The 141821-nt window shown below is 51.1% G+C and overlaps 1 long non-coding RNA gene across 3 annotated transcripts; it reads left to right on the top strand.

Annotated features, from left to right (window-relative positions):
* Positions 1 to 25054: 25054 nt before the first annotated feature.
* Positions 25055 to 119386, top strand: LOC134477243 (uncharacterized). 3 transcript variants are annotated; one of them, XR_010049159.1, is made up of 9 exons: positions 25055 to 26352; positions 47026 to 50987; positions 52734 to 52882; positions 53662 to 53779; positions 95492 to 95672; positions 95984 to 96032; positions 108136 to 108214; positions 113902 to 114014; positions 114314 to 119386. It is a non-coding gene; the product is annotated as an uncharacterized LOC134477243 (long non-coding RNA). The 3 variants fall into 3 exon arrangements; XR_010049158.1 differs by lacking the exons at positions 95492 to 95672; positions 95984 to 96032; positions 108136 to 108214; positions 113902 to 114014; positions 114314 to 119386 and adding an exon at positions 55969 to 56801 and having other exon boundaries at positions 25061 to 26352; positions 47026 to 50361; positions 50447 to 50987; XR_010049157.1 differs by lacking the exons at positions 95492 to 95672; positions 95984 to 96032; positions 108136 to 108214; positions 113902 to 114014; positions 114314 to 119386 and adding an exon at positions 55969 to 56801 and having other exon boundaries at positions 25062 to 26352.
* Positions 119387 to 141821: the final 22435 nt, after the last annotated feature.

The following is a 141821-nucleotide window of genomic DNA, read 5'->3' as shown; positions in this document are numbered from 1 at the left end:
GGATCCATCAATACGCTTTATATAAGAAATACATTTAACTCGAAAGGAAATTCATAGACTGAGAGTCAAAGAAGAGAAAACAATGCTCCATGCGACAGGGAACCAGAAAAAAGCGGGGGCAGCTCATCAACTGCTGATTAGATAAGAAATATGCAACACTACACAATGGAAAGCTACTCAGCTATAAGGAAGGATACTCATGAAGCTCCTGTAGGTAAACGGATGCAACTTGAGATGGTGCTCATGGCTGAAATGGTTTGGACTCATGGGTGAGCATTGTGTTGTCTCTCAAAGTATAGAAAACTGAAGGATTTGGGATCCAAAATGTGTGCAGTAGGTATTGTGAAAGTGAAAGAGGAGGGAATATCTAAAAAGGGAAGATGGTAGCTATTATTACCATTAATATTAATTAATTCCCTATTATTTTGTCTTAAAGTCCTGTACCATTTTCATTTTGTTTGATTGGTTTTACTCTGTTTTGTTTGGTTTTATTGCATCTGATGGTAAGGGCAGCTATTTTGAAAATAACGAAGCATTATGTTAACCATTGTTGATTTCCTATTATCCTGTTTTGAAGTCCTGTATTGCTTTCACTGTTTTGATTGGTTTTATTCTGTTTGATTTTATTCTCTTAAAAATATAAAAAAAATTCAAAAAAGGGGCCAGTTGAGTAATTCAGGGTGAAGGGCAGATGTTCAATTCCCAGTCCCCTTCCTAAAATTAAATTTTAAGTTGTCATGTAATAATTTTATAATATATATATATATATTTTGTGTGTGTGTGTGTGTGTGTGTGTGTGTGTGTGTGTGTGGTACTGGGGATTGAACTCATAGCCTTGCGCTTGCCAGGCAGGCGCATATACCACTGAGCTAAATCCCTAGCCCTGATTATTATATTTTTTGAGATGCCTTCCAAGTTAGTAAAGTCACTCCCACTAGTAGGCAGACATGGTGACAACTGTGACCTCAGCACTCCGGAGATTGAGGCAGGAAGATTTCCAGTTCAAGTCCAGTTTAGGCAATTTAACAATTTAGAAAGACCGTGTCTCAAAATAAAAAAAAGTCTGGGATTAGCTCAGTGAGAAAGCCCTGAGTCTAATCCTAATATCATCCCCTCAAAAACAAATAAACAAACAAACACACCCAAATCCACAGCCTGCTCATGCATAGTTTATCCCAGAGAGATCCATTCAAAACACAGATGGATGGTGGCCCAGTGAGGCCAAACTCCTCCGTATAGTTGCTGTATCCATAAAGGACTGGTTTCTTCGCAGGCAGTGGAAGCAGTAAGTGGAGAATCTTGGGGTGGAGTTTTGGTTTACTCAAAGCTGCCCAAGGATCGGGCCAGAGACTGACAGTGCCTGGGGCCGCCTGCTGTCCACCTCTCCATTCTGGGCTAGGTGCCCAGGCCACTAGCAGGAAGCCGCTGCCCAGCTGGGACCCTGTGCATTTGGGGCTGGGCCGTGTAGGGAGCAGAGGTCCCCATGGCAGAGGACCTGTCTGTGTCCCAGCCACCCCCCCCCCCGCCCCCCACGGCCCATGTGCAGGGACTCCTCCTCCTGGGTGGCTTCTCCCCAGCAAAGACAGTGGGGGGGGGAGGGTAGGTTGGACACTGCCTGACACAGCAGTGTGGCCTCCCTGAGAAAAGGGCAGAGGCATGGAAACTGCCTCCTGGGCTGCTTTGCTTGTGGGTGGGACAGAGGGACAATGGTGGTGAACTCAGTGGGCGACAAGGAGATGCCCGCCGATCCTGGGACACAAGGGTTGCCTGAGGATGTGGGGCCCAGGCCGTTGCCCCGAGGGAGAATCCTCCCTGGGTCGGGGCTGCCAGTTCACATACGAGAAGGAGAGCCTGTGAGCCGGGCCAGGGAAGGCCCAGTGCAGCTTCAGACCCATTTAGCCTGGAGGTCAGGCAGAATCCGCCCCACCTTTGATCATGGGCTGCCAGGAGAATGGTTGGGAGGGAATTTGTGGGGCCTTACCCACCTGCTCAGTGGCATTTTGTGAAGGCAGCTCCAGGTGACTTTGGCACTGACAAGTGTTTCATTACTCTTCCTCCTACTCCCCCTCCCCCATCCCGCTTCTTCTCCTTTTCTCCTTCCTCCTCTTTCTTCTTTTTGGCGCTAGGGACAAACCCATGGCCTTCACACTGAGCTCCACCCCGAGCCCTTTTTATCTTTTATTTTGAGACAGGGTCTTGCTGAGTCACTCAGTAGCCCAGGCTGGGCTGAAGCTTGCAGTCCTCCTGCCCCAGCCTTCCAGTATCTGGGACTATAGGCATCCACCAGCATGCCCAGCTCTATCTTATTTTTTGATAAGACCCACATCTGTGCTTCCCTCCCATCAGACCATCCTGGCACAGTGGGTGGGCAGTGTGCACAGGCCTGGCTGTACCCGAGGGAATGCCACCATGTATGGGCCACCATGTGTGTGTCCACAGGTGGCCCTGGCAGTCCTGGGCTTTCTGGGGTGGGGACGATGGTCACCATGTGTGGGGGGATTAGGCATCCAAGACCATTAACCAGATCCCTGTGTCCCAGGAGTTTGTCACATCTAGAATGTCCTGGCAGCCACTGCTACTCAGTGGGCCAGCCAGGTCTGTCCTGGGAGGGCATCCATAGGCTGGGGCAACAGGATAGGGGAGCCCAGGGGAAGGGACTGCCCCAAGGCAGCCCTCCCCCCCTGCACACACCCTGCACACACCCTGCACACAGAGCCAATCAGAAAAGTGCTACTGGTGACCAATCAGAAACTTCTCCTTTTAAAAATCCTTTATTTGAATGTGGTGCTGTTCACAGGACCAATCAGAGAACATTCTTTTCAATGCTTCATTTGTGTGTTGTCACAGCAAATTGGAGGGCTCTGTTCCTGACCTTCCTTTATGTGCAGCAGAAAGCCAAAGGAGTTTTTTTCCACAGACAACTTTACCTTACCTTACTATAGGAAGGAGATAACCCAGGAACTCTGAAGACAAAGATCCCTCTCCCTTACCCTGAGGTCACTCTGAGCCTCTTTCCTGGCTGAGCTCACTCTGCAGAGCTGTTTCTTCTCTGCTTTCAGGAGATGTGCACTTACGGTGCCTCTTCTGTGTCTTGTCCAGTTTTCTCTTGGGAACACTGGGGACCCGGAATGGACCCTGCAGGTCCCCCATCTGTAACATTGGTTATCTGTGCCTCAGAGGGAAGGGGACTGAGCTGGGCATCATTTTCTCAGGCACAGAGTTAGATGTTAGGTGTGTGTGCAAAATAGCATGTGTTACTAGTTGTGCAAAGAAATAGCCGTTCCCATGATCCACTGCTGCCCCACAGGGCACAGCAGTGATGAGTTAAGGCCACACACTGAGCGTGGCCACCTGGTCCTCTCCATCCAGAACAAGTCAGGCAGTAGCGATCCTGGCTGCTGTGGCCTCCAGCACAGTGATACTGGGAAAGGAAATGTTCTTTCAAGAGTCTTGTTCCCTTGGGTGAAACCCAATTTAAAGGAAGAATTTATCAAGCTAGGCATGGTGGTGCTGGCCTGTAATTCCAGCACTGGGTTGGCTGAGACAGGAGAGTCACTGAGAGTTTGAGGCTACTTATTGAGGTCTTGTCTTAGAAAATCAAAATAACAATAAAAAGAATTTATGTAAGTTTCTCACAGGATGAAATTCCCTGTGGCCCTGAGGAAACACTACCCATCTATAAAGGTTTGGAAAACATTTTGTAATTCCAAAGTCTCTTAAGTGAAATGTTAATAAACATAATTACTCTGAGCCCAGGGTAACTGCTGTGCATACAAAGGTGTCCAGGCTGGGCCTACTGACTATACCTATAGTTTCCGCTCTTAAGAGGCTGAGGCAGGAGGCTACAGCATGAGCTCACACATAGTCAGACACTGTCTCAAAAAACCAAAATAAAATAAAGTAAAAAACTGTCCAGATTGGCACTCCCAGCAGATACCTTCATGGCCCTGCCCATCCTTGCTTGAAGGTATAATTCGCTTTCAATCTGCTTTGCCATAAATTCCTCTTAGACTTCTGCACAGCCAGCTGCTGGAAGTCTTGACTGAATTCTTTCATGAAAGTACAAAGAATGAGGCCCAAGGGGGTTTGAGGCCGGTCAGGACCCAGCTTCGGTGATGGTGTGGTCTGGTGACTGACACTGGTGCATGTGGCCCGTGGCCAGCCCTAGGCTGGAAAGGTCATGAGGAGGGGCCTATAGGACCCCCAAGGCACGGGCTGAAGGACCAATGTCCTGAAACCTGGCTGAGGGGGACAGCTTTGTTGCTGGGAAGCAGCCACAGGCCTGTCCCTGGGCCTGGTTTCTGGCATGTGGCACTCTGGGAAGGTGGCCAGGAAGTGCTGAACACAGTACTTCCAGGAGAGTCAAGCAGCTCTAGAGTCTGCCTCTTGTTTGCCTGAGAGAGGACATTGCACCCTGCTGTTCCCGATAGGAGACCAGACTCACTTTGGGTCTTCCTCCAGGGCCATCCTGTCTGTGCCGCTTTTTGCAGCAGCTCTGGAGTCCTCTTTCCTGAGGGTCTGTACCAAGTGTGATCACAAATACGGTGATGGTGCCATGCAGCAGAAGACAGGCTCCTAACAGTAAGATGCTAGGTCCTCACCCACCTTAGTCACCTGCCACACCTGGCTCTATCCCAAAGTCAAACCAACCACAAAAGAGACACGTTTTGAATCCATTCAGGACATGGAGGCAGCCAGGACAGCGTAGCTAAAGACCCTTAAGAAAGAGGACTCCAGAGCTGCTGCGGGAAGCAGCAAGGATGATGGGACCAGTGTGTGCAAAGTGAGAGAAAGAAGTCTAGAGGAACTCATGGCAATAGTTCTTTCACTGTTACAAATGTTTTTAATTTAAACATTGTATTTTTAAATCTCTCTTGTAGAGTGGGTAGAAAGCTAACCTGAGGCTGATTGTATAAAGGTTGAATTCGGTCAGCAAGGCTTTGAAAGCAGCCCCTCTCTCCAAGGAACACCTAACTCCACTGAGGCTGCCATGAACTCAAATCGGATAATTCAATTCAACTCAATCAACTTTAATTTAGCACTAATTATGTTCCAGCCATCGGCTCCTGCCTATAAATCCAGCTTCACAAACTGTTAACCACCATAAAAATTGAGTACAAAGCATTAATTTCAGAGAGTACAGCTAATTAGCCAAATATTTATACGAACCAGCTTACGTTTATAAAACAGATTCATTGCGAATGAATTGTCAGTGTTACTTTATTAAGGTGCTGGGTTGCAACTAACTACACAGAATCTCATTAAACCTCAGAGAAGCATATCCCTGCTTCCTCCAGCCCCTCCGGGATGGCATGGCATACTTTTTTTTTTTTTTTTTGGTGGTGTGAGGCTCAGTTCAGAGCCTGGCATAGATTTTTTTTTTTGGTGGTATTATACTGGGCGTTAAGCCAGGGCCTTCACACTGAGCTCCATCTCCAGGCTTTTTCATTTTAAAAATTTTTTGAGGCCAAGTCTTCCTGAGTCACTAAGTTTCGAGCTGCAGGAAAGATCCTTACGCCACACTCCTCAGTGTCCACCCCTGCACTTCCACGGCCTTTGGCCCTCAGCCCGCCTGAGTAAGGGCCCCTGCGGCCTCATTCTGAGAGGCTGGCAGGGCTGGAATATACATGACTCTGGTGGCTCCTCTGAGCTTCCCCCTGGTTGTAAGGAGCCCACGTTCTAATGATCTCCGAGGCCGTGGCCAGGAGCTGCCCACCCTCTTTTGATGACTGTTCTTATAAGGCGGGAGAAGAGACTGAGGGTTAGGCAGTCCAGCGCTCATGTCTGCTGTCTGCCTCTGCAGCGTGACTGAGATAAAAGGTCCCTGAGGAAGCCCTGCAGGACTGCAGGGCACTGGAAAGTGGCTGGGGTCCACTCGCCAATGGCCTGGCCCAGTCCCCACTGCGCTCCCAGGCTGGAGTTCTGGGCGTTGTGCCATCTCAGCCTAGAACTATGAAAGATGCGGTGGACTGTGTACGGGGTGGGCGTGTAGGGCATGGGGCTGCGCGCAGGCCCTACTCACTTTTTTTTTTTTTTTTTTTTTTTGTCTTTTTCCTTTTTATCGGTACCGGGGATCTAACTCACGACTGCCTGCTTGCCAAGCAGGTGCTTATGCCGCTGAGCTAAATATCCAGCCTCCCCCACTCACTTCTTACCAGGTCGCTGGTATCCTCTGCAAAGACCTGGACAAGACACAAAGGAAAGGCAGGGAAAGTGCACATTCCCTGAAGGTGGAAAAGAAAGGCGATGAGCTGCAGGACAGCAGGAGGTGAAACAGCACAGAGCCTGCCGGAGAAGGGGGAGGGCCTTTTGTGTCCACAATGTGCAGGTTTCCCCCTTTCTCTCACAAAGAAGGCATTAGGAAAGTTGTCTTGGCAAACACTCTGCAACACGCTGTCCTATCAAAAACTTCTTTGGCTTCCCCCGATATGCAAATGAGGGATCAGGACTAGTGTCTTTTAATTGGCTGTGCCGACATGCAAATGCAGGATCAGAAGCACGACTGCTGATTGGTCTTGTGATGAAGGATTGAAAATAGCAAGTTTCTGATTGGTCCACACCAGCACTTTTCTGGTTGGTTCCGTGAACAGGGATGCTGGTGGGCATCCCTCATCCTGGTGCCCTGTCTTAATTGGACTTGGGCCTGCAGGCATCAAGACTAAGGGTGAGGCCCTGGGCTCAGCTCTGTGGCACTCACAGCCTAGTGGTGAGATGGAGTGTGGGTGGCTCCCAGGGAGGAGAGTGCTGCAAAGGGGCTGGAGAGAGGTGACTTATCAGGCACCCCTAAGGGGACAGCCGATCTGAGGGTCAAGGGGCCAGCTGCTTCTCTTGAGTGGTGGAGGACCAGCAGTCACCCGGGACCCGGGGACTTGAGGCAGAGCTATACTGCTGTAGCCAAAGGCCAACACCTGGGCCGCTCTGTCACCTGCAGCTCTGCCCAAAGCACCCATGGATAGGGCCTTTCAGGCTGCTTGCATGCCTCCTGCAGACCCCTCAGCTGGTCCTAAGCTCCAGGTGTGCTCTCAGGCCTCCTTTTTCAGGGCAGCTCCTGCCTCAGCCTCCCGAGCGCTGGGACGACAGGCGAGCACCACCACACAGAGTGTTCCAGCTTTCAGACAAAGGCATGTAGATGCGGACTGGATGGTATTTTAGGAGGCCCCAAACCCAACCCACAGTAGGATGGTTTAAGGTTGATACCTCCCCACACTCAGGGTGCAGAGCCATGCTCCCTGCTGACCCTTCCCTATTGTCTTTGGGTCCTTGGGGCGGCTAACCTGTACCTCCCAGCTCCGGAAAGGAGCCCACAGTCACCTTGCTAGGCACCCTCTGCTCTGTGGAGTCTAGGCTGGGCCCCTTCTTGTTCCTTAGTCCTGGAGGCCGAGTTGGGAAGGGCATCTCTGTGGCAGTCATCTTTGAGGAGCGGGCGTTTGGGGGTGTCCCTGGGAAGGCTGTTTCAGCAGGCAGAGCCCCACCCTCTAAGGGCCTTGGGAGGTGACTTACTGTCAACTCAGAGCTAGAAAGTTCTGATATTTTGAGGGGTGTGAATAGTAACCTGAAAAAGGGATCCTAAAACAAAATGGAAAAGGCCCCAGAAAACCCAAATGCTCAGATTTCTAGTCTGCACGCTTCTCCTTTCCCGGAAAAGGGACGTGTCTCAAGCTGCAGTTACTGACACAAACACCTTCTTTTCCTCCTCCTCCTTCTCCTGCTTCTTCATCTTTTAATGTGGCTCTGGAAGTTGAACCCAGGACCTTTCTATTCAAGCCTTTATTTGTATTTTTAAGACAGGGTCTTGCTAAGTTTTCCAGCTTAAACTGAACCTGGGATCCTCCTGCCTCAGCCTCCTAGAGTGCTCGGATTGCCCTTGTGAGCCACCGAGCTTCTCTGGGGAGCTCACTGCTGGTGGATCCTGGGTCAGCTGAGACATTACATCCTGTTTGCTGCTAGACTCAGGGCGTTGGGCCCCTTAGGTTGACTCCTGCCCCTTTGGCCATCACTCTTCTTACACACAAACTGGGTGAGAGCAGCTTTGCAGTCCTTAGAAAGGTTAGACAGGCTAAGCACGGGACGTGTGAGGTCCCTTTAGCTGGAGAACTGCGCCGGTGGAGTGTGTGGTTCCCTCTGGAAGCTATTCCAGGTACGGTCTCCTCCAACAGCCCTATTTCAATTTTCTTTTTAGGCTAAAATTAGTTGTGAGCTAAATTCACATCCCATAGGATTTACCACTTAAAGCACATAGAACAGGCCTCCTCCAGCTGTTGCATTCCCTCCTGAGATTAGAAAGAAGGGCACATGATGAGATGGAGGTGGGACAAGCCAGGTTGGGCAAGGGTGGGTAGAGAAGATTCTACCTAGGGGGTGTGACAGGGGTGTGGCGTTCCGGAGCCCAGTCCTCCGGCTTGGGCAGCTGCTGGGCTCTAAAGAGGAACCTGGGGGTGGGGCAGGGGAGCTGGGACGACCTGTTTTTGAGGCTCAGCCCGGAAGCCCGGGTGCAGGTGGCCTGTGCTCAAGGTTCCTCTTTGGCGCCGATGTCTGGAAGGGGAATTCTACAAGAAAGACTTCGTCTGGAGCACTGGCCCCTACTTCCTCCCGCGGGCAGCCTGTGCGGGCTGGGGCTGGCCCCTGGCTCCGCAGTGTCCTTTGGTCTGGCTGGGCTAGAGCTGGAGGCTGCCACCCGCCTCTGGCTCTCACCTCTGCCCAGGTCCCAGGACCTCTGGCCTTCCCAGCAGGTAGGGGCTCTGCGTCCTGATCTGGCCGGTGCAGATACCGAGCTGTCTGCAGCATCTGCTCTGCTGTCCTGGGGACCCCGGCCCTCTCAGGGCCCCTGGCTCTCAGAGGCATCAGTGCAATTCAAAGAGACAGCGTGAATGTTCACACTCAAATGAGGCAGTGAGAGACTCGTGGCCCTGCGTTCACCTCCTCTCGCTTTGCACAAGTTCATCCCATTCTCCCGTCACTTTCTGCAGCAGCTCCACTCCGTAGTCCTGTTTCCTGAGGGTCTTTATGAGATGGGAGCAAAAGTACAGTGTCTGCTGCCGCCAAACGCGTGCATTGGAAAGGCAGCTTGGAAACACAGGCCGTGGCCTCCTCCATCTGAGTCCTGCGTCTGACACCATGTGAGTTCTAGCTCCTCGCCAAAGTCAAGATAACTGCGAAAGGGAAGCATGTGGAATTGATTCAGCCCATCAAGGCAGCCAGGGCAGCGCAGCTAAAGACCGTGCAGCACCATGAGGGACCCTGCAGAGCGTCTGGCTGGCTGGAGCTGTCTGTGTCTAAGGCCAGCACAGCCCTAGGGCCATTAGCGCCCCTGCCCTACCATAGCGCTAGAGCCCTGTAGGCTGCTTCCCCAATGGGTCAAAGGTCAGCGGTGAGGCCATGCCTTGGCTCCTGTGCTTTCTGGCTGCCAGCCCCAGCTTCCAGCAGTGCCCCTGCCTTGGCATTACCAGTGCCTTCTGGCCAGGTGCCCTGGTCACAGAGGGAGATGGGATAGAACTGCAGGGCTGGAACACTTTCCTGGGGAGGGGACCCAGGACAGCCTGTACTTGTTTTCTTCTTTTGCAGCACTGGGGATTGAACCCAGGGCCTTTGCACTAAACTACACCCCAGCCCTTATTTTGAAACCGAGTCTCATTAAGTTGCTAAATTGCCTAGGTTGGGCTTTAGCTCTTAACCCTCCTGCCTCAGCCTCCCAGCATGCTGACCTTATATCAGGCACTACCACACCCAACTTTGTGCTGTTTTTGAGCTAGGGTCTCACTGTGAGTCTCAGGCAGGACTTGAACTCCTGGGCTCTCATGATCCTCTCTGCCTCCTGAGTGGCTGGCACTCCAGGGGTCTGCGCCTGGCTTGTGCTCACTGATATTTGTACCCAGACAAGTGCAGTGCCAGCCACACTGGCTTTGGGAAAGGTGCATGTCCCATCCTTCCCCGATGTCCCCCCTCTGCCGCTTGACACCTCCCCCACCCCCAGGCTTCCAGGTCACATATCAGCCATAGCCTTTTCCTACAGAACCTATGTCCAGAAGAGCCCTCCCAACCCCACAAGGAGTGTCTGAGCTCCCACCCTCTGGGAGCCCTGGCATCCCCAGGGCCCTTCGCTTTGCCCCGCTCGTCTTCACAGCAGGATCCATCTCTTCCCTGCTCACGGGCACCACAGCCCTACCCCACTCAGTGACCCCAGCAGCTTCTGACCCACAGCTCTTCCCACTCCTGCCTGGTCAGCACAATGGGTTTTACCTTATGCTTAGTGCTCAGGGCCACATGAGTACCAAGTCACAGCCGCCTTGGACTGGTCCTTGTGTGAGCAGTTTCAGCCTTAAAAGGCAGGGGCATCGTGGGGCCTCATTGGAGGGTCTGCTTTAGTCTGACATGCTCATGAAGGTGTGGTCTTGGGATTCTCGTGAAAAGTGTCTGATTTTAACCTGGTGTCGAACTTGCTGCGATCCTCCTGCCTCAGCCTCCTGCATGCTGGGATTACAGGTGGGTGTCACTACACTCAGCTCCATCCTGGGGTTTTGAGTTCCCAGGATGGAGGGTGTTGGCTGATCAGCCCAGGTGTGTTGGGCTGTATTGAGTTCCCATTCTGCCTCTCTGGGTTTGGTCACTGAGTTGCTTCATGCAGCCTGGGTCACTGATGTCCTTAGCGTCCTGCTTGCAGGCTGTTGGTTTTTTCTGAAGTCATCCACTGTCCCCAAGGACTGTTTCCTCTCTTGAGCAGACGCAGCCTCCTCTGCCAGCTCTGCTGGTCTTCCCCTGCTTGGTGTGGCATGGTTTCGCTGCGCGGGAGGGGTGGGTCATAATTGCTGTATTGCACGATGGTCTTCTGAAGGCTGAAAGCGTAACCTTTAATTAATATTTCATCTGCAGCCAGGGTGGGGGTAACTTGAATAGGACCTAAAAATATTGCTGTCCTGCATGTCGCCCGCTGAGACTTAGTGCAGGTGTGCATGGTCCCGGCTGCGGGGCCACCTGAAGGAACTATATTTAACCCTACACTCAACTCGCTGACCAGGGTGTGGGGTGGGGACCCTGAGTGCCCAGTAGCCCAGCCTCCCAGCCTGAGTCCTGCAACTTCTGTGCTGCCTGACTCCTTCAGCTCACTGAGGTAAAAGCTGGGCATGGCAGCACATGCCTGTAAACCAGCACTTGGAGGCTGAAGCAGGGGGATCCCTGTGAGTTCAAGGCCAGCCTGGGCTAAGTATTGAGACCCTGTCTCAAAAAACAAAAAAACAAAACATAAAACAAGACCTGACAGAAGGTGTGCGCATAGCTTCGATGTCTCAAGGGAGGAGCGGGACTTACACTGAGTGATTCCTTGAGAGAGGGCTGGGGAGGGGCTGCCCGGGGGCCTGGAAGAGCGCTCTGCATGGTGAGGAGGACTCACAAAGGGCAAGTGCATGGAAAAACTCTTAGCTGCCTTGGTGAGTAACCATGATTTTGTTTGTTTGAGGCAGGGAATCTTGGTGTTTTCCTGGTTGACCTCAAACTTGAGATGATCCTTGGGCAGGTTACCATGCAGCCTTTGCTATAATTACTGTCCATTATTAGAATCCTTGAGCTGTAGTGGCATAAGTGCCTGCCTTGCAAGCAGGCAGTCGTGAGTTTGATCCCCGGTACCGATAAAAAGGAAAAAGACCAAAAAAAAAAAAAAAGAATCCTTGAGTTGTGTGCTTGGTGCAAATCCCCTCCTCTGAGGCTGCTTCTCAGGGCCCAGTCTGTGCAGGCTGCGTGGGGTCTCATGGGTCCTGGGGCTGTTTCTGTGGCTGGGTCCATGGCCTCAGCAGCCACCAGAGCAGCTGGGTTAGCAATGCTCAGTCAAATAAGGTAAGTGGGGTGCATGTGTACATGCATGCATGTGTGCAAGTGTGTGTCTGTGTGTGCCTAAGTGTGCGTGCATGTGTGATGAGCCCAAATTTCAGCCAAACCAGAACTGTCTTATTAATGTTGCTGGATCCTAACCCTAGTGAGTCCAGGTTCAGAGAGTACAGTGATTGGCTGAAGTCACACAGCAGGGTCATGGTTGGCTGGGGACTCAGGGCCTCTCTGGGGTGTGTGCACACTATGTGGTATGTGTGTAAGTGCATGATGTGTTGAAATGCATGTGTGCACATGTGTGTTCATGCGTGTGTGCAGGATGAGACAAAGCTGACTCAGCCACCAGCTGGGGTCTGTAGCCCAGTGGCACAGGGGCTGGTAGGGGGAGGGGAGTCCTCGAGACAGTAAACCACTGTTTTCTCCCAGCTGTTTGCCCTTATTAATTCAGGTAGCAATTACCCGCTCTGAATATTTGGCAACTAATGAGTTTTCCCAGAAGATGCCTGCTCTGACCTGATCCACTTTCTCAGCAACCCAGAGGATGTGGGAGGCTGTGGGGTGGGGCGCAGGGGAGCCGAGGCCCAGAGCATCGAGGTGATGCTCGTTTTAGACCCCCTAGATTTAGAGCAGTCCCAGCTGAGCGTCACCTTTGGGCAGGAGCTGTGTCCTCTGGATCCTAAAGTGGCTGAGACCTCACAGTGTGTGTGGGGACACATGATTAGGGGACAGGAGGGAAGAGTGGCAGGCACTGAACGGGAGGTATTTCCTATCAGCTGTCCAGGCCTGGCCTCTACTTGGATGTTAGCTTTGGATTTTCTGGCCAGCAGAGTTGGCAATGTCATGGTCCCTTCCCAGAAGAGCTGGATAGAAGAGCCCAGAGGCTCTGATGGACAGAAAGACTTGGGTAGAGAGTTTCCTGCCTCAGCCTCCTGAGTGCTAGGATTGCACCTGGCATGGTTTTCTGTTTGCCATCTGTGGGTGTGGGGTGTCCCTCATGTGGAAGCTGTGCCCTGGCCTTAGAGGATGCCCGGTACCTGCTCACATGGGCCTGGTTTCTAGTGTGCCAGGCAGGTAAGTGCCAGCACCTGTAGCTCAGGTGACTTCTGAGCTTTTGCAAGTTCCTGAGGCTCTTTGAACCCCAGTTTCCTCATGATGCCCATGTTTGGTGGTTTCCTGCCTGTGTATGCAGGAAATGGGTGCTTAGGGCTCCCTGTGCTGTGGGCCAGGTCTGCAGGCTGGTGACTGTCACAGCCTGCAGCTGGGGTGAGTCCCTGTGTGTCCTGCAGGAAGCTATAGGGACACGGGGTGTTGTTCCATCCTTCCCCAACTCTGATGGGAACTGTGGGCACAGCTTGGAGCACCCTCAGGGGAGCTTGGCTCAGTCCCTTCCCATCAGGGTCAAAGTGACCCTAGGGGTTTCTGGGACAGCAGGGATGGGGTTAAATAAGTACTGATGCAAAGTGCCCAGGCTGGGATCAGTGTGGCTTTGAGGCCGAGGCCAGCTGTCCCAAGCCACAGGCTGCAGCTACTTCCCTCCAGCCATACCTGATGGTGGCATGTCCCTGGACTGGGTGCACACATAACCTCCCACGTGGTCCTTCTTTCCAGCTGTCGCAGCGCTGCATAAACACCAGGTGCAGGCTGCCAGGTAGAGTTTCCACTTGCGCTACCCAGGCTTTCCGTCCAGTCTACCCTCCCCTGCCGCCCCGGGAGGACTGCAGGCCACACTATCTGTCTGTCCACCTGTGCAGGTGACCTGGCCCAGGTCCCGACTTTGCTCTGCAAGGTGAAGCCTGGGAAAGCGTGGAGGAGGGACCCTGCTCCAAACCCCTCTCCCACCTGGGTATTCTTAGAAAAGTCCAGCCCCTTCCGGTTTCTGCTGGTTCTTGGACCAGCAATGCGCTTGAGCCAAGGCAGATGCTTGAGGAATGTTTGTTGAATGACCAGAGGCTTCTGGAGGAGGTGGCACGCAGCTGAGACACAGCACAAGTCCTGTGTCCCTGAGGAGGGGGTGAATGGCTATGGGACCCAGCCTCAAAGCCTGGAAATGACCAACCAGAGAGAGCTGCAAACTATCACTTGCCTAGGTCCTGCTGGTCCTTGTTTTGTCACAGGCTGTGATTGCAGCCTTGGGATCTGGTTCCTGGACAGCAGAGAGAAAGTCTGTGTATTCAGTAAATACTCACTTACTCCGCCCAGGCATGTCTGAGGCTAGGGAGGGCCCAGTGGGAGCTTCGGGTGGCCCTGGGAGGCAGGAGAGAGTTCCAAGGACAGTGGAGGGCCTAGGGCGGAGGGCAGAGGGTAGGTGGATAGGGAGGCTCCAGCATGGCGCAGCTGCTGTCTGACAAGTGGACATCAGGGCATCATCTAGGGGTGAGGGCCACAGAGAGCGTGAGCTAAGGCTATGTGGAGACTGGCTACCCAGCTCCCTGCCCCGGGGACACTGGTTCTGGAGAATGTGGTTCCTGGCCCCGTGCACCAAGAGACAGGCTCCCCTGGGACTTGGGAACACATATTTTAGATTCCTGGGGTGTGTTCCCAGTGCTCCAGGAAACAGGGGCGCCATTTCTTCACCATGGAAACTCCTCTCTAGCTACACGTCCAGGCACCAAAGCGGGAAACTGAAATCTACTCCTGTTTGCTTTTTGTGGGGTCAGCAGGGAAGTTCCCAGGCTGCCCTTTCTGCCCTTTCCATGGCAGAGCTGGGAGTGGTGGTACACACCCATGAATGCAGCCCTCCGGAGACTGAGGCAAGAAGGTCCTTGTGAATTCAAGGCCTGCCTTGACCACATAGCAGGAACCCGTCTGAAAAGCAGGTGGCAGCAGCAGTGCTGGAGGATCTGCAGCTGGTGGCAGGAGCAGCTGGGGCTGGAACTCTCCCGGCTCCTCAGCCCTGAAGCGGGGCTGGCACTACTGCCTGCCATCCTGAGGGTTGGCTGAGGTCCCTGTGCAGGGCCCAGGCCAGAGCTGTTACAGCAGTAGGCTTGTTTGAGTGCCCTGGGGAGTCAGGGACACAGGCTTGGGGGCAGCCCAGGTACTGCCTCAGCCCCAGGGATGGGGGGGACAAAGGGGCTGTTCCCTCCAGTTGGGCCATTCCCAGGAGTGCTCAGGTCTTGCTCCAGGGAGAATCTGTGAGGAGTGCAGAGGTGACGTGTGTTTAAGGGTTTAAAAGATGTGCTCTCTTTCTCAAGTCAGGGTGACTGTGCAGGTTGCTGTGGTGATGCAGAGGAGCCCTGGTCCATGGGAGAGCTGGCTGCCTGTGGCTGTGGCCTCAGTAGGAAGCCTCCTTTTGGGTTTGAATTTCAAACCTGGTTTTATTTTTGCTTCCTGTGTTTGGGCAAGATGGGGAAGATTGCACGGCACACCTTCAAGAGGTCAGAGTCACCAGGTGTGGTGGTGCACACCTGGGATCGAAGTACTCAGGAGCCTGAGGCAGGAGTGTTGCCAGAAGTCTGACGCCCTGTCACAGTAACACACAGTGAGACCCGGTCTCAAATAAATAAATAAGTGGTCCCTTCTGACGCCTTTCAGTACCCACATCTCTGGCTTGTGGATGGTTCACAATTAACACCATGGACTGTGTGTGGCATCTGTCACAGGCAGGCCCTACACACCATGGTGCTGAACCTCCTCATCCACCCCTCCATGTCCGGGGGTGGCTGGGCGCATCTCTCCCTGAGCTGGGGCTCATCTCTGCTGCCTGCCTGTAGTTCCAGGAACCAGCGTGACTCAGCCCGCACTGAAGCCTGCTGACGCGGTGGCACGTGCTCCGTAGCAGGTGTTCCCAGCCTCCCCGACAAGACACAGATGGGGACTTGGCCTGGACCTGGTCATAAGCCGAGCTACAGATGCGTGTCACCTGAGGCTGGTGGCTCGTGACGCCTTGGTCAGCGCCCGGCTCTGGCTGATGGTGGAGGGGCCGGGGTCTGCTTGGGGTCCCGAGAGTGGGGTGCCCTTGCCAGGCTGCTAGGGGACACCCTTCCTGTCTCCTTCCCCTCCCACCCCTCTGGGGCCCCTTCCTTCATCAGGAGACCTCAGCCCTTGCCGAGCCCCTGGGGAGGCCCCGTGGCGCCCCCATCCTGGCCCCCGCATCGCTTCCTGCCCAGAGCCTGCGCCGCCGCCCGCGGTCAGTTTTTCGCTGTTTCCTGCCAGCTGCTGCTGCTAGTTTCAGGCAGCTCCTACAGCTCCAGGAACCGGGAGAGGATGCCTGCGTTGGACCGGTGACTCACGCTGGGGACCTGGGACACGCGTCTCGAGGGGTGTGGGGGGCGTCCCCACGCATCCCCAGCTCGCCGGAAGAAGAGACAGAGTGTACACTCATTGCGACCGGAAAGCTGGGCTTTTCTGGTGAAGTCGCTGAAGCAGGAATAAATGGTGTCATTTCGGGGGAGTGAGAAGCAGACTTCAGGCTGAGTGCAGCCCTTCCTCAAGCTGTGTTTGAGGGTGTTTAACTTGGGTGTTTTCTGAGCCTTCAGTTAGGAGACTGCAGCCCTAGTTTAAAGCATAAGTCTTGAGCTGGGTGTAGCAGTGCACGCCTGTGATCCCAGCACTCAGGAGGCTGAGGCAGGAGGAGGCTGGGCTACATAGCTAGTTCAAGGCCAGCCTGAGCCAAATTTCGAGGCCCTGCTCACAAAACCAAAGCAAAACAAAATCTTCTGCCAGCAGCAGCCTGAGGTGGGTGGGTGGTGGTGGCGTGGGCAAGCACAGGTTGCGTCCTTTCTGGCTGCCTGGTTTCCTAGTGCTGAACCTGCCGCCCTGTGGATGGGGTATGTTCCGGGTCAGCAGTGGCAGTTGGCTCGGTTGCTGTGCGTGTGTGTGAGGCCTTGGCTTGAAGAAACAGGAAACAGACTTGGGTCAGCACTGGGTCCAACTCTGCAGACCCTCCTCTGGTCCTAAAAAAGAAAGGGCAGAGGCTGTGGGGCTGGGGTCCCCCAGGAAGGTCAGGTGTGATGTGACGTGGAGTACTTGGGCACCGTGAGTGGGTGGAGATTGTGGGGACAGGGGCAGCTATTTCTCAGCTTTGAGGACATGGAGGCCCAGGGACAGGACTCACCGCTCGCATTTCATAGGTGCCAGCACCAGGACTGGTTCACTGCCATCCTGGTAGGTGGCTCAGGCTAACCTCAAACTTGAGGCAACCCTCGTGTCTCAGCCTCTCCACTGCTAGAATGCCAGGACCCAATGCCAGTCTGAGTTCCAGAGCTGGGCACTTGGGGCAGCTCTCATCTCTCATCTGCCATGCTGGAGACCCCCTTCTGTGCAGGATGCTGGGGCTGCTGCCATGGGGGTGTCTGACTGGCAGCCACTGCCACGAGTGTACCAGGAGTGATTGAAAAACATGGTGAATATAGAAATTAAGTGAATTACAGCAAAACACATCACCATGAATGCCTTCAAAATCCTCCCCTCACTCTGAGGACTCATCCCACGGTCCCGGCCACTTTCTGCAGCAGCTATGGAGTGCTCTTTCCTGAGGTCTTTTCCAGGTGTGACCAAAAATAGGGTGAATGCTAATGGCGAGCACCACCCAACAGAAAGGCAGCTTGTAAGAAAACAATACTGTGTCCTCTTTCACCTCAGTCACCAGACTTGGCCCTGTGTGACTCTGGCTCCTCCCCAAAGTCACAGTGACTGTGAAAGGGAGATATTTGGAATCCATTCAGGACATCAAGGCAGCCCGGACAGGCAGCTAAAGACCCTTAGGTGAGAGGTCTCTGGAGCCAGTGCAGGAAGCAGCCAGGACCATGGGACTCGGGTGCTCAGTGTGAGGGGGATTCACAGCAATGCGCCTTTTTATTGCACTGTTTAAAAAGATTTTTATGCACTCCTCACATGCAAGCTGGCCAAGGGTACAAATCCCGCCCTTTGCAGTCACTCAGTCGGGGTTCCCTGCCCACCTGGACAGCACTTAAGGCCCTTGCTGCATGGCTGTCTGCTCCCGAAAGCCAGGCTGGCGGGGCGGGGATGGGGTGGGGTGGGGTGGGCGCAGTGTGGTGAGGGGCAGCTTCCAGCTTAGGGGGAAGATGCCAGGCTGCCAGCTGGAACCGGAATCTTACCCCCAGGGCTCTGAGGTCCAGAGAACCCAGCTCCGCCCCGCTCAGCTCACTCCTGGGGCCTCTGAACGCCAGCCCCAGTTCGGGTGCCTCTGGCCCCAGGAAGGACTTGACCGGAACAGTTTTCACTTTGCCTCGTGTCCCCACACGGGTCCTTCTTGTTCCACTTCCAAAAATAGCTAATGAGGAAATTAATTTTGTCACCCAGATGGATTCTGTAAGAACATGTCAAGGAAAGACAATTAACCTCTGTGCCAATGAGTCCTCCCTACATTAATGAGGCTCCCATTGGGAGGTGTTGAGGTTGAGGAGGGGAGAGAGACCCCCAAATCAGAGCTCCCCTGCTGGGAAGGAGAGCCTAGGCCAGGAGGAGGCGGAGGCAGGGGGAGAGAGAAGGAGGAGGAGAGAAGAATTGCAGAGAGAGATAGAGATAGAAACAGAGAGACAGAGATAGAGACAGAGAGAGAAAGGCAGAGATAGACAAAGAGGGAGACAGAGACAGAGGCAGAGTGACAGAGTGAGACAGAGAGAGAGACACAGAGAGACAAAGATAGACAGAGGCAGAGAGACAGTGAGACAGAGACAGAAAGAGAGAGAGAGAAGAAGGGACAAGGAGGCGGCAGGCGGGGAGCTCTGCAGGAGCTTCAGTGTGGTCCTGCCCAGCACTTTTTATTATTCACTCACTTGCTCTTGGTTAGGGCAGGCAAAGGCTGACAAACCCAAGGACCGAAAGAGAACACTCTTAAGACGTGAAATTTTTCAACTTCCCTCAACCGAGTCATCTCTGCAGTTAGTGACTCTGCTTTCTTTTCTTGGGGGGCCCTGAGCCCCAGGAGTGGGCTGGCTTATGGGACAGGCCAGCTGGTCAGACAGACGCCATGGAATCCTGGTGCCGGAGCCCGCACTGGGAGACCCAGGTCCTTGGTGCTGGCAGGAAGGGTCAGTGTGAGAGGGGGTGGTATCTGGGGCGAGGAAACGGCCCTGACCCTCGTTCTCTGGCCTCCTCAGCCTCAGCACCCTCAGGATGGCCTCTGCTCTCAGTACCAGGGTGAGTGGCCCTGTGCATGCTGCAGTCCTTGGCTCGAGGGGTTGGGTCTCTGCCCCCACTCAGAGGTGGTGGAACAGGGTGCGTTCCCCTCCTTTATCCAGAAAGCTCAGTCCCCAGCCAGAGGGACTGCTTTGCTCTCTCCTGCTCAGAAGCCACTCTTTCATTCACTCCTCTAAACTCTGAAGCAAACAGGGCTGGAAATAACATTCTTTCAAACCCCCTGAGTGACCACTTCTGTGAAGTAGGTGTCAGGATGTTGGACGTGGGACTCTGAATTGCTGGAATGAACCAGCCATTGGCTGGGAGCTACTAAGGAAACAGAAAGGCTCCCCAGAGTCAGGCCAGGCTTCTTTCTAGAACCTGAGGCAGTCACAGTAGCCAGCTGACCAGAGGGTGAGGAGGCTGGAGGCAAGCATGGGTGCCACTGGAGGCTCAGAGGGGCTGGAGGGGCATTTGAAGAAACACAGTGCTGGGAGGTGTCTCACAAACACTGCAGGCACAGAGCAGAAAGGAGTCATTAGAGCTCCGGAGCTGGGTTCTGATGACCTGGCTCTTACTAATCTAATCTCCCCCGGCAGAGTGACAAGCTTGCAGATCGCTGGGTGTGATAGTTGCCACCTATCTCAAGTTCAGTTAGGCCATTGCCTGAGCTGTGTGACAAAGGTCCCCTGTGCCCTCCCCATCCAGGAACCAGAAGATGTGTCCAGCTCTGTGGGTCAGCAGCCAGGAGGATGAGAGGCTGGTTGGGGGGATGGAACAGGGAGCTTGTGTTTTGCAGGGGATACCCAGTGTGGAGGAAGTAATCTACAGAGAGGGTTTGAATCCACATAAACCTGGAACCATGGAAAGGATGAGAAATTGGGCAAGTCTGTGCAGCTTTGCGGCTGTGTCCTGTCCACGAGACCATGGCATCTGAAGGGGTCCTGGGATCCTACGGCTGCTGCCCTGCCATGGACAGTTTCGCTCTCCTCATAGGAAATGCAGTTTGTGAAAAGTACGTCTTCAGCTCAGAAGCACAACACGGTTCTGCTCCAGTCCTTGGGTCACCAGCTGCTCTGTGTGTGGCCCTGTCCTCCTAGATCTTCCCTCCTCCCTGAGCTGCATGGAGCCCAGTGCAGTCAAAAAGCCTAGCCTGCTGGGTCCTCCTCTCCGCCTCCCTGTGTCTGTGTGCATAGGGAGAGGGGGATGGTGCTTAGAGCTCTGGTATGGTACAGGCTGCCTCTCCTCAAGGTGACAGCCCTGCCTGGACCCTGGAGTCCACTCAGGTCTCTATGCTCAGCAGGTTCCTGCAGGAGCTGGGGTCCCGTGGGTCAGGCTGTGTAGCCCCCTAGGCTTGGCTCCCCTCCTTCCTGGCCTCTCTCTTGGGCTGTCCCAGGCTGGTGAGCCATCTCATCTGACCCTGCAGGCCACCTGCTGTCCTAAGTAAATCAACTGTCAGGCCGCATGGGGCGTGACATGGGGAAAAAGTGGGGAAGTGGCAGAGCTGAAGAAATCACACGGGGCCCTGGCAGCTGGTGCCCAGTTCCTGATTCTCTCGCCTCTGCTCCCCATCTGCCCAGGTTCTCCTGCTGGCCCCTGCGTGCTGCTGCTGGCACCCCTGACTCAGCTGCTTTTGCGGCTTGTGGAGGCCTGGGGGGGGGTGGCAGTACAGGTCAGGGGTCACTGGCTTTTCCCATTGGGAGGTGTGGGCTTGGCGAGGTCAGGTGACTGGTGGCCACGCCCAGGTTTAAGGTCAGGGTGGCTCCTGTCTATGCTGTTAGGAAGGAAGGCAGCAGAGAGCTGAGTTGGGGAGGGGCAGGAGTGGGCCTCAAGGACTGTCCCTGGGTGCCATTACTGATAGATGTGGACAGCAGGAAGCACAGGCACTGCACGTGGTAAAGCTCGGCTCAGCTCTACTCTTCCCCTTCATGCTGAGATTTGTGTCCAAGATGCGCGTCCACTGGCCTGGGTGCCTCTGCTCCACCCACTTCTGTCTCTGCAGCCTAAATTCGATCAGGGAGGGGGAAGGTGGAGTTTGAAAATCATAAGCCCAGCCGGGCACAGTGGTACACATGCATCATCCCAGCACTCTGGGAGGCTGAGGCAGGAACTCCACCCGAACTCTTTCATTTATTTATTGGCATTGGGAATTGAACTCAAGACCTCATGCTTGCCAAGCAAGTGCTGTGCCACTGTGTCCTGGGCCCTCTTATACTTGTTATTGAGACAGGGTTTCTATATATTGCCAAATTGCCCAGGCTTGGCTCAAATTTGCCATCGTCTGACACCTCAAGTCCCCTTCAGTGACAAATACACACATGCACACTGTACACGCATGCATGCACACGTACATGTGGCTGTAAATCTCCAGGCACATGGCCCAGTACTGGAAGTACAGCATTGCTGGGCGACCTGTGAACTGCTTCCTTGCTGGTAAGTGGAGCTTCTTTGAGGTCCATCGCTGTGGGCTAGGGATTGCCTATATAGGCTTCATGCTCAAGTCCAGCCCAAGAGCAAAGCTCCGGGTTCACCTGTGGGGCTTTCTGTGTATGTGTGTATGTGTGTGTGCACATTGTGTGCATGTGCATGTGTGTATGTACACTGTGTGTGCATGTTCACAAATGGTCTTAGGAGCAGAGAGGGCCTCATGCTTATCAAAGTCCCACTTTCATCTGCCCATGTAGTACAGGTAAAGGGACAGAGTGGGCACCTATCCCTGGTGGTGTTCAAGTCTGCTCAGGTGGCCTCTCAGTGGAAGAGTTTAGAGGGCAGGCCAGCTGAGCATGGTGGCACACACCTGTCACCCCAGCACCCAGGAGGCTGAGGCAGCAGGCTTGTCTTGAGTCTTAGGCCAGCCTGGACTACACAGAGAGACCTTGTCTCAAAAACCAAACAAAACAACACAGATGGCAGGAAGAGGGAGAGCCCTCACACCACTTTCCACCTGAGACCTGCTGAGGCTGACTTGAACCCAGAGTAAGGGCCAGGAGGAGCCTGGCTGGCCCTGACTGTGGGGCAGGGGAGCCAATTTCAGTCCCATTGACCACTTCTGCAGCCAGAGCCTTCCTAGCTCTGCCTGGCAAAGCTGAGTATCTGTTAACTCCCTGCAGTTTGTGCTTGCTCAGGGGTGCCAGTGTTACCATGCTGAGCTAGAAGTCAGGCTGGGAGGGGACAGCAAGTGTCAGAGGGACAGTGACAGCCCTGCAGTCACACCTGGAGCTGGGGCCTGCTTGTTCTTGCCATGGGCATCTCTGCATGGGTCTGTGCCATGAGGTGCCAGGGAAATGGGCATTTTTGTCTCGCTGTGCCTGGCCTGGGTGGCAACTCAGCCAAGCAGGAAGTGGAGGACAGGCCAGGTCCTGCTTGAACAGGCTGGAGCCACTTGCTGGCCTCCCGAGTAGTGGTCACATTGGTCCTGCTGACCACTTCCCCTTTGTGCCCTTGTGGGTCAGGAAAGTCCCCAAAGGTGTGAGCCAGGCCCCAGAGAGAAGGCTGGGTGCAGTGGCCCAGGAGCACTAGTTCCCCTGTAACACCTGTGTTCCTCCTGGTGCTGGCTCCTGTAGGCTTGGGGGCTGGGCCTGACCACTGGAGATCAGCCAGGCCCTGGGAGTGCTGCCCCGCCCTGGGGTTCTTGGGACACAGTAGCCCCTTGGGCTTCACAGCTGCAGTCACTTTGCATTTTCACACTGGGAGGAAACCCTGGCCCTGCCCATCTGACCCACTGTGCTGGGCAAGCCGGCAGGGGAACAGTGTGGAGGCCCTGCACTTTGGTTCCTGGCTGCCTCCCTCCCCAATCACTTTCTTTCCAGTTCCCCTGGCTTCTTGGGAGCCTTGGGTTTAACTGGAGTCTTCCCTTGGTTGTGGCATAGCTGAGTCCTGAGGTCTCTTCTGTGTTCCCAAGCTCAGTCCCACATCTGGGGAGCCCCCTCTCTAGGACCTGGCTTGGGTAGTCACTGAAGAGCCACTTCCCAGTGAGAGAGAGTGACCTGGCCAGGTGTGTGTGTCTAATACCAGCACTCTGGGAGGCTGAGACAGGAGGATCAAAAGTTTGGCAACAGTCATATAGCAAGACGTTGTCTCAAAACACAAAGAAAAGGGCAGGAGATGTAGCTAAGTGCAAAGGCCTTGGGTTCCATGAAAAAATGAGGGGAAGAGAGAGAGAGAGAGAGCGAGAGAGAGAGAGAGAGAGAGAGAGAGAGAGAGAGCGCCACGGTGTGACAGGTGCTCGGATGGACAGCCTGGTAGCCAAGGCTGTGCCCGGCTCTTCCCTCAGCAGCGGTAGTGCCACCATTTCCCAGCCTGCTCTGCCTCTGCTTTCTATTGGCCGAGGGGGACAAGACCAAGTCCCAGAGGCCACCAGGGGCATGTGACGACTGTGCTCAGCACCTGGCTTGGGTACCGGTGGCCCTGGTGCCCTGTCCTTCCTGTCACTACCCTGGTGATAGTGGTGCTGACAGCTCCTATCTCAGCGTCCTTGAACCCCCTTCCTGAGGGTCTCCACACCCCTGGGAAGCTGGGGGCAGGGCTAGGCGGTGAGGGAAAGGAACCAGCTCTCTGGGTTCTCAAATCCCAGCTGTGTTCCCCCACCCCTACCCTGTTGGCTCTGCGCCTCCCCCCCACCCAGTGGGAACTTTGGTCTCTGTGGTGACAAGCTGTGTTTGCTTGGGTTCTGTGTGACTTCAGAGGTTGGACACAGGCGCTGAGCAGGATGAGACTGTTCACTGCATGCCCTGGAGGGCAGGAAGGTGCAGGCCTGGAAGTGGGGTGATGCAGATATCGGGGGCACCAGACACACAGTGGGGTGGGGTAAGGGGTAAGGGCCAGCCGGGGTTTGGTCCTAGAGGGAAAAGCTCAAGGCTACCTGCCCAGGGGGGATTCAGGGTAGCAGACCCAAAAGTCTGGGCCCCGGTCATGGGTGTGTGGGGTGCAGGCCGGCTGCAGATGAAGGGAGGGGAGGAGCTGTGAGGGCCCAGCAGGTCCAGCTGTGGCAGGGACAGGGCTTGGGCAGCTGTGCACAGACTTGCATGGCCGCGCCCTGGGGAGACTGGACAGGAGGAGGAGCCAGATCCCTGCCTGAGGACACATCGGGCACAGAGAGCAGACTCGGAGAACACAGAACATTGGCCGCCCAGCAAGTGTCCCGGGAAAACCTGAACACCCACAGCCGAACACTGCCAGACTCATTCTGTGCACAGCCCTCAGTCAGTCCCCGGCAGGCAGGGGTGTTGGCCCTGCAGCTCTGTGGCTTCCCTGAGTCTTCAGGGTTTGGGGTGCTTCTGTTTATATCCCTTCCAGGCAGCCTGCTGTTGTGATCCTTTTCCTTTTGACCTCCTGGTCTCAGAATAGATACAATTGCTGCAAAGTTACACCCAAATCCAAGGCATGAAAGAGGGAACAGCATTGTCTGGAACAACTTGCTTTTTTTATTTTTATTTTTATTTCAATCTGGAAAGCAGGAGATTCCCGGGAGGAGACGCCTGATCCCTCATTGAGTGGTCAGGGTCAGTTTACTCTATGACCAGGGCCCGGCTTATGCCTAGCCTCAGCTGGGGTCTGCAAGAGTAAGAATGTGGCTTTGGTCACTGTGGGGAGGGCTGGGCGCCTGGAAGCTGTCCTGGAAGACGTGCATGCATGCCAACACCGAGAGGACAGAAGTGCTGATGTTTCTCCCTCTCCCCTCTGCTCCCCTTCGGGGCCATGTGCATCTGCGCCTCTGTTGCTTAGTTTTGATTTTTGTGGGTCCATGGTTGTGGAGCATGATTAGCACACTCATCGCAGGGAGTTGGCACATGGACAAAATGCATCTTAATTCCTTTTACTTCCCAGTAAATACTGAAGGGGGATCCTAGGCAGAGATGAAAAAAAAAAACCAAAAAAACAAAAAAACAAACCTTAAAGCAGCGTGACATGGGGGTGTGCCTGTGGCAGACCAAGGGATGACTTAGGAGACAGCGCTGGACTTTTTTGTTTTGTTCTGTTTTATTTCAGACAGGGTCTTGCTGTGGAGGCTGGTCTCAGACTCTTGGAGACCTGTTGCCTCAGCCTCCTGAGTGCGGGGATTAGAACGCTCATTTAGTGAATGCCGACTATTTTCTTACTGTCTCATCCTCTAGAAGAAAGTGTCAGAACCAAGCTTTCAGGAAAAACCCTCCTCCTTTCCTGCTGAGACTGACACGGTCCTCCAGGCTCTGCTGTGTACTACAGATAGGAAGATCTGAAATCAGCCTTGTTGGGTCAGATGACCGAGATGAAATGGGAAGAGAGGGTGCAATGCATCATCTTACTCCTCCTGCGGGTGACCTCACCCACGGTGACCCTGGGAGGGTGGATTCCCACCGGCCCTGGTGTCCAAAAGTACCAGGGCGTAGTGTCCTGCTCACCCTGCCCTCCCACACTCCAGTGACCTGCAGTGGCCCCGAGGCAATGCCCACATGGATCTGTGCTAGGTCCCTTCTCCAAGGCACCCTTTCCCGGTCCCTTCTGAGCTCCCCACCCTTGTCCTTCTCCTGGGACTGGAAGCTGGGGAGGCCCTGCAGGTGTCCTCAAGCTAGGGTGACCTCTCCCTCCATCCATCCGCACCTGGAGCTGCCTGGGGCTCGGAAGTGCTTTTGTGCAATGGGGCTCAAGCCCACTTCACGGGCTGATTTCCTGAGTGCTTGAGAAGATCAAAGCGGATCGGTGGAAGAAAGGGGGGTGAAGCCTGGGAAAGCCCAGGTGGGGAGGTTGCTCCCCGGCTCCTCTCGTCCCGATGGCTTCTGTTCCCGATGCTACAGGACTCAGGCGGCACAATGAATTGAGCTGTGAATGTTTACCCAAGGAGCATTTATTATTGTTTTTTAGATGGGGCAGATTCTCCTGCCTCAGTCTCCTGAGTGCTGTGACCACAAGCATCATGCTACCAAACCCAGCCCAGGGACCATTGATCGAGGTTCTATTTTAAGTTCCAGGATTAACAGCCACCAATGACCAGGAATAACCCTTCCTTAACCCTGCATCGAGTTGGAGAGAACTTGAAGGCTACTGGAGGAGAGACCATTACGTAACCAGACTGGTGACACAGAGGCAGAAGCTGCTCACATGGTGTCATGGGTTGGGGCCCCGAAGCTTCCTAAAGGCCAGCTGTGGAGCAGGCGGGTGACACTCAGCGGGTGTCTGTGACTGCTGTGCGTGTGATAGGCTGAAAAGGGGGAGAGATATAGCTGTGACCGCGAGTGGAGACAGAAAGGGCAGCGGCCTCTGGGGATACCCAGCTCCTCAACGCTGCGCACCATGTGTGGTGCCCAAGGCGACACCCCATTCCATCTTTACGACTCCCTGAGGGTCCGAGTGACTCAGCCAGGATGTGGCAGCATTGAACCATCGTGTCTGAGCTCCCTGGACTGATCACGGTGGCCTCTGGCCACCCGGCCCAGTCCTGAATGGCCCTTTCTTCCCAGAGACACCAGGAGGAAGAAGCAGGTGGGGGCGGCTTCTGTTTGCCTTTTGCTTCTCAAGTGCTTCCTCCGATAACATTCACGGAGTGCAGGGCTGCTGCGTGTCACTGCCCACCCTGGGGGATAGAGGTGGCCCTGGAGCAGGATGCGGGGGGGGGGGGGAGGATGATGGGGAGGAAGGAGGAGGAGCATGCAAGGTTTTGCAGGAGTGCAAAGAGGACAGGCTCACAGGCCGGGTGCCTACCCCGAGCACGCTGTTCCTGCAGGGGGCTTCCTTTGGCTCCAGTGGATCTGGAGACCTCTGCAACCTGAAGGGCAGTCAACTTGGTGATGTGATGTGGTGGGCGAGATACAATCAGGGCGATGGTATATTTAGAGGACAGGAAACCAGCCCTCCAGCCTGTGTTTCACAGCCAGTGCTTTAATTCTACGAGCGGTCCCAGAACTGACAGGACGGCAGCTCAGTGAGAGGAAACGACTTTAGCCTCGCAGCTGAGGGGGCTGTCCTCCTCTTCCCGTTTCTCTTCTTTTTCTTTCTGTTTCTTTTACTGTTGGTTTCTTTGAGACAGGATCTCACTCTGTACCCCAGGCTGGCCTCAGACTCACAGTGATCCTCCTGCCTCAGCCTTCTGAGTTGGGGTGACCGGTGCGCACCACCAGCCTGCCCGGCTGTCTTTCTGTTTCTATTCCGTGCAGACTTTTCTGGGGTTGTCCCAAAGCGAAGGGGAGCAGATGACATTTTGCTAGGAACTGAGTCATTTGGCTGGAGTTTTTCAGCCGTGTCCCTGCTTAGTAAACCTGCTTCAGGGGCTGTTTTTACGGGTTCTCAGCAGCAGAGCTCCTGATTCCTGGAATAGACACCTTCCTCCCCCCCCGCTTCCTGGTCACAGAAGCAGGGGAGCAGTGGCATGGTGCCCATTGGTAGGTGGACTTGAGTGTCAGTTTGCACATCCAAGACCTGGGGCTCCCACCATGTGTGCGTGGGACTCAGTGGGAAATGAGGTCACTGCCCACATCTTTCCACGCACGGTGCCTGCTGCTGCGGCCCTTGTGTGCGAATGGTTCCTTTTGGTACTTTTTTTTCCCATGAAGGTGACAGTTCTAGGGTCAAGTTTAGGGACCAGGGCAAATCCCCCACACTGGGAAGCATAGGTCTAGCAGCGATGGGAGGAATCAAATTGAGACTTGGGCTTCAATCACCAGGTGGAGGAAAACTCAGCAAGCCCTTTAAAAACAAAAATATTTGGGGCTGGGGATTTAGCTCAGCGGCATAAGCTCCTGCCTTGCAAGCAGGCAGTCGTGAGTTCGATCCCTGGTACCGATAAAAAAGGAAAAAGACAAAAAAAAACAAAAAAAAACAAAAAAAAAAAAACAAAAAAAACCCAAAAATATTCATTTGCGCCAGGCATGGTGGTGCACACCTGCAATCCCAACACTTGGGAGGCTGAGGCAGGAGGATGTACACAAGTTTGAGCCCAGCCTGAGCTCCATAGGGAGACAAAAATGAAATGAAATGAAACAAAACAAAACAATTCCCCAAATGATCATTATGGATAAATTTCAGTGATGTGGGAGAAGCAGCTTTGGTTTTTGCAGCCGCTGACTTGGAGAGCTCTTCACACCCTGCCGTACTGAGCTCCAGCTGAATTCCTGTTCGCACAAGAAGCCAAGCCTCCCATTCTAACCTTGGCTGCACCTTGAGAAGCACACGTCGGTGCTTCCAGTAAACCATGCATGACCAATTACGTGGAGTCAGCAGAGGTGCTGGCCATGCTTCCTGGCTCCTCCAGCCCTGATGTGCCGTGAGAAGCTGCCTGGTGAAAGCCACGGTGCAGCCAGGAACAGCAAGGCCTCCATTCCCTGCCCTGTGGAGCTGGGCGCTATGATTCCTGCGGGCTGAGGCTGGGGCCGGTGGCCTGGCTCATGCAGGTGCCCCATGGGGATGAGTGACAGCGAGGGTGTCACCTCCTGGAGGGGGCCTATTCAATCTTGCCACAGAAACAAGAGGGACGATGTCTTTCCCTGCACCAAGGATCCCTGTGCTTATGTGTTCCATGGATCTGACAAGTGGAGTGCCCTGCTCACCTTCTTTTTGTTAGAAAGGGTGGAGCATTAAGTTTAGGAGGGGGGAGGACGGGGAGGAGGACAGACAGCTGAGCCAGGAGAAGACCAGGTGGCAGGCGGGTTTGAATGGGGTGGTCGGCCGGTCAGTGTTCGTCACTTTTCTGCCCCTTGGACAAAACACCTGACACCCCAATTTAAGGGAGAAGTTTTTTTTTTTAAATTTTTGCTTTTGTTTTTGTTTTATGGGTTCATCATCTAGGAAACCAGACAGCGGTCCTTCCAGAGGACCGGCAGGAAGCAAAGGCAGGAGCGGGGTGAGAATGTGCTGTCCAGGTCACACCCTGTGATCTCTTCAGCCTGGACTGGCCGCTATAGCACAGTTAGCTCTGCACAGCTCCAGGGATGTGGCCAGTGCTCTGTCATCCAGGCGCCTTCTCAGAGACCCCGCCCCCGTGGCCACAGGAACATTTTGGTGGCATTGACATGGAAACCATAACAGTCCTAAGGCTCAAAGGCAAACACCGACTGCAGGTTCAGTGTTGTGGCTGCCACCACACTGCCACCTTCAGCCCTGTATATCCCAGGCTTGAAATAGGGAAAGGAGGGCCTTATGCTGCTGCAGAGGAGCCTGGCTCTGGACGTGGGTGTGGCAGGCCAAGGATGGCTGAGGCAGGACACTTTCCTGTTCTGGCTCTGAGCACTGATCGGGACACCTGCAGATCCTCCCTACGATGCTGGGCACCAAGAAGCACTGCTGTTTCTTTTGGACTTTTGGACCTTCCTTTGACACTATAGAAAAGCACAATGCCTGTCATCCTAGCTGCTCAGGAGGCTGAAGCAGGTGGGCTGCAAGTTTGAGGCCAGCCTGGGAAACTTAGTGAGAACCTCTCTTAAGGTAAAACAAAACTCAAGAAGGGCTGAGATGTTGCTCGGTGGTAGAGTACCCCTCGATTTGCCTTACACTGAAAATAGTTCATCTAGTACTGCAAATAAAAATAAAGGGTAGTAACTAAACCCACTCATATGCAGATGGGCAGAACGCACCGATACTAAAACAAAGCTGCCAGTGGCTATGTGACAACGAATGCTTACTCCGAGGAGGGTCCTGAGCTTGTGCGGTGTTTTGTTCTCTGGTGGCACCTGTGAGGTGGGGCCCAGGAGTCCCCACTTCACAGATGAGGATCCAGAGCTTGCAGATGTGAGGTGACTTCACGCACAGCTGGTCGTGGCAGCTGGATGCTGGGCTGGGCAATCACCTGTGCACTGACGGCAGCGGCTGTTGGGGGGAGAGGGGAGGCCGGGAGTGGGGAGTCTGGGCTGCCCCGCCGTGCTGATCGAAAGGGCAGGGAGGGTCCCCATATCTCTCAAGGGCTCTGACCTTCCACAACCAGCAGGGCTGTGCTCAAAATAAACTGTGGAGTTTCTGCGATCCACCAAGTTCAACGTGAAAACAAACCACGCTGGGGAGAAAGCGGAACCTTCCCAATAGCTGTCTTTTTTTTTTTTTTTTTTTTGTGGTACTGGAGATTGAACCCAGGGTCTTCACACTGAGCTACATCCCCAGCCTTTCTTATTTTTAGATTTGAGACAGTCTCACTAAGTCTTAGGTTGGCCATGCTAGGCTTGAATTTGTGACCCTCCTGCCTCAGCCACCCAGTGTTGAAATAACAGGTGTGTGTCCTTTTCACTCGTCCCACCGTCCTGGCCGCTTCCCGCAGCAGCTGTGGAGTCCTCTTTCCTGAGGGTCTTTAGCTGTGCTGTCCTGAATGGATTCAAACTTTTTCCCTTCCCAGTCATCTTGACATTGAGGAGGAGCCAGGGTGGCACAGTTCCAGCTCTGGTGGCTGAGGTAGAGGAGGACACAGTGTTATGTTTTTCTGAGCTGCCTTTCTGGGTGGTGCTGGGCAGTGACATGTACTGTGTTTCTGGTCAGACTGGGTCCAGGTGCTCAGGAAAGAGAACTCCAGATCTGCTGCGGAGAGTGGCACGGAAAAGCAGAGAAGGGCAAGGAGGAGGGGCCGAGTGCGGGTGAAGGGAGGGGGATTCTGAGGGGATCTGTGGCCACGTGTCTGTTGCTGTTTCCAGTCTGTTTTAGTTGAAGTGTTCTCTGCACATAGCTGTTGAGCCCTTGCAGTGGAGTCCGCCAGGGAGAGTCTCCGGCAGAGCAGAGTTTGCCGTTTGCTGTGCTGCCGCCGCGGGGTATGAAGAGGGACAGCGGCCCATGGACAACGTTGTGCTCTTGGGTCCCTCTGGAAAGTGAGGCTGGGACAGGAGGTTAAGGAGAGTGGCGGGGCTGGGACCTGCCACCAGCTGGCAGGTCCAACCCGCTGCTCCAACCCGATCGGCAGACCTGGCTGTGTCCTTGCTGGGCAGGACCTGTGTCCCCAGAGGACTGGGCTTTCCACTTCCCTGTCCTCCCCGCCCCACTGGGCACCCTGGCATCAGCTGTTTGCCTCCAAGCAGTGGCAGAGAAAATGGCCCTGCTGTGTGTGTAGGGAAAGGTTGCCTGGGCTGCACACACTGAGGACATTGTTCAGGGCGATGCCATCTCTGGAACAATATTGGTTCTGAAGCGCAGCCAAGATTTCTGAGTTATCCCTCAGGCAGTGTGGCCCGCAGGCGCTCAGCCTGCCTGTCAGTTTCACTGGCCCATGTCCCTTCCAGAAAAGGCCGCTGGTGTCTGTGCCCCATGTTCTTACCCTACACCCATAGCCAGAGATGGGGCCTCGAGAGGCTGTTCCCCTGGGCAGAGAAATGCTTTTTCCAGCAAGCTGAGAGAGAAGTCCTCTGGGTCACGCTTGCATGTCTTCAGGGAATGTGTAAAGTTTCAGTGCAGAAATGTCCTGATCTTCCTGAGGTGTCCAGTGAGGTTTTCCTTTTCCAGGCACCTGAGATTGAACCCAGCGCCTGCAGGCTGAGCCCTGAGCTGCAGCCCCGGGCCCTTTTTACTTTTCACTTGGAGACAGGGTCTTGCCAAGTTGCTAAGTCACCCAGCAGGCGGATCTTGAACTCATGATCCCCTTATCCCTCTGCCTCCCAGGGGTGACATATAGGGAGTCCCCCCCCCCCACCAGATGCAAAGCTGTCCTTGCCACTCAGGGAGATGTGCTGTCTTTCCTGGAGCCTCTGGGGTTCTGCACCGAGAGTCCTGTGCTGTTCACTACACTGCATGGTGGCTCAGAAAGGTGAGCTCTGGTCACCTCGGAAGGCAAGAGCATTGCAATTCTGAGGCCCCAAGCAGCCTGTTTGTGCTGAGTGATTCTCCACAGGCTGGCAAGAAGCGGGAGGGCTGTGGGAAGGGTGGTGTCGTTGCTGGGAAGGGGGCATCATTTCATCCAGGAAAGCTAGTTGGGATTTGAAGAGGTTATTTGCAAGTTAGAAAAACGAATAAGAAACTCAGAACTTGCCAGATGCTAAATTATCCTCTAAAACAATCTGAGTGGGCAGAAGTGAATAATCACTTGTGCTTGAGTTCGAAGTAACCGAGTTAACACATACAGTCTATAAAATCATTTATAGGATTAATGGATAAATCTTCATCTGCCTTTCCTCACCCATAAGATTTCGTTTTGGTTTTTTGAGACAAGGTCTCACTGTGTAGTCTAGGCTGGCCTTGAACTCACTATGTAGACCAGGCTGGCCTCAAACTCCAGCAATCCTCCTGCCTCAGCCTCCTGAGTACGGGGGTGACAGCTGTGTGCCCATGCCTGGCCCAAGATTCTCATGAGTGACTGTTTTAAGTTCTAGGTTTATCAAAGAGGAAACGAGCAGACAGCAGCTGGGCGGTGGGCTGAGAAGTTAGCGCTGGTCCCCTTGCTTCTTCCTTCCCCCTGGCTACTGGGTGATACTCGCCGAAGTGTTATCCTCTCTGGGCCTCAGTTTCTCCATCCTTCGTGAAATGTTACCTGTCAGCCACCTCACAGGAAGCAGGAAGAGGATCAGGCCAGTGCTTGATGAAAGAGCAGAGGCTGGGAGACTTTGGGGCAGAGAGCAGGGAAATCAGAAGCAGCCGACTTCTTCCCCTGGCCTTCAAGTCTGACCCCTTTCAGGGATGATGTTTGTCATCTGCGAAGCCAGGCTGGCTTGGCCTATGCCTCAAAAATATTGAGAGCAAATATTGACTCAAGATAATGCAACATGGGCAACGCAAAGGCCAGTTAACCCAGGGAAAAGAAAATATCACCATATTTTAAAGTGATGGCACACTATCCCCTCCAGAATTGCATGTAAACACTCATTTTGTGGCAGCAGGAACATGCTAGAGGAATGAATGCTGGGATGTCTTGGTTCAGCTCCGCTGGGATGTCTTGGTTCAGCTCCGCTGCGATGTCAGAACCTCAAAGTGGTCCATTTGTTAATCATCCTCCTGGCTGATAAGGTGCTCAAAGGGGGAAGTCATTTATAACTGGCTTTGGTGGAGCCAGTTCACATCACGAGTGTAGCGCTGGACCTTGGAGCTGAGATGCGCTTGAAGTCAAAATTGGCTTCATGGCTCTGGCTGCTCGGCTCTGCACCACCTGTCTCCAATCAAACTGTCCAATTACAAGAAACAATTGTTTTTTTGCTTTCTGGGAAGGGGAAAAAAATTCATCCAGCAGAGAACTGATCTCTAAATGTTTCTTTTTTTTCCCCTCTTAAAAAGAAAAAAAAATCCCAACAACAAATCCAAAACATCAACCATATGCTGGCAGAGAAAGTGTCTCCCCGCCTGAATGACTTTCAAAGTTCAAAAACCAGAATATTGCTGTCTGCACGCTTCGGTGTTTTTGCCCACAGACACCCGATCTGTAATTACCTCTCCTAATAATGTTATTAGCTGTTCCGAAGAAAGAATCTCTCTTTTAACATGCAAGGCAGTATAATTAAAGGCTGTGAATTTCACAGGTGAAATCTTGCAGAATACACTAGTTTCAAGTCAAAGAATCCAGCCCCACACCTCTATATAATTATACATTCTTTGCCAAATAAAATCATGCATCTGAAACAATGAAATGAGGGCAATGATATGATGTATCTTTTCTTCAAAGATACAATACTATGTATCATACCTTTTCTTGAAAGAAGATATTAGGTATAGTTTCTTTTCTTGTATCTTTTTTCTTGAACGCTAATTTGACCTGCTAGGGTAAACTTCTCGGAAAGGGTTGAAATAGCAGCCTCCAAGCTGGAAGGCACGGAAACCACTGGTCACATGTAGATGCCACATCGAATGCAGGCAGCAGGGTATTAATTACAGCATTTACTTTCCTTTGGCAGGTGATATTTTAATGCAAGCGACCAACAAACTTTGCTTGATGTATTTCAAATTCATCATCATTGAGCTTTTCTTTTGGGAAATAAAAATTTTCCCTATGCAAAACCATGATTCAGTAAAAATAACAACCCTGTGTTTTTCAAGGGAATAGTTCCATTCTGAGGGATTCTACCATACACTGCAGTGTGGCTTCTGAGGGTCCTGTTTCCTCCCCAAGTCATCCCTGGTGGGTGGGCGGGGCTGCCTGTCAGTTCTCTGCCCAGCTCTGGGTCGCATGGAGTAGTAGTTAGTTTGTCCTTCTGCCTTGTACGATGGCTTTTTGTGGCCATGGGGTTGATAAGGCTCAGGTTATGAATGAATGGATGACTTGGTGCTTGGGAAAATGAGTGAGGAGACTGTGATCCTGCTTTCTTCCTGGCTGTTAGCTCTGGGTACCATCAGGGACTTTGTCTTGTCTGAGTGCTGAGGATTCTGTGTTCTAACTTTCCCAGGGACCTTGTGTCCTCCTGTCATTTCTCCCATGACCTATGAGGCCAGTGTTCTAATCCTGCACGATAGTGCCTGGCACTGCCAAAGGTGGCCACAGTTCAGTGGCCTCCAGCCCAGAGCCTTTCCCAAGCTCAAGAAGGACAGAGACATTTGTAGGCAAACCCAAGATCTGTCCGGCCAGTCTGGCAGACATCCCTGGTTGCCCGGATGAAGGTTGATGAGAATGAGCAGAGATCTAAACTCAGCTTCCCGGCTGCTAGGGCAGTGAGTCAAGCACGCAGTGGTGGTGGGCGGCAGCTTTGGTGGACAGCGCAGAATTGGTGACCCTTTGGAGTGTATCATGAGAGAGTTCCTCGGCCTTGGGGGTCATGCTGGGCGAGCCTGGTCCCTCCAGCCCCTCAGCCCGCCCAGACTGACTGATTCTTCAGTGTCGGCCCCAGGGTCCAGCCTGCTGCCCCACTCATCTTTCAGGCTCCCAGCTTTCTTCTGGGATGGGAATGCTGCCACCCTGCTGGTGTCTCCAGCACCTGGCTGGCCCTGTGTCACTGTGGCAGCCCAGGAAAGTCAGGGAGCTGCTTGTGGGTAGGGGCTGAGTGGCTCTGCCTGGGTGCCTGTACTCAAGGGCATCCTGGGGTCCAGGGCTGCTCCTTCCTTACGCTGTGCTACTTTGTTCTCAAGGTGAAGCTCAGACACTGCCGAATGGCCGCTTCCTGGGTCTTGGTGACTCAGGGGACGACTGTGGGCACTGGGGCTTTCCAGCAGTCTCGTTAGGCGAAACCACACGGCGGCCTCCTGCCAAGTGGGGCGACCTACTTCTCAGTTCTCGTGAGCTCAGCACCCATCACTAGAGTCCCAGTGAGGCCGGTAACTTCCCTGCTGGTGCTGGACTGGGAGGGAGGAACCGAAAGCCAGGTGGCGAGTGTATGTCCTGAGGTCCGGCTGATGTACAGTGTCCCCGGGCTCTGGGCGCACCTCCCTGAAGTTCTGATTTTCTCCCGTGGAGTCAGAGTCTCTGGGCTCCTACAGCCCCTGGGGCTGAGCTGCTTAATCAATGAAAATCCCCAGCGACTCTTGGTGTATCTCAGAGCCAGAGGACGCTGAGTTCTCATGTCACCTCACTGCATCCCCAGTGAGGGCCAGTGAGCGGACTGCAGGCTACAGCTGGATGGGCAGCACCCCTCCTCTGTGTCTCTGCAGAAACCTTCCTTCTTCCAGACAAAAACAGAAAGAGACAAAGAACTAAGAGAGGCAGAGTCACTGATAATGCCTCCCTAGAAAGCCACAGAACGTTTCTGATCGAGGATCTTAAAAATGTTCTTAGTATATATTTTTAAAATTTTATTTTTGTGGTACAGGGGATTAAAATCAGGACTTCCCAAGAGCAATACCTACAGTCTTTTTCTTTTTTTGGTTTTTAAATGGTTAAGTTTACCTAAGTTGCCTAGATTGGGTTCCATGAGCTTGGAATCCTCCTGCCTCAGCCTCCCAGAGTCCTGGGGTCCAGTGTACACCTCCATTGCCATCTAGGAAGGGATCTTTCTTACACAGAGGTGGTGGGTAGATCAGAACTCTGGGAGCAGTGTGTGTGTGTGTGTGTGTGTGTGTGTGTGTGTGTGTGTATGCATGAGAGTGCAGTGACCCAGGGCCTGGATGTGGCCTGTGGTCCTTGAATGCAGCCATGCTGGTAAATAACCTGGATAGAGCCCCTTGGCCTCCTGTGTCCTGCCTGGCTCCTCATCTGCAGAGAACCTGCAGCATCTGTCCTGCAGGGTCACAGGAGCCAGACAGTGCGCGTGCAAGGAGCAGGGGTGGTAACTTCAGCTGGGCCCTGCAAGGACCTGGCATTGGTGGTGGTGTTGGTGGCAGCGTTAGTGGTTGTGTCACCCAGCAGCCACAGGATGCCCTGCTAAGCAGCTCTGCACTGTTGATGCCACCTGTTGGGGACCATCCCGGGAATACTCAAAGCGATTGCTGGGCTTCCCTTGTGCACGTGTCTGGGAAAATCCTCCGACTCCTGAAGCTCCGGTAGCCAGGGTAGTGCTGGGCGGGCACAGTGGCCCATGCTTGGAATCCTACCCTCCCTCGGAGCTGCTGGTCACTTTGGAGCAGGGCAAGGTGGCCCTGTCCCCTGCTGGCTCTGCCCACCCCCTGCCCCACCTCTCCTGCAAGGACGCTCCCTGACTTTTTCCCTTGAACAGATTGACTTGAAACAGTGCCATCTTGAGCAACAGAAACCAAACGTTTCCTGATCATAACCTAGTTTTGAAAATGAAAAATGGGCAAAATGAGCCAGACACATAGCGGGATTAAGAAGAGCAAAGGTTAACTTAATTTAAAAACCTCCTTTGTGGTAGCAGGCAGGAAGTGAAACGCTTTAAATGGCAAACATTTCTCAATCATTGAGTGCACCTATAATCCTGGCATTCTTTCTCTTTTGTCCCTTTAAAGTAGAAGAGTGCCCGGATCTAAACTGGGCGGACAGGAGGAAGACCTGGGCAGTCCTATAGCCCTTGGCAGCAGGGGCTCTGCTCTCAAGACCTGCATGACACTCAAAGTCCCCCCCACTCATGGGTGGGGACCGGCCCAGGTTCTGTGGGGTCTCAGTGGAGTCTCAGGCACCACTGTCCTCATTTCTGCTGCCACAGAAATTCTTTACACAGAAAATAAAAACCTAGAGAAGCATGACTGGCTATTTCCCCAAAATCAAAAACAAAAACTTGCACTTACCTGTTGAGAGCCATTTCAATAGAAGTGGGCCAGGGAACCAGCGATGGGAGTCACCCTTAGACTCCTGCCTAGTTGCACTTTTTAAGATTTATGGATGGACATGAAACAGAGTATGAAACAAGGAAGAGCTCTGAAAATCCTCCTTAATCAATTAAAACATACAAATCTGTTTGCAGATTTTAAGGAAATAGGTGCATTTTAAAAAATCAGTCAATTTTAGTAATAAAAATGGTGTTAGATGGAGTTGTGTTGGTTTAGATCAAAGGTTCCTCAAACACAATAACTTTAGCATCTTTCTTAAACATTCCCTGTTTTTTTGAGACAGGGTCTTGCTGCATAGTTTTGGCTGGCCTTGAACTCACTGTGTAGTTCAGACTGGCCACAAATCTGGGTGATCCTCCTGCCTCAGCCTCCCAAGTGCTGGGATTGTAGGTGTGCACCACCACACCTGGCTGCTTGAGAATTCTTGGGGTCATCTTGGCAGTGCTGTGTGGCACTTGGCGGCAGATACGCAGATAAGGCACAGGCAAGTCATCACTTCCGGTGTCATCATGCCTAGCTTCTCTGGAGCCCTCTCCACCTGGGAAATCTCCTGAATTTCCCAGTGGCAGAGTTGGTTTGTCCACCACCTGGACTCTCCCTCCAGCTCAGCTCTGCTACCTGGCATCTTCTCAGCATCTGCCCGATGCCGACTTCTCCATGGTGCAGACCCTGTAGTCCTTGTCTCTACACTCAGCATCCCTGAGCAGGAGGGACCAGGGAGCTGGCAGCTCTCTCCCGGGGCTGATGTTACTCTGGGATTCCTGGGTGGTCTACTTCGTGCCCGTGCCTGGGCTTCCTGCTTGCCCTCCTCTTTCCATCCTATGGTAAAGCACGAAGCCAGGCTTCTCACCTTGCAAAAGAGCGAGTCTTGCTTCTGGAGCCACCTTGGGGTGGGGTGGGGGGCTCTTTGGAGGCTGGAAAGGCCCCTAGGTCCCCGGGGACAGCCCTCAGCGAGGGCTTGGCAAATGTTGCTGCCAGTGCAGGGACTTGTCCTTGGGGTTCCATGAAAAGGGCTTTGTGTCCCCTTTAATTTCAATCCTTTGTGTTGTCTTTTGTCTGGCAGGAACAAAGCAGGCTGGGAAAGCGTTGTCCTGATCCTAAACTCCTTGTAGCCAGACAGCATTTGTGATTTTGCTTTCTTGGATTTTTCCTACCTAAATCTACTTGGAACAACCTCTCTGAGCATGGAAAAAGGTGCTCAAGTGGTCCCTGCAGCTAGCAGGTAACAGCTATGCCACAGCTGGGGCCAGGCTGGGTTCAGGGAAATTTTTGTTTTGTTTTGAAGCCCTGACAAACACAGGCCGTTCTCTCAGGTGGAGCCAGTGTAGAAATGTTATAAACAAAGGTCACTTGTGGGGCTCAGCAGAATTGCTTTGGCTCCCGTTTCTACAGAAAGCGCTCCAGTAGAAACCACTCTGAGGTAGCCGAGCTCGGGAAGGGATTCTTTCCCCTCTCTGAGTTATTCTAATGCAGGGCAGACCTGTGTGCCTGCTTGGTGTGCCCTACGGTTAGAGGGAAGTCTGTGTCATCACAGCACCTGATTTCAGGAACTGAGTCCTCCTCTCTGCCCTTTCATAATGACCTTTATTCAGGGGCCCAGAGAGCTGTGGACACTGGGGACTGTCCTAGGAGATGATACCATCATCATGAGACTGTCAGTCACTAGAGGGAACCTGTTGGGGGGAGCTGGGGCTGAGAAACCAAGAGAAAAATCACCTGCTTTTCAATAATTTATGGGTTCCGAGGCCTCTCTGGCTTGGTCTGCCTGTACCCGTGGGAGAAGTTTGGCTGCTGAATCTCCTTGAACTAAACTAAAATCAAATGTATCAAAGATCTAAATGTTAAAAGGGAAACTCTTAGCCTGCCGAAAGATGAAACAGGCAAAACTCTTGAAGAGATAGGTGTGTAGATGAGGCCTCTCCACACAGAACTCTAAGTGCACAAAAATAACATCAGGGATCCACAAGTGGGATCACAGTAGATTAAAAAGCTTCTGCATGGCAAAGGAAACAACAGATGGAGTGGAGAGACAACTTACAGAACGGGAAAACAGCCACTTCTTACAGAGAGGAGTAATAAACAGAATATATAAAGAACTCACGAAAGTTAAAAATAAAAGATGCAATTAAAAATGGGTAACTGAAATGAATACACTTGTCAGAATAAGCAATACGTATGTCTGTTACGTCCATGGAAAGTATTCGGCATCTCTGGCCATCAGAGAAATGCAAATTAAAACAACACCAAGATGCTGTCTTGCCCCAGGAAGAATAGTTATCATCAAGAAATCAAGCAATGGGGCTGGGGATTTAGCTCAGTGGCATAAGCACCTGCCTTGTAAGCAGGCGGTTGTGAGTTCGATCCCTGGTACTGATAAAAAAATGAAAAAGACAAAAAACAAACAAACAAACAAAAAAACCCCCCCAAAAAACAAAGAAATCAAGCAATGACAAATGCTGGTGAGGCTTCGGAGAAAAAGGAACCCTGCTCCACTGCTGGTGGGAGTGTAAATTAGTGTAACCACTATGGAGGTCAGTGTAGAGATTCCTCAAAAAGTTAAAACTAGGAATTCCATTTGACTGACCTCTTCCCTTTCCTGCTATCTTTCTGAAAGAGTTAAAGACACCATGTAACAGTGACCCACGCACACCCATGTTTACAGCAGCATAACTCATAATAACTAACTCTTGGGATCCACTTACATGTCTATCAGCAGATGAATGGCTAAAGAGAATGTGGTATTTATGCACAATGGAGTATTAGTCCTGCCGCAAAGAAAGTTAAGTTTGAGTCATTTATAGGAAAATGGATGCACCTTGAGACCATATATGTACTAGTAAAAATTAAAAAAAAAGAAATAACATTCTGTTATGGTTTGTGTTTGGATGGCCCCCCAAGCCCCATGCAGTCATGGAGGTGGCCAACTCTAGTGTTCGTGATTGTCTAACACTGGGACTGGTGGTGTGAGTGATGCACCTGCCCAGGGTTGGGGACCTGTCAGACAATGCAAGGGTGGGAAGGAGGTGCACTTTCCCTCTTTTCTTCTGTTTGCTCCTCTCTGTTGTGGCCACCATGAAGGGCTGCCTCTCAGCCACCCCACCCTATCTTGGAGCCAGCTGAGTGTGGACAGAAATGTCTAAAACTTTTCTTCCCTAATTTTGGGCATCAGGTATTTTGTCTTGGCCACAAGAGAAAAGTAACCAAGACACATTCTATTTCTATAATTGTATCAATTAAAAAAAGAAAAGAAAAAAGGGAAGGTTAGCACTGTAACTTCGCTCATGCTTCCAGGGGCTCCCCCAGCCTTTCAGGGCCCTCAGAGCCCAAGGCGAGCTGTGACTGCATGGGGATCCCAGAAGGAAGAAGGTGTTTCTTCCTCTGTTTGGCCTGTGGGACTTGCAGATGCTTCTCACCACTTGAGGAGTTCCCAGCTGTCACTGGAGATCCCGCTCATGTGTTTTTTAGTTGCTGGTCACTCTGTGTTGTCCTCACACCAAACTGATGCCCATGCCAGCTCCTCTTGGTAGGGGACCTACTAACGCTTTATGCACAACATGTCCTGCTGCTAACCTCATTTCAGACAGAAGAGAAACAGGGTCAAAGAGCTGGAAGACTCTCTTGAAGGTCACTGTCACTGTGCCCCTCCGGAGCACCCTGGGGACCTCTCTCTGCACTTTCTTCAGAGGATGGTGCCAGGTTTTGCTTCAAGAGCAGCTGCTGTCATCTGCTTGTTGACAGATCCTCCCTTTCCATGGCTTTGTTTGCGCCTACTGTTCTAAGGACTTAGATACAGCCGTGTCCTGGAGAAGGACTGTCCATGATGGAGGGAGAAGCCAGAGTCCACTGACACCTGACCTACCCGTGGCCCTGGGCTCCTTTCTGCCCACAGGGCCGGGCACCTCATCTGCCCTGAGGCTTCTAACTCCAGCCTGGGATGGACAGTGTCCACTCAGCCAGGGCAGGGAGTGTGTGGGTAGCCCTGGCCACCAAACGGAGGCTCTGGAGAGGGTTCCTGATGTCACTTTCAAGATGCTCCAGTGCCCTGTGCCAGGGACTGCCCCAGGTGTCTTCCTGGAGGTGGGGGTCAGTGGGTCTGGGCTGTCTCACAGGGCCCAGGCCCCGCCCGCTGTCTCTGCTCACCACCTGTGTGCTGGGGACCCAGTAACAGGCCAGCTTCCCTTTCCATCTGTCCATCCATCCATCCATCCATCCATCCATCCATCCATCCATCCATCCATCTGTCCAGCAGGCAATGGGTGTGGACACCTCCCACTGGTCTCAGTGTTGAAAGTGGGACTGGCGGGAGGGGAAGTGCTCCGAAGGGAGCTCTGGCCAGCAGAGGAGGCGGCAGAGACAAGGTATGAGAAACGAAAGTCAGGGCAGAAGAAGCGGGGAATGAGGAGCGGCTGCCAGGACAGGGAAGTGGCTTTGCTGGCTGAGGTGGGCGGAGGAGGCAGCACACGGAGGAGAAGCCGTTGCTGGGGCGGGGATGGGGTGGGGGACGGCGGAGCAGACTGACCTCTGTCTCCCAGGGCCGGGTGACGGGTGGGTGCTGGTGTTTGGAGGCTGCACCTGGGGAAGTGGAGCTGGTGGAGGTGGTGGCTCAGGAAGGAGGTTCGAGCTGCTGACTGTGTGAGGGGCTGAGACCCTGTGAGCTCCTGGGTGGGCGGTGGCAGTGTCCCCCACCTCCTCAGTAACTCTGAGCTTCAAAATCTTGAAGGATGCAAGGGCGCAGTGGCCCAGGCCTGGACCTGGAAGAAGGGCACGTGCTCTCCAAAGGGGAGTCCAGAGCTCCATTTGCCTCGCTCTCTCCTCTCTCTCCCTCTCTCCTTCTTTCTTTTGGAAGCTGTATTGAAGTTGAACCTAAGACCTCTGCACTAAGCTACATACCCAGCTCTTTGTTTTCCTTTTATTTTGAAACAAGCTCTCATTGACTTTGTTATCCAGACCGGGCTTGAATTTGTGACCCTCCTGCCTCAGCATCCCCGAGTGCTGAGATTCCAGGCACGGATGCCTGCATCCTTTCCCTCCACAAGGTAAAAACGGTGTGGGAGTCCCGAGGTGTGAGTCCCCTCCCAGGGCGAGCTGGGAAGCGGAAGGCTGTGCTCTGACTGGAAGTGGCGGAAGGGAAGGACAGAAGCTCCCACGGTGCTGATTCTGCTCCCTTCTGCGGTCCACATGGTGCAGTGGATGGTTAACAGGAACCAGAGCTGGTACCACTTTGCAGAGGAGGGAGAGAGAGAGAGCGAGCAAGTGAGAGACAAAGACAGAGACAGACAGACAGACACATTCAGAGGAACTGTTTGCCTCTTCAAACTGGTGTACTTGATTTTGTCCACCTGTGCACCCATATCTGGTTGCCCACCCATGCCTGTAGGTCATTTCTGATCCCCGAGTCCCCCCCAGGCATGGCGGAAGCGCAGAGCTCAGGGCTCTGGCACATGTGTTTTGGCTTCAAGTTAAGATAGTGCCAGCCATGGGGCCCCATCCCTGTAATCCCCAGCACTCTGGAGGCAGAGGCAGGAGGATTGCTGTAAGTTCAAGGCCAGCCTGAGCTACATAGTGAGACCCTGCCTCAAAAAAAACACAAAGAAAGAAAAAGAATGCGCAGGATTTGAAAATAGCTTCAGTTAGTTTACTGTGGGATTTTCAAAGACTTGCATTTACTAAACAGATAGAAACTCCAGCACCAGGCGGGTAATCAGAGCAACATGTCTTGGGGTGTGATTTGGGCTTTTCCTCTCCGTTCCCTGAGCGTGGAGCCCTTTTCCCACAGCACCCCGAGACCCTAAGATTTGTTTTAAATCGAAATTAGAATGTCTACGTGTTCAGACTAGGCCTATTAGAAAAATCACACTGATAGAATTCTTCCTTGCCCTTGAAACATTGCTCGGAAAATCGTTTCTCTAAATTGGCTTTGCAGTCTTTACAAATATTCTAAGCACTGCAAAGCTGGGCTTTGGCCCACCACAGAGCTTTCCCTGTCCTTGTTATCCTCAGAGAAAGTTTTGGTTTTTTTAAAAAAAATTTGTGGTGCTGAGGATTAAACCCAGAGCCCTCCCACTTAACTACATGCCCAGTACTTTTTATTGTTTATGTTTTTTATTTTTGAGACAAGGTTTCTCTATGCAGTCCAGGCTGGCCTTGAACTCAATGAGATCCTCCTGCCTCAGCCTCCCAAATGCTAAGAATAACACACTGGAACAAACCGGCCCTGCTGTGGGTCCCAAGTGTCAACCACAGAGCAGCTAGCTGGGTGCTGGCTCCACAGCAGGCAGGAGGAGGGGCTGTGAGGAGCAGGAAGGGAGGGAGGAGGAGCTGGGATGGGAGGGGGTTTCTCCGCAGGAACTCACAGTGTCCTGCAGCAGTGGGCAGGCTGAGGCCAGAGGGTTGCAAGCGTGTGTTCTGCTCCATGTAAGGATGGTGCCCCGGGGTCCCCGATATTTTGCAGAGCCAGGGGCTGCATGGGATGGGAAAGAAGCATGTGAGATGGGGTGGAGGAAAGGCGAGGGGGCTGCTGCTGGAGGAGCTGAGTTAGGAGAGAAGGCCAGCAGAGGGGGCGTCCCCAGCCTGCTGCTCCCTCTCCTGATGGCCCTTGTAGGTCTGCGGCAGGAAGTCACAGTGGAGTTTTGTTCTAAACGTGCTGGGCTGGAGGGGCTGTCATTCTTCCAGTTCACCCTGTCTTGCAGGAAAGGATAGAAATTCTCTGAGCGCCTCTGGGCACCTTCCCCTCCCCTCCTCTTCTCTTCCCTTCCTTTCCACTCCTGTCTCTGTCTCTTTCTCTCGTCAAGCTACAGATGGAACCCCAGACCTTCACATAGAGTTTCATTGCAAGCTTATTTTATTTTATTTGAGACAGGGCCTCACTGAGTCATTAAGTTGTCCAGGCTGGGTTTGAATTTATGATCCTCCTGCCTCAGCCTCCCAGAGTCCTGGGATTACAGTCGTTTACCATCACACCAGGTTCTGGAAGCCCTTGTTCTTCAGGGTCTGTACCAGGTGCTATTAAAAAATACAGTGAGTGCTGCTGTCCAGTGCCATCCAGTGGAGAGGCAGTTCCTGAAACAGGATGCTGTGTCCCTGGCCACCTAGGTCACCGGATCTGGTACCATGTAACTCCTGGCTCCTCCCCTAAGTCACAGTGACCATAGAAGGGCAACGTTTTGAATCCACTCAGGACATGGAGGCAGCCAGGACAGTGCAGCTGAAGACCTCAGGAGAGAGGACTCCAGAGCTGCTGCAGGAAGTGGCCCGATGGTGGGACACGTGTGTGTAAAGCCAGGGGGCTGCTCGAAGTTCCTGGCAAAGCTTCTACTCTGATAGTTTTTACGAAGTTTAATCACGCGTACTGATCACACTGCATTTGCCATTCAGGAGTGAGACCTCCTATGTTCACCTGGCCTGGTTTCCTGCTGAGCTTCAGGGACAGAGAGGCAGGCTGCATGCCCTGAGGCTGACGCCTGGAGTCCTGGGTGTGAATCCTGCCAGAGGCCACTCTGGTCACAGCCAGGGTGCAGCCGCAGGGGTACAGGCAGTGCTGTCCCTCCACTGCTTCTGTGTGGTCAGGGCCACGGGAGCCCGGGTGCTCTGTGGGCGCGGGTCCTCCTTTGCCTGTCCACGTCAAGGTCGTGACCCTCAATGCTGTGGAAAACAGCCCGGACACAGAGCTAGTCCACAAAGCCAGGTGCTCAGGTAGACACATGAACCCCAGCTTAGTCCATGACCCCTCTGTGTGGTCATGCGTGGTCCCTACTTGCATTGGTGACAAACCTGTAGAAAGGCAAAAGCGGGACTTGCGTCTACCTGGCTCCAGCTCCATCGGAGTGGGAATCGGTGTTGTAACCTCACACAGTCAGCTGGGGAAGGAATAATAAGGCCAGTCTGTAAACACGGCTCCAGAGGGGCTGGAGGGGATCACCCCACCCCAGGGGGACCTGGAGACCCCAGGATCCCCAGTGCAGGGTGGCTGACCTGAGGGCCAGGGGAGGGTGCCAAGCAGGCCCTGCAGGGAAAGCCCGACTCTGCCTCCCGTGGAGGGGGCACCTGCTCCACTCCCAGGGTGAGTCCTGTTGGCAGTGGCTTCTCCAGGTGCCTCGGTGTCCCTCCACTGCCGTTTCCTGGCCCTCTGCAGCGTGGGCAGCAGACAGGGGCATCTGAGCCAGGGCTCGGGGCGGGGTGCACACGTCCATCAGTGCCCATGTGCAGCGTGCAGTGACCACGCCCGTCCTGCTTTTCTCCTCCCCTTCCCCACTCCCCATGCCCTCCCCTCATTTCTGGGTCTTTTTCCCCATAGCAAATAATTTACCTCCCCGTGTCTTGTCATCGATTTTTGATTTAGCTCTTCACCTATACTTATGTTTTTCCTATAACAAAAACCATGTGATATTTAAACTCCTGTGTCAGATTTATTTCACCTGAAATTTTGGTCTCAAGTCCTGTGCATGTTCCTATAAATGACTCAAGCTTAACCTTCTTGGTGGCAGCGGGGGAGGGGGGGAGGCTCCATTGCATATAAACACCATATTTTCTTTATCCATTCATCTATTTTTGTTTTGTTTTTGTTTTTTGAGACAAAGTCTCTCTTTATGTCCAGGCTGGCCTCAAATTTGCAGAAATCATCCTGCCTCAGCCTCCTGCATGCTGGTTTATAGGAATGGGTCACCATGCTTGGTTTTTCTGTTATTTATTTAACACCCTAAAATGTAAATACGTGGGAATGTTTCCTTCTGTTTTTTTGCTTAATGAGAGGACTGAACACACACATGTGCCTGTGTACACGCATTCCTGAGCAGGTGACTCCTGTACGAGACCTTGTGCTTGCATTCACTAAGCTGGGTAAGCCAACAATAGCCATCCGAATGGTCCCTGTGCCCACATCTGGCTGGAGCCTCCAGTGGCCCAGGGCAGCACACAGAGTAGCCAGGCACTGCTGGGAGACAGCGATGGCATCTGTGGTCCCCTGCCCATTCCAATGGCCGCCACCCACATCTCCATGATGCAGTCCTCCCAGTGACCCCCCTCAGGCACCTGCCCACTGCCCATCTCTTAATGAAGTCCCTTAAATGCCAGGGGACTGGAGACGCTCACTTGGTGCCTGTGGGCACAGAGTCACAGGGACCTGCAGGACTCTGCGTGTGCAGGCCTGGGACCTGGGTGGGGGTTACTGGGGGGTGGGATTGGGCTGCTGTGCCCCAGGCCTTTCAAGATTGCATTTTGCTTTCATTCTCTCCGCCCTCTTCGGATCCCGATGCTCTCTGACATTTCCTGTCCTTTGAACCTGAGTCTCTTTGCTGACGAAGTGTGCCCTCTAGGAAGTTTTCTTAGAGTCCAGCCCAGGTGCCAGGAGGGCAGGACAGATATGCCAGCCCCACATGAGACCCACAGATGCCCTACTCGGGGATACAGGGACATCCGGGTGCCAACCCCGAGCTACTGCATGTCAGAGGGCCTGGCTGGCCGCCAAGGACTCAGTGCCAGCACCTTTTGTGTCCTCGGCAGCTGTTGTGGGAGTCAGTGTGGAGACTCCTCAGAGAAATAAAGCCAGAAATCCCATCCCACCCAGCTGATTGCCCAACAGGTAGCATCTTCCTGAGAGAGCTAAAGACATCCATGGATGATGGCCATGCACACCTATGCTCACAGCAGCACAACTCACCATAGCTAAATCCTGGAAGCAGCCTGTGTGTCTGTCCATCAACAGATAAATGGGTAAAGAAAGTGTGATACCACATACCATGGAGTACTACTCTGCTATCAAGAAGGATAAACTTAAGCCATTTGTAGGAAATGGATGTACTCTGAGAACATAATGTTAAGTGAAATAAATCAAACATTCAAGCTTAAATATCACATGGGTTTTCTTATGAAAAACCCAAATAAGGAGCAAATGAAAGATAGCAGAAGCCAGGCATGGGGATACATGCCTGTAATTCCAGCACTCAGGAGGCTGAGGCAGGAGGATCATTGCAACCTGTATTGCATAGCAAGACCCTGTCTCAAAAAATGAAGATAACAGGACATAGTGATAGGTCTTTCTCAGATAGGAAGGGAATCTAGAGATGGAGGGAGGTGGGGAGGAGAGGGAAAGGATACAGAAGACGAATTAAGCTGTGCTCCCTCCAGGTACCTACTTCCCACAAGGACCATGAGCATTACTACTGCAAATGTGACTGCTAAATACAAAAAAAGATGAAGACAAAAGAACTTCACCCACTGGGGTTCCTTCAGGTAACTCACGAGGACGCGCTTTGTGGTAGATGCAAATGTGGTAAATCGGTTACTGACGGTTGGATTGAGGGGAAATTTTGACCTTATCCACTAACTCAACAAATGCTTCCACTTCAATTTCAGAATGATTGTTCTGGTTTCTATGGTAACAACATGCAACAGGAGGTGCAGGCTGAGGCAGGAGAGTGTCCTTGGCTGGCATCTCTCCTGTGTCAAGGGCCTGTGCCCTGCTCATTGTTAATGTCCTGTTAGTGGGCACTGGATGGATACCCAAGGACACTTTTGTAGACACCAGGAATGAATCCATGAATGGATAGTATCAGCCTCGGCCAGGAATGAAGTGGCCCTGCTCTGTCTTCCTGGGCCGGAGCTTCCCTCAGACCCTGAATGGGAGGAGAACCACACTCCGCATCCATTGACTGTGTCCCCCTGGGCCATTCAGCTGGGGTCCGAGTCCCTCACCGTGGGTCTGTTCTCATGGTGCCCAGGCGTGGGGGTTACAGCTCTGGGCCATGGTAGGAATTTCAGATCAGCTCAAGGTCATGTGCTGGGGCAGGGAAGTAGAGCCAGGCATGGAGATGCATGCTTAGAATCCCAGCTTTCTAGGAGGCTGACGCAGGAAGATTGCAAGTTCAATCCTAGCCTGGGCAACTTAGTGACTTTGGGGACCCCGTCTCAAAATAAATAATTTAAAATGAACTGGGGCTGGAGCTCAGGACAAAGCATGGTAGTTTGGTTCTGACTCTGACCTTCACTCAAAACCTGACCTTGCCCATGGATTTACCTGTCTGGGCCTTTCTTATTTATAAACTAATATGGGGCGGTGTGAGCCTTCAGTACTCGGGAGGCTGAGGCAGGAGAGTCACCATGAATTCAAGGCCAACCTGGGCTACACAGCGAGACTCTATCAAAAAAACAACCCAAAAATGATGCAAATAAGCTGCTTCATTAGTTAGAAAGAACTCATGGAAGCAAAGAACCACTCGCAGCTCGCACTGTCTACTCACACCTCAGTTTAGGACGGAAGAGCAACGCACCGCGGAGACCCGCACTGTGCGGATGTGAAACGTGTCCGCCCAATTGCCGTCCAGATTAATGGAAGAATTTAGAAAGCCAGGTTTTGTCCGTGTAAAATAGAACAGCAGCTTTAAGAAGGTATCTGACTAGGAGCTTTCCTCAGCTCGCTTTAAGGCCATCTCACTCACTGTTCCACAGCAGGGTTGTGTATTAGAACAGCCCGAGAAACTTTAAAAAGACTCTGGTGGTGAGATTGCCTCTCAGGTGCTTCCCTGCATCCTCAGGGCTGGGACCCGGGCCTCGATGGCTCGTAAACATCCCTAGCTGAGTGCAGTGCACAGCCACTAGCATCTTTACCTGGGCTGCGATGCTCGTGGAGACCTGGACAGCGCGAGTTACTGGAGGAGACTGGTCCCAACATGGCAGCAATTTAAAAATGGATCCTTTGGAAAAATTCCTTCAGTTAATAATTTAAAAGCTTAGGTATAGTAAGAGCGAAAACTATACTGCAAGTCCATTGTGTCGTTCTGAATTCTCTTTTGTTTGTTTTCGAGACAGGGTCTCTCTTTGCAATTTGGGCTGGACTCAGACTCTCATTGATCCTCCTGCCTCAGCCTCCCGAGTGCTGGGATTGCAGGTGTGCACCACCATGCTTTGAATTCTTTACTAAGAAAAGCTATCCTCTCACATGGAATTTAGTGGTTTCTTCTCGCCCTAACCTAGCTATTCCTGAGCTCAGTAAAGCAATAGAGGATGGAAGGAGGTGCGACCTGCAGGCTGGAAGCTGGGCTGGGATAGCACAGGTGCAGCTGGACCCGCTCTTTTCCTGCCCACCCCTGAGAATTCAGTTCTTTCTCAGCAGAAAGGAATTCATAAATCCCTGCCCTGCCTTCCCACCAGCAGTGTGACCTCACCAGGGTGATAAATTGCTGTTATCAAAACAGACCCTGTGCCTCCCAGGCAGTGAAAGGTCTAAAGGCAAAGTGTGAAGTCTACGTGCTGATGAGCACAGCCAGGGTGAAAAGTCCAGCTCTTGGGACCTCAGATCTTAGGGGAGGGGATTCTTCAAACCTTTCTGACTGTGCAGAGGTGCAGAAGTGCAGATGAAAGGGTGACAGCGTGACACCATCAAGAGCAAACGCCTAATAATGGTAACCATTTTTGATCACCTGGTACTCTGTTTTTGCATCATGTACTGTGTCCATCCTTCTGTTCTAACTGACTCTGTTTTGCTGTGTCACATTTGGTTTTTTTCTCTTCAAAAAAAAAAAAAAAGCTGTAAGAACTGTGGGAGTAATAAAACCCCAAAAGTATAATTGTTATTGTAAAAAGAGAGGAAAAGAAAGTGATCTAAAGGATATAACCGCATGTATATTTAAGTGTGTAGGATAGAAAACCATATTACTGAGTTTTTGTTGTATCATTGAACAGAACCGTCTGCAATCTCACTGTATGAACGTCCACTTTGTATGCTTTAACATTGTAATTTGGACAACTGTTTCTAAGATGACAATATGTAATCTATTAACTAGTGATTTCTTACTGTATATTTTTTTCTTGAAATTCTGTATTACTTGTATCCTTTTACTGCTTTGTTTTTCTTTCTTTCTTTCTCTCTTTAAATTAAAAAAAAAAAAAAAAGAGCAAACACCTAGGGTGAGGTGGCCCTGCAGGCGTTTGCAGCAGAGGCAGAAGTGTGCTTATCTTTCAGTCTCTCTGGTGCAGCGGCCACACCGGAGGGTGGGGAAGTCAGCCCAGCCGTCTGAGAGGTGATTTCCTCCCTGGCCTGGAGCCCTCCCAGCAGACACAACCTTGTCCCTTGCCGAAACCCAAGGTCCTGGCGAAATACAGTGTTCTGTAGGTTTATTTACTTACTCTTTTATTTATTTTTTTGGTCTTTGAGACAGGGCCTGGCTATGCAGTGTTGGCCTCGAACTTGCAGCAATCCTCCTGCTTCAGCCTCCCCAGTGCTGGTTTACAGCGTGCACTGCCACACCCTCCTGAAACTGGTGCTCCTTCTGCAGATGAGGAATTGGCTCGCAGTGCTTAGGTGACCGGCTGAAAGGCAGGTCACATCCTCCTCATGACCCTCCCAGCCGAGGTGGCCACATGGCCAGGGTGGCAATGATCCTGGCTCTTGTCTGATCTTGCAGTCCTTCAAATGACCTTCCGGCCGTTTCTAGTACCTGGACGAAAACCCTTGCGGCTAAGAATGTGCGTGTGTTTCAGTCTCGATTTTCTTTAGATTACATCCTCAGCGGTAGAATCACCGGGTCACAGGCTGTATTCGCTTTTGCAGCTGTGCTATTCAGAAGGAGAGCAGGGGACCAAAGGAGGCAGACGTGCCGAGAAAGTGAGTCACCCAAAGACAGGCAGGGCTCTTCCCGGAGCAGCGGGCCTGCTCCGGGAGCCCAGGGACACTCGGCTTGTGCACTGCGTGGCTGTGCCGTGCAGAGCTGCCGATGCTAAACACTGGTTTTTCACTTCCCTTGAGTGAAAAAAAAAATGTGCGTGCCTTGATTGTCTCCTTCTGCTGAGCCAGTGCCAAATTTTTCTATGTGAAAAAAATGTCAGCTGAAATTCCGGTGCCGCCGAGGAAGGAGACCTTTATTCCTCCACCTGCACATTACGACGCTAATAAACACGTTATCAGCTCGTAAGGGTGATGGCAAACAGGTGACTGAAGGACTCGGCAAGTCAGCAGTGAAGACGAACAGCTCTGCGCAGGGAAAGCCGTGCGGGCCCCACTTAAAACAATCGCGGCAGGCGAATTTGCAGCACTTAAATCATTTTCAGCAATTAGTCCGCCTCAGAAAGGGTGCAGCTGGCTTCAATTACAGGTAAGGTTTTTATCATTTGAACTTTAGTCGTGCGGCTGAGGAGGAGAAGGCGGAGGGACCCTTGTGGGGAGGGAGATTCGCCATCCGAGCAAAACTTCCGCAGGGCTTCATCATTTTTCTAGAAAAATCTCCGTAAATTTCACCCTCCCACTGTTTCCTTTGCTAACAGAAAAATTACCCCTGATTAAAACATTTAAAATTACAAAAACATTACATGCACATTATATATGAAAATACCTACATATGTATGTATAAAATCTAAGCAGCCGAGATGGCTACAGAATGAAAACAAATCTTTCCATAGGTTCTCATCCTCTGTCTTCCAAGCCCCAAAGATAAACACACTTGTGTTTAATTTTTCTAGAAATTTCATATATGGAGTTACTTTTACTGCATAGCTTTGGCTAATCAACTTTTGGACTGTGTGTGGACACGTGAGTGTGTGCATGCGTGCGTGCGTGAGAACTCTGCCCTAGGAAGGATAAAGTCTATAGACTCACCTCACCCTGCCTTCTCCCTCTGGGGAGTTGGTTATTGCTGATTATGTATTTTTAAAGTTTCTCTGTAGCTTCACTGCTTAAAGCATATGCTTATTATTTTTTGATCCACTGTATTTATTTGCTTATTCTTTTGCTCCTTTTTTTCTTTTTTGAGACACAGTCTCACTCTGTAGCTCAGGCTATCCTCAAACTCACAGTGATTGGCCTGCCTCAGCCTCCCTAATGCTGGGTTAGACCTTAGAATGGAGAGGAGATCTTTCCTGGGTCCCATGGACCTCTGTGTCCATGAAACTTCCTCTGGCCAGAGGCAGAGGAGACCCAGGAAGAACTCAGAGCTGCAGAGCACAGGCTGCACAGGGGACTTGCTTGTCCTTACAGTCTGGGGGCAGGGAAGCAGTAGACAGGGACCTTGTCCTGTGGGAGCAGCTCCACGACATGGGCTGAGGCTCCCAGATGTGGGACCTGTGAGACATAGACAGGACAATGGATGCGAAGCTGCCAAGGTGGCAGGCATCTGCTGTGGCAGCCGTAGACAGGACACAGCCTTTGCCTGGCTTCTGTTCCCTGATCCCCTGGACATCCTCGTCCTGTCCCCAGTCACTCTGTGTCCTGGGCCTGCGGGGCCACTCCGTGTCCTCACTTTGTGTCCCAGGCTGCAGGGAAGCCCTCCCTCCAGATGCCCCTTGTCCTCACCCGTCCATGCAGGGTACCTGGCTTGTCCATCTGGTCCTGTGCCCTCCCCTCTTGGAGGTTGTGGTCCATTTCCCAGGGGTGGAGAGCTCACCCCAGAGCTGAGCCTGGGGGACAGGCGTGTGCAGGGGAAATGTGTGTGCAGAAGGGGGGTCAGTGCCCCTGCCCTGGGAGCTGTGGTGGTCCTCATGGCTCCAGCCACACACCCCCCAGAGCCCTCACGCCCTCCGGCCTTGTGGATTCTTTTTGTCCTCTGTTTCATTGTGGTGCTGGATACAGAAGCCAAGGCCCTTGTGCTAAACTCTGCTCCCACCCAATTCCTGGTTATTTTGTGTTTTGAGGTGTGTATGGGGGGTCTTGCTAAGTAGCTAAGTTGCCCAGGTTGTGATGATGGAGCGCTGTGCTCGTCGGTGGGCTCATCATGGGTGAGTTCAGGGCTCAGTGTGTAGGAAGAGGGGCTTGGCTGGAGGAGGTCCCTGGGTGGGGCCTGGAAGAGCCCATTCTTGTCCATGTCTTCCTTTTTCTCTCCGTTTCCTGGGCACCATGATGTGAGCAGCTCCCCTTCACCAACCCCTTCTGCCATCTTGTTCCTGCCTTGGAGCAGCTGACCATGAACTGAGCACTCTGAAGCCACAAGCCAAACGAAACCTCTCCTTTCATCTGTAGGTTTTGTTCTGGCAACGAGAAAGTAACTAAGGCAAGAAGGTTAGTATTTAAAAAGTGTGTTGAACAACCAAACTGTAAGTGAACCAAATGGAATCCAGGCTTGAATACATTTCCCTGAGTCTCAGGAGTTGTTAGTGTGTAGCCTGGCAGGGGCATACATTTCCGCTATTAAAAAAATCTCATTATGGAAAACTCAGAATGTAGCATTTCCTTAAGGCAGGAAATCACAGGGCAGCGTGAAGCCCTAGTGGCGGGCGGTGGGTTTTCTTTATGCAAAAGTCAGTGTATATAGTAATTAATCTTTTGTTTACTTGAAACTTTCACATTCAGAATGTTTCATTTTCACATCCACACTCCCTGCTCTTTTGTGCTCTAAGTGGTGCTGTATTTCTATTTACTCAGCTTAAATGCAACTCTGGAAAACTGCTTTTCTCTCTTTTTTTCCTACCAAGTGCTTGTGACAAAGTTTTTCTTTCCCCCTGGTTCTCACCTGCTGTTGCTTTCTTTTGGACCTCGGCCCTTGATCAGGACACCATGGAGATGCAGTCCACTCAGGGTCCTTACTGGCAGCCAAGGGTGGTAGTGGACGTGTGTAATTCTAGAAGTCTGGGAGGCTGAGGCAGGAGAATTACAAGTTCAAGCCTAGCCTGGGAAACTCAGTAACTTAACTAGACCCTGCCTCAAAATGCAAAATTAAAAAAAAAGAATGGGATGTGGCTGAGTGTGCAGACCCTGAGTTCAGTCCCCAGCACCACCACCACCACACGCACACACAAAATCTAAGCCTTGGTTCTGTTCTTTCTCTCTGCACTCCTCAGGCAGGGTGGCTACTGGAAGGCCTGGCTGTTACCACATCTGGTCAGAAGCTGCTGAGTCACTGTGCTTAGACAGGAGATGTACGGAGAGAATCGTGTGCATCTGGCCGCCCGCCTTTAGGTAGGTCACGTCTTCCACCACCTTGCTCAGGTCAAACCAAGCTCTTTACAGCACAGGCTGGTCTTGGACTCATGGCAGTCTCCCTGCCTCAGCCTCCTGAGTGCTGAGATCACAGACATGCACCACCATGTGCAGTTTAGGACTCCATTCTTGGATGTAAGATTCCTTGACCCACCCTTGGGCATAGCCAGACAGCAGTACAATTACATCTCAGGCTGTTCACAGAGCTTTGGAGAGGTCTTTCATTCCTTGTATAAATACATCAGTGACTCAAGGGGTTGCTTTGATAATTATGTGGATTTTTGATAGAAAAACCTTGGCTGCCCGGTAGGATATGGTCTTCCTGAGGGACATTGTGTTGTCACCGTGTCCTGTGGTGTGACACAGATGTCACCACACTCGCTACAGACACAGCCTGTGCAGCCGCAGTGGAATTCCCAGGGCCCCTTCCGTTTGAGGTCACTGCGGCCCCCGCATGGAACGGCTTCTTGCTTTTCAGGGCAACCCACTCAAGTGTTCTCTAAGTCAGTACAGTCCTGGCTGAGCGGAGAGAATTCGAGGGTCACTTGGGATCTGTATAAATCAGTATTTCGATCCTATTAATGAGGTGCTAATTGCATTTGCAACCTTTTTAATGCAAATTAATCTCATTCTGTGGGCACTGCTGTGTGCCCAGCTTGGTACTCCAGCCTCTCAACTGCTGTCAAAGTAATTATCAGTGTTCCTGTTAGCAAGGAACATGGTTCACCCCTGCTCACAGCTACATGAAGGGTCTTGTGGGAGTTAACAAGGCTGTTCTAACACTGTTAGTCTTAGCTGAGTGTGGCAATTCCGGAACACAGTAGGCTGAGGCAGGAGGATCGCTGTGAGTTTGAGGCCAGTCCAGGGTATATAAAGAGACCCAGTATCCAAATGCAAATCAACAGACAAAATTAAAATGTCCTCCAAAGATAGGGACATTTACAAGGGGTTCTGCAGGTAACAGCTGGGTGCAAAGTGCTGATCTGGCAAGTGTACAAGCAGCTGTGAATTCAGCAGAGATGTGAACAGAGGCCTGGAGGCAAAGGCCAAGAGCCATGCGGGAAGAACACATCATTTGGAATATCAGAAGTCCCTCTTCAAGAGCCTCTGGTGACCCAAGAGGCTGGAGGCACTCACAGCAGTGCAGTGGAGCCAGGAGGGTGCTAGTCAGAGGCCACAGGAGCTGCGGCGGGTGGGGTAGGGGGGCGGGCAGCGGGTGGGGCCAGCGGGAGGCCCTCGAGCAGGAGGTCCTGGAGCAGACGGCCACTCTCCATCAGGGCACACTGTCCAGGGATGTTGGGCGAAGTGACGGGAACAGGGCACAGGAGTGGAACCTACAGCTCCTACAGTTGGGGTGTGCAGAGCTGGGACCTCTGGGAAGCTGTGGGAGGAATCCTGCCAGAGCTGGGAGAGAGGACAGAAGGACAAGGAGAGTTCAGGTGCTGGACTGTCCACCTCCACCTTCATCCCCGTGTTTATCTACAAGAGCTGGCTGTCCTGGGAGTGGGTCTCATTCCTTGGCATATCCAAGGGAATCTTCATGCTTTGCTGATTGACTTCCAGGGAAGGAGAAGCTCTTCCTCTTGTCACCATGTTGCTGGAGGGAGGAACTGGCTTCAGTTTGGGAAACTTCTCCGTGCAGGGCTGTCTTCTGGCCTGGGCAGACCCCAACCTCCTGGGCCAGGCAGGGTTAGGCAGTTCTCATCGTAGTGGGCTGGACTTCTGCCTGGGGCTGCCGCTAATTGACAATTAGAATAACAAAAGAAGGATGAGGTGGGCCTATTCTCCAGGGGCTTTTATGGATTAGTCATGGTGGGAAATATGTGGACACCAGGCCAAGTGTCCTTTGGAGTCCACTTGACCTCTACTTGATCAGCTTGTTAAAAATGGGCCTCAGTAGTGGAATTTCATGGCAGAACTGGTAGGATTTTGGGGGAACCCTGTGTTTAGCCACTGTCACCATCCCACAGCAGAGTCCTTCTGGGTCATTCTGACATCCTCCTACTAAGACACGGCCGTGCTTTTACCATGTGTGCCTTTTGTGGCATCTTGCACAGAGATGCCACATGAACCTTTTGCTGAAAATATCTTTCTAGGAAGATTCCTTTAGAGTGTATCTTTTCCACATGGCACAGAGTAAATGTGAAACCACTGAAACCATTTCCCAGCTATTTCAGACCAAGCGACTCATCGACACAGCACTGCCTTTGTGTTTGGAAGTCAATGTATCTTTGGCCTGAAGCGGTAGACGGCCGCCTTGTCCCAGTTCCAGCTCACTGGTCTTGCCTGGCGCGGCATAGGCTGCAGCCAGGATTGTGGAGGTGCTCAAAAGAGCAAGCAGAGCCCCTGATTAGACTCTGTTGTGGTTGAGATCCAGAAAGTCCCCTGCAGGCCTTCCCCAAGTGACTGGACCAGGGGGCGCTGTGCTCCAGAGTGACCCATGGGTGAGTTCAAGGCTGAATGTACCCGAGGTGTCTGGTTGGAGGTCGCTGGGGTGTCCCTGGCTCCGCTCTCCTCTCCCAGCTTCCTGGTTGCCATGGGGAGAACAGATTTCCTCCTCTCCATCCTTCAGCAATGATATTTTTGCCTCGGAACTGCTTACCATGGACTGAACCCTCTGCAAACTATGAGCCAGATAAACCTCTCCTGCTGTAATTTGTTGGTGTTGAGTATTTGTTCCTGTGAAGAAGAAAGTGACTCTGACATAAGCCAATAGTTCATTTTGGTATCTAGTTGCTGTCTGTCTGTTTGTGTCTCTGTCTCTGTCTGGATCAACAGCCCGCGAATATACTTTACACATACTGCTTGGCACAAAAACACCTTCCAGGCTCAGCTATTGAACTCTGCAGCTATTCTCACAAGAAGTGAGAAGATGTGTGCAGGTTTAAAAAAATCCCAGGCAGGCAGGCAGGCATCCTGGTGTGGAAAGAGACTCGAGAAATCCCTATTTTTCCCTACCAATGTCTTGTAATAATTAAATTCCATTTTTGAATGATCACAAGTTGGATCAGAGTGTGAATTTACCAACATGAAACCATTAATGCTTGGTGACTGTTTTCTCTGCTGGATGTAGGATGGAGCAGGAAGGGTGCCTGCCTCTAGGGAGCTGATAATTGATTAAAGATAGGAGACACAGGCAGGTCCAGATATGCAGAGATGATAGAGTGCACATGTACAAAGTGTGATCAAAATATATGGTGAATGTTTAAATTAAAAACAGTTGTTATGGTGAAGGGCATATTGCCATGGACCCCCCTCACGGGTCTTTATGAGGCATGAGCAAAGCCACAGTGACTTCTTCTGCCCACTGGTACTCAGGGTAAGTGTCAGGCTTGTAAAAATGCGTTGCTGTGTCCTTGTCTACCTCCTTCACTGGATCTGGCCCTGTTTGGCTTCTGGTTCTTCCCGAAGTCTAGTGACTGTGAAAGGAAGTCTTGGGAGGTCACAGAGTGTGACCCAGTGCCCTCTGCATCCAGTCATTAACTCTGACTTTGCTTGGCAGCACGAGGAGTTTTAGAGAATATTTAAAACACGGAAATGGTTTTGAATCATTTCATCAGAACATGAAAAGTTAGAGACAGGCTAAGGTGAAGGGGTGGATCAAATTTTGAAAGCGAAATGGAGCAGACACATGAAGCTAGGAAAGGATAAGGATTGATTTGTTTCCAATTAAAGTGAGATTTGGGGACTGCGACACAGGATTTTTTTTTTTGTTCCCATTTTTTTTTGGCAACATGTATTTGAAAAGTAACAATGGAGAAACCAAAGTGGAGAAGGATTGAGCCCAGCTGCCTGGCTGGCTCGGCAGTGAAAATCTCACAATGTATGGCAGCGCAGCCTTTTGGTCTGTGTCCATGCACTGTTCGAATTTGTGGGCCACACACTTTACGCTATGTATCGAGCATCTTGCCTGAGCCCACCTGCAGGCCTCCATGTCTTTTTCCTGTCACCTGTGCCACAGACGGGGTTGGATTTTGTCTTTCTAGGAAACATGTTGTTGGGAACAGTTAACATGCAGGGGACATCTGGTTGCCACGATGATGGCTCCCTATGCCACTGGGGAGGAGGTGGCAGCCGAAGGAGACCAGGCACAGGGGGCACAGTGCTGTGGGTTCTCGGATGGCTGGGAGATGCAGACGTATGTCCTAGGGTGTCTGCCTCTCACTGGTGTTAGACAGGGAGCGCTGCTGTCACAGGGCAGCAGGAGGGCAAGGGCACACACAAGGCCACTGCCTTAGCCATGTCCAGCAGCGGTCGTGAGGTGAAGGAGGAAAGGCTGATTTACTCACAGCCGCGGAGTTTCAGTCCATCACTGCCGGCTCCGGGACAGGATGGCCCAGAGAACAGGAAGCACAGGGAGACCCGGTCTCCAGCAAGCAGACAGGTAGGGGGAGCAAGGGCCACCCCAGCTGTTCTGCTCTAACCTCTCCCAGGCTCCCCAAGGTAGGCAGCACTCACACCCCGCTCCAGTGCCCTTGGGCCCTGCATTGTACCATGAATCCATCCCAGCATCACACATCCTAGATCCAGCCACCTCTGAAAAGCCCCTGACTGCAGGAGGCTTTGGGGGACATCTGAACACAGCCATAACAGCAAATGACTGTTTGATTTCTGAGAACCAAGAAACTCACATAGAAGTAAGAATGGGCACAGGGACCAACCTATTCATTCATTAATTCCTTCATTCCTTCATTCATTGATTCAATCCACAGAGCTCTCTTGAGAGCAAAGCCTGCACCCAACTCCTAGGAAGATGCTGACAGCCTCTAGGCCCTGGCCTGTCTCTGCCCACCAGAGATGCAAAGACACGGGGTGAAGTTGGAGTACCACAGGACATCATACACAAAGGGCGGGTGTGTGGATGCCAGGTCAGGGCCCCAGCAGTGGGGACCGTGGCTGGGAGAGGCTCTCTGGTCCAGGGAGGTTTAGTGTATCTAAAATGGACTCTTTTCATTCATCATTGACCATCTCAATGTGTGTTTTAATTTTTATCAGTCCATGTTTGCCTGCACAGGGATCCCATTGCTGCATGGTCCATGGACAGGACATGTCTTGATTCTTCATTTGTTCCCTCTCCTCCCCTCCCTCCGCCTCTTGGCTCCCTCCACTTTTGCAGAAGGTCCAGCTCCCTGCTTCCTGTTGTCACCGGCAGGTTTCTCCCGGAAGAGGAACTGTGTGATAGGTGAGCCCAGGGCACACCCTGCTAGCCCCTCTCCTTGGAGCCTTTCTGATTTGCCTGGTTCTGTCTTATTATTGCATTGCTCTCTGGAGTCCTTGTTTTTTTTTTTTTTTTTTACTTTGATTTTTGTTTTTGTTTTTTTTTTTTTTGTTTTTTGTTTTTTGTTTTTTTTTTTTTTTTGTCTTTTTCATTTTTATCGGTACCAGGGATCGAACTCACGACTGCCTGCTTGTAAGGCAGGCGCTTATGCCGCTGAGCTAAATCCCCAGCCCCATTGATTTTTGTTTTTTAAATAAAAACCAGAAATTTATTTAGCTCACCATTCTGGAGCTGGGATACCCAAGATCCAGGGGACACATTCGGGTGGGGGCACGAGGAGAGAAAGAGAGGTGGAGAGACCAAAAAAAAAAAAAAAAAAAAAAGAGGAAGGAGGAGAAGGGACAGAGGGGGTGGGGAAGGGCGAAGGGAGGAGGAGAAATAAGGACCAAAAAGGGGCCAAGGCTGTCCTCTCTCGGGCTCCCACTTCCACGATGACAAAACAACTCCAGTGCTTACGGCCCAGATGCACGCATGCGAACAGGGACCTCCTGCCCACTCACTGCTTAAAGGTCTCACCTCTCAGCATCATCTTGATATAGGGGAATGCAACTCTCAACCTACTATGTCCGGGACAAGTTCATGTTCTCTAAAATCACAGAATGAATTTTAGGAACAACAGAGGTGAAGAGTAGAATATATTTATTGAGAGAAAGCAACCTTCTGTCTCAGAGAGACAGGGAAGGGGTTTCGAGTAAGTTGCCAAAGACTGTCTTTTCTAGGGACTTTTATAGAGCAAAATGATGGGGTGAGATGGGTTCACAGTGCGGAAAACTGGGAACTTGCAAGGCAGATGGGCATGAGGTGGGATAGAACTATGATTCACCAATAACATTAATAGTTCAGGTAAAATTGATTAAATTGGAGACAAATGGGGAAAGGAGTCACATAGAAAGTGGGTATTCTTAGAGAGCAGTGACTCTTCCCTAAGGGGGTTGGGGAGTGACTCCTGGCTTCCTCAGGGTGATAGAGACCTATTTAGAATATCAGTCCTTAGGATGTGGGTGCATTTGTTTGATCTTGTGTCTTGAGGCCTGGCCCACAACAGGAGGTGTCTGTCTCCCCCACAGTTGTATCTGGGCTTCTGGACTGGCTCCTTCGAGGACCCAGCCCTGTCTCACTGCCTATAACATTTCTAACTAACTCAGCTGCCTGTAGCAATCTCATTGGGGTTAAGTTCCTCATGCATCAGCTTAGAGGACACATTCAAATCAGCAGCCCCTGTACATGGGCACTTTGACCTCCCGGGTACCAGCCTTGCTTCTCCAATAGGCAGCACTTCTCCTGCAGGGAGACCAGGTAGGGTGCCTAGGAAGGCACGGGGCATATGGCAGGAGGTTCAAGATCTGAGAGTCTCCACTCTCAGATAGGAAAAGCAGATCCTGCTGCCACCTGCTCCTCAGCTGCCGATGTCAAGCACCTGAAAATTCAGCTAGTAGCTGGGTGTGGCAGTACACACCTGCAATCCCGTATATTTGAGAGGCTGAGACAGGAGGATTGCAAACTTGGGGACTGTGTCTCAAAATTTAAACTAAAAAAACAAAACAAAACAAAACAAAAAACACAAAGGGCTGAGGAGGTAGCTAACCTCTGTGTGGGATCAATGACCAGTGATGGAAACAGCAAAACAAAACAGAACACCAAAGTCGCTAAAGTTATTAAACATAAGACCCTTCTCATTTCAAATAGAATGAAACTCAGTTGGGAAAATTCAGGGAAATACCAAGGTAAATCTTAGCTATTTGAACAATTACAGTAACCAGCTTAAGCCACAAATGTTGCCTTTGCAGTTTGGAGGAGATACAGTTACTAGATATTTAACAACTCCACTGCCTGCAGCAAGTATTTGTGCTGTTGAAACAATATGTTCTCCATGTCCACCAATGATGGTTACAAAGTTAAATTGTTACCTGAAAGCCAAGATTCTCTGGGAAAAGTTAAACTCTAGCCTGGCCCCAGAGGTCTCAGACCAGTTCTGAGTTGATGAAATTTTACCCTAGTTCCCAGGAGCAGGTTTACTCAGCAAAATATGAAATGCACTGGGTGTGGTGGTGCAGAGGCAGGAGGGTCACTGTGAGTTCGAGGCCAGCAAGGGCTACAGAGTGAGTTTAAGGTCCTCCTGGATTAGACAGCAAGACTCTGTATATAGAGGGATGCAGGCCAGTGTGACAGATTTGGGTGCAATCCCCCACTCCCAAAATCAATCCCCCCCCACACACATGGAGACAGTAGTCGGGTCTTCTCCACCTCCACATCTCCTCTTCCTCCTCCTTTTTCTTTTCTCCAGCTCTTTCTCCCCTTCCCTCCTCTCCCCTCCTCCCTTCCTTTCTTCTTCCCTTTCTTTTTTAGTACTGAGTATTTTTCCCCGGGTGGATGTGCTACTTATTTGTTTGGTACGTGTGTGTAGTACATCGCAATTATATTCACCACAGGAAGTTGGTGCACATATGTGACATTTCTCAATTCCTTTTTTAAACCCCTTCCTCTCCCTCTCTCTCCCTGTGCTCTCTGGCCTCTTCTCCATCTGAAGTGAGCAGACACTTTTCACAGGAAGAAATACAAATAAATGGCCAATAAATACAGGAACCAAAGTTCGATACTGCTGACCACTTGAGAGATGCAAATTGAAATAACACTGATTCTGCCAGAAAGAATGGCTGTCACCAAGAATTCAACCAATAAAAACAAACAAACAAAAAATTCCACCAGTAACAAATGCTGGTGGAGCTGTGGGGGAAAGGTTCCTTTTCCTCCTGCCCTGGCGATGGGAGTATAAACCAGTACTGGTGTTGAGTCAGTTCCTTCACACTGAGTTATACCACCAACCATTAAAAAAAATAATTAAAAAAAATTTTTTTTGAGACGGCTCATTAAGTCATTAAATTACCGAGGCTAGCGTTCATGCTTGTGCTCTCCCTACCTCAGCTTCCTAGAATGCTGTGATGATAGGCATACGCCACTATGCTTAGGTCTTTTCTTCTGGCAAAGGATCCAGAAGTAAAAATTTAGCCACTGAAGAGACAAACTTGCTACAAGAAAATTTTCAAATTTTGGTTCCAGAAATCGAACTCAGGACCTCGCGATTTCCAGGCAGGTGCTGGGTCAAATGAGACCTCCTCTTGAAGTAGCTGGCAAGGGCCAGGGTGTCATAACAGTCAGAACTGTGGGAGGTTCCAGCACATATCTCACGCATCCCTTTATCTCTTTTTCAAAATCACCTGTTTTCGATACAAACTATGTCCGTCATGCAAGGCAAAGGCTTGCAGCACGGGCAGAGGCTCCCTCTCATGGGCTCGCTTTAAACGGGAAGAGAGATGCAGCCAGGGCCGCCCTCGCATCCTCCAGCTGCAGAGCCAGCCGCTGCCGGGCTTGCTGCAAGTTTCCGGTTTGCAGTAGCAGCGTGTGTTGAAAGAGTTTCGCAAGAGCTCGGCTGCTTCTCCTCTGGTCCTTCCCGTGTTTTATTGCCTGCTCCCTCTGGTGAGAAACACGTGCCTGTGTGATCTGGGCCGCAGCTGCAGCAGGGAGAGAGCTCAGATCTAAGTCCAGAGGGAGCTATGGGTTTGCAAAAGATGCCTGGCCTCTGGGAACTGTGGGGGGCTTCAGCTACCCCAGGAGTTGCTAGCTTTGTGCCTGGGCACTGCCGCTGGCCTCTGGCTGTAGGGCCCCCATTAGTCCTCACCTTTCTCCCCAGCCCCGGCTGCACCTGGCTCGGCCTGTTCATTGCAGGGTCTCTGCACGTTGCATCCACCCCAGCGTCTCTTTGGTTCTCAGATGTGCTGAAAACTCAGCTTTTGGCTTTCGGCCTCTGGTCTACAGGTTTGCAGATGGCCCTTCCTGCTGCCCCAGTGGGACCCCATTTATTTCAGAGCCGTCCATGGTTTTTCACCCGCAGTTTTCATCCCTTTCCTGGCATTCTCTTTTTTCAGTACTGGGGAATGAACTCATGCTCTCTGCACTGAGCTACAGCTCTGGCCCCTTTTTACAATTTTTTTTTTAATCTTGAGATGGAACCTTACTGTGTCACTAAGTGGCCCAAACTGGGCTTGAACTGGTGATTCTCCTGCCTCAGCCTCCCAGAGTGCCAGGAATACAGACCTGTGGAATCAGGCCAACCTTCCTTGTTCCTCCATGAGGACCCCTCCCTCACCATCTCTGTCTCTCTCGTCTGGTTCCTTTTCATCCATTTTCTACTGCAGACAGAGTTGGGGGCCCAGTCCCCTAGAGTTTCATGCATTCTGACACCAAGCGAGGGCAGTGAAATAAATGATCCTTAAAGGACATGTGGAGAGGTGGTCAAGGCCTCAAGGGTGGGGGTTGGCTGCTCTTCCCCAGTGACACCTTGGTGTCTCTGGGACATGGTGGCCTAGGCAGTTGACAGCAGAGGTCCAGCTCCACCAGGCCCAGGAGTTGCTCCAGCCCAGTTTTCCCTGAATTTTTTACTGCCCAGGCTCAGTCTGTCAGGGCCTCCACGGCTGGAGCTGGCTTCTTGGCTTTGTGTGCTGCCCTGGGCCCCTCTGTGGTGATTGCCATCCCTGGGCATCAGGGGAATTGAGGGGCAGGCACAGAGAGGGTCACTGGGCAGGGAAGGGAGGGAGAAAGCAGCCCAGTGTCCCTCTGTGCTTTGCACACTGGAGTCCTCAGGGTCCTCGGGGCAGAGAGAGGAAGGATAAGCAGAGAGTGTGGACATTGGGTCTTTCCCGCTGCTGCCAGCGCTCACCTTGGAGGGTTAATAAGTCACCAAAAGACACCTATGTTAGGTGGGCAGTGCAGGGCCTCCTGGACAGAGACTGTGCCTGTTGCTAGGGGCTCTTAGGTGAGAGGGGAGACCAACAGCAATAGATGCTTTTATAGGGAAGTCTCCTGAAGGGGCAGTAGACCATGGTGTCAGGAGGGCAAAGGTGGGGGCCCTGGAAGCTGACACCCAGGAGCCAGCCAGCTGGACCAGACACGAGAACTACTTTCCATGAAAAGTGGAAAGTAGTGGCCAGAGTAGTGGCCACCAGTCCAGAGTGGCCAGGAGGAAGCTCTGATGGGGAACCAGGCTTGCTCATCCACACATTCTGGTTATTAATTGAAATTGAGCTCTTTACTAAGGGATACCTACCTCTGTTGTTGTTTTGGGCTTGGTTGTTTTGTTTTTTGAGACTGGGTCTTGCTGTGTAGTTCACACTGACCTTGAACTCACTATGGAGTCCAGGCTGGCCTCATACTCCTGGCAATGGTCCTGCATTGGCCTCCTGAATGCCTAGAAACCCATGTTTGTGGAGATGGGCCGAGGAAGCAGGAGCTCGGGGGATGCACAGGGGCCCCAGTTCAAAGGCAGAGGGCGGGGCAGGTGAGAGGGCAGGTGGGAGTGGAAGTGAGGTTCTCTGCCTGGGCTGGAACTGGGAGGGTGAGGTCGATGGCACCCACTGGGGCCAGGAGGGAGTGGCTGAGGCTGGACTCACTAGCTGTGGCAGGCCTGAGGTGCCTGGGGAGTTATGGGTGTCAACTGGGCCATCAGACCTAACACAGAAAGGAAAAATGGCTACAGAGATAGATGCTGGACTCACTGGTTTATAAACTATGGAGGCTGGACTCATTAGCTCACCACGCAATCTCTCCCAGTCCCTGGGTATTGGCCTTGAGCTCCTGGAGGACAGGTATGTGTGCATCTGCTATGTATCTCATCGTGGGCAGGGGCTGCAGGGGGAACAGTTACACACAGGCCACAGGATTTATAGTAAGGTCTTATGATGGTCACCCAGAGTTAAATACAAGAAAGAGCAGGAAATCTGTCCACAACACTGAAGACCTAGAAAATCCAGCCGAGGGCCTGGATCCTACAGCAATATCCTGCATGAGTCCAGATGAAGACCTAGAGCCCTGGACAATGACTTATGCAAGTCTCTTTCATAAATCTGCACTGGGAAGGCTCTAAGGTCAGCAATGGAAGCCAGAAAGTCTGTGCCAGTAGGAGGAAGGATCTGTGCCAGCAGGCTGGAGGACCTGCATTGGAGCCAGGAAGTGATGCTCAAAATAAGTACCAGGGCACCCCTGAAAATACTACAGCCATCCTCAGTGATAACGAAGTCCTGAGCTCCTCTGATGATAGCAGCCGAGTTCATATCAGGAAGTCAGCATGACAAACTTTTCCAGAAGTTTGAACAGCACACATCTTCCCCTCCAGAGACAGGAAGTGAGGCTCAAAGTAAGGACCAGAGCTCCCCCAAAGTGAACCCCAAGCCACTCTCAGTGACAGCGAGGTACTGAGCTCCTCCGATGAGAACGATTGACTTCATATCAGAGGAGCCAGCATGACAAGCTCCTCCAAGAGAACCGATGGTTCCCAAAGCATAACAACACGCAGGAGAACCCACAATGCCATGCTCTTCCCCTCCAGGTCTCCTTTCAGTGCTAGCAGGTGATCCATCTACACTCTGCACCACACTGATTCAGGTCAGCTGGCCTTACAGGGTGACCACCATTTTAAATCCATAACACTCATGTACAGGAGGTGCTTAATGCATGGTGGCATCAGTAGGTGCTTAATAAGTGAATCAGAATGAAGGAAAACAAGGTTCTAAAGCTTTTCTGGTCCCCTGATTCTCTCTTTCAGGGGTAGATTTTCAGTAAGACCAGCCTTGCAGCCCATTCTCTGTTTCTATCATTCTTTCTTTTTTCTTTTCCTATCTGTTCGTTTCATTCTTTCTGGCTTTCTGCAGTACTGGGTGGGCGTGGCTCTCAGGGTCTTCTCATGGAGTTTCTCTTTTAAAAAATTAAAAAAAAAATCATCCCCATCCCTGGTAAAAGTTTTTTTTTTTTTCTTCCAATTTTGAGTTAGGGTCTTACTATGTCACTAAACTCTCCAGGTTGAGCTCAAACTTGGGCTCCTACCTCAGCCTCCCAGAGTGATGGGTCACAGGTGTTCATGCTCTGTATTTCTTCCTGGATCATGCATCCGTTGGTCTGATGCATATTTGAAGTCGCTGTCTCTGTGTGTCCTAGGACCCTCTACCCCCCAAACTAAGTGCCAAGCCCAGTGCCCCCTACTTTGCTAGGGCTGATGGGAGGCAGCAGGTGGCCTGGAGCCCTGGGAGAAGCTCTAGCCTTGCCCAACCCACGTGCTCCTCCTCCTTGGGCCACTCAGCTGCGCCCTCCCCCCTGCACGAACCGGGGAGCAGGTGGCCCCACACACTGTGCATCCCTGTTCCCCCGTGATGGGTCTCTGAGCTCCCTGCCTGGGCTGGTCTGGGCCCAGGCTCACACATGCTGCTCTGTGATGCGGGCTTCGGCGTTGATCAGAGCCGGGAAAGCACAGCTGAGTCCCCCACCAGCTGATGAATTAGCAAAGGCTCTTTGCAGCCAGTTGGGCCAGAGTCCGGAACCTTGCAGTGCCGGTCACCTGCGCCACCATTCTGTTCCTTTGACAGCTGCGCAGTATGTTCCAGGTGCAGGGTGCCATCTGCAGGGTCCCGGTCACCAGAGGGGGTCATGTGGGTTTATTATCTCTGCTCTTCTGCCAGTACTTGCTTCTCTCTTAGTCCAGGGTGCAGGACATGTGTGTAGAGGGGAAGAAGGACGTGAGTGTGTGTGTGTGTGCTTCTTATTTCCAGTGGAAACATGACCAGTGAGCTCGGTGGAAAGAGGTCAGTCTACTGGACAAAACACAAGAAATTTTTGCTCATGGAATTTTCTTTTAACAATAGGGAAGAATTTCGTTTCCACTCAGACAGTGCTGGCTCCAGCGCGGCTCTGACAAATGTTTCCCCAAAAGCCACCAGGACTCAGGGATGCAGCTGCGATGGAAATTTGAGTGCCCTCTGAAAAAATCCCAAAAGCGTCTAGAAAGATCACTGAATCACACATTTAAAATGCGCTCTCTATCTTGCTAACAACATTTGCGTATTATGAGCGGAGAGTCAGGAGAGCTCCACCAGTTTGTCAGAGGCTGTGTAACCAACCCCACCCCTTGGACTTTCTAAACTTTCATTTCACATCACAGACGAATTCGAGCGGCTGCGAGCTGTGTTTCACATCCTGCCTGCTGTCGAGTTTTACTTTCTGACCTCACAGCATTGGTGTTGGCATTTCAGGACAGTGGGGGGCGGGGCAGAGGTGGTGAATTCGAAACCTGCGTAGCTCTGGGTCGTTTGTGTCAGAGCCACACAGCTGTGCGACTCTCAAGGCTGTCAGGGCTCTCTGTTTCTCCCGCTGTGGCTGAGGAGACTTCCGGTGGGGTTTGGTGGAGCTAGAACACAGCACAAAGCCCTAAGCAAAGCAGGCTGTGGCTCATCTGTGTCGTGGAGTCATCTGCTCACCTGAGATGGTGGCCATGGTATGGAGCACGGTTGACTGGCTCAGGAAAGAGGACATGTGGATTTATGTCCCCTGCTGGGAACTCCACAGAGCCTGACATGCTGTCAAAAATGACTCAGTAGTCTCTTGACTATTTCCTTTTTTCATTCAGGCTTGTTATTGGTTTTTGTCTCTTGGTTCTTCCAAGTTAATCTTATAATCTTCAAAAATGTGAAAACACCCTGGTCAATTTTAAGTTAATTTCCAAAATGGGTGTCATGGAACATACCTATAATCCCATCACTGAGGTGGCTGAGGCAGGAAGATCTCGAGTTTGAGCCCAACCTGAGTTACATAGTGAGTTTAAGGCTAGTCTGGGCCACATAAAGAGATAGAAAAAAATGGGTACATAAATGAAAATTAACTTACTTGCTGAAGATTTGCTTTTCTGGTGACTTTCTCCTACCCTTTTCTCATGATAATGCCCAGCAGGAGGATCATGCCAGTGTCTAAGGGTCTGCCCTAATGTGGATTTAGAGTCGCCCCCAAAGACCCATGTGTTTGTTGAAAGCTTGGTCCCCAGCCTGGCACGACTGAAAGCTATGAGGTCTTTTAGAAAAGCAGCCTCGTGGGAGGTCCTAGGTCACTGAGTCAAAATTAATGTTCTTGAACCAATTAACTCAAGTATTTTGTTACAGTAACAGAAAGCTGACCAATGAGATCCATTGCAGGCTTAACTGATCATTTAGTTTCCATGGTTTAACTTTATCTATAGAGAGGAGTGGGAATGGGAAGAAAAATATAAGATATCTAGAAAAAAGGTTCCCAAATTATTTGCATGCGCTGATTTGGTCAGCACATTGAGAGTATGAGGGTCATCATTTAGAGAAGCAGGAGGTCACACCGCTTCTCAGTTTCAGTGGGCAGGGGTAGAAGTCACAAGCAGAGTGAGTTGCAGTGCTTTGGTTCAGTTTTACCTTCTTCTGGCACCGGAATCAGCACCATCAGTGGAACCCTTATAACCAAAGCCATACAAGTCAGATCTGATGTTTTTTTGAAGATGATTAAAGTAGGGATCAGGAAGTGTGGGTAGCATCCAGGGGTCTCCAGAGAAACAGAATCTCCAAGAGATAGAGAGATATAGATGATAGATGGATGGGCGAAGAGATTCACTGTGGAAACAGCTCACACAGAGACTGAGAAGTCTTATGACTTAGACTTTGGAAGCTGGAGACCCATAGTAGCCAGCTTTCCCATAGCTGGGATATAATACCTGACACTCACAACTGAAAAGAGGAGAAGGTTAATATGGCTCATGGTTCAGGGGATTCAGCCCATGGCTGGCTGCTTCCAAGCCAGGGCATCATAGTGGAAGCGGGTGGTGGAGGCAAATTGCTCACATCACAGCAGTCAGAAATCAGACAGAAGAGGTAGGAGCTGGAGACAAGAGTGCACCCTTCCAGGTCACACCCCAGTGACCTCCTTCAGCCAGGCCCCATCTCCTCCAGCACACTCAGCCCTGAACTCATCCACGATGGATCAACTGATGACCACAGGGCTCCATGCTTTGGTCACGATCCAGTCACCTCTGAGATTCAGTCACCTTCCTGAAGGTCCACTCTGAACACAGGAACTTTTGGGGAACATTCTAGAACTAGACCATAACATGATCCATGAAAGCCCATGGAGAACTGAGTCCATGCCTATGAAAGCCACAGGGCCAAACCAGCCAGCAGGAGAGGATGGTAGCTGCAAGACAGGGAACTCCTTGTGTCCACGTCTTCTGGCTGTGCTTAAGCCCCCATGGGACTCGATGACACTGGTGCCATCACCAAGGGGTCACTCTATGTCACCCTGCTCAGTCAGGTACAACAAGAAGTGCAGTTTCCCAGCCTCCTGGGCCCCTGAGCCCTCCCACCTGACGCTGACCCTCATGCAGAATGGGAGGAGGTGGCAGAGCTGGGAGGTCCCGAAAGCCCAGGTAACAGGTACTCTGGGGTGTGTGGCTACAAGGGACACTGCAGATGGATGTGACTGTGCTGGCTCCGGGCACCTCTGCAAGGACCAGCAAAGGCCAAGGAGGTGTCCGTGCTGGAGTAAGAACGGGAAGCTGCAGGCAGGGCCAGCGTGGCTTGGTCAGCCGGGTGCCACTGCCAGGTTTCCCTGTTCCCTGTGGGGACCTCCGGAAGCTGCAGTGGGGCTTGGAGAAGAAGCTGCATTTGTATTATGGGTTTGTTACTAACAAATGAATTTAAGTGACTTCCTTTATAGGTGTAAGAATTAAGCTGTGTGCATTATTTTATTTAAAAAAATATTGGACATCCAATCCAGGGTCTTCTCTTTGAGCTACATCCCCAGATCTTTTTTTATTTCTTATTTTAAGACTGGGTCTCACTAAATTTCTAAGTCTAAGTTTCTAAGTTCAGACTGGACTCAGACTTCTGATCCTTCTGCCTCAGCCTTTAGAGTGCTGGGATTAAAATGTGTGTGTGTGTGTGTGTGTGTGTGTGTGTGTGTGTGTGTGGTGTGTTTAGGGATAGAGAATCACCATGTCATCCCATCACTGGGAATTTCTTTGAAAATAATTTTGAGGTAAAATGTTTCTAAAATTGAAGGAGGGTAACCCTAAAATTTTTAGCATTTTACATAAAGAAATAATGATACTATCTTATTAACAAGCTTCATCTGGGGTCAGCCCTCAGAAGATGCATACTATGTGAGATAGGGCACATCTTAAGCAGCAAAATGAGACACTCCTGAGTGTGTCCTAGACATCATGTTATATGTGGTCGACATGCAATTTTTATTTGTCAATTAATAAAATAGAACCTACCAGGCACGGTTGTTGGGAGCCGCCGACACCGGTCGCCTTACTTGGCGGACGTAGGGCCTGTGGGTGGGAGCGGAGCCTGAGCTAGATTGCCCCTCCCATAGAGTGAGTCAAGTTGGCGCCTGTTCCTGCCCCCTGATTGCGCTGGCGACTTAAACAACCCGCTCTGTAAGATAGTCTGCCTAGCAACAGCTGATGTTAGCCAATCAGCCCGCATCGGGCGCTTTGAACTGATTGGCCACTGTTACCCTATAAAAGTAAATGCCTCTCCCGCCACGAGAAGGAAGCACAGAGAAAGCACAGAGAGAGATAGAAAAAGTCCACCGGCGAGAAAGGGCTGGTGGCAGAGTGGAGGCCTCGCGGGGCCCACGTGGAGATAAATAAAGGCAAGGTTGCACACCGCCAGACTTTGTCATGTGTCTTTCCTGCCGGCCGGGAGCGACATCGACACACGGTGGTGCATGCCTGCAATCCCAGCACTGAGGAGGCTGAGATTACCTGGTAGAACCCAGGTGGAGTCTAATTTGCGGGGTACAGGCTGCCTTGGCTTCCTGTTGCCCCAGATGTTTGAGGAATCTGGGTGCTTCTACCCAATACCCTTAAGCAATGGACTCTGGGTTTTGCTTTCTTCTGACAGCAGATTTGGCTGTGTCCATGATGTAACAAAACTTGCTTATTATCTTCCTTTAGTGTGAAGCAGTAAGTCTTATGTATTATATTCTGGAAGCCTCTACCAAATCATCTGGCTGAAGTTTTCTTTTAAATGTTGAAATGATCAGATATCTGTGACCTTCTAGGTCTCTCAGTCCCTTCTTTAGGCACCTCTGGAAGAGGAAATGCTTCATGGGTTACCTGTGTGCCTGTTGCCTTGAACCCAGGACCGTGGGGGCCGGGTGTCTTTCCAGGCTCCTCTGAAGATGTCTCAGGTCCACAGTGATTATGGCCCTTGATCATAGGGAGGAAAGAGGGAGAACTGGGCTTTGGGATTGAGCATCCATCCATCCATCCATCCATCCATTCATACACCATTCATGCATCCATCCGTCCCATGTCCATCCATTCATTCACTGATCCATCCATTCATCCATCCACTCACCCACCCATTCATTCATCTACATCCATCCATTTATCCATTTATCTGCCCATCCATAAATTCATCCATCCATTCGTCATCCATCCATCCATCCATCCATCCACCTGTCCATCCATCTACTCATCCACTGATCCATGGGTCCATCTATCCACTCACCCACTCATCCATCCATCCACCCACCCATCTAACAGGTGCTCAATGAACACTAAGTGCTGAATGTGATGGTGAAGAGTCAACTCTACATAGAGCATGCACTACATGGGAACACAGGATGATTATAGTTTATAATTATAAATGACAATTATACCTTATAATCATGATCCAAAATAGCTAAAACACTCATTATAAATTATCAGTGCAATGAGCTGTGACATGAGGACATAGTGAGTTGGAGGATGGAGGCATGTGTGGTGGATGGAACAGTGTGAGGGTCCCTTTCTAACCCATAATGAGGACTGAAATCTGTTTCCATGGTTGCTGTGCAAAGAGTGTAAAGGTGAGGGCATGGTGGGCAGCAGTGGAGCCAGGGGGCACCGTGAAGCACGGGCTGTGTTCCTGCCTCAGACACACAGAGGGTGGGCTCCTTTCTGGGTCCTGCTTTCATTCTGGAATGGAAGCCACAGATGCCTAGGACTGGGAAGCACTACAGTTCCAGTATTTTGGGAGGCTAAAGAAGGAGGATTGCAAGTCTGAATTCAGCCTGGACAACTTAGTGATTGAATGAGATCCTGTTTCAAAGTAAAAAATAAAAAGGACTGGGGGTGTAGCTCAGTGTGAAGGTCCTGGGTTCAATTTCCAGAACCACAAAAATAAATAAAATAAAATAAAGAGAAAGAAGGAAGTGAGGTAAGTTTAGGAAGACAAAAGGAAACCCCACTGTGTGTGACCATAGCCTGCCACTCCTGGAGGCAGCGGGGTTGGGAGGCTTGGCCCCTGGTCCAGAAGGAGACCCCTCACCTGGGGCACGCAGTCTCCTGTGCATTCTGTCTGCTCTCTATCTTTTGCCAGATGTGATACTTCTTCACCTTTAAAGGTCCAGGGTAGGTTTGCCACTTCCTGGCACTGGGAAGGAGCAGGGGCTTTTCCCAGGGGACACTAATCAAGACCAACAGGTGGCACATCATGCTGAATCAGGCTTTGGGGCTTGGGTCCTTGGGCTTTGGGGACCCTGTTCCTGAGCCATTTTTGAGGCAAGATCTAGCTATGCTGCTCAGGCTGAGCTTGAACTAGAGATCTTCCTGCCTCAGCCTCCCAGAATGCTAGGGTTACACGCGGGTGCCACCATGCCTGCCAGTCTTGTGCTGCATTCTAAACAAACAAAAGCTGACCTTGTCCTTGTCTGCCCCTCCAGTAGATCCTCAGGGAGAAGGGGTGACCGATGCATCATGTGCCCCACAAAGTGGCCACTGGCCTTGGCCCAGCTTCATCAACACTGTCACTTGCAATCCTCCTGCCTCAGCCTCCCTGAGAGACTGCACTTCTTTCGTGCAGGTGCTAATTCTGGGCCACAAGCTCAGCTGCAGAAGCAGGGAGCCTGACTGAGCTGTCAGCACCCAGTGTAGGCCAGCTGATGTTTTCCCATGGCGTTGGCCTCCACCCTGCAAGGGGGGCTGCCTTTGCCAGGGGAGCATGGATGCATGACTGCCACTGCTCTTTTGTTGGTTGTCATGTTTATAAGCAGGGAGCCCCTGTGCTCCCACCAAATGGGACTCCCACCCTGTCACGAGGTCCGGTCGACGTCTGAGCCAGTGTTGCCGCCACCAGTCAGGTTCTGTCTCACTTGGCTGGGGCTAGCTAGAACCCAGAGCTGAGTGAAGCAGGGCTTGAAATGAAACGACAGATTCTGGCTGTGCCTGCCTCCTTGCCTGGGGGCTGGGTGTCCCAGCAGCTCTGCTCCGTGGCTGGGACCATGGTCCCCAGCTCTCCTCTAATGCTGAGCTCCGAGCCCAGAATGCAGGAGGAAGAGGGAATGGGTGACGCTACATTTGCTAGACTGAGTGCTTTCAAAACTGACCGACAGGCTCAATGTTTTTATTTTTGTGCTGGAGATCGAACCCAGGGCCTTGTACATGAAAGGTAAGGGCTCTACCACTGAGTCATACCCCCAGTCCTTGCTTCTTGACTCTTCATGACTCAGAATTGATCTCTTTTAGGGAGCACAGTGACATACCAGCACTCTGGGAGGCTGAGGCAGGAGGATTGCATGTTTGATCCCAGCTTGGGAAATTCAACAATTTAGATGTTATTTCCAAACAAACAAGCAAAAGGAGAGGAGTGTAGCTCAATGCAAAAGCCCTGAGGTCATTCTTCAGTACCAAAAATAATTTTCTTTCCATTTGAAAAATCTTAAAACTGAGCTGCCAAAGATTTACTCCGTAGGGTACACTTAGGTCATTTGCCCTGTGAATTTGGGGAGAGCGGTTGGATATAGACACTTGGCTAGAGCAGGCATTGTGAGGGACCACACTGTCTGCTCTCCCACTACTGTTTATAGCAGGCCTGTGACTTTCCTTCAGTGCTGCTAGAGGTGGGATCCGATGACCTAGAGTCCCCCGTTGTTTTCTTCCCTTCCTGCAGTCTCTGTTTCTGTTCAGTTTCTCTGTGACCTTTCTTGGTCACGGACCTTTCTCGTGAAGAAGTATTTATGTTTGCAGCTCCTCGGTGAGTCTGGATAGATGCAGCCCAGATTAGGATGCTAAAAATGTCCCAGTTGCTCTTTCCTCTGGACAGAGGGAGATTTTAAAGTAATAGGGTTTGACTTGCTTCAATTGCTATAAAGCTATCTAACTTCCCATTCTAGAGTTTCCTGTAAGTCTAGATGCTTTCACATTTGTTTTTTTGAGACAAGGTCTCATGATGTATCTCAGGCTGGCCTCCAACTCACAGTGATCCTCCTGCCTCACAGTCTCTCGAGTGTGGGGATCACAGATGTGCACCACCACACCTGGCTCGAGATGTTTTTGAAATTAAAGAGAAAAGGGTGTTGTGAGTGAACTAATGACAGGCAGGCATTTTCTCTGCTCCCCGGAGACCAAGGCCACCCCAGCCTGGGATGATATGAAAGGGAATGAGGAGAGTCAGCCTGGGCCTGGTCCCTTGGTCATGTGAAATGGTGCCAGTTTCGCTCTGGGTGAAGTCTGCTCCTGAACTTCCTCTCCTGACCTTGCTACGGTTGCAGGTGGCACCTGGGGTTGGCGGGGAACCTGCCTGGTGGCCACCTCCTCGGCCCCCATCCCCCGTAACCACCAGGGCTTACCTGGAAGTGTGACTCAGGGGCTTGTGGAAGTGAGAGCTGTCACCGAGCCACCAGTGTCTATTTCGGGGCTCCTGACCTGCCTCCCCAGCACCTAGCTAAACGGCTGCCCGGCGGGGACTCACCGCACCTCGTTTGGAGAAGTTGCACAGGTGCTGTGGTGGGCTTATCTCTTTTGTCCTCAGAAGGTTCGTTGGTGCTAGAAGCCAAATTGATCCACCTGGAGCACTTCCACAACTGGTGTTTCAGCCCGAGTTCCTTGGTCATGGCTCAGTGTGATCTGGGGTGGGATCTGGGACCAGGGACTTCTTATTTGGTGAGATCAGCTTTCAGGCTTAAATCTCACTAAATCGCCTCTCCCTCTTCCTTTCCTGTATAATTTTATGCCATTTTTGAGACAGGTTCTTTCTGTACAGTTCAGGCTGGTTTTGAATTCAAGACATAGCTCAGGCTGGCCTGGATGGAACTCCCGGTGATCCTCCTGCCTCAGCCTCCTGACGGCTGACATTACAGGCACGCATCACTATACCTGGCTTCTGTTGGTACAGAAAGGGCAGGAACTGTGTTGAAGAACTAGGAAGCTTTACCAATTTTCAACCCCTTTCTTATCCCAATTCTGATGTTTTGATTTTTCTTATCTGAGGTCCAATTAGACTGTTGTCAAAAATTTGACTGACGTTAGAAACCACTGTAAGTTGTGCAAACAGTTTTTACCACCTGAGCTACCAATGTGGTGAGACCACTTCTGAGTTTCCAGCTATTCTGTTGCTCTTGCATAAACACCCCGTGGGTCTCTGTCCGGGGTACTTACCAAAATGTGGGTGCACTTTTGGAAGGGGGTTGATCAGCCAGTGCAAAGGCTCAGCCAAGCCTTTTAAATGCCAGCAATAAAGAAATCAAGAATGCTGGGTGCAGGAGCACACTCCAGTATTCCCAGCACTCTGAGAGGCTGAGGCAGTAGGGTTATAAAGGTGAGGCCACCCTGGGCAACTTTACAGCTTAGTCCAATCCAGTGTGAAAAGAAAACACAAAACTTAAAAAAAGGCCTGGGTTACAGCTCAGTGCAAAGATCCTGGGTTCAATTCCCTTTTCCCTTAAAGAAAAAAGAACGAGAAGCAGGGAAGTATCTGTGACTAACTGGTGAGACTACCACTGCGTGGTGTCTCATATCAGGGCTGCCTGGTCACCCCGTGCTGATGGACTCCTGGCCTCTGTCCTTCTGGGGTGGGGGACGGTCCCAGGAGCAGGCTGCAGAGCTGGGGCTGGGTAAGAGGGGTCCCTTCAGGAGTGATGTTGGCTGTGCTTTCTGGGGGCCCAAGCGGTTCCTGACTCGAACTGATTTCCCAGGGACCAGCCTGCCTCTGTCCTACAGACCCTGCCTTGAGGATGACTTGTCTGCCATGGTTTCTAACAGCATTCGGCAGCAGCTTCTTGACTTCTCTTTCTTCCTCTTCTTTGTCTCAGGGTCTCACTCTGAAGCCCAGGCTGGCCTTGAACTCTGGGTGATCTTCCTGCCTCAGTCACCTGAGTGCTGGGATTAAAGGCAGGAGTCATCCTGCCCCGAACATCTGGTTTCTTCTGGGAATCTTTCAAGGGGCGTTTGCTTTTGTTTGATTGCAAAATGTCCTTGGACTGTAGAGGAGCCCGATACAGTGCAAGTGACCAGCACGTTCATGGGGGGAGTGGGGTGGCCCCAGCAGGCTGGGCTAGTGGGGAGCGGGGTGGAGGCTGGTGGTGGCTGCTGAGGATCCAAGATCTGAAACAGAGTTGAGCCCAGCCTCGATGGTCTGTGGGCTGTGAAGCCCCACACCTGTGCTCTTGGGTCAGACCCAGAGGCCGTGTAGTTCTCTGTTACTGAGTTGACCCATATTGCTCAAATTCTGAAATCATTTCCCAAAACCCTCTAAGCCAGACTTTTCACCAGCTCGAAGTTGGCAAACTCAGGGGAGGCCATTTCTGTAATGAGGATTATTCTTTGAGTTTCCAATGTGAAATGCTGACCTAAATTAAAGTCTTCTTTTCTATGCAATTCATGACATGTAAATAGAAATGAACCAGTGGAGGCTTTTACCCAGAAAGGCGGCTTCGTGCATTCAGTAACCAAAAGGACAGGTGATTCAAAAGAGAATTTAACAGACATGCACGCACACCCACACACATGCACACGGGTGTACATGGGCTATCAGGACCTTGAAAGTGAAATCCTAAGAGATGAGGACAGGTGGGCGTCTATAGAGCCTTCATCCACTGCCACAGCCACAAACACAGCTGTGGGAGTAAACCATTTCACCGGGCCGCTCTGCAACTCTCTCATTCCCTCTCTGTCTCTCTCTCTCTCCCTCTCTCCCACTCTCTCTCTTTCCCCATCTCCCTGTCTCTCCCCACCCCTCACTGAGACCAGCTGGCTCTCAGTATAGTATAAGCTGGCTTTGAACTTCCTATGTGGAAGCCTAGATTAGGCTCCCATTACTTACAATTCTCCTGCCTCAGCCTCCTGTGACGGGATTACGGAAGGATTTCCAGAGATGCTTGCTTAGTCCTCAGTTTGAAAGAGAGATGATAGCTCGATCGCTCGCTCCTAGGAGAGCCTAACTACAACTCAGATTCCAGCGGCCAGACTGTAAACCAACACCTGTGCACTCGCTCGGGCAGTGTGGGGCAGGTTTTGCTTCTCAGGTGGCCCTCAGCACTCTGTTCTGCTCTCTGTCCCTCAGCGAGGCTCAACCTGTGCGTGGGTCCTGCTCGCAGCCTGTGGTTGCCTCTTTGCAGCTCAGCAGCGTGAACTCATCTCTGAGCCTCTATGTTCTCTCTGGAAAGCCAGGCTGATAGCACTTGAGGCCCAGCCTTGGCCGGTTCCCTCCCCCGTGTCACACCCAATGCCAGGCCTTCTTATTTGTCTAGCCTGACCTTTCTCCTGCTTTCCAGTCCTGCTCCCGGGGGCCACGTGCAGGCCAGCTGCTCTGGATTCCCCTGGTCCCCTCATCTGGAGTTGTTTTTCTACCTCCATCCTGCCCCATTAAGTTCCTTCCCCCTGCAGTAGCAGAGCAACCTTTAAAAACAGTACATGCCAAGTGCTACCATCCCCCTGCTTGCAAATGTTCCAATGAATTTGTGTTGTATTAATAACAAAAATCTGACTTTTCTTCCATGTCTTGAAAGAGTGATGTGATTTGTCTTGGATCCATGACTTCTAATCTTCCTGCCCCCTTGGGTCCCAGCTCCTACAAGGCCTTTCCATCCCTGACTGGTCACACCCAATCCTGCCCCAGGGACTTTGCATATGCTCTGACCTGGATGGGGAATGATCCTTCTAGGGGCTGGGGATATAGCTCAGCAGCACTGGCACCTGCCTGGCAAGCGCAAGGTCCTGAATTCAATTCCAAAAACCAAAAGAAAAAAAAAAAAAAAAAGAGAAAGAAAGAATGATTCTTCTTAGGGTTTAGGACTCAAGTCAAAATCAGCTTCCTCTGATCACCACCGAGGGGTTTATTCTTATTTTTATTTTGTCATCCTGATGCACCTCTTTCTTGTCTGCTTTATTTCTTGTCCTCTTCCTTTCTCTTATGAAACAGACTAATGACAAACCTCACGGCTCCTGCCTCCTGCTTGTGGTTTTGACTAAAAGAATTTTGTGTGCTCCATTCTGAATTTCAAAAGCAATGAGTAAAATCCTCCGGGTTTATTTGTCTCTAAATAGCTATACGCGTCCAGACAAAATAAGTGGTCTCTAACATGTTCAGCGTTTCCACCGCCTGCCTCTGTGGGTCAATGGCTCCTAACGGAAAACCAATACTGATGATGGAAATGTGCGGCGTGCCTTCTCCAGCCGTGGGCTTCGTTTCTGTCTTTACACTGAGAAATTCAGCAACATAAATTTCTATCACTGGTGGGAAGACAGAATGGAAAGTGTTACATGAACCCAGGCAGAGCCCCGCATTTCTGGTTCTCAGGGTACTTTCTCCCCTTTCCCAATCTCCGCACCCTCCGTGGCCTTTGACGATTGTTTCCTTCTCACCGGGAAAGCAGAACATCTCCTTCTAATGTGGATTAATTTTAGGTGCCTGAAATAATTAGGAAAAGCAGGTGAGATAAGCAGAGAAGGTATTTAAAGTTTTGTAGAGTCGTTTGACTTCAGAAGGACTCGATGCTTAAATTGATTTCTTTCTGGACGTAGCATGAAAAGGGGCCAGCGAGGGAACAGAAATAGATGCAAACTGGAAAAGTGGCTCCCGGAAGCTGCTAAAATACGCTCTTGCCGGCCACTTCCACCAGAGTTGGCCCCTGTAACCGGATGAAAATGGTCCAGGGGGCTGAGGTTCAGCAGGGGCCGTGCTGAGTAACTCGGCCCGGCCTGCGCTGGCCACCGCTGCCCTGCCCTGTGCGCTCTCTAGGAAACTGACGGACGAGCTTGCAGCAGCCTGTGTTGGAGGCGGACCCCGGGTGCGACCTCGGCCGGCTCCTCCTCCTCTCTGCTTCCTGGCCCCCGTGAGGTGAGCAGCTGTCCCCTGCCAGGCCCCTCTGCTGTGTGACTTCCTTCTTGGAGTCAGCCGGCTGTGGACCGATACCGTGACCCCAAATCCACTTCCTCCGTCCGAATTGTGGATTGGGCTCTGGTGTATCAGCAATAGCAAAGGGACAGAGGCCCTCCTCCAAGCACTGCCACTGCTGTGTCGGGTCTGTGTGTCCCTGACAGCCTTCTGCTGGCTTCCCAAGATCTCCGCCGGTGCCACAGGAAGAGGCGACTTTGACCATTTCTCCTGAGTCCACACTGAGCATTTTTATGGAAACTGTGCCAGCTTCCTCTGCCTGATGGCCGGACTGCTGTGTGCACACTGCAGACTTGACAAGACTGGGTGTTTCAGTCTCAAGGTGCACCTGCGTACACATGACCCAGATCTATCCTTTTTTATAACACAGTACTACTCCACTGTGTCTAAGGAGCACCAGACACACAAGGTCAAATGGTGCATCATTTCTCTCATACGAGAAATCCAAGTATGAATAAAGAGCCAAATACAAGACAGGCAACAGAAAACTGGGAGACAGAACCTGGGAAAGGGACTGAGAGATGGAGGGAGGAGAGGAAAGGAGCCTTAAAAGACGGTGTGTTGTGCTCGTGTACCAGCTCCCCATGATGAGTGTGACCAGTCTGTACTGCAAATGTGTGCTGCACTAATACAAATTTTAAAAAATGGCTACTGGGAGAAAGAAGAGGTCAGATTTCTGACTTCCTAGGGACTCAGACAAGAGGCTAAAAAAGAACCGTAATCATGAGGACCATCTGCCCAGATGTTTCTACAGAGGGCCCGGGATAGGTTTTAATTTTGACTTTCCTTAATTAAAAAACTACAACCCCAACAACACAGCTAGCATACTTGTAAGAGAAAAGCAGGCCTGCGGCATCTGCGGGATGAAGCAGCAGGGAGGCGTGGAGGTGGTGTCAGATGAGTGCTGGCTGCAGGGGTGAGTCAGGAAGCTGGGACAGGCCTTCCTTTCCCAGAGAGCCTCGAGTGCAGCAGGTCACCCTACAGGCAGTGATGAGGAGAGAGGATCACACAGGGTAATCTGCAGACACCGTCCGAGTGGATCCCGCCTGTGGGAGAACGTTGGTACCAGCGATGCACACGCCTCTGTAAACACATGCCCTTGTGTGTTCTTTGGGCATGGAGATGAGAGAGTGGCAGGGACTTTGGGTCATTTTCCAGGTGCATCAGAGCTGGAAAGCAAGGAGTTGATTCCTTCTGACGCTAGTGCATCAGATGCCCAGGGCCCTTGGAGGGTCTTCATTATCAAAGTCTGTGGCAGTCATTACGGTCACCATGGCTGTTGGTGCTGAGACATGGGAAGAGGGACAGATGTGATTCTCTGCACCTGACCCCTGCATGGCGCCCACCATCTCCACAGCTTAGTGCTATTTTGTCTCCGCAGTCCCTGAGAGCTGAGCCTGAGCCTTTGTAGTTTCTCCCAGCGCCAGCATGCCATGTGGTAAGCGCAGACCCTTCGGGTGTGCACCTGGGCCAGGCATAGGTGGCAGCACTGGAGAGGCTGGAGCAGGGACTCCGAAACCTGGGGCAATGTGAGCTCTCCCTGCATTTCTGCTCTCCTTCCCCTAAACCCTTTTATCAGCAACACTGCACCACCAAGCAAACCAGCAGGGTGAGGCCCTGTCTGTGTGTGTCTCCATCCCTCCTTGGGGACTGAGATAATCAGAGAATAGAAAAGTGACCCAAACGTGACAAGAGGCACAGTTACCAGAGACTTAGACTTGGGCCTGGGCCCCGGGGGCCTAGCTGAGAGTGACCCACTTCTTGTGAAACTAGAACCTCGAAGTCTGCAAATCAGAAGCTTCTTTTTGGTTTAGGGGTGGGTTTCCCAGGGGGAGATCAATTTTACCCATTTGCATGTGTGGTTTTGCCAGTGTGCGCTGGGGTTTCGGGCTCAGTCTGAAGTTCGTTCTCTGAGGGACAGAAGGGATTTGTTCCTTTGTGCTGACAGTAACTGACAGTGGGTGCCTGCTCAGGGGCTTTGCCCTGGTGGTGCTAGAGAGGTGGGTGTTCTTGGAAGTTCCCCCTCCCCTGGATAAAGTCTGCTCTATTGGATACAAATGCTCTGTTTCTTGTAAGATAATGGGGCGCATTGTGCATGTAGTGGGGGGCAATGGGGCCAGAGAGGCCCTGGGGGCTGTCAGGACTCTGTAGGTTTGCGTGTCCTGGTAGGCAGGCAGGAGCCAGAGTTTGTGACCTAGGGCTGGGGCTTGGTGGGCTTCGGCTAAGGGAGAGACCAGGCTGTCCGGATCCCAGGGGGAGATCAAGGCTGAGTGGGGCCAGGAGACAGTCACAAGCTTTTGGAGCTGGTGTTCATTTCTTTTACCTTCCTCTCTCTCTGCCTATCCCTGCCCTTCCCTGCCTTGCTCTTCCTTTTCCTTCTCTTTCCTGGGTATTGAACTCGGGGGAACTGAGCCACATCCCTAAATCCTTTTCTATTTTTTTTAAACTTTGGGACAGGGTCTCCTTAAACTTGCTGAGTTGCCCAAGCTGGGTTCTAACTTGCAGTTCTCCTGCCTCGGCCTCCCAGAGTGCCGGATTGAAATAAGAGGTGGATCGAGGACCAGGAAACAGCAGGAGGCACCGGACAGGAATCAGAGGCCAGAGGGAGAAGGATGATGATGTCAGGATATCAGAAAACCACCAGGCACACGTCATCCTGACCCCCAGGATGCCCCCTCACAAGTCAGAACAAAAGTGCAGGAGCTCTGCCTGGTTTCACATCTGCATGGCAGTTCTGATGCCCTCTGGGTTTGGGGCCGCAAGACCCTTCCTGTTTAACCTCCTATAGCCTAGACCTCCCCTTCCGGATGTGTGGGCCGGGCCAGGACTCCTGTCCTCCCGGCTCTGCGGGTCCCTGTCCCCTCTCCCCCTTGTCCATTGTATTTTCAGATGTCTGTATTTTTTTTGGTACCGGGGATCAAACTCACGACTGTGTGCTTGCAAGGCAGGTGCTTATACCACTGAGCTAAATCCCCAGCTCCAATGTCTGTATTTTAAATACAGCACATTCCTGATTTTGGAGAGCATTTTTGCACCATAATACATATACTCTTTTCATTCTTTTTTCTTGACACATATTGTTTAGCAATTCAAGAATTTTTTAAAAATATAAAAGTTACACAGCTTACAAATTAGCTGTAACTTAGGTGATCCAACAGAGTATTTGGGTGTGAAGAAAGTCAGGTGGCTTGTGAACTCTCATACTCAGGTAGCTATAGTTTATTTTCTGTTGAAGTACAGTTTGGGGAGATTTTATATGAAAATGTGCTCAGAAGTTTCAGTGCCTAAGAAAATTGTTGCCAAATACTAAAATCTTCAAACTAGGTTATTCTTCAAGACATGCACTAACATGCAAAGTTTTAAAAAATATGTGAAGTCTTAATTTCCCTTTCTGTGATTCAGATGCTGAGATCCACTCTTTGTTTCTCTTTTGCTCTGTTGGTGGTGCTAAAAAGATCACATTTTTAATGATAAAATTTTCAGGACTATTTTTGCTGTATATTGAGGGGTAACTGAAAAATGTGGCAAAAGTTTAGCATAGAAACTATTGCAGCAAAGGACGCCTTGGCATAGAATCCCTTCTGCTTTAAACACACTCATCCCATCGTTCTGCCGCTTTGTACAGCAGCTCTGGAGTCCTCTTTCCTGAGGGTCTTTACCTGGTATGTGTAAGTATGCTGACTGCGGCTGCCGAGCGCCATCCCAGGGAAAAGCAGCTCCTAAAAACTGCTCTTGTCACTGGATCTGGCTGGCCCTGTGTGACTTGCGGCTCTTTTCTAAAGTCAAAATGACCATAAAAGGGTGACGTTTTGAATCCGTTCAGGACATCAAGGCAGCCAGGACAGTGCAGTTAAACCCTCAGGAAGAGGACTCCAGAGCTGCTGCAGGAAGCGGCAAGGACATGGGATGAGTGTGCTCAAAGCGAGGGAGGAGATTCTGAGGGGGATTCCTGGCGATGTCTTTTACTGCAATACACTTAAGACGTTTAAACACTGACTGAATTTGTTGATTGTTCTTTGTAGTGAATGAAGTCAGGATCTTTGGATAGGTTGACGTGGTTGTGTCATTGTATTTAAAAAGAAAACCATGATGAGAAAGTGGGAGGGGTTCACATCTGATCACACAGGCCACACAGATACACTTGGTCTCAGCACGCGGCTTCTGCTGTGGGAAGAGCAGCATCTTGTGCACAGATGCCTGTGGTTTTCACGCAGAGCTGCGTGCGTGGTGCCTCCCTGTTTGACCAAGTTAAACTCTGCTGCGCTGCTGGTCCCCTGCGGTCTTGTCCTTTGGTAAATTAAAGCTTGCTGGTTTATTTTCCTAGCACCGGCTTATCTGACGTCTCCACATCCTGTTTAGTTTGGGTTTAATGTGTTAATCTCGATCCTCAGCTGAAGGCTGATTTCTGTAAATTGCTTACTAAAAAATCCGGCTGAGGGAGGAACATCGCTGCCCTCGGCAGAAGATCTTTCCCTCCATGTTCACACTTTGGCTCAGTGCGGCAGAAGAAACACACCAGGCCTTCCAGGTGGCAGTAGGAGACTCTGAGTGTCTGCAGATTGAATTCCAGCAGCCAGATGGAGGGCTGGGTAGCGCGCCCTCAGCAGCAATGCGATTATTAAATTTCTTCAATAAAGGGGAAAAACGAGAGAGCACGTCTTACTGGTTTCTAAGTACCTGAGGGTGCTTACAGTTATTCAGTGTTATATTCTTGCAATGGAATTTTCTCCTGCAAAAATACTCACTCTTAAAACTTCAAAATAGCAACATAGCTGGGTGCAAGTACTTGGTGATTCCACAGGATCCCATTTTTAATGGTGTTTTTTAATTTTCCCCCGCAACATGGATGGAACCCAGGGCTTCTGAATTGACCTACATTCCTAGGCCTTTAAAAAAATTTTTTTTAATCTTGAGATAAGATCTTGCTAAATTGCTCAGCTGCCCAGGCTGGTCTCCAGTTTGAGATCTTCCTGCTTCATCCTCCTCCATAGCAGAGATGACAGATGTGCACTGCTGTGCCTGGTTCTAATAGCACCAATGGTGAGTGGAAACCGTGGCACCTTCCGATGGATCTTCACTGGCATTTAGGGATGTGGCTTCCGGGTTCTGGGGGCTGAGGGCTCATGGAGACGGTCTCTGCCTTCTCGGGCTTGGATACAGCTGGCCCCCAGGCCTGAAGTAGGAGCACTGTAGCTCATCCTCACTCCAGACCTCAGCTCTTCACTGTGCTCTTAGCAAATGGACTGGGCGCCCCTAACCTAGCCATGGGGGAGAAACTTAGCAACAAGGCCAGCAGTGACTGCCCCACCACAGGGCAGGGCCAGAGGGGCACTTGTTCAGGGTCAGAGAGGCCAGGCTGCCCCAGGGCTGCACAGAGCTGCTCACCTCTCCCACAGGCAGCGAGCACACAGGGCTGTCCCAAGGGCCGAGTGACTCAGGGTCCTGACACTCAAGCTGCCGGAGCCGCTAGCACCATTTATGCCACCACCTCGAAAGAGAAGCCACAGCGGGGCTGGCTTCCTTCCCCCAGCCTGTGCCAGGGCACTCCAGACAAGGCATGGGGTGTGAGCAGTGAGGGGTTGCCACACTGCCCCTCCAGTGGCCAGCAGCTGTCATGGTGGTGAGTGAATGACCGTCTGCAGGTGCTATTCTCAGGGGAGTCTACCCTGGCCCTCTGGGCTTCCCTGGGTGATGCCCCAAGGCTGAGGATCAGTTCCTGCTGCCAGCCCTTTACTGGGCTACCTGGAGCCTGTCAGGGTGATCCCTGACAGCCATCATGAGAGTTCATCCTCTCCATGGGTGCCCATCATGGGAGTCTCCTGGGGAGCCCACACTGGGGCCAGTGGGGAACTCAACAGGCACAGGGCTCCTGGCACAGCAGGTCACCCGAAGTCCAGAGGACTGGGCACAGGGTTCACAGGATGTGCTGAGTTCAAGGGGCAGAAACCCTTTCCTGCAGTGAAGCCCACACATTGGCTCATGTAATTGAAGTGCTGCACGTGGAACTGGCAGCTGTGGAAGCCAGGCCAGCGCCCAGCCACCTTGGGGCTATGTCCTTCTCCTGGCCCGGATCACCTGCAAGCTTTTTTCGCATGGCAGGACTGGGCCCCACACAGTTTCCGATTCTGGCAGGTTGACCATAGAAAATAAGGGGGACTTCCTTCTACCATTTCTTTGAAGGCAAATATTTTTATTACTGTTTTGCTCTTTTCTAATTAATGGTACTGCTCTATTCAATATTCTGTTTTGATAAGTTCTTTAGTGTTCCATATTTCATCTCATTTTGATATACATGACTGAAAGAACAACTATTATAAAGATAACAAAATATACTGTGATACCTATTACTGTTATCCCAGTAACCTGCTGTGAAGTTCTGTACTAATTTCACTGTACGATCTTAGTTGGCTTTATTCTGACTTGTTCTGTTGTATACTTTCAAAATTAAAAAGAAAAAAAAAATAAACAGTAGAGAGGACTGAAAAAAAAAAAAAAAAAAAAAAACAACCAAAGGCTGGCAGGGAGCAGAGCGCCTCCTGCGACCTTCAGGAATCCAGAAGCCCTTGGAAGTCGTGCTCTCCCCTGACCCTGTTGCTGTGGCCAGCATTCGGGGACACCCTGGAGCACTGCCCACTGCTGGTTGCTCCTGGACAGACCCGCCCGGCGAGGTGGCAGGGACTTGTGCAGCCCTCAGGGACCCACTCTCCTTTGAGGAGCCAAGGCCTAGCTTTCTGGCCGGATGCCGCTAGGGTGACTCTGAGCTTCAAATGTTCTGGTTTCCTTCCTGGGAAGCACAGACCTGGGCCACCACAAGGTCAAAGCCATTTGAGATTTGCTGCTTCCTGTATGGGTGGCAGAGCCTGGATCCTGCTGGCTGATGGCTGCAGTCGGCCAGGACCTCCCGGGGAGCCAGGCGGGGGTGGGGAGTTGGGTTCTCATCCCAGCCTCTCAGCTTGCTGCAGAGCTCAGCCCTGGCTCTCGGCTCTGGCTCTCATCCATTGAAATAGATGATCAGAACCAGGTGTGGTGTGCATGCCCGTCTGCCATCTAGGAGCTCTGGGAGGCTGAGGCAGGAGGATGGAAATTTCAAGCCCAGCTTGGGTAACTGAGTGACTCAGTGAGGTCTATTCTCAAAAAGAAAAAGAGAAAATGTCAGGCAGGTGTGAAGGCCTTTCATGTGGTCTTTGGTACTACAAAGAGAAGGAGAACAGCATGAGGAAGAAGTAAACAGGAGGGGGAGGATGATGTAGAGGTCAAGAGGGAGGGGGAAAGGGAAGAGAGAGAGAGAGGGAGAGAGAGAGAGAGAGAGAGAGAGAGAGAGAGGAAAGGGGAGGAGAAGGGGGATTGGACCCAGGTCTTCTGCATACCGGGCAGGCTAAGCTACCTCTTAATTCCTTATTTATTAGAGGAACTAAATGTCTCACTTGGTGCAAACCAGGAACAAACGGCATTTTGGACCTGTAATACCAGCACTTGGGAGGCTGAGACAGGAGGGTTGCCAGCCTGAACTGCATAGTGAGGCCCTTGTCTCCAAAATAAAAATGAAAGCAAAACCAAACCCCAAGCACCCCAGGTTCTCCATGCTGGTAGTTTTAAGAGATTGCTGGGAGCTGTGCAGGTTTTTCCTGCACTGTGAATTCAGGGCCAGCAGGGGCAGGAGAAGGACGCTTGCTGTACAGTGGAGACCGTGACATTTGTCCCCTCGGCGTGTGCTCAGGGAACCAGCATTTGGGGTACACCTGGAGGCCCCGAGTGGGGCGAGGAGGCCTGGGCTGTGCTCGATGGGTGACCACGAGCAGTGACTCCCCCTGCCCAGGCTGTGCCAGCCCAGGTTCTTTGCAGTAATGGGACAGAAATGTGAGGCTGCTGAGCGGAAGCCACTGCTGATCTGGTGCCCTGCACACGGCCCCAGCCCTCTCTGGATGCGGAGAAGGGGCTGCGTCTCTCCACGAGGCCTGGGCCCAGGTTTCCCCATCTGGCAGTGGAAGGCAGTGGGGCTTTGTGCTGACTTTTACCCTGGATCGGGCAGGAGAGGGAGATAGCACTCACCAAATCCCTAGACAAGCAGAAACAGGCTTGGCATTCTACCCATTACTTGCTAATTTGTCCCCGAGATACTTTCTCTTTTCCTCATACGAGGTGAAACAGACATGGAAAGTTAAGGGAATAAAGCCAGAAGTAAGTGACAAAGAGCCAGGCTGAGGAAAGCAGCAGTGGTTTCACATCACATTCAGCTTTGAGCTAGGCAGCCAGGGTGAAGAGAGAAACACTCAGTGGAAACCTCCCCGGAGCAGGAAAGATTCTGCCAGTGAGATAGGGATTATGAAGCTCATCTTTTCTAGTATCTTCTATTCTAAAAAATTTCATGTCCGAATTTTTATGTTGACATCTATGAGTGAGCTAAGACGCAGCTTTCTCAGCAGCAGTAACAGACTGCTCAGGGAAAGTTTGTGAGATGCCCATGGACGGCCATAGTCTAGAGGCCCAGCTCCACTAGGACTTCTGGCCTGCCTGGTTCCCAAATACAGGAGTCACTTGGGGCCATGGGAGACACTCGTGGGAGTCAGATATGGTGACACAGGCTGCCAACTGTGAGGTCCCAGGCAGCTCCATCTCCGAGCTCTGGCCCGAGTGGTTTCCCACCTCACACATGGCCATGCGCCCCATCGCCATCCTGGTGTCCAGACGTCCCCCAACTCCCCGTGTCACTGCTGGGAAGGTCTGTATGGCTTTTCCTAGGCTGTTCTGTCCAGCCCTCACTCCCGGACCTTGGGAACCCTCCTGTCTGCAAAGCATGGCTGTCATCTCCCTTGGGAGTGGACTCAGGAAAACTGGGGGGCTGGACACTGCTGTGGCAAACTTCAGGGTGAACCCCGTGCCCTCTCCGTGCATCGGGTAAAGAGGAGAAAGGAGCGTGTGCCCGGAAGCCGAGGCAGCAGGTCACAGCCGTCTCCCTGGGCAGTGTCCCAGCAGTGCCATGCTCCACACACCCAGGGGACCCTCAGGGCACCCAGGGGACCCTCAGGGCTGACCTCCAGGCATCTCTGTGGATCTCAGCTGAGGCTGGAGTCGGAGGACACAGTGCCCATCTCCAGTGGGTTTGCGTGACCAAGCAGGTGCGGATATTTCAGGCGACTACGAGAAGACAAAGGAAAGGTCCAGTGCTGAGGCCTTGGGGGTGGCTGGGAGACAAGGTCGGCTCTGGTCAGAGCCCTGCAGAGGCCACTGGGGGCGGCTTAGGCACTGGGCCTGGGGTGGTGAAGAGGGATTGTTGCCATGGGGACCGGAGAATGACTGGAAGAGGAAGCGGCCCACGGCAGTCCTGGGGTGGAAGGAGGTGATGGGGGAGGGAGGAATGGAGGGGAGAGTCCAGGGAGCAGGGAGGCCCCAGGCTTCTCACCATGGCATTGGGCAGTCACTGGCAGTGCCTTTCATCTTTCTTTTCTTTTTTGGGGGGCAGCATTGGCTGCTGGTAGAGAAGGGCAGGAAAGAGGAGAGAGGCCGAGGGGCACAGAGGGAGGGGCTGAGCCGCTCAGGGGAGCAGAGACTCCAGGGAGACCAGGGTGGGGCTGGGGTGACTGTTTCCACCTTGCAGCTGGGGAGGGGTGGGAATCCCACGGCTTCAGGGACCCAGGACCCTGGGAGGCCACCTGCCCGCCCGGAGGCCTCGGTTGTGGCCATGTCAAGCTGGAGGCCACTTAATTTTTCTTTTTAACCTTCCATCTGGGGTGTCTGCTGGGTTCCCAAGCTGGTTCTCACTGTGGAGGGCGTTTGCTCAGAGGTCTTGGGATACACTGCGTTCTTCTGCTTTTACTGAGGTCTTACCCTTACTAAGGTCTGAGCAACTAAATGCCACTCCACAGCCACTGCCTCACCGCCTCCTTCCATCTTGGGTTTTTTTTTTGGTTATAAACTTTCTTTCTTTTCTGTTGATTTGTGAGAAAAACTAATGAACCCTGCCAATTTCTACCTTCATAGTTTTTGTATATTTTTATTAGTATACTTTGGCAGTACATAACGTTTACATTCTTTTTTTTTTGAAACAAGATTTTACTCTATAATTCAGGCTGGCCTTGAACTCACTATGTAGTCCAGGCTGGCCTCCTAATGATCCTCCTGCCTCAGCCTCCCAAGTGCTGGGATTACAGGCCTGTGCCACCAGGCACAACTAGTGATTACATTCCCTGTGGGGAGTTGGTTTGTGGACCTGAAACATCTTAATTCCTTTTCACCCCCTGTCCCTCCCCTCTCTCCTTTCTCCCTTCAACTGTCGGTTCCTTTCCCATTTCAGAAAGAACTACTTCCCTCCTTCCTATTATCTTTTATTTTACTCTTAATTTATATTTTGTTTTTTTAATATTAGAGAAAACATGCAATACTTAAGCTTGAATGTTTGATTTATTTCACTTACCAGTGTGGGTTCCAGGGGTAGCCATTTTCCTACAAATGACTCATCGATCCTTCTTGATGGCATAGTAGTACTCCACTGTGTGTGCACACCACATTTCTTTATCTACCCATCTGCTGGTGGACATAAAGGCTGCTTCCAAGATGCAGCTGTTATGAGCTGTGCTGCTGTAAACATGGGCTTTCTGCCTTCAGCTTTGGTGTTTCAGTGTAGTGAATGCCTGCGTTTTACTCAGTAATGCATTCTGTCGTGCAGTGTATGCTCCCTGACCCCTGGCTCTGTCCTAGAGGAACAGAAGAAACTGAAAACGTCAGCTGCAAAGTACAGCAGAGAAAAGGACGGAACAGAGGAGCAGGGTGCTAAACAGGACACTCATGCAAATACGCTCTTCCACAAAGAGTGGCAGGAGGCTGGAGGGCTTCCTGGTGGAGGAGTCCTCAAACGCCCCTGAGAAATGGGCAGTGGGCGAGGCAGAGGAGAAGAGGAAAGTGTAGGGGGGACCAGAGCAGAACCGCAAGCGCCATGCAGGGCAGGCGGCTCTGACCCGTTAGTGCTAGGCAAAGCTTAAAGTAATAATAGAGGCACGGCTTCCAGCTTGCACAAGGTCTTCCCGGGGATGCCATGGGACCCCGGGGTGCTGGGAAATGCATGCTGATCCTCAGCAGGACCAAGAGTTTGGGGCCATCTACCTCTTGCTCCTCTCTGACTTGGGGACCTGTGGGTTGCCACTGCTCATGGTAAGGAGACCTCCTCCTTTCGGTTACCCTGCCCTGGGTCCAATTCCAGGAGGACTACAGTGTAAAAAGAATCACTGATTATTTTTGATGGCCAAAATTGTAGGGTTCCATCTGCCAGCATTTGGAAATAAATATTCCATTTTTTTACATCTGGTCTGACCCCACCCAGATGGCATATGTAAATGTATGTGTTAAGGATATTTTATATTGGGGTGTGTGTATGTGTATGTGTGAGAGAAAGAGGAGAGAGAGAAAGAGAGGGAGAGAGAGAAGGAGAGACAGAGAGACAGAAACAGAGACAGAGAGGGAAAAGCAGTGAGAGGGAGATAGAGAGGGAGAGAGAGACAGAGACAGGGAGAGAGGGAGGCGGTCATAGTCAACTTACTGTGAAAGAATTTGCATCCATGTGATGACAAGATGCTTGTCAGGGGTGATTCACAGGCACAGAAAATGACCATTTTTTTGTGTGTGGTGAGAATATTTTCCACCAGCTCAGAAGGAGCAGCTTCTAGAAATGGTTGCAAGTCATGTTGGACGTGGAATGTGAGCCTCATCTGAGACCTCATATGGAGGGCATCCTCGCCGTAAATATTTAGCATGATTCTACCTAAGTATTTATTAAAAACACGAGGTGTTATTGTAAAGGAATTCCAGGCTCCCCGCGCCTGATGTTGACGAATGCCAGCGTGTTTGGTTTTACCTTCCCGAGCAAAGGCTCTGGAGTGGGCCCGCCGTGGGATCCGTCCACCTACACGCTGCAGATGGCTTCATTTTATAAGAGACGAAACTGCATTTGGTGGAACTGATTAAATATAAAAACACGGCCATCTGCCATTTATTCCAATATAAAATGGCTCGGGCAGATGCTGACATCTTTCTGATGACTGATTCAGCCCTGTCTAGGGAAGACGCTGGGAGGCTCACAGCTGCCGGCTGCTCAGGCTACGCAGAGCTGCGGGAGCAGAGTGGGCAGCTCCACAGGATGTGGCCGGTGAGCCAGAGCAGTGAGCGAGCTGAGAAGCTGCACATCCCGACCCGCTCCCCGCCTCCCGGGACTCCTGGCTGTGTTTAACAGGGGAGACCTTTACTGCACACACCACCTCCTCCTACGTGCCCGCTGCCCTCACGCTGGGATAACTGGAGGACTGGTATTTGCAGAAAATAGTGAGTGTGTTCACATGGCAGCGTGTGAAACTTTTCAAATGCTACATGTGCTCCTGCTGGGTTTTAAATTGTTTTTTCTAAGTGGACGAGAGGGTTTCATTTAAAAAGATGTTGTTTACCAAGAAGCCATGCCACATGTTACAGCATGGCTTGGAAACAGCTGCACCTCTATTGCTTAAACTAATGCTCTTTACAGAGGGCAATAAAGTATATCTTTTTTTTCCTTTTTTGTCTTTTTCATTTTTATCGGTACCGGGGATCGAACTCACAACCGCCTGCTTATAAGGCAGGTACTTATGCCGCTGAGCTAAATCTCCAGCCCTAAAGTACATCTTTTATATAGGAATATTTCTCTCTCTCTCCATCCCTCCTTCCCTTCCTCTTCCTCTTCTCACAAAGGCCCTTTCACTGAGCTATATCTCTAGTTCCTTTTAATTGTTTAAAATTTTATTTTGAGTCAGAGTCTTCCTAAGTTGCTAAGTTACCCAGACTGGGCTAAAGCGTGTACCCTCCTGTCTCAGCCTCCCAGCATGTGAGCATTATGGGCATTTGCTTTGATACCCAGGTCCTGTGTAACATTTTTCTTAACGACTTAAATAATTTTAGGAAGAAAATGTAGAGATCAAGATGTTTACCTGGTCCCCTGTTTATGAGATTATTTTCTTATTTGTATGACGCTGATTAAGATGGAAAATGGTTTCCTTAAAGACAGAGGAGAAGCTGGCTTTCCTTGTCATTTTCATCACAGTTTAAAATACTGAATTGGTTCTGAATAATTAGGCAAAGTGACTTGAGAATATTTCTGCATATTATTTTTAATTGAATATAGCAAAACTATGGCTATCAATGCATTTGTGCTAGCATGACATATATTCAAATGCACAAAACTGGATAGTCTATATAGATGTAATTCCATTTCCAGGCTCACAGAGGACTCTGTTGTTTGGATTTATGCTGGTCCATTAATTTTCGATCCATATCCTCCTGTCCCTTTATCCTACTGAAGCTTTCTGCTGTGGCCATGGCCGTGTGATGATAGCCTCTAAGGTCACTGTGTTTGTGATGACCCCTAGGGATGCTGTACTGCTGGGTCCTGGGAACTCCAGTTCTTGGAACTTCTGATTCCCAGGAACTTCTGTTTCACAGGAGCCCAGTTCAGGGTCTTCTGGTTCCCATGAGCTTCCGGTTCCTTTCCATCTGTTCACCTTCCGGTGCTTAAATCAATTTTTACATTCTCTCTACCTTCTTATTTCCCCCTCGTATCCATTGCTCTCTATCCTGTTGTTGCTTTGTTCCTCTCCTATTTTCCCAGATCATAGTAGGAGTCACCTTTTCCGCGGGGTTCATAGGAGAAGATCTGATAGGATAGTTTCTTTGCTGTGGTGGGGTCTGTGCCCCTCCCTCGGTGTGCTTGGCTGCTAGCCCACGTGACCTCAGGCCTGGGCTGTCGTTGGAGCAGGCTCTCGGCAGAGGTATTGTCGTCAAAGTGAGGTTGGAGGTGGTCTCTCACCCGATGTGACCAATGCCCTAAGAAGAGGAAATTAGGCTGGAGATGCGTGTGGAGAGGGAAGATGTTTGCTAGTGGATGTCTGTGAGCCGGGGAGGAGGCCTGGAACAGATGCCCTCACAGCCGCCAGAGAAGCAGCCCCGCACACGCCTGCATCTCCACGGTTGGCCTCCAGAACTCAAAAGAACCAACTGTCTGAATCTCCTAGTTTTTGGTACTTGGTTCCAGCATCCTAGGAAGCAGTTTGGACATCATCTCTGCCCTCATGGCTCCCACAGGTCAGGAAGGGTGTCACCATATATCCGGACAGGAAGGTGGGCAGAACTTCTCGGAAAGGCTACCTGAACGGGTGGGAAGGCTTTGTGCAGGAGGAAACATTCATCTCCCAACTTCACCCATAAACCACAAGTATTTGGGAGACATTTAGAGCAGTGTCTTCTAGACAGAAGTTAGGCTGGTGACAGAGATCTGGGACGAGTTTTGTGTTGTCACCGAGGTACTGTGGGTAGGTTTTCTTGCACCCTGTGCCTTCAGGGTAGAATACTCATCCTGCTTCTGCACCTGATTTTTATCAAGAACTTCCTGTCCCAAGAGCAAAAGTTGTTGCCTCTGGAAGCCAAGGGAAGGCTAAGACATCAGGCTGAACTGTGAAAGGAGCATCCAGCCAGCTGCCTACAATCAAGTTCCCTGGTCATCTAGGAGGACACGCGGTCCCTCATGGCTCTGTGGGGAGGCTCAGTGCAGTGGGGCAGTTCTCTCTTGGAGTCCTGGACTTCGGACCGTGTGGTTAATGGGGAGGGGAGGCTGTAACTACACTGTACTTCTCAGTTAGTGGTACTGCTGTTAGTGGTACTGTTCACACCCACCCACTCATCTTGCGATGAGTGATATGAATCTGAGAAATGACTGTAGAGAACTTGAACCAGCGGGGGTACCATGGAGCTCTTCCCTGTGTGAGAAACTGGGCCAAAAGCATATCTACTGATCCAGCTAGGTTCACCCACTAGGGACAGGTGACTCTGTTCAGTGCTCAGCTCCACAGCACCCTTGACAGCCTAACAAGGGGCCCAAGTTCACAAGTCCCTGAGACTGGACTCCTGCCTCCAGCCAGTGTGATCACTGCAACACAGTGGAACCAACAAAGGCCATCTAAAAAAGGACATCTTCACGAAAGCCTGGAAGCCTGATCTTAATAAATGAGCCCCTGTGGTCATCACACCTCTGGCTTCTTTTTATTAAGGAGAAGACACAGGCCACCTGCTTCTGTGACCTTGGGCAGCCTGAGTTTGGGGGCCTTTCAAGGAAATCATCTTCGAAGCCAGACCAGTGGGAATAAAAGTGAAGGTGACAGATGAAAGTGGCCACCGATTCCTGCTCTGGGAAATATCTTTTAATCATAATTAAATCTTAATCCTTTGAATTAAAAGAAGGAAAGCAGATTGTTTGCTAAATCACTGTGAGAAGCGTGAGGTTCACCGAGGAGCTGGAGAGGTGAATTTTAAGTCGCAGGCAGAAGGCTGGAGTGGTCGGGCCCCACCACACCCTGCCTCACCCAGGCCTTCCCACCTCACCTCCCTCCCGCCTCTGTTGGCCGTATCTGGTCCCTCTGCCCACAGACCCGCAGCCCGTTTGCACTGGTTTTCCTGTGATGGTCATTTTCATTCTTTCCTCTCCTGCAAGCAGATTTTCCCCACCATATGCTCATTTAATCCTAATTACGGTGCACAAACATCTTGTGCACCAAGTGGTGGGGTCCCCCCAGGCCCCCTGCAGCTAAGTGCTGTGTGACCCGTGAAACTGTCTCAGTCTCCCCAGGCAGCTCCCTAGAACTCAGCCCTCTCCACTCCATCCTACAAATTCACCCGAGTGCAGAGCATTTTGGAGCCCTGAGTAGGAATGTCATGGTGTCCACCTGCTCCTGAAGGCCGTCTTGGTGACTTCCCTGTCGGGGGGCAGATAGCGTGATGGCTTGACACTTTTGTTTGCATGTGTCCATAATTCATGTTAAAAATTTAATCCCAAAAGTAAGAGTCTTAAGGGGCGGTGCTTTGGGAAGGCATTAAGTCAGAGTAACACCCCTTAAAAAGCTCCAGAGCTTTACATGACCCCTTTCTTTACTATTGCCCTTCTGCCATGTACCAGGTACTATTAACGAGGCGGAGGTCAGCTCTCTCCGGACATCAGATGTGCTGGTATCTTGATCCTGGGCTTCCTTGCCTAGAATTCTGAGATATAAATTCCTATGATTTGACAGCTTAACCCTGGGAGACTGTGGTAGGAGGTTTGCAAGTTTGAGCCCAATCCAGGAAGCTTAGTAACTTTGCAAGACCTCATCTCAAAATAAAAAAAAATTAGAAAAGGGCTGCAGAGGTAGCTTAGTCAAAGGCCCTGGGTTCTACCCTCAGTACTGAAAAAAGCACTCAGTTTGAAGTGTTTGGTGACAAAACCCCGGACTGAAGGAAAAGCTATGCAGGATAGAAGTTCAGTGTCTCTGAGTGCAGGACCCGACAGCTTGAAACTGGGAGGTGATTATAGAGAGAAAGAAAGGCAAAAAGGAAGAGAAAGAAGAAATACCTGACAGCAGCACTGTTCATTTGTAGATTTCTCCACCCAGTAGAAGCTTCTGGGCTTGGCCGGCGGACGTGCAGTTGGAAAGCTTTGGCTGGAGGTCCCGTAGGGGAAAATCAGTACAGGTTTGCTTGTGTTCCTCTGTGCTCCTTGTCAGTGGCAAGTTTGGATCCCTTTTGCACACCTGGTGCTGATGGCAATGGAAGAGGAAAGGTAGGCAATGGTGCCTCATAGTGAGAAAGGGTGGAGGTGGGGGAAATGCCCGATGATGGATGCCCTGGGATCCATCACGTTGCTTCTTACACTCATTTGCTGTTTATGATTCTGAGCAGGGAAACCAAGCCTGACACAGACGCCGAAGATTAAAACGGAATCACTATTTTTTAATATGGAAGCAAGACTCAGGGGGTTTCGATGGGAAATTGCAGGGCGCAGAAGTTGGGGTGGGAGGGACCGGGTCACAGCCCCTGCCAGGCACCTGCCCCTCCCATCCTGTCACACTCATTTGTCTCTGTCTCCTCCAGCAGGAATTGATTTGCTGATGTGCAGCCTCAAAGTTGGAGCAGATTTCAGGTAGGACTTGTGCCATGCATGGCAGAGCACATGACAGGCGACTTGAGAAGTCAAAGCTGCCCTGAAGTCACCACGGCAGCAGCATCTTCTCTTCCCTCAGTCTGTGGCCTCTGATCCTAGGATGCCACCATGGTGACACCAGTGGGCACACAAATCTCTTCCTGGCTGGGAGCAGCTGTTGAGGGTGCGTTGGTTTTACCTGCGGCCCTCTGCTCACTTGGTCACTCCCTTTGGGGTACAGCAGGGCCAGTGGAGCTCTACTTCCTGGGTGACATGGCTGCTTGACCGTTCTGCCCCCGAGTGTCTCGGCAACATATTCCCTGTTCCTAGGATGTCACTTTCTCAAGCGTCACCTCTGTGTCATTTTCTACATGTGCTGACATTGCCCGAGAGTACCTGAGGTTATGCGGTCCCACAGCCCTGGCACTGAACAGAACCAGCAGGGAAAGCAGGGATGGACTGGGAAGTGACCTGTGAGCCTCTCTTCCTGCTGGGACTGAGCTATCATTTCAGCCATCATGGTACGCGTTCATGTCACGTGATCTTTCCTCTCGTTCTCTCTCTCCACCAGTGCCCTTTCTATAAGGCACTTTGTAGATCGATACCAGGTCTCCGGTATCGAATCATTGATTCGGATGCGTTTTCTCATTTAGAGGCCATTTGCAGAGAGAGAGAGAGAGAGAGAGAGAGAGAGAGAGAGAGAGAGAGAGAGAGAGAGACAGAGAGAGAGAGACAGAGAGAGAAAGAGAGAGAGAGACAGAGAGACAGAGAGAGAGACAGAGAGAGAGACAGAGAGACAGAGACACAGAGAGACAGAGACAGAGACACAGAGAGACAGAGACACAGAGAGACAGAGACACAGAGAGAGACACAGAGAGAGACACAGAGAGAAAGAGAGATAAAAATCATTTTCCCAATGAAAAGGAGGCTTTAGGAACTTTGCCGGGGGTCAGCTATGGCAGCAGAGCCCATTGTAAATGATGCAGTTGTGACATTGGAAGCTGGTTGGGGTCGTACTTTACTACACAAAGCAAGTTTTGGCTGTTGCAGAGGGAGCTTGTCTTGCTTTGGTGGCCGAGGCCTTTGCGTAGAACTCCCTGAGGCCTTGCAGGTAGACCCACAGAGTGACACAGAACTGCGTGGGGACATCCGAGTGATTCTTACTGCAAGCATAATGCTATTCCTCTCCTGTCAGTCTGCAGAGGGGGAAAAATTAAAGGGTCATCCACAGATGGAGAGGTTCACACGAACACTGCGTCTGCCTCTCTGGCCTTTCATCTCTGTGCTCTCCCTGTGACTGTGTCCTGCCCAGCTTGGGACTCGGTTTCCCTACTCACCCCTGCACTGTGTGACTATGGGAAGGTTTTTATTCATCCGAGTGTGGAGCAGTAGTGTTCACACTCACCGTGTTATGCTGCAGGCGCATAACACACCTTACTTCTTTTCTTTCTTCTTCTTTTCCTTTTTGGTACAGGGCTCAGACTCAAGATCCCATTCCTGCTAGACAGGGTCTCTATCCCACTCCATTCTTCTCTCCACCTGCTCCTTCTGACTCTTGGTACCTTCCCATATGGAAGGGACCTCCCTACCTCTTACTCTCTACCTTTTATTTTGCTCTTTAATTATACTTAATGTATATTTTTTTCCTCACATAAGAGAAACCATGTGGTGTTTAACCTTCTGTGTCTGATTTTATGCAAAAGTTTCTGAACTGTAGAACTCCCTACCTGGCTGTCCATTTGATTAATGTATGCATGTTTTTATTAGTATATGCTTGTGACTCACAGTGATTACCCTCCTTGTGGGGTCCATGCACTTGAGTGTATCTTAGACATTTTTACTTTCCATCCCTTTCCCATCCTCTCATTTCCCCCCACTTGATACCCCCTTCCCATCTCTCCTGATGACCTATGTGGTCCCTGTGTGCCTCAACTCCCGGCGATCCTCCTGCCTCAGCCTCCCAAGTGCTGGGATGACAGCCGTGCCAGCACTTCTGCTCAGGATGATACATTTCCCCAGCCTCCCTGCCCCACCAGTGGCCCGTGCTCCTGAGGTTGGCCTAGTGGTCTGTGTGGGGTTTCCTGATCTTCCACTGCTCCTCGGCATCCTTGAAAGACTCCAGGCCCCTGCCTGGAAGGCTTGGGGTCCCAGCTGCTTCTCCAGCAGGGATCCTCAGTGGGGCACAGTCCCCGGGGTCCATCCGCAGCAGAACCCGGGTTGGTGCTGCAACCATCCTGAAGCACAGCGCATGTGCTCAGACAGGGCCTTGAGGCCGGGTCAGCAGGCAAGGATGGCCATTGGTTGATTTCCCAGGGCAGATGCAGCCGCTCCCCCTGCCCCCAGCCACCCTGCATCCCCCAGGCAGTTTGTGAGTCTGCCATTGGGATGCACGTGAGTTTCATTTGCAGTCAGATGGGGAGATGGGGCCCCTGGTGCAGCCCGGCCCTGTCGTTGCAGCTCCCATGGGGCCAGGGTGGCACCTCCCGCAGGCCCTGCCCACTGCGCCTGCCCCTGCTCCGTGAGAAGGCAAAAGGGAAAGGGAGGGGGGCCTGGGGGTGGCCCTTGGGATGTGCGGTCTCAGAGGTGCAAAGGGGCCTCTCCCGCCCCCTCCTCCCCCGTGGGTGCTGCTTCTTCCCCGCAAGTCCTGGGCAGCCCCAGAGGACCATAGGGCTGAGGCTCCTACCTGCAGCAGGGTGTGTGGGGGACTGGGGTAGTCTGAGATCTGGGGTCCCCTCTCCGAGGTCAAGAGGTGTCAGGCAGAAGCTCTGGCGAGGGGCCAGGTGGGCCATGAAGGACAGGCCTCACCTGAGCTAGCTCCCGAGGTCAGAGAGGGCAAGAGAGGCAGCCCGGGCCTTGCAGTGAGGACACGGTTCTGTGGGGCACAGGGTGTTGGGCTCAGGGTTGGGGCTCAGAAAGGAGGCCAAGTAGGTGGTGGACACCGTGAGCACAGACAGGACAGGGGGTGAGTGTGAGTTCCAGGGGCAGATGCGCTGGGACAGAAGCCATCTCTACTGGCCTGGCATTCCCTATAGCTTGCCTCCCTTCTCCCCTGTTCATCTCTTGGTCTCCTTCCCATTTGCAAAATGTCCATCTCCCTCTCTTCCTGGGCCTATCTTTTATCTTGCTCTTCAGCTATTCATAGCTTGCGCTTCTTATGCTAAAGAAACCTTTCAATATTTAACCTTCTGGGTCTGATATATCTAGGGTCCAAGGTGCATCCATGTTGCTATGCATGGCTCAGGTTTATCCTTCTTGATGGCACAGTAGTACTCCATGGCGTGTGAACGCCATGCTTTATCCATTGGTCTCTGGATGGACATTTGGGCCGCTTCTGAGATTTAGCTATTGTGAGTTGTGCTGCTGTAAACATCAGTGTGCTCGGATCCCTGGGATACGATGACCTGACCCCTGTTGGGAAGATGCCTAGAAGGGGAAGAGCTTGGTCCAGTGGAATTTCCTCTTTTGGTTATTGAGAGCTCTCCACCCTGAGCTCCTTGGCAGGTGCACTTTCACTCCCTTACCTGCTGTGAGTTGGGGTATCAGGGTATTCCCTTGCTCTGCAGGCCTGCATTTGTCAGGTGAGGGCCAAAATGGGATCAGCTTCCCAGGAGGTACCGATCAAACAGCACAGCGTGTGAGAGGCATGGGACCCAGCGGCAGGGACTGAGCAGCAGGGCCCTGGGGGAGGAGGCTCTGGGGCCCACAGGGTCCACAGGGCTCACGATGTCATGGTGGGTGCCCAGGACGGTGGCGGAGGGGGAGTGGAAGAGATGGGGAGGGGGAGTGGAGGGTGAGGCCCATATAACACACAGGCTGGAAAACCCACTTTGAGTCTGCCCAGGCATGCAAAACCATCACCTGTGATGCTCACCGAGTGCTTTCTGGGGGCTAGAGAGCTGGCATCCCCTTTTCAAAGACAGAAAATCCAGGTCTTCTGGAGGAGACAGAGCCAAACTCAGGAAAGCTCGATGCAGCCAATGCTGTGAGCAGTGCAGAGCTTCCGGAACGAGGTTCCTGTGAGTGATCCCGGCCCCCACACGCAATCCTGCGGGTGCACTTTGATTTCACCGCCATTGATCAATAGGCTGGTGACTGCTGGTGATGGCCAGTGACATGATTTAATGAGTCCAGCTAAATTATGTGCCCATGGGAGCAGATGTGTATACCAAAGAGGAGAATCACGATTACCTTGGTGCTGGCCCCTCACCCTGGTGGGTCTGCATGTGGCCAGGAAAGGGGCCTGTGGTCAGATCAGTGGTGCAGGGAAATCTCTATATCTGCAGGACCAGAGAGGGCCACGTATGGTCTCTGACAGTGAGGGAGCAAAGCCTTACTGATCAGGAATACCCAGCCCACTGCAGGCCTCGGCTGATGGGTACTTGGGCAGTCACAGTCCTTTGCAGTGACCCCCAAATGTGGCCAGTTTCCAGAGGGGCACACCTGCTTTTACCTGGTTTCTGCCCCTGTGTGTTTCTCTGCAGGCACATTCTAGCTTCTCCTGCTTCAGAGGAGGAGAATCAGGAGAAGCAGCCAGGTGCAAGTTTGAGGATATTGGGACAGTGAATTCTTTATTTGAAATATAAATATTCCAAAGCTTGGTGTCTAGGAGAAAGGGACTCTCACTGGGTGTGGTGGTGCATGCCTGTAATCCCCGCAATCAGGAGGCTGAGGCAGAAAGATCAATGCGTTTGAGACCCACACAGGGAGATCATGGTCTCCCTAAATTACATAGTGAGACCCTGTCTCAAAAACAAACAAAAAAGCCCAAAAATAATTAAATGAGTGAATGAATGAATAAAAGCTGTTATCTAGGAGATTTCATACAAGTTTAAAGTAAACATGGGAAGGAGCCAGAATGATGATCGAATGTTTTCGCTATGGGCCACACACTTTGGGCTCTTGCAGGATTTCTTTTTCTGCATGGTGAGATCTGCTTTCCTGGCTGCCACCATGACAAGTGGTACTTCGGACGAAGGTCTTGCTCTCAGACTCCCTGTGCTCTCTGCCTTTGTGATCATGGCAAGCTCTGGAATCTGTTTTCACCTTAGTAAATCCCCCCCGCCCCCATCTGTGTAGAGACACAGTACTATTTGCAGCGCCTGGTGGGCACCGGAGAGGAAGTATTCACTGCGTATGGTCTTTGCTTCCATGGTCACTGTTACCTTCACCAATGGTTCCCTAACTGGGCACTCTAATCTCTCTCATCCCCACTAGCAGCTGCTGGCCACGCTGTGGGGCGATCCTGCTGGCTTCTTGGACTCCCCACAGCCTGGGCACACAGCTGTCAGATGGAAGCAGACAGAGGCAAGGATGTGGGGAGCTGGACTGGGAGGAACACGAGGAGCCAAGACAAAAAGACCTGGGCAGCCCTGAGGTGGTCCTCCCGAGTGCCACTTCCCCTCAGTAGTGAACGGAGTCCTTTAGGGAAAGTTTTAACACCAGGACTGATGCAAACGTGTCCCATCTTACTGGGGCTGTGGCGTGCACGGTGTGTCTAACCTTCCAGTTGCTTCCATGTCTAGCACCCCAACTTTGTGCGTGCTTACCGCACACAGATTCATCCTGCCACAGCTCAGAGGATGGAAGGCCAAATTCTGTGCCTCCTGCACAAACTATCTCCATGCATTCTTAGCTTCTAGCTATGTTCCTCACATGCTAGTCCTTGCATTCGTCTTCAAAATGCATGTCTCCAACCCCTTTGGTCCCATGAGCTTCCCTCTCTCTCTCTGACTGCAGTTCTGCCCACACAAACCCTGGATAATAGACTAGGCTGATCCACTTCCTTCCACCAGGCCTTGCTTCTGCCCCTGACCCACACTGCCGGCAAATTGTCACCTTGTCAGTGGGCGAATCCATCATGGTCCAGTTCCTCCCCAAAACCTGTCAGCTGCCATCTGGGGCTTCTGCACAGGCATCCTGGGGAACGTGGGAAATACAGCCATCAGGAGGACACCTTCACGGGCTCTGGGATGGGGACCTGGACATTGCTCACTGACCCTGAAGATCAAGGATGGTGACCAGATAAACTCAGGAAAGACTGTCATGGTTGTGAACTGTGGTGGGCCAAGGAGAGGGCAGGGATTTGGGTGTGAGTGGGCACAGGGGCCATAGATGCTGGCCACTGAGTGGACATGGAGAGAAACGGAGGAGGAAGAGGAAGCTGGGAATCCCAGGGTATTTGCTGGGATGTCATGGATGATGCTGACCCAGTTATTCCAAGGGTCTATTCAGTCACTAAGGATGAATAAAGATTCCAAAACTGATTTATAAGGTCTGTGACAGGGAAGGCACTCATAATTATAAACTGGTTAGCACCGGATATTATGCACTGATTTTTGCCTGAATCATTAATTAGCACATGAATCAACAGCAGCTGCTACCTCATAAATGAGCTATTCTGAATTTTTTAAAAAAAACTAAATGTAATAAAAAGGGAAGACCCATAAAGGTGAAGATCAAGAAGCATTCCTTAGAATTTATTTTCATGTTGCAGGCCATATATGAGAACCTATTTGAGAACTATGGACTGTGTTGTAGTTAGGGGTTGTACACAGAGAACAATTAGAATCAGGACATGGAGTTCATAATATTGTTTTATGATGCTCATCGGCAGTTAACACAAGAAAGTGCACCAAAGACGTAGAATATTTAGTCAAGGACCTAAATCCCACAGCAATGTCCCACATGAGCCCAGATGAAAATTCAGAGCTCATGACAGTGCCTCCCACGAGTCCACCTGGAGGTCCAGAGCCCACAGGAAGGACTCACACCAGTCTCTTTTAGGGATCGGTGACGGGACGGTGCAAAGGTCAGCGGTGGAAGCCAGAAAGTCCATGTTGCGGGGTGAAGGAGCTGTGCTGGTGGGATGAGGGTTCTATGCTGGAGCCACGAAGCCACACTCACAACAAAGACCAGGGCTGTCCTGAAAAGCACCACAGCCATCCTTAGCAACACAGAAGCCCTGAGCTTCTCTGACGACAAGCACAGTCGAGTACATGCCAGGAAGCCAGCGTGACGAGTTCATCCTGGAGACCAAGCTGCACACGTCTTCCCCTCTGGAGCCAGGAAACAGTGCTCGATATGAGGAACAGAGCTTCTCCAGGAGAACCAACAGTGCCTCAATACCTCAATGCAATAATGCATTAACACCTTCCTTCTCCTTCTCCACCTCTCTATTTATGCTGGCAACTTTCCTCAGGTGGAGCATCTATGCTCAGTGTAATGCTGGTGTAATCCAGCTGGGGTTAAGTTGACCACCAGTTCTTAATCCATAACAGACTGTCACTCAGAAAGCTAAACTGAAGGCTCTGGTACACAACAAATCGAACACTTCAGTGCAGAAATCAGTGAGAAGGAAACAGCTTCGTATTTTCTGACGTCTAAGGACAGCAAGGCTGCTGCTGCTTCAATTTGAGACTTCCCCCATAGCAGCTTGAGGATCTGGGCACCAAGGCAGAGGCACCCAGTTCTCCTGACCTCTCTCTCTGGCCATGGCCAGTGGCCCAGAGGACCCCCTGTTCACAGTGAATTTCAGATGGGCCCGGCAAGGCTCTGCCCTTCTCAAGGCAGGGTGACTCGGTGCCACCATTCGCCTTAAGTCACCGTGATCTCAACCCAGCAGGCAGCTCGGTGCCTGGCGGGAAGACCCAGAGAAATCCAAGTGCGAGAAACCCCTCTGTGAGTCTCAGGTTCCCTGCTTGCTCTGTGCTCATCACCAGTGCTGCCCGGTGCATCTATCTGGGGGCCAGGATGAAGGAGGTGACACCTGGTATGAATCATGGCTGTCCTGTCCCCCTACACAGTGGCTTCTACTCCTGCCAAGCTTTTAGCAAACCTGAGAGACAGAAATCGAGGAAGACATTGGTGCTGGTAAAGCCTGCAAACTGAACAAACCTCTGGGGCTCTCCGGGGGCTGGGTCCTGGTAGTTTTGGGGGTGCCTTGTTTAATTGAATGCAGAAGAGCATGCATTGCTTAGAACCTTTCTGAAAGCCCAGAGCATGGGGCAATGTTTGAAACATTCATCATTTTTGTAGGAGTGTTCGTGGAGGTGAAGGGAAGGATTGCAGGGGCCTGCCCTTTTCAGAGGGCACTGAGTTTTTTTTTTTTTTTTTTTTTTTTTTGGTCTTTTTCTTTTTTATCGGTACTGGGGATCGAACTCATGACTGCCTGCTTGCAAGGCAGGCGCTTATGCCGCTGAGCTAAATCCCCAGCCCCAGGGCACTGAATTTCTTTACTCCCAACCTAATCCTCTTCACAGACTGCAGCTGCCACAAAGGATGGCATTTCTCTCCTTTCACCATTTCAGCTGCCTGGTGCACTGCTGATGCCCACATGTTGTGAATGCAAACCTTCCCAGGAAAAGCCATCTCTGGGGTGTTACCCCGGAGGTTGCCTTCACTACCAGTGACAAAGTTTCGGGGCTCGTCCAGGTCCCCCAGACCTGATACTTGCTTTTCCCCATCCTTCTGCCCTCAAGCTGCCCCTAGTTTGCATTCTCAGACTGTTGTAAAGAGACCAGGGAAAGGGAAACCAGGTTTATTTGGATTGTAAACACGGGTCGGATTAGCAGTAAGCAAAAATATTTCAAAATGCATTTTGAAAAATAAGAATGCATTTCAAAGCCTGTCACAGCCCATAAATTCACTTAGATGAAAGACCTGACATGCAATAAAAATGTCTCATTTAAGAAGTGAAATGATCCTGTCATTTGTAGCAGGGATTAATAGAATTTTAAAAAGCAGTGAGCTCAGATGTGGCTGGGTGAGTCACAGTGGCCTTTCACATTTGCAATATTCCTAAGATAATTATTAATTAACACACCAGAAACTATTTTAATGTAACATTATGGTGTAGATTTAAACACCCAAATGGAAAATGCTTCTTATTAAGGCTTCTCGTCTTTTCTTAAAATTAAAATGCTAAACTAATTAAAACCATGGTACTTTAAAAACGTTTCACTTCCAAACAGATTTTTAATATATGCCAAGCTGAGTATGCGCCTAGAGCTATTTTTTTTGCTAGAATCAGAAATCCATTAAAAATGGATTTTTAATAATCGTCCCACTGCTTCCCCTCTAACTTCATGTGCCCTGTGTAGTAACACCATTAATGGTAGAATTTGGAGGTTATGTACTTTTTTTCCCTTGAGACAGGGTCTCTAAGCAGCCCAGGCTGGCCTCGAACTCATGACTGTCCTCCTGCCTCAGCCTCCCAAGTGCTGGCGTCACGGGTGCGCCACCAGGCCTGGTCTCTAAAAGGTGCATCACTCTGTTGCCACATGGCTTAAAATAGTCCTTGGCCCCTGGGGTAAATTTCTGCCTTCTTACTGTGTCTTGTTAAGCCCCGCATGACTCGGGCTCCTGTCTCTCCCGCTTCCCTCTTCACCTGGGGTATTTTCAGTGCTGTCCTTCCACTGCCTTTTACTTATTTCAGCTCTTTGAACACACCGAGCTCGTGTCCAGCCTGCAGCATTTCTGTCATCTCACCTCCCGTGAGCTGTCACTGCCACCACCGTGGCCCCCGATAGTGCGAGAGGACGTGTGTCTAGGGTACACGTCGCCCCTGAACATCTCCTCAGGTTCGGTTCCTCGTTTATCATCTGTGCATCCCTACACCTAGAGTACGGCTACGAGGGCGGCTGGAGTCCACTGTGCTGTCCCCAAGCTCAGGCCTCTGTGCTGCCGGGTGACAGCAGGTGATGGTTCCCCAAGGGCTGGCTAGGACAGAGGTAGAGGTGTAGGGAGAAGACACTGGTGGCTCATTGCGAGAGCGTGAGGAGGGACAGACAAGCGCGTGTGGGCAGGATGTGGGGAGCAGGGGGCCTGTGGCGCCACTGGCCCCGCCAGAGAGGAAGCAGGCTGGGGGGGGGCACAGCATGGGGCGTGGGCGGGCGCGGGAGTTTTCCTTTCTGCCCCCCCACCTTCTCTCTCATTTTTTCTTCTTTTTCCCTTTTCTTCCTTTTCTTTTCTTCCTTCCTTCCTTGCTTTCCTCTCTCTCCTCCCTTTCTCTTTCCCTTTCTCCCTCCTCTGCCTTCCTTTCCCCTCCCCTCCCCTGCCCTCCCCTCCCCTGCCCTCCCCTCCCCTCCCCTGCCCTCCCCCTCCCTTCCCTCCCCCTCCCCTCCCCTCCCCTCCCCCTCCCCTCCCCCTCCCCCCCTTCTCCTCTGTCTCCCCATGTTATCTGTAAGCCCTGCTGACTTTCTTCCTACTTTCACAGCTACTCCCCGGCACATCCCTGGGGGTGCACAGGAGCGTCCTCCACCTCCCCTCACAGCTAACTTGGATTCCCAGCGACCCATGTCTGCCTTTCGAGATGAGGAGGGTGACCAGGCCTTGTCCCTTCCCTTCCTGTGGCCTTGGTGTCACCCGTTCTCTCTGTGCTGGTCCACCTGGGCTGCTTTCGGGGCTCTTGCTGGAGCGCGGCGAGATTACACGCATGTATGCGTTCACAGTGTGGGGTTGTGAGTGTTAGTCCCGTAAGTCCCCCGACATTGAGCGTTTGCTGCTGTTTGGTGAAGAAAGTTCAGAGCGGCCAGCGAGCAGCACCTGCCATTGCAGATAGGTTAGAAACGGGCAGCATGGGTGGTGCTCAGTGGAGGAGGTCCGATGATGATGGTGATGGTAGAGGGTGATGATAGCAAATGAAATGTCTAAAGGAGAAAGCAAGCTCTACCTGAGCCCTTATAACCCTCCTGCTGTTCTTGTAGATCAATAATTATTACTGTTCATCTTTGGTGCAGTCCTAATGCATTTTATAACACATTGGAATAAAAGACCACATACCTATGTGTGTTTTCTGCTTAGATCCTTAATAGTGGATTTAATGAATGTGCAGTGGATGCCTCTGTGTGTCAGGGCCACATGGGGCCCGAGGACGGCAGCCGGGGGTGGGGCCAGCCCTGTGGAAGCATGTACACTTGCCAGGATTTGGGTACAATGTCAATTTGCTCTGGAATTTTATTTATGTGTTTATTTAGTTTTTTTTGAATATAATGTCTTGTGTTGTCCAGGCCTGCCTCAAACTTGAGGAGAGCTTCTTGCCTCAGCCTCCTGAGAGCTAGGATTATAGGCATGCACCACCATGCCTGGCTCAAGGGAGTTCTCAGATTTCAAGTGTGCAGAGGGATCCTGAGATCTGGGTGAGATCATGGACCTGCTGACCCATGAGACTGGGATTTGGCTGAGCTGGTGGCGTGGAGAGGACTTACTCTTGAGCGGGCTGTCCCTGCCATGTGAACTGGTTCCTGCTATGCTGGGTGTGGGTCAGATGGGCTCTGGGCCTCTTGGAGGGGGGTCCAGGGTGTGCAGCCCTGGGCATGGAAGGCATGGAAGGCCGTGGGCCTGCAGGCCGCCTAGGAGGCCGCAGACTACGCGGGGTGCTGGCAGCCATCTCTAGCCTTGTGCTGCAGCTGCCTGCTGGACGTGCCCGGCCTCCGCGGTCCCCTGGGTGGCAGAGCCTCGCCAAGCTGAGCCTCGAACACTGGTTGTCCACTTCACCTGCTTTCTGCTGTTTTATCGCTGGGGTCTTTGAGGCCACAGCAGTGGTCAGAAGACTTCTTCCCGCCCCGTGCTTCGTAGCCTCTTTCATTCTGCTGAGCGCGTGACCTACTTTCCTTTCCTTCATGCTGGTGGCAAAGAGAAATAGGAACAAAAGAACATTTTTAATAATTGGTGAAGCATTTCAGGGCCAGCAGAAATGTCCCGCTGGATTGGCTCATGGCAAATTTATCTCGTGTGACCTGACTGTGAAGTTTGCAAATAACTTCCAGACTTTCGTATCTGTTGGATTATTTGATAAGTGACATCATTTTACCCCAAATAGTTACAGATAGGCAGCGAGCACAGAAGCAGATATTTTGAGAAATAGTTTTTATCTTTCTCAGTATTCTTTATGGGTAGGATTCTTGTAAGATAACTATGTTATCCTGTAGATAAATAACATATTATTATTTATGCTCTTGTCATTTATACCTGTTTTTCCTAGGCCCCATGATGATTAATAATAATAATTGTATTAATAGTTTCTGTAGTTTACTTGAGGAGGTTCCGAGACAGGGTCTGAGACAGTTATAGGCCAGGCTGATCTTGAACTCACTATGTATTCCAGGCTGGCCTCAAATTCATGGTGATCCTCCTACTTCAGCCTCCGGAATGCCAGGATGGCAGGCATGGACCACCACACCTGGGTAATTTCTGCAGCACTTACTTAGAAGCCTTTTATTTTAGCTTGGAACTAGTATTGAAAATACTAACAAATAATAATGAATGTTATTATTATTATTAAATTAGTGTTTCATAACAAATAGCAGCAAACCATGCAGGCTCCTGCATGTTGGTCCTTTGTAAAGTACCTTAGCATTTAACTCACTTATAGTCTTCACTGCAACCCCGTCAGGTAGAGACTCTTCTCCCCACCTTACGGGAGGGCAGGCTGAAGCAGGAGGGTTTCAGTGATTTGCTCAGGAACCTGCAGCTGCTGTAGTGGCAGAGGAGTCGGTGATCATAAGTGTAAAGGGCTTTGAAGGATCACCCAGCAGATCCACAAATCATCTAGTGGTTTTCCTGCCAGATTGCCTAGCGGATCCTGGGCGTTTGCACGGGGTCAGAGATGGCTGTGCACAGATCACCTGCAGTGGGGAAGCTGGGGTATTTCCCTGCCTTCGACTCCCACACTGCACACAATCCCAGCTCCTCTCCTTGGTTCTCAGATGAAAATTGCTGGAAAGGCAAGATTGGGCAGAGGGCAAGGTGCAAGTGGCTCTTTGCTCCCTGGCCCACTCCTCCTCGGGACAGAGAACCGAGGTTGCCGTCCCTGGCTGCGTGTGGGGGAGCCTGTGCGGGGCTCCCCAGGTGGCACTGTGGCCCCAGCATCCTGCCCTCTGCCCTCTTGGCTCAAGGTGCTGTGGACAGAATGCGTCTGGCCGCCCGAGGTCTGCTGGATGCTTCACCTCGAGATGCGTGTCCTTCGTTGCCATGGCCTGGAGCCGGCCTGCTGGGACATGCCGAATGCTCCAGCTGAGACGGGTGTGCAGGGGTGAGGTGCTGGGGGACAGGCAGGAGCACAGTGTTCTGGGAAGGGAGGGGATGCCCACACAGCTGGGGCTGGCATTCCGTGGTTTGCGGCCAGCCCTGCTCTTCATGTATCATTTATGCGCCACCCAGAGCACTGGGCCAGCGCACTGGGCCAAAGCCTCAGCTGTCTGGGGCCTTTATGACACTGTGTTGCCACAGGCAAGCTGGCTGTGCACTGTTGCAGGAGTGGTGTGATGGCAGCCATCTCTCCCTCTGTTTAGAGCTCCAGCCAGACTCGCTCTGTGTGTTTGCTGTCTGAGACAGGATCTCACTGTGTAGCCCAGGCTGACCTGGAACTCACAGTGATCCTCCTGCCTCAGCCTCCCGAGTGCTGGGATGACAGGCATGTGCCACCACTTCTATTGAGCCTGTGAATCTCGTCAAGCACAGGGAACACCCTAAGGTCACAGCCTGGTGGGATGGGATACCTGCTGTGCGTTAGAGCACTGTTAATTCACTAACGCCTCGGCGACCTCAGAGTTCTCAAAAGCACCCTCATTTCACAGCGGAAACCAAGGTCAAGGAGGGTATTTTTAGCTGTGGCCTCACAGCCAGCTGACAAGTGGCAGGTGAGGGTTCCCACTGGTGGCACAAGAGCAGGTTCAGTTCTCACAGTTGCCTTCATGGGAACCCTGGAACCCCCACTGGCCTTCCGTGCACAAGCCGTTTAAAAGTTTTAAAGTTCTCTTGTTATTATTTTTGGCAGTAACAGGTTGAATCCAGGGCCTCTGCACAGCTTGATGTCTCCGGTCTTTTTAAAAAAATTTTCTTTTAAATTTTGAGGCAGTGTCTTTGTGTATCACGAAGTTACCAAGGCTGGGCTCAAACATGTGATCCTCCTGCTTCAGCCTCCTCAAGAGTCGAGATGACAGGTGTGTGCCACCAACAAGCACCTGGCTCCTTTCTCAGGCAGTGGCAAGGGTGGTAACCTTCAGCATCTTGCATTGTTAACTACATCTGTGCATCTGAAAAGAGTCTGTGCCATTCTAAGACACACCCCCTGCAGGCCCAATACTAATCATCCATCCAGCTCTGGAAAATTTGTCTTCAAGGCGTGGCATCTGGTGCGGGTGGGGGGCGAGCAACTCAAAGCACCCACGATGGCCACTTGCTGTGTTTTTAAAATCCAAATCCACTGATGAGCACAGTGTCCCACGGTCCTGTCACCCTTGGCATGCAGGAGACTTCTGGGAGACGTTTGGACCCAAGCCCTAACAGTCTGATGACAAACTGGGACTCCCAGGCCATCTATCCCAAGCGGGATCCGAACTCAGGAGGTTTCCGGGTCCTCTAGGAAGTCCTACCCCCTCCTAACTGCGCGTTTGGAGCTGTAGCCTAATCGGATTGGCTCTGGGCCCTGGCGTGGGCAGGGTTTCGGCCTTGGTGGGCGTCTGGAGCCTCTCTGCGGCCCCACCCCGCCACGCAGCACACCTGCACCGAGCTCCAGCTGCACGCTGCACAGGGCAGCCGCGGGCCTGCGGGAGTGTTCACACCACCGCCCACCTCCTGCTCGGTGACATTTGCTGGCACCCACCATAGGGGTTGAACAGCTTTATTTTATTTATTTCTACTTAAAAAGGAGGAACCGCAGAATTCTTCACGCCTGGGAGCGAGCCAAGCTTGCCCTGCGCGGGGTATAGAAATATCCCATCTCCCGTCTGTGCCCGGGATTATTTTTGTTGTCTCCGATGCACAGCCTAGATACGCGGCCGCAAGGAAATTGGCTGAGTTCTGAAACCAGAACTCCTTTCCTGTTTATCAATTTTTTTTTAAAGCCGTCATTGTCATCGCGGCCGGTTTATCTCTGTGGGTGGCGTTCGATCTGTCTGCTTTTCCTCTGCTGTCAGCTCCCCCCTACTCTGCACCCCAGGAAGTGGTCATCGCACTGCTGGCCCACGCGGACGGGAGGGGCTTGCTCGAGATCCCAGCCCGGCCCAGCAGGCTGTGGGTGGGGTCCCAGCTGATCACTAGGAGTTAGGTCACCACAGAGGCTGTTCGCAGCCTCTCCTGGGCCTTTGCTGTGCTCAGAGCCAGCCCAGCAGGAGAGGCCCTGCCCTTCCCCAAGGTCATAGGGACATCTACCGTGGCCTCACGTGTAGAGTTCTAGAAAGGGGCTGGAGGGTTCTAGAAGGAAGATGTGGGCCCGACCGTGCACTGCCCAGGCCAGCAGTGCCCACAGGGAAGGGCTCCCACGTTCTTGTGTTTTGTCTGCAGAAGTCCAACTTTGCTGTGCTCCGTGGTTGCACCGCGAGGGCTCAGCGCAGGCGTGGAGCAAATCCCGAGTCTTCCCGCTTCCCCGCCCCGCCCTCCAGTGGCTGTTCCACTCCCTTCTGCAAAGTTCTGTCCCCGTTTCCCAGCATCCCCTTTGTTTTCCCTGCTTTGCCTTTGTCACAGCTGAGAAGCCTGAGCCCGAGTCCCTCCTGGTTGCCAGAGGTCACAGGGCCTGGTGCTCAAGTCATTGCACGCGCATCTGCGGGTTATTGGGTGAACCGGGTTTTCTATTCCTTGGGGCCAAGATGCACAACCTGGCCTCCCAGAGCCCTCTCCTGTGTGCAAGTGGGGAAGGCTGGCTTGTGGCCCCTACAACCCCTGTGACCCATCCGGCTGTCCCCACGAGGCAGGATCTGGCCTTGCTGGAGTTGGGTGGTCCTATAGGTGACATCCAGGTAGGAGTCCGGGTTCCTGGGCAGCTGAGTTGTGGTCCCTTGGGAAAACGTGTGCCGTGGACTGACTCCCCCACAGGTGCAGGACTCAGGGCAGGGCCCCTCTGTCCCAGGTGGGGTGCTGTTCTTCAGGGAATAAGGCCCCTTTGGGGCCAAGATTGCAAGGGGAAGTGCTCAGCAAGGGCCAGGAGAAGCCAGCAAAAAAGTTTGTCTGTTTCCCTCAGATATGTTTGTCTGTTTGTTTAAGGGTTTTTTTTTTCTTCTCTCTCTCTCTATGTGTATGTGCCTGTGTTTGAGACAGTCTTTCTCTGTAGCCCAGACTGGCCTCCAACGCATGGCAATCCTCCTGCCTCAGTCTCCCAAATGTTGGGATTCCAGGCATGCACCACCACACTTAGTCGTTTCTCTGAGATGTGAGGCATGGGTGAGTGAGCGCTCAAACCAGGCTGGTGGACTCTCCCTGGCCTCTGGGGAACCAGCTGCTCACTAATTCCCAAGGTGAGAGTGTTAGAGATGGGCACGCCCTTTCCACATCCTGGCTTGTGCTAGTGGGTGAGGAGGGAGCAAGGGTCTGGGGCAGTGATACTCTGAGGTCCCCTGCTCTCTGGTGCCCAGGGCTGTCTCTCACTCCTTGATGCCCACGTGAGTCTTGCATTCCAAATGTACCCATTTGTGACCCTGTCACTAAGCAATTGAAGTGAAGGAATTAGCATCAGCTCACACATGATTTTGAAAATTATAAATAAATCTGAAGAAATTGGAAGGGGAAAATTCATTCATCTTTTCACTAGTAGTCAGAGATTAAATAATTCTTGAGTTGGCTGCAAACGCTGCTAATACCAGCAGTGCTTGAAGGAACGAAGATTCTTTTCTGCTGAAGACGAGAATACCTGTGTCAGGGTTGGAGAGGGGATTTGTTTCACATGTAGGTTTTTAGATCTTTTAAAATATGGACCCAGCCAGGACTGGTGGTGCAGCCAGAGGACTATAGTCCCAGTCCTCTAGAGGCTGAAGCAGGAGGTTTGCTGCAAGTTCAAGGCCAGCCCAGGCTACATAGTGAGAATTTATCTTAAAAAAACAAAAACAAAAGACAAAAATTTAGTTCTCTTCAGAGGTCAAACCTCTGATATTGCTGCTGAATATTGCACCAATGTTCAGTTAAAGCAAACAGTGAACTAGTTCTGCCGATGCGTTAGTCTGCTACTGAGCTGGTAATGCTGTGTAACAAAGAACTTTAAATTCTTAGTGGCTGGTAGTATTGATGGATCTAGGTCTTGGGCCTGTGTATGGCTGAGGGTCTCTTGATTTAGTGAACACAAGGGGAGAGTTAGTTCCTGGCTCAGGCAAGGCTATGAGTTACATCCCAAGGCTTTTTTTTTCTTTATTTTTATTTTTATTACTCCATGTTTACCGTGCATAATGATCACTTTCATTGTAGGACACTGGTGCATGTAGTAACGCACCTTAATTCTTTTTTATGTCACCCTCTTCTCCCATCTCTTGATCTTCCCTTTTGCAAAAAATTTGTCTCCCTATTTCCTATTATCTATATTTTTCACGTTGATTTATTTGTATTTTGGGTTTGTTATAGAAGAGAAACCATGCAATGCTTATGCTTGCATGTCTGGTTTAGTTCACTTAACAGTGGTCTCAAGGTGCATCCGTTCTCCTCCAAACGATTTGAGCTTAACTTTATAGCAGAATAGTACTTCACTGGCATCACAGGTCTTATTCAGGGCCGTCACAAAGAGGAAGCAGCTCGTGCTCTGCCACTGACCACAGCAGTACAGAGGGACCCAGCAGTCACATGGATGACCTTTTCCCTGCTGTGTTTGATCACATCCTGCTGGGTGGGAGGAATCACTGCGGATCCCAGAGTCTGAGGGTGGCTGTGAGTGCTATGTTCCCACAGCAGGGATGCACTTTGTTAAGTGAGAATTCAGTGTTGACCTGAGGCAGATGTTTAACTAATCGAGTTCTCAAGCTCTTCCTCAGCTGAGCCCTTTGTCCTGGTCAGGATCCAGGGCCCAGTAATGCTGCTCGGGCTGTGAATTGGGGTTTCTAGTATCTACGCATCCCTGACAACTGTGGGCAGGATAATGTTTCTTACATCTGGAAAGAGGAGGTCTCATTCTCAGCCAGCAGAGCACCCCAGAATTCCTCTGAATGAAAAGTAAGAGGCATGGCCACCAGCAGCCCCCTGTGAACACAGAGGTTAAAGGTTAAGGACCTGCCTGAAGACTCCGTTCTGGTGAGTGCAGCTGCCTGTGCGTCTGTGAATGTGTGAGTGTGTGTCCTCAGTTAAGAGAGTGTATGGTATGCACTGCATACCTTTGGTTTGGGTGTGGGCTTGGGAAGTGCTTCATGCAGCTTTGCATAGGAATCATATCTAATGTAAATGTGATTCGAGTTATTTGAGCTGACTGTCATAGTGTTCCTGAAAGTGGCTAAGCTTGTGAGGAATAACTGTGGTTGCCTCGGGAGTGCTAGGGACAAGGACAGCGGCCCAGGAAAAACTGATGCTCATAGCCTTTCTTGGCTATCCCAAAGCCTTCCCCAGATGGACAGCATGGACTTGAGATTTTCGTCTTCAACCTGAGAAGAAAGAGGGATATAATTCATCTCAAGACCAGGAAGATCCCAGCACTCTTGGAGGCTGAGGCAGGAGGGTGGCAAGTTCGAGCCCAGGCTGGGCAACTTAGCAAGACCTTGTGTCAAAATGATGATGATAATAATAATGAAGGAGGTATATAACTGGGCTGAATCCCTAGTACTGCAAGAAACAAACCAAACCAAACCTGGGAAGAAAGCTGTGAGCAAAACTATTTTCTTACTGTCTATCTCCCTGCTAATGTTTTTCTTTAACCAACTTATATTTTAAAGAGCTCGAATCAAAAAGAAGACAAACAAAGATCAATAAAACCAATGGACAGAAAACTCATGATTCAGTTCATCAAGGGAGGCGGGCTAAACTGTCCTGCCTGAGTTCAGTGGCTGAGGATGGCAAGGCCTTGTTTCCCACAATGCTTCACTGCTGTGACCTCCTGATACTCATTGTGCGGACAGCCGATTTGGTCAAAAGTAACTTTTTTCTTTCTCATTATCAAAATGACCAGGGGCCCTTAGAGAGAACTGGAAAAGCTGGATCACAAGGGAACAACAGTCACTCCCGCTTCTGGCATTCAGCCACGCATGACCCTTGCCTTTGAGCTCTTCTCCGTGTGTTTCTGTGCGTGTGTCAGGGTGAGACCATCATGGAGTGCACACACCAGGACTGCAGTGGCAGCACAGCTGGCTGCCTCCTGACGTCACAATGCCTCACAGGACCCTCCATGCTCACGTGCTCTGGGCCCTGTCCGAGCTGGGCGGTATCACAGGATTTGGAGTCCCTGTGAGAAGAGTCCTCTGCTTTCAGTCTCCCAATCGGAAGGACCGGGAGCTTAACAGGGCTGGTGGTGACAGCCTGGAGCAGGTGAGCAGAGCAGAGCGAGGAGGTGATGCCAGCTTCCAGCTTCTCCCATCAGGCACCGGTGCTGCCTGACTCTTACCGGGGCCACTGGCCAGGCCCCTTCGCTTCCTGTCCCGTTCTATCACTGTGGCTTGGTTTGGACTTAGATGACTCATGGCTCCCAAAGGCACCAGGCTTCTCCCAGTCGATTTGGCCATGCCATGCTTTCCCTTCCCTCCAACCCTTGACTGCTCCCCACGGATGCAGCTGTCACCACGGGAACCCCAGGCCCTGTCCATCAGGTACTCTGTGACTTGGGAAAAGATTAGCTCCTCAGAGCCTCCCTGGGCTGTTGTCAGCAGAGCAAGGATTTTCTGTGAAGGATGTAGGACACTGGCCTGGGGGAGACACTTGAGATGACAGGTGGACCAGGCATGGCGCCCACATTTCCTCCACTGGACACACTTCCTTCTTCATCTTCACCGTGGGCTAGAGCTGGGTGAGGTGTGGCTTATATCTTCTCAGGCTACCACTGCCACTGGGCTACTGAAGGACTGAGCTCAAAGCTGGGTCCCGGGCTCCAGGATTTAGATCCTGGATGGGACCCATTGTAAGCCTGCGAAATCAGTGCTGACCAATCTGGTGGGCACTCAGGAGCTTTCTCAAACAAGATGGGTTAAATCAAACAACATTGATAGTGTGCTTTTTATGTTCTATTAATTTATTTGCATTGGTGCTGGGTTTTCATTTTTTGAAAAAAATGAAAGTTTAGTATCAGGAAGAAATAGGTGAATATAGAAGTTGCCATTTCATTACTTAGCACAAAGTGGTTTTCCTGGAATACTTTGTTCTTTGGGCAGGGGGGACTGAGACCTTCAAATAGCACAGGTAGGCCGGCCTGGTGGTGCTTGTTTATAATCCCAGCTCTCTGGGAGGCTGAGGCAGGAGGGTTCAAGTTCAAGCCCAACCTGGGCAAATTAGTGGTTTAGCAAGACCCTGTCTCAAAATGAAAAATTAAAAAAGGGGTGGAGATGTAACTCAGTGTGAAGACCCTGGGTTCAATCCCCAGCACCACAAACAAACAAATGAAGGGACATAGGTCTTTGAGAGCCAACGCGAAGGACCTGGGGGCCTCTTTCTGGTGCTGCTGTTTGTGTGCAGGAGGCAGCGAGGCCTGGCTCATCCTGCCATGTGGGCCGTGTGCAGTGTGTTCTGCAGCCCTGCTCCCCGCTGGCGCCAGGCTGCAGCTGGGGTGTTCGGGTGACCTTCCTCCCACACCACCCCTTCGGGGTGACAGCCCGGGGGCTCAGGCCGCCCCCTCCCTTTGCGCTTTCCCATAGGTGCTGCCGGTCTGCCAACTGTGGGGCTGCCTTGACGAGAAGCCAGCTTGCATCGAGTGCTTGTGACAGATTTCTTAATTAATCGCTCAGATTGTCAATAGTGGAGCTCACTGTTGATTTAGAAACTAGTTATGCAAGCACAGCTAGCGCCACTGTGGGAAAACATCTGAATAATTCAGCTAATAGATGGGAACTTGCCCAGATCGCGGGGACACAGGAAGGGAGCCGCCCTGCCACACGGGGTGCGCTAGGGTTGGGTGACGCCAGCGCGTTCTGGGCGTGCGGGGAGGTTGTGTAAGGAGCAGCAGCTGCCTAGATGAATTATTATCATTTTGGTTTTTTGGGGAAAAAAGAAAAAAAGAACCTGGGTTCTGCACTCCCAGGCAGCGACCGCTGACTCAATCTTGAAAGTGAGTGGGTTTCAGTGTGACACTCATGTCATTACCGACCATGGTTCTGAGCTACACACCACGCACGTTTTAGTAGGTCTTATTCTAGCCATGAAGTATTGATTTTTATTTTAAAGAACATAACTAAGGTCAGGTGTGGTGGTGCTCACCTGCAATCCCAGCACACAGGAGGCTGAGGCAGGAGGACTGCTGTGAGTTTGCTGCCACCCTGGGCTACAAAGTGAGCTCAAGGCCAGCCTGAACTGCACAGTGAGACTCTTCCTCAAAAAGATACAAACAAACAAGCGAACAAAACGTCAAATAACATACATATTATTTATGCATATTACTATGCAATATATGAGTTTAGTAATAAGTGCATTGCAACATTTCACAAATGGCTTTTAGCCAGGAGTGGTAGTGCATACCTGTAATTCTAGTAAAAAAAAAAAAAAATTCTAGCTGAGGCAGGAAGATTGCTGCAAATATGAGACCAACCCAGGCTATATAGTGAGTTTAAGGTCAGCCTGAAATTCAAACAAAGACCAAGCCTCAAAAAAGCAAAAAAAAAAAAAAAAAAAAAAAAAAATTTCCTCTGGGAGATTCCCATTTGCTTGGGGTTCTGTGGAATTGGCTAGCTGTGTCCTGAAATGGTCCTTGTCACATGGGAACCTGCATCCATCATAAGAAAGTGGAGTTTAGTGATCTCTGAAGCTGTGTGGAGAGACAGAAGCATAAAGACTCACTCACGTTCAGCTTTATACTTAACATTCTGTTTTCATCAAAAATGATAAAATCCTATGGAGTTGTGCCAGCCTACTAAGTTTTTTTGCTGCTATGGTTAGAGTTCTAACAGCTCCTGAGAGCGGATAACTCAGTGCCTGGATGCTGATGTGAGTCACGGAGCTGAGGAGGAAATGCTTTTCTGCGTGCATTTATCTGCGGTCTCACACTTGTTCTGCTTCCGGCTTTTTCCTTCTGCGCTCTCCTGTATCTCTACGTGCACGAGAGCTCATGCATACACAGGCTCACACACCCATGTATGCACACATGAAGTGTGTATGATACATGATCACACATGGGCGCATGCCATGTGCTCATGTACACGTATGTGTATGCACACCCACAGGCAGTCGTACATGTACACGTTTTCCCTTCTCAGCCACCTCTTCCAAATGTCACGCCTGAGGACTTCAAGAGAGGGAAAAACCAGACCCACCCAGCCTGATGCCTCCACTCTGCTTAGAAAACAATGCCTCGGGTCTTAGCAATGTAAGGGGTTGAGTTTTACACCTTAAGCCAGGGCAGGAAGCCTACAGGACAGGCAGGACTGCTGGAAACTTAGTGAGCAGAACTGCAGGGTAATTTGTGAGTGAAGCAATCAAAGAATAACAAACAGGGCATTGTTATATAAACCCTACGTCTGGGGGTCCGTGCTGGTCCCTGAAGAGAACTTGTGACATTGGGAAGGATGAGGTGTGGCTGCCACCCCAGGCCTCCTCAGGCTGGCATAGCCCCAGTGGCTTCTGTGGTCACCCATGCCTGGCCTCCTCTGCTGTCCCAGTGTGATGGTGCTTGCCAAAACCCTGAAGTCCCTGCATGACCGAGCTCTCTGTGGGCACCCCAGACATCACATCCGTATTCCAGAAGGCAGAAAAGAGGAAGAGAAAAAGGAGGTCCTGCTCCTTCCCTTCTGCTTTCATCAGGCAGCCTTTCTGGAAGTGTCCCTTGACACCCCACCCTGTGCCCACGCTGGGGACAGCCAGGGCTGTGTGGGCCACGCCTTGAGAAAGAGTGGCTGATAGTGTGGACTTCTCAGCTGGACATCAAGTTCTGGCCGAGAGAGGGTGGAGGTGGTTATCTGAAGACATCTCACTGGCTATGTCCAGAACAAGTTCCTGCAAAGAGGAAGGAACCCAGTAGTTAGTATAGCTTTCACAGAACCACAGATAAATACTTTCCCCTTTTACCACACATTTTCAGTTGAGAAACATCAGTGTTTTGTGAGATCCTGCCTGAGTCCAGTGATCTGGGAGCAGTGCCTGGAGGCGGGGGATTTTCAGGTCCCATCTTGGAGACAGGGTTGTCACCTGTTCCTGGTCACTGGTAGGCATGGTGATAGGCCCCTGAATTTCCAATGACACCAGTCATTTGCTAACCCTTTTATTGAAAAAAATTCTCAGTCATGTATTCCCTGGGAATCTGATTTGTAAATAATTACTTGATGGAAAATGGAGCTGGCTGGAAAACTCTGAGTACCCAAGGCAGAGACAGACCCCAGAGAGGGGACTTTTGGCTCAGAGGCCAGCACTGGACGGTCCCCCTCATGGTTTATCAAGAGGAAGTGAGCCATTAATAAGGTCCCCATTGAAGAAGCGAAGTCCCAGGTTTCAGATGCAGCCACCACACAGGTGGTCAGCATCCGAGCCCAGAGCAGCATGCGAAGCTGGGGTGCTGGAGTGACCGTTTCCCCTTCTGCGCTTTCACACTGAAGTGTGGGGGAGGGGAGCTGTCCAGCCGGGGTGTAGACTCAGGGCAGGGGAGGGGTGGAGGCATGGGGATAGGGGGCTGAGTGTTAGCGCCCCCCATTCTCCTAGCCAGTTGTGTGGAAGATGCAGCCTCTTAGCAGATAATAGGGGCGAATGAGGTCTTAGGATAGTTCCCTGTTCAATAGGATTGATTATTCATTTATGTATAGCAGACAGGATCTCATTCCATAGTTCAGTCTGGACTCGAACTCACTGTATAAATCCACAGTGATCCTCCTGCCTTAGCCTCCCAAGGGCTGCGATCACTAACACACCTGGCGTGTCCAATAGGATCTATGTCCTGAGAAGAGGCACAAGGCCACTCTTCCTACAGGCACCCACCACAGACGTGGGATGGAGGTGGCTTCTGCCTGTCTGGATAAAAGCCGTTACCCAATGATGACCCCACTGGCCTTGCTCTGGGATTGGTCTCCAGGAGTGAGCTGCTCGGGGCGAGTGCTTTGTCACACCATAGAGTGTGATGGCATGGAGCTAGGGGTCCAGGAGGAATGTCAGAGTGGACCCTGGCCATCTGGCCCTGTGTCTGCTCCTCCAGCTGGCTCTGTGTGGGCACCCCCAGCTCCACGGCCCTTTCCCACTCCCTGAGCTGGGGGGCCCATGACCAGCCCTGTGCCCTCAGCAGCTGGTGCCTTGTGCTCTCCAGCCTTTCACACATCTGCTTGGACTTGGGGTTCTGCTTCCAGGAGAGCCTCTGGTACCCAGAGCCCACTGCACTTTTGTGGCTGTGCTCAGCTGGGCTCAGCCAGCAGTACAAGATCAGCCTCAAGGTCACCACAGCTCCCATTGTTTAAGATGCAAATACTGCTTGGCCTCCCAATTATCCCTGGGAGCTGTGCTCATCCACATTTCACAGGGTGGGGAGGCGGCCTGGCAGGGTAGTGTGACCTGTCCACAGAGCACCAGGCCCAGGGCTCAGACCAGTGCTGCCCCTGATGGGCCAGTGTCTCCGCCCAGTTGACTGGATGCCCCAGTGGCTCAAGCCAGCACAAAAGAGAGGCCAGGGAAAACCTGCCACCAGAAGTCGAGCCCAAGCGGTGTTTGGAAGGGCTGGATGAGCCAGCTCACTGCGAAAGACAGAGAAAGTCCAGGTGTAGCCAGATGCAATGAGCTGGGGGTCCGGGGAGGTGGCAGGGAGGGCGCTTGGCAGGAAGCCTGGTGGGGGTTGGGGTTCGAATTTCAGCAGGTAGTGTGGGAGGACCCCAACGGCTGGTGATCAAACTCACTGCTTAAAAAATGAACGGATGTGGTGGTGCATGCCTAGAATCCCAGTTTTCTGGGAAGCTGAGACAGGAGGGCTGCAAATTGGAGCTCAGCCTGGGCAATTAGTGACTTAGTGAGATCCTGTCTCAAAATAAAAAATAAGAGAAGGGATGTGGAGTATCTCTGCGCCAAGACCCTGGGTCCCATCCCCAGTACCTAAAAATAAATTGTCTGTTTTTGAAGGAAATCATTTTCAAAAGAAATTACTTTGAAATCTAGCTGATCATCTATCAACTGAGCCCCCAAAACTGTACCTCAGAGAGGGAAGGACAAACATCAAAGGGTTCGGAAGGACAATCGGAAGAGACTCCCAGGTCCTGGTTACCTTGGGGAGTTGTCTTTGTAACTGATCTACGTGGACAACAGCAAGGCACAAGGCCATTGGGTTTGTTTGAAGCAAAAAGCATCTTGTTAATCCTAGAAAATCACTGGATAAAGTCATCAAAGTGCCACTTCCTTGATGGTCCCATATACTGCCCTCTTGGCCAGCAGGACTTTGAACGCCCGATCCCGGCAGGCCTAAATCTGCTTCTGGCTTCACTTCCATTAGCTGTTCGGGGGCATCCACAGGAAGGGGTCAGAAAGAGGGTCTGTCCCTCCTGTTCACCTTGAGTCTCCACAGTAACCTCTTCTCTCCATGGTCTGTAACCAGGCTGGCTGGGAGGTTTCTTTAGGCCCCAGGGTGGGCACACCTGAGTGCCTGGGCCACCTGCTCTGCTTCCTATGGGAGCCAAAGCAAATCTTTCCTGGTCCTGTCCATACAGTTCAGCCTGCTGGTCGACCCTATGGCACTCCAGGTCATCACCCGGGATAGGCTGGGTTCCTGTCCTTCATACCATCTGGAGTTGGAGTCCTGTCGTGCTTTGCATGAGAAACTGACAGCCCAGTGTCATTCAGTGATGTGACCATGCCATTCCCAGGGATTTGCTGGGGCATCTAGGGTGGAGACTCTCTGTCCTTTCTGCTCACAAAGCATCTACCTTGCTTGTCCACTCTTCTTAGCTCTGAGGCAGGCAAAGGGATGGTAGGAAATGATTGTCACCCATTTCTCTAGAAGTTTCCACCCAGAGCCTGCAGGTGCATCCTGCCTTCTCTCCGCCACACACCCACTGCCCCCGAGTTTGGATGGAATGAAAGCATGGCCGCATTGATGAGGCGCTTGTGTCCCTTGCCAGTGACTGATTTAAAAACATATAAATTATTTATACTTCTCGGGACATTTCTGATAGTAATATATAAAGAATGACAGTGAGAGCAATGATGATCATAATGTTGAGGTCTATTTTAAGTAATTTGCACACCTGAACTTATTTAAAACTCAGAGCACAGCCAGGTGTGATGGCCATACCTGTAACCCCAGGACTTGGGAGGCTGAGGCAGGAGGATCACTAAGTTTGAGGTCAGTCTGGGCTGTAGAGTGAGTTCAAGGCCAGCCTGAACTTTAGCAAGCTCCTATCTCAGCAGCAATGATGCTCCAGCCACAGTCCTGTTCTTCCTGCATTGTTTTATCCTGGGTGACCAGGGCTTTCCCAGACCAGCCCCTTCTTTGTAGCACAACCCTAAGCAAAGCAGCCTAAATAAAGGACAGAGAGAAGCTGTTATTGTCACTTGTGTCTTTCTTGCTTTTGCTGTCTTCCGTCTGCCATGGACAGTTTATCCTCTGCAATGCCTGTCTGCCATGGCTCTGTGTTGGACCCAGTTGATTATGGACAGAAACCCCTATAAACTGTGATCCAAACAAATCTTTTCCTCTTTAACTTTGGGTGTCAGACATTTTGTCTCAAAAATGAGAAAAAATCACTAATAAGTGGCGGTAGGTCATGGTGGTAGACATCTGTCACCTCATGGAGGTTAGGAAGCAGAGAGACAAAGGGGGAGCCACACACGGGAACACACCCTTCCAGGTCACAGCAACCACCCCCACCCAGGGCTTGGCTCTTACAGCACAGTCAGCCACAAATGTACCCACGGATGGATCCACTGATGAGCCCAGCACCCCAGGATCCAGTCACCTCTGAACACAGGAGGTGGCTTTGGGCAGATGCTTCAGGCCTAAACCATAGCATCTGGGGGGAACCCTGAGCTTGTTATCTACAGTCCTGGGCATCCCCAGGATACCTGTTGGAATCTGGTACCACTTTTCTGGCTGGTCTCCCGGACCACTCATGGGTGCATCCTGGAAGTGACTTTGTGTTAATAGCTTGTCTTTATTTCTGGTGCATCATACAGAATGGTGGCTTGGTTTCTCAGAGCACGCAATGAGATGATTCTAAAGTGAAATTTCAGATTTCCAAACCTCCTGAGCAGCTCTCTTCTGCTTCTCTGGCAGGGGCACCGACACTAGAGATGCGGTTAAGGACAGGCAGTGTTGAACCCATATCTCTAGACCAGCTTCTCTGAATCCACTAGGTACAGCTCCTCTTAATTTATGAGTTTTTGTACGGATTTCTGGGCACAAGACTCACATATTCTTGAGTTACTCATCGAGACTGCAGGTCTCATAGAAGAGAAAACCATGCGACTGCAGATTTCCCAGACTTCTGAAACTAGAAAACCCCAAGATGCCTCTTTGTTGCAAGCCTCACTTTGAAGATGGGGAGCTTGAGGCCCAGAGACGTGCAGTTCCTCCCTCAGGTCAGTGCAACAAGGCAGTGGCAGGCACCGATTTTTCTTTCGACTCTAAGTATAGGAACTTCTCTCTGTGCCGCAGTTTCCCCAAGGCTGAGTTCTGGGAGATGTGGAGTTTGGAATGTTAGATGCCTTTGAAGGGACTTTTTTAAAATTTGTAATTTAACCAATAGATCCATCCAAAAATTCCTGTTCACACTGTGAAACCATCAGCCGTGAGAGTGACGAGCACTGTGCTCCCCACTGTGGGATGCATTGCATGAGTGAAGGACCCTGGACAGAAGGGTGACTCTTGCAAACCAAGCTGCACATGCCTGGGAAAGGGAGGTCAAGGGAAAAAGCCTCAATTTAGTGTCACCCTTGGCCTGCGAGAGGTGTTGTGGAAAGTGTCTACTTAGGGGAATTTTTCTTTGGCCGGGACTTTTGTCTTCAGCCAAGGAAAGTGTTGACTAAGCCTTGCTCTCTGTTGTGAAATGCAGTCATTGTGAATTTGCTAAAGGGCTGAAATCAGAGCATGAGGGGAGGCACTCATGTCCATTGGGTGGCCTAAGGGGGTGCTGGGAGGCCCCCAATGGCACCCTGAGACTGTGTTTCCTAACAGTCCAGGCTCCTGAGCTGTTTGGTTGGAGACAAATCAGAGGCCCCCCAGCTGGAAGCTTGTACTCCAGATAGGTAAATGGAGACCCCTAAGAGAAGTGACTGAGTGACCTTGCACTGGGTGCTTTAGTGCCACTGCAGGTGCCATTGCAGAGGTGGCCTTGCAGAAGTGGTTGAGTTCGAGAAGAGGATGCTACTTAAAGCTGTCACCTCCTGTGTGTTCATGCTCTGTGACCTGAGAGCCCACCGGACTGCTTTACATTTTCCTGTCTTATGAGGGCTTTGCTGTCTGGGCAGAAACACTTGGTCCATCCACCCTGAGCCTGAGTTCCAGGGGTCTGGATGTGCAGAGGTGGACAGGCGAGACCCGAGTTGACACACACTTTCTTTTCCCTGCATTTTCTCGCAGTTTGTCACCAGCTCCTCTCTTGAGAAGCCTGATGTGGGAAGGTGCCCAAGCTCCGTGCGTTGGAGGCCTTTGCTGCAGTCTACAAATCGCCTTTTGGCGATCTAACCCTTGCTCTGGACAAGACTCCTGCCTAGAGCGACTGCCCGCAGTGGGTTGAGAAGGTGGAGGTCTCCTTGTGACTGTGTACATGCCAAGTGCCGTCCATGTGCCAGGCGTGGGGACAGAGAGGGGGCACGATGGAGCCCTTGCCTGCTGCAGGGCAGCTCCTCCTTTCTTGCTTTTGCTGTGGTTCCTGAGTAACCGTGGGAGGGACTGAGCACCAGGGCGGAACAGAAACCAGAGCTTTGGGCTTGGCAGGACCCTCCCTGCTAACCTCGACAAGGGCCCTGTGTCTTCTTGGTTTCCTGTCACTCACCACAAGATGCAGGCTCCAGCTGGCTGCTGGATGGTTCAGATGGAATGACCCTGAGTGGGTCCTCTGTGTGCAGCTCAGTGGCCAGAGTGCCAGTATCTGGGCAGTTCTTGTGTAAGATGATGTCACTGCACAGAAGGTGGGGAGTCCTGGTGGGCCTTGGTCCTCGGAGAAGGTCAAGGCTGCTCTATAAATGATCAGAGCATATATGAGTGACTCACTCAAAGATGTTACCAATGGATTCAACATCTGTTGGGTCTTGGGTGTGGGACTTGGGTACCGAGTGGTGGCAAGAGTATGGAACAGATGAAGTTATCTCAGAGTACAGGGTGGGACAGGTGATCCAGCACATGGTAAAACCACGGTGCTGGGAGCTTTTCCTTTCTCCCTGGGAATTCTGTTCTTTTTGCTTCTCCTGCCGATCCCAAAGGCCTGGCTCTACCCTCTCTCTAGGTGGGGGGTGACTGAGAGGAAAATGCACTCTGGCATTACCTGGAGTGCTCAGCTGAGGTTCCTCTCCGGCGCTGATGTCCCAGTTCTCCTTGCAGGGAGGTTCAGATGCTGGTGGCTCACCGGCAGGTCACATGCTGGATACCACTCCTGTGCAGGAATGTGCTTGCCATGGTGACTTAGTAACAGCCTGGGGTGGTCTTTCTGCTTCAGTTTGGGACAGCCCGATGGGCCATGTCCACTCCAGAGGCAGGAGATTAGGGTGTGGCCAGTTCACTGTGTAGGAGGGCATGACCTGTCTGTCATGGAGCTTCAGGACACAGTGCCCAGATAAACAGTCTCCAAGGGCTGTCCCTGGGACCAATCCGAAAGCACTGTCTTCAGTGCTTCTAGGGGGAGATTCAGCAGGGTTTTGATTGGACAGAGTGGATGTGAGGTCAGCCTGGAGAGAGGGGGACATAAGACATCGGTCACTAACCTTGTGTCCACTGTGTGATCTCTCTTTCTGGCCCACTCTCTCTCTGCAGGGCACCCTTCTTTCTCTCCCTTTAATCACTGTAAAACCTTGCTGCTTTTAGTGTCTGCCCGGTCCAGTTCTTTGTTCAGGACAAGAACCTGGAGAGAATTTCTAGGAAGACCCCATAGTACCCCATTATCCCAGTAACACCAACATGTGCTTCCACCTGCCATGTCTGCTGGCCAAGGGACTCTATCTTATGGGTGATCAGGGACCCGCCCACTGGGCTTTGATTGACACCAGCACCTGCTTCCTTGGAGTGACAATGACTAGGTGACACAAGAAGGAACCATCACTCCGGCAGGCACAACAGACTGTGGTCACCAGGAGGAAGAAGATGCAGGAAGGGTCTGGAGTTTAGTAGATGCCAGGAGTCACAGTCTGAGACAGAAGGCTGAGTTACCCAACCAGGAAGCCATCAAGGCCAGAAGAAGAGCTGGATGAAGGCCAGAGAATTTTAAAAGTTATTTTTGTGGTTTTTTGGGGCAGTACTGGAGTCTGAACCTAGGGCTTTCACATAGAACTACATCCCAAAGCTGGCTATTTTTATTTTTATTTTTACTCTGAGACAAGATCTAAGCTGGACTGGAATTTGCCAGAGTGCTGGGATGATAGCCATGGGTTACCAATCCCAGCTCAGGGAGGGGACTCTTTTATTGGTTGGTTTTGTGGTTTTTTGAGATAGGGTCTTGCTATATAATTCAGGCTGGCCTTGAACTCACTGTTGTAGCCCATGCTGACCTCAAATTTACAGCAATCTTTTTGCCTCAGCCTCCCCACTGTCAGGATTACAAGTATGTGAGGGGCATTCCCAGGCAGCCCAGGAGCAAGGAGCCTCTGTCTGTTTAGGCCGGCAGAGCCACTGCAGGAGGAGGGAGTGAGTGGAGTGTACTGACCTCCTCTTGTGACTTAGGTCACCAAGCGGCCGAGGCCCGGGCTGTGCCTCCCTGATAGGGTGGCCTCAGCATGGGGCACATCTGGAGGCTGCACATCTGCAGAGCTGCTTATCAAGGATGCCGTTTCAGATGTGGCCTTTGGAGGCCTTACCTCCCCTGCCCACTCCAGTCTTCTCTTTCCAGGATGTTGTGCTGTGGGGGGTACTTCTGGAAAACCCCACTGTACCCCTTGGCATCTCGGCCACCCAAGGTCCCGAGCCAGGCCTTTAGGGTACTTGCAAAGGTTTCTAGAGCGCGGAGGATTTGGGAAAGTCATGAGCAAGAACTGCCACAGCCCCCATCACTGGACCCAACCAAAGTAACATTAACAGAGAAGGTCTCCCAGTTTCTTTTACGATTACTTTGGGGTCTTATTTGTCCCTAATGATGTTCTGCTTTCCAATTTCCTTTTGTCTTCGGTTTCATGGGTAGTATCTGCAGAAAGTCCAAGCAGATGTTGCTCTGGTTGGCATTAATTTGGATCCATTTTGGTAGAAAGCTTCTCTCGCTTGTGAATTCTTGGTGCCTTTCCCTGCTCCCTGGCTTTCCCACACTGAGGCTGTGCTGTGGGCCTGAGGTGAGCTTTGTCCCCTATTTCCTGACCAGGAGGCTTAGGGGGTGGTTCTCTAGTTTCTAGTGGATATGGGAGCCTTCATAAAACTGGTGAAACCGGAAGCTTACCCCATCCTCTCAAGGCAAAAGTGACTTTTTTCCTTTTAATTTTGGTCTGGTAATTCCTTCCCAAGACATAAAGATGTTTTCACAAATTAAAAAAAGGCCCATGCAAAATTATTATTATTCGTGCCTCATCTGAGTATGGAGCCTTCCGTGAACCTGGAGACGAACTCTTTGAGGCAATCTTTGAAGCCAGAGTGTTTTTGATCAGTGGCAGGATTTCAGCTTTCACTCACACTGCCTATGCAGGGAGCTCGTTTAAAGAGGGTGAGGAGATGTCCACTTGAGCTTGGCAGCATGGATTACAGGGTTTTGAAGGTACATCACAGTCATTTTAATTGAGAGAGGAAGGGAGGGAGGGAGGCAGAAAGAAAGAGGGAAAGAGAGGGAGAAGGAGAGAGAGACAGCGAGCGAGGGAGGGAGAGAAGAGGAAGAGAGAGGGGAGGAGAGAGAGGCTCTTCACCATTTAGTCGATGATGTTACCAAACATTTTCAACAATTGGTTTGGATTGTGCCGTGGAGATAATAAAATTGAAAATAAAGTCACTGAAACAAGTGTTTGGTGGAACAAACAGTAGGATTTGAATATTTATGATGGGAAATCAGATTAAATTGCCGAACATTTTCCCCCCTTCATCTGTCACCAATGACTTAAAGCTCTCAGGAGGAAGTTGTGGAGTTTTCGTACCATGTTTTGATTAAATATAAATAAACTGATCATATTTTCATGGTTATAAAAGAGTTCATTAAGGAGGGGGACGGTGAGACAGCCTTTGCAGAAATGATAACAGCTTGCTGTCACTGGTGATCACATTTTATGCTGACCCTTTTTAAAACTACTAAGCTGAACACGCAGTTGTAATGTTTTGCAAGTGTCCCGGGCAAGCCTGTATCTGTTATGTTATTGATTCTTTGTTGATGTCAAGGTTTTAGAAATATGCTTTATCTTTAGGGTTTATTTCCACCAAATCATGAGATATGTCATTTGGGAGAATTTGTACAGAGTTTACTACCGCGTTTAGGAGAAATTCAATGCTTCAGTCTTATTTCAGTCTTCTTTCATCTCGGACTCTTGGTCCTTCAGTTCTGCAGTGGATTCTGCATCTCGGGAGGGACAAGCAGGACAGTGAGACAGGCAAGAAGGAGAAGACCTGGATATTCACTGATGGGGAGTGGTTTATCCTTGGTAAGTGTGAGGCCTTCCCTCCTTTGACACTCCAGTCATGCAGTCTACTACAGCTCTCGTGTCATGGTTTGGTCTGGACCTTGGTTTGGCATTTGAAGGCGCTGTACTCATTGGTGGCTCCATCATGGATAAGTTCAGGGCTGAATGTGCTGTAGGAAGCAGGGCCTGGCTGGAGGAGGTCCCTGGGGTGTGAGCTGGAAGGGTACATTCTTGTTCTGGCTCCTCCTTTCTCTCTGCTTCCTGGCCATTGTGAGGTGAGCAGCACTCCTCCACCAGGCCCCTCTGCCCTGATGTTTTTGCCTTGGAGCAGCCGACAAAGGACTATGTTTTTCAGTTCAGTCCGTGTACCAAGCAGAGGAGAAATAACTGCTACAAGAACAAGGGCTGCAAGAACAAGAAAAAGAACATTTTAGTGTGAACCTGCAATGTGCTCTGCTCTTAGGAGAGCAGTGTAATCTCTCCTTAGGAAATGTCTCTTAGTAGCAGTAGTAGTAATTGAATCCAAGGCCCTCACTCTGAGCTACATCCCCAATCTTTTTATTTTGAAGCAAGATCTTGTAAGGCACTAATTTACCAGGGCTGACCTCCAATTTGGGATCCTCCTGCCTCAGCCACCCAGAGCGCTGAGATAAGGAGTGTGTATCACCACACAGCATGCACTTGGGTGTTAAAATATCTGCCAGGCAAACTGAGCAGAGTCCTGTGGGAGGAAACTTGCTAATGCAGCTCACGCACGCTCTTTCAGATTCTGCTTCTCCTCGGGCTTCCCCGGGAGGACGAGGTGGATGGGAGACATTTGCTCTCTCTCCTCTTTCTTTCCTCACCCTCACTTCTGGTCTCATATGTGTGGTTAGGTTTGTTGTTTACCGCACAGGTTCCCTTTGTAAGAGGACTCAAGCGGCCCGAGTGCCACCATGGATGCTGGACTTGGATTCAGAAACAGTGGAGTCACAGCCTTGCCTGGGAACTGGGCTGTGGTTCTTGGGGCAGGGAGTGGGTTTCTCTGGGTGCATGGTGACAGTGTGGATGTCCCTGCACTCGAGGGACAAGGCTCTGGGTGTGTGTGCGCGTGCATATGTGTGCACCTAAGTGAAGGGAATAGTTGGGTCACTTGTAGTGTGACTACTTGCTCCTTGCACCTTATTTTGGGGGCCTCATAGCTCACTGGAGTGGGTGACTGTGTCTCCACTGCATGGCCCTTTCCCTTCACCTGAGCTTCAGCCTGAGCCTGTGCAGCCACCTTGGGAGTCATCTGACACCGGCTTGTGGGTCAGAGCTTGGCACAAAGAGACTTCGAGGCCAGCACCAGCTGCCCACATCAGTCAGGACTCCCATCATGGGTCTCAGGTCAGCGAGGGGAACAGAGCGCAGCCAGTGCCCCCTGGAGTGAATGCAAAACCTTGGTGATCAGAGAGGAAAATGCCAGGCCCTGGCACAGGGGACAGCTGACCTGGGATGGGGGACCAGGAGAGCCTGGAGGGTGTCTGCAGGCCAGGGTGTGTGGGGTACAGTATGTGCAGCCAGGGAAGGAGGGTGTGGGGAGCAGGCAGGGGCCATATCAAACACTACTTGTCATTGCTTCTTATCGAGGTAGTGAGCAGGTGCAGAATTGAAGCAGAAGGTGGCCGCTGGTGGGGACTGATTGGAGGTGGAGAGGATTAGAAAGATGCATGAGCTGTGATTGAAAAATACAGCGAATATTTCGATTAAAAAATTACAGCAAAGTAGAAAAACTCATTGTCAGGGACCACCTTCAAAATCATCCTCCTTGGTTCAAGTACACTCATCCCATCATCCTGGCTGCTTCCTGCAGCAGCTCTGGAGTCCTCTTTCCTTACGGTCTTTTAGCTGTGCTGTCCTGGCTGCCTCCGTTTCTTGAACGGATTGGAAACGTTTCTCTTTCATGGTCATTTTCACTTTGAGGAAGAGCCAGCTCCAGTGACTAAGACTGATGAGGAGACAGCATCCTGTTTTTACAAGCCTGCCTTTCTGTTGCATGGCTCTCGGCAGCAGCATTTAGGGTATTTGTGATCATACCCCTTAAAGACCCTCAGGGAAAGCGGACTTCTAGTACTGCTTCAGAAAGTGCCTGGAATGGTGAGATAAGTGTTTTGAGCAATGGGAACATTTTCAGGGGACCCACAGCAGTGTACTATTTTACTGTGCTAACATTTTAAAAATTTAAACACTCACTGGATATTTCAAGCACACTTCGTAGGCACCTAAATCACTGGTATAGGCAATTTCTGCAACCTAGAAAGATTCATGGAAGGGCTTGTAAATGACAAGCCATTTTCAGAGCTCAAGGCAAACTGTGCAGTACCTAACCCCAATCCCTCAGCCAGAGTGCTGGTTGCCAAGGAGATGCTGCAGAGAGCATGAAGGTCACACCCTGCAAGCTGCTACTATGGTCTCTCCAAGACACTCCGGTAGTATTATCAGTGCACGAGAGCGTTTGGATGCTGAAGGAATCATGAATACAGGTGAGTACATGGTCCTTCGGCATGACCAGGACACCTGGGATGCTGCCTTCTCCAGTGAAGCAGGAGTTTGGCTCTTCCTTGAGAGTCCTGTTTGGGGGTCTGCCCTTGGTGCTGGCCTTGCCTTTGCTGTCTCTCTCGCTGCTGCATCGAATTTTTGATGTCATTAGCAGATAAGAGTGATGAAAATGGCTTAGCAGACTGGGGAGGATGTAACGCTATTAGCAGCTTGTTGTTGAAGGCAGAATATGCCCTGTTAAGCTTCTTAGGGCATCAGTGGCAGCTAGTGATACAGGGATTAACCTGTGTGTGTGCATATGTGTGTGTGTGTGCCTGTGTGTGAGTGTGTACATCTTTGTTGCTCATGCCGATCAAGAGCTCTGTCATAGCTGCAGGGACCACTGCCAGAGCCAGCCACCTCTTCCTGCCATTCCTTTCTGCTGTGGTTTTAGTGTGAAGCCCTTGTTTGAAATGTAGCTGCCAGGTCTTAGAGGAGAACGGAAGCCTCCCAGGCTGCCCCCACCCAAGAGGTATAATGATGCCGTGGTGAGCGTTGGGTGTCAGTTGGACGTGGCCACAGGGTGCTCATGGCTAGTAAAATAGATCCCGAAGTGTGACTGTGACCTTTTTATTACTGGGCACACACCTGACCCCACAATGTAAAGGAGAAGAGGTTTATTTTAGTGCATGGTGACAGTCTGTGATCAGCTGGCTCCATGGAAACAGGATGGCAGAGGGGCCTGGTGGGGGAAAAGTGCTCACCTCATGGAGACCAGGGAGCAGAGGGAGAGGGAGGAGCTGAGGACAAGGATGCACACTTCCTGGTCAAACCCCTGGGATGCTTCTGACCAGGCACAAACCTCCTACAGACCCTGTAGGTCCTTCCAGGGCATCCCTGTCTGTATGGCAGCTGCAGGCTGGATCCTGCTTGCAGATCCTGGGGCCTCACGTGGGCTGCGGGGGAAGCCAGGGACACTCCTTCCTCGCAGTGGCAGGGCAGATCCTCCTTTCCTTAACGGGGAGGGGACAGGAGTGCGCAGGGCTGCTCCTCATGCCTGGCTCTGTGGCAGCTATCTTAGCTGTCTGCATCTCAGTGGCACTGAAGATTTTATATTCAGTGAACTCCACAGCTATTTTGGCTTTAAAAGTAAATGACTTTGGGGTATGCGCTTGGGATTCCTTTATCATTGTCTCTTTCTAAGAGATTCAGGCTCCAAGGACACCTTGCCTGCCCAGGTACTTCCGGCCCCCTAGAGAATCTGCGAGCTGACTCCATACTTGGGGGTGCAGCGAGCCTTGTGCCCAGAAAGAAGGGGAAGCCAAGGAGTGTTTTGTTCTGCTGCTCCTTCTTTATAGATATTTATAGCTTTTCTAAAAGCTCCTCACTCTGAGCCTTAAAAAGAAATAAGAACCTCTTCCAAAAATGCAAATGTTTTGGCATGGGAGCAAGAGGGGTGTTTTCAATGTTCCCCATACGCTCTCCGCGGACATTCCGGAACGAGGGGAGAAGCTGGTGTGCGGGAGAGGCAGACGGTGTTAGTGCCACTGGCCCGGGGCTGCAGGTGTGGAGCCATCTCCTGGGGGCCACCGTGGGCTCTTTCTCAGGCTTGCAGGGGCCTGGCTATCTGTCATCATCACACTTACTTCTTGTTTTGTTTTTGTGAGACGTGGTCTTACTGTAAGTCAGGCTGGTCTGATACTCGCAGCACTCCTCCTGCCTCAGCCTCCAGAGAGAGAGGTGCTGACAGTAAAGGTATGCGCCACCACCGTAACGCGTGTTTTGATTCCCTAGGATTCAGCTTTAGTGGATGCTCTGTGGCTGCTGAGCTGCTGCATATAAGCTGTTTCGTTTGTGTCTTTCAGAGCGCATTCAAAATTTGTTTCTATTCTGAAATAATGATCTGGTCCCAAATTTCATTGAACACAAGATTTAGTACCATGTTTGGGAAGCTTGAGAACATTGTGAATTCAACTTTTTTTTTTGTACTAAAGATTAAATTCAAAAAGTATTTGCACTGAACTATACCTCATACCTTTTCTTATTTCTGATTTTGAGACAATAAATTGTGCAAGATGGGCTCAAACTGTGATCCTCCTGCCTCAGCCTCCCAGAGTACTATGATTATAGGCAAGCCCCATCAGATCTGGCTTGCCCCTCACTTTTTAAAAAACATTTATAAAAGTATAAAATATAAAGAAACTTTTGTTTTTGATATACATTCACTATATTTGTATTTTATTTGTGACCCAAGAAAACTCCTTTTCACTAAATACAAAAAGGAAGAGGAAAAAGAAGAGAAGGGTCAGATGGGACGTGTTTGAATCTTGAATTCCTCTGAGTTTTTTGAGAAGCATAAAATCCTTCACAGGGATTATGGGAATTTCCTGATCAAGGATCTTCATGGGAATCATTGAGCTCCCTAACCTACATGGCTCCAGGGAGCCTCACGGAGGCCGCCCTTCCCTCCCATTCTCCTGTCATCGCAGGCCTGGGGGACACGAGACCACTGCTCCAGGGGCAGGGACAGAGCCCCAGGGTATGGACAGCGCTGGCTGTGCCCACAGAGAGCCGCTTTGTTCCCCCAGGGGAGTCACATCTCCTGTGGTCTTGGTCCCTGAGGGTGGTGTAGGGATCACCCCATTCTTTCTGGAGGCAGCAGGACTGGGTTGACATGGCAGCTTCTGTTTTCCCAGCACTGGGGAAGCCCTGAACGGGGACTGGCCAGGGCCTTCATCTCCACAGGCACAGTCACTGCTTCTCTACAGCCGGGTAGTGACGGAGGGGCTGGGGAGGCCTGGGCTTGCTGCTGGTTACCACCAATGTGGCCTTCGTAGCATCACTGTTGCTATGGCTGACTATGTGCTGTCTTTCCAAGGTACTGTGCACCTTCTCTTTAGGTCACACTGGCTAGTCCTGCAGATCTGCGGCACTAGGTAAGTGGTGTGATTGAAATATAGTGAATATTTACATTAAGAATACTTTTCCCAGCAAAATCACCTGCAGGACTTCTCCACAAAGTCCTGCCCTCGACTGGAACACACTCATCCCATTGTCCTTACCACACTGTGCAGCAGCTCTGGAGTCCTCTTTCCTGAGGGTCTCTTTCGTGGCATCCTTGATGTCCTGAATGGATTCAAAACATTTACAGCAACTTCTGTCAAATAAAAACATGATGCTGTGTTCTTATCCACCTTAGTCACTGGGTCTGGCACTTCTGGTTCTTCCCCAAAATAAAAATGATCATGAAAGGGAGAAGTTTCGAATCCGTTCAGGACATGGAGGCAGCCAGGGCAGTGCAGCTAAAGACCCTCAGGAAGGAGGACTCCAGAGCTGCTGCAGAAAGTGGCCAGGATGATGGGGCAGAAGTTTTCAAAGTGAGAGGAGGATTTTGAGGGGGATCCATGGGAATGTGTCTTTTACTGCTATAATTTTTTTAAAAAAATGCAAATAATTCACCATATTTTTCAGTCATACTTTATATATGGCCAAATATTATTTTTTTTAAAAGAAAGATCAGTTTCTCTCCAATCTCCACTTTCCTTTCACAACCTGGATTCAGCACATAGTTTTCTAGGATGTCTGCTATCCCACGGTTATATTGAGAGTAAGCTGGATGATGTGAGGTTCTGACCAATGTAATGGAAGCATAGCAATCGCCTCTCCTGTGGACTCTCCTGTGTGAGGTGCTAGACCCTAGAAGGCTGGCTGGAAGGGTCCCCCGCAGTCCCCCGTAGATGAAGCCAGGATTTCCTCCCACTGTGTCTAGGCTGCAGGGTCTGTGTCAGGCATGGGAGGCAGGGACCAGGACTGTTGTTTTGTTTTACTTCTGTTTTAGTGAAATGTGTAGCTATGTATTCTTGGGTTCCCAAACCTGTGGAACATTTTTTAAAACCATATATAAACTTCCAAACTAGCAGGTAAGGGCCTGGCAATGTGCCTGAGGCACAGTAACCCGCCTCGGGGTGACAGGTCCCTTGCCAGGCGGTTTGCATGTTCTCATCTGATCTTCACAGCGAGCTTTTGTTTCCTTGCTGTCTCTTACGTGAGGAGGCTGAAGTGCAGGGCAGTTGAGGGCCTTTCTCGAGGTCACACAGGTGGTGAGAGGGATGAACCCAGCTCCCCATCCTCAGCTTCTCAGTGATCCCTGGGCTTCTGCAGGTCCTCCTGCCCTCTACCCATCCAGCTGAACTCTCAGGAGAGCTGGTGCCCAACACAGGTGAAGACCGCCCTGCAAGGCAGCCCCACCGTGGCGCGATGAAAAATTTCCATTTCCTGTCAATAGATGACCTTTTATTAGCTGAAGAGAGCAGCTTCCATCGCAGTGACTCAGTACTGAAAAGCAGAGTTATTTGTTTTTGAGGAGGCTCCCCACCCACCCGCCCGCCTGTCTGTTCCTTTCCTCTGCCCCCCCCCCTTCCCTGCAAGCCAGCACCGTGCAGGGGAGAAAGCATAAGGCCCCAGTTAATTGCAGATGAGTGGCGCCAGGAATATCTGCAGATGGTACCTGGAGTCTACTGTTGACAGTGGCCGCTTAGGCTTCTGTTTTTCTTTCTTGCAAGGCAACCGTGAACCTGGCAAAGAGAGCATGGGCTGGGGGCTCTCGTTGAGTCCCACATTTCTGCAGGAGGAAATCTGTGTTCCTGCCCTACCTTTGTTCTTTCTGGTCTTGTGGATTCAGTGCTTTGGCTCCTATTGCCTCATTCAAGCTGTTTCAGGCTTGGGCAGCCAGCAGGATGCAGGCATAACCTTCCTACAGACTGGATGTGTATCAGGCGAAGTCCTCTGCTAAGCTGGGAAACATTTTTCTGAGTGACTTTGTTCTCCTCAGGTGGTCAGCATTCTAATAGGCCAGCAGGACACATTCAGCTTTGCACTTTAATTGTGTTCATTGAATAATTTCTTTCTTTCTTCTTAGTTTTTTCTTTCAAGGCTGACCATTTCAGTAAATTTTTGAAAGGTTGACTGCCAACTGCCAAAGTCAATGAATTAAATGCAAAATCTGAAATTAGTGGGAGAGAATGAACCTTACATTAGCCAGGATGACTCAGGGAGGAAGAAAATGCCTGGCTCTCCCCAGACACGGTGGGAAGGATGCTTCAAAACACGGACCGAGAACACATTCTATGTAGGTTACATTAGCAGTTACTTGCAAAATAAACCATGATTCAGGATTTTAACGCCACTGCGGCCTTTCTTGTTTTAGGACAAATAGCAGCATAGCTCGTCAATTTATAACAGTCACCAAAACTTAATTATAGCTTAAAATATTTTTGATTCAGGCGTAGTAGGGCACTCATGTAATTCCAGTACTAGAGAGGCTGAGACAGGAGGATCGCCATGAGTTCAAGGCCAGTCTGGAGTGCATATTAAGATCCTGTCTCAAAACACCAGAATTTTTTTGACCCATTGGGATAAAGAGAAAAATACCATTTGTGCCCATTTTGGTGAAAAAAGAGTTCAGTGCAAGTTGGTTCCTTGCCCTGCATACTGCATGATCACAGACACTACTCATGGGAAAGCTGGCTCTGTCCGTGATGGAGAGGCCTTTTCTGAGGTTGTGTCTGATTCTCCCAGAGGGAAACCGACTCACGCCCAGGTCAGCCTAGCCCTCTCCTCTCTATACAGTGGATCTCTTTCCTGTCCCTATTTTCAGATTTGACTCTGGTGTAAGCCCCCGGAGTAAGATCAGCCCGTCAGCAGTTAAGAGACTGTTTCCCTGATCAGTCCTGGTCACAGGTGCTGTTCACTGCGTTTTGGGGTGCAGATTAAGTCAGGATGGGAGATACGCAGACAACCTATCCCTTTCTGCTTCCTGTTCTGTGTGCTTGATAGGATTCGGAGAGAAGACAAGAGGCCAGAAGCTGCTATCTGTGCGGCCAGTGCTGCCCAGGTCCTGCTTAATCTTAGCTTTCTCTGCACCTGGTTCTGTGCTTGCATTGGGGACTTCTCTTGGGTTGAGGAATTCAGCACTCACCCCAGGGTGCTGATAGCATGGGGCTGAGCAGTGGGTATAGCAATGCACCACTTGCAGATTCTGCTCAGTGATATCTCCCTGCTCTGGGGGCTCTGAGAGGCCACTGGGGAAAACCCCCGTGCAACCCAGAATCATCACACCCTCACGGCTGCTGCTAAGGGGCCCCTTGCCCTGTCTTCCCCCACTGGTTGTATAGGATGTAAACAACCCTAAGTGCAATATCCACACTGACCACTGTAAGCCCAGCCTGCAAAGTGACACACCCTTACCATGCCCAAGCCTCAGCGCGACTAGACTATGTCCTCCGTGGTTGCCTTCAACTATTTAAATGTGAAAGCAGTTTTTCTTACTGTGGGGAGGAAAAAGAGCTTCTGGAAAAAAAAAAATCATCAGATACAAATCAACCCTGTCACACCACGTCAACCAGAGGTGAAAATCCAGTTTCTGGCACAGTAAGGACGCTTCCCTAAACCAAGCAGAGAAAATAGGCTGGAGTAGAGGAAAGCTTTCTCTTTCCACTGTGTCCTTCAGTTTGGAGATGGAAAACTTAAATTGAAACTGGTGCTTACTTGTAAGCCACAACCCTGTCCTCTTTGAGATGTATATGCCACATGTATTCCATGAGAATTTATAAAGGTGCCCCAGGAATAAAAGTGATGCTCTTGGTCACAGAGGAAACCAAGAGGCGCTGGCTAAAGAGTGTTTTCACTGTATTAATTGTTGTGTAAATAACAGCGCTGGCTCTTTAGGGCCTCTGGGTGGGCTCAGTGTGGGAGCCCGGAGATGAATACGGGTGTGATACAGCCAAGGGCGGCATCACCTGCCAGTTCATTAACTGCTCAGATCAGAACCCACACTTCCTCCATGTTCCTGGGACTGTGGACTAGACAGGGAAGCTTTATCATTCTGTAAAATGATCTTCCTGGTTCTTCCTCCTTTATATTAAGAGAAGCGGCCCATCTCATTACTCTAATTTTCATCTTAACAGGACTTTCATCCTGCTCCCCTCATCTCCTGCCCCACCACCTGCCAAGCAGGTGAACAAGGAGCCCTGACAGTCCCTCCGTACCCCTCAAATCATGTGGTCCATGCTGCTATGCTCCCTGCCCCCTTGTAATACTAGGGATTGAATCCAGGGACGTTGTGCTGAATTACAGTCCCCAGCCCTTTAAAAAAATTTTTTTTTGAGGCAGAGTCTAGCTAAAGTGTGAATGTATCTAGTTTAGGCTAGAACTTGAATTGTCCTGTCAGCCTTCAGAACACTGGGATCACTCCCCTCCACCACCACACACCCAGTCCAGCTCCAGTTTCCATCATAATCCTCTGTTAAACCTTAACTTTGAGAGGATGGCTACTGAAAAGTGGATGACATTTTGCTAACTGCAGCTCTGCTGAAATATCTGTCGACTAAGGTCACTGCTTCCGAGTTTTCCTTCTGTGTGGAGTGACTTTGGAGGGGTGGGTAGTGAAAGAGGCATTAGGAAGCTGCAAAAGACACAAAATCCCAGTTTCTTTAAGATAAACCCATTTAAATCCTAGTCCAGCTTCCCGTACCATGAAATCAATTTGCTGTTATTATAACATGCAGCTTCCAGTGCATTTGATGGAATAATATTTTATCTGAGCAAATGAAGCTAAGCCTTGAGATCAGAGCTTCTCATGGTATTTTTCTATCTAGAAGAATCTTTGGTTTCCAAATGGGCTACTCTCTATCTGAATAAGTTGAGCAGCACCCTTCTTTACAAAAAAATTTCCCCCTTCTGGTTAGCATTTGCTGCTTCTATTTTTATGAGATGCCCACAGGAAGTTTAGAGAAATAGGAATATGGTGAGGGGATTGAGTAGAATCGCAAGCCATGCGTGTTTCAAACAGAACATTTCCCCTGAAGTTTCAGCAGACAGAGACACTGTGTATTTCGGGCGCTTTGAGCCTGTGATGGTGTCACTCTTCCAACTTGGGGATAAGCAGCTCTAGAAGGTTCCAGGGAAGAGGCTGCTGGATGAATATGCGGAAAGCCTTGCAGGTGCGTGTTTGGGGGACAAAATCTCACCACTCTTCTGCAGTGGGTGCACAGTTCTCCTAGCTGTGAACATGTGACACCCCACTTTTGGGTTGCTCTGGACTCCCGGGTCCCACATACCTCGACCTTGCAGCATGGAACTTGGGTTATTTTCTTCTGATTGAATCAGTCCCCTCTGCACAGAGCTGAGCAAGGTGTCTTTTTTCTTATGTGGACAGTCTATGATTGCCCCCTTCACTTTTATGGTGAAGCTCTTTATACCAAGCACTGTTTATTATGTTATTTTCTTTTCTAGAAAGACAGTGGTACAGAGGCTTCCTCTCCAAGGAAATCCCTTCTGGGGCATGATATGCTGTACGTGGACTACATGAATTCCATTGCGTTCTATCCCTTGGGGATAAGTCATGGTGATTTGCATGAGACAAAAAGGAAGGATTTTAAAATTTAGCCAAAGGGTAAACAAAATATTCTTTTAAGAGGAACCAAGATGCATTTCAGACCCCATGTTGGTGCTAATGGGCTTCCATTCTTGTTGACAACTCCCGGAAATTGAAGAATTTGTAACTTCTGTTAGCTTATTGCTCCAAATGACAGAGAAATGGGCTTCTGATTGGGTTTCCCAATGTCACGGTCTTCCTTATCAGGCTAGAGTGGGTTAACGGCTTTGTGAGGAACTCAGGAAGACACCAGCCACCCTCTTTCCCTCTACTCTGGACACAGGAGGAGGGCCAATGCATTTTTCTGTCCTGTGTTTTGTCAGAGACTTGCTTGGATGGTGTGATTACTTTATTCACCTTGGGAACCAGAGTCTGCTAAAAGGAAAGGCCTGGGAAAGGCAGGAGGGCTTGGTAAAGTGCAGACTTGGGTGAAATCCATTTTCAGACTGGATTGATTGTTGTCAAGATGGTCTGGCCTGGAATGTGCTTCACTTTATTTCTCATGTTCTGATGGTGTTTGCTCTTCTTTTGAGTGGAGGTGGAAATCTAGGCCATCAGGGATCAGTGTCACTGTGGGGTTTCTGCTGCTCATGGCAGGAAGACCTGGAGAGAGAGGACTCGGGCCTTTCTTCAGCAGCAGAATCCAGCCAGACAGAGCCATAGGGTCTTATCTTCTCTCCTGCTGTTGAAAAAAGAAAACTTGGGGTGCAGGATGGCTTTAAGCCAATGTGTCTGCTTGACAACCGGCTCATCAACCCAGTTAGTCAGGGGCTCAGTTTTCCCGCTGTGAACAGGGGATAACACTTTGGCTTCTGTGACTCCTGGGGATGGTGATGGACAGACACAGAGCTCAGAGCTGGGCCTGGCATCAGACCAGAACCTGTGCCAGCCTCAGAGCTCTTCTTCCTTGGCCCTTCCTCTCCCTCCATTGTCAAGCGTATCTCACTACTTTTAGCAGGACACAGGTATACTCACCAGGAGCTGTCAGATGTGATCAAAAAGCCTGTGAATGGTTAATTTTTAGAACACTTTATATGGTAAAAGGTAATTTACCGTTCATCTTTCTCCAAAGCCTCCCCTTTGCATCAAGTACATTCATCCCCTCATCGTCTTCACTTTCTGCAGCAGCTCTGGAGTCTTCTTTCTTGGGGGTCTCTCCAAGGTGCTAACCCAGTTGTTTCAATGTCCTGAATGGAGTCCAACTATTTCTCTTCCATGGTCATTTTTTACTTCAGGGAAGAGCCAGAAGTTGCATTGTGCCAGATCCGATGGCTATGTGAATGTGCACACAGTGAGCGTTGCATCTTTACCAGTCTGCTCCGCTGTGAATGGCAGAGAGCAGTGGCACCTGGTGAAGACACCTCCTGTAGCACTTATTTCTGTTCACTTCAGAGACCCGTCTGAGTCTTCTTTGTATCGAGCCCAGAGCTTCCCCCCTGCGTACTAGTTTCTTTCCTGCAACTGCAGACGTCTTTACCTTTGCCTGAGATTCTGGGAACTGGGGTGAAGCTAAGATAGGATGGCAAATCCCCCCACATCCAGCAGGCATTAAGAAACTATGGAGATGATTAATTTTCCTACATGGCCATACTTATCCTTCTGAATTCTTCAGAATGACAACTGACTTCTTTTGGTTTATCATCAGGACTGATCACTCTCCGAAATAATCCAGAGTTTAATCTGGGTTGTGCTTTCTTCTGCCTGTACAGATGCCTGAGGGCTGAAGCAGGTCCACAAGAGGAAAGCAGGGGCGATGAGTAACCTGTTGTTCCCAGGCAGTGCCAGGTGAAACGCATCCCCGCTATCCATCTCCTCCAGTGAGTGTGAGTCAGAGTCAGCTGCCTGGTGTCTGTTGACTGCACCACCCAATTCTTGGAGGCTTAGAAGCCAATGTCCAGCTTCTCTCTTAAAGTGGTGGGGCTGGAGCAAAGACAGTGCTCCCCGAGCTTGTTGACCAAGAATCTTGTAGACCAAGAATCTTGTAGTGGAATCAAATTTGTTGGATGGGATTGATTTCAGTAGACAAGGTGCAAAGCTCAGGCTACAGCTGAACCCTGTCTCTGAAGTGCAAATGCTGAGCTTCTCTGCCTCCCTGGCCTTTATTTTTAAAAATAGACACTATCAAAGCTCCGGAATCCCTGACCAAGCAGGGAACTGGCTGGTTTCTGTTCCAGGCCTTTGTTGGGCTGCCTGGCAGTGCCCTGGCCTTTCTCCCCTCTTTTCTCTCAGGAGGAGAGGATCCCCTGCTGTGTGTGGACCCCTTGGGGGCGTTGGGAGGGTTTGGGTGTGAACACAGCCGTCCTGGGCTATAATACATTGCTGCCAAAGACTCTGAGGCGCCGGGATGAAGG

The sequence above is a fragment of the Cavia porcellus genome, unplaced genomic scaffold (genome assembly GCF_034190915.1).
Source record: "Cavia porcellus strain 051 isolate PalLab524CR breed Dunkin Hartley unplaced genomic scaffold, mCavPor4.1 scaffold_8, whole genome shotgun sequence".
Taxonomy (NCBI): Eukaryota; Metazoa; Chordata; class Mammalia; order Rodentia; family Caviidae; genus Cavia; species Cavia porcellus.
This window is presented reverse-complemented; position numbering and strand designations above follow the sequence as displayed.